This window comes from Elephas maximus, chromosome 10, assembly GCF_024166365.1.
Source record: "Elephas maximus indicus isolate mEleMax1 chromosome 10, mEleMax1 primary haplotype, whole genome shotgun sequence".
Classification (NCBI taxonomy): Eukaryota; Metazoa; Chordata; class Mammalia; order Proboscidea; family Elephantidae; genus Elephas; species Elephas maximus.
Genome location: NC_064828.1, coordinates 81,850,346 through 81,964,903, shown reverse-complemented (window position 1 = coordinate 81,964,903; position 114,558 = coordinate 81,850,346). Strand labels below are relative to the sequence as shown.

The 114,558-nt window shown below is 39.5% G+C and overlaps 2 protein-coding genes and 1 long non-coding RNA gene across 4 annotated transcripts; 2 read left to right on the top strand and 1 right to left on the bottom strand.

Moving 5' to 3' along the window:
* Nucleotides 1-7,646: 7,646 nt before the first annotated feature.
* SLC39A9 (solute carrier family 39 member 9) lies at nt 7,647-97,542 on the bottom strand. 2 transcript variants are annotated; one of them, XM_049897701.1, is made up of 8 exons: nt 96,599-97,542; nt 82,611-82,689; nt 72,392-72,500; nt 34,337-34,534; nt 19,260-19,328; nt 14,497-14,582; nt 13,835-13,969; nt 7,647-11,631 (listed from the first exon to the last, which is right to left on the bottom strand). In XM_049897701.1, exons 1-8 carry the CDS (start codon nt 96,688-96,690, stop codon nt 11,401-11,403), a joined length of 999 nt encoding a protein of 332 aa, XP_049753658.1. In that variant the 5' UTR covers nt 96,691-97,542; the 3' UTR covers nt 7,647-11,400. The 2 variants fall into 2 exon arrangements, with proteins under 2 accessions (XP_049753658.1, XP_049753659.1); XM_049897702.1 differs by lacking the exon at nt 82,611-82,689 and having other exon boundaries at nt 96,599-97,532.
* Nucleotides 46,776-63,209, top strand: LOC126083777 (uncharacterized). The gene is made up of 3 exons (XR_007518863.1): nt 46,776-47,028; nt 52,621-52,723; nt 54,705-63,209. It is a non-coding gene; the product is annotated as an uncharacterized LOC126083777 (long non-coding RNA).
* A 216-nt stretch (nt 97,543-97,758) lies between the features above and the next one.
* Nucleotides 97,759-113,345, top strand: ERH (ERH mRNA splicing and mitosis factor). The gene is made up of 4 exons (XM_049898776.1): nt 97,759-97,867; nt 101,305-101,392; nt 106,969-107,089; nt 112,827-113,345. The coding sequence occupies exons 1-4, from the start codon at nt 97,865-97,867 to the stop codon at nt 112,927-112,929; spliced, it is 315 nt and encodes a 104-aa protein (XP_049754733.1). The 5' UTR covers nt 97,759-97,864; the 3' UTR covers nt 112,930-113,345.
* Nucleotides 113,346-114,558: the final 1,213 nt, after the last annotated feature.

The window sequence follows — 114,558 nt, the reverse complement described above, 5'->3', positions numbered from 1 at the left end:
GACTACTGGGCTTAGAATTCCAACTCAGCCCTTACACAGCTGAAAGCAACTGCGGTAAGCCTTGATTTTCTCATCTGTAAAATGGAGATGCTTGTATCTCGTCCAAGGGTCCCTTGGTGGCCAAACGGTTTTCACTGGACTACTAACCAAAAGATAGGCAGTTGGAACCCACCCAGTAGCTCCGCGGAAGAAAGGCCTGGAGATCTGCTTCCATAAAGATTGTAGCCAAGAAAACCCCATGGAGCTCAGTTCCACTCTGTAACTCGTGCGGTGGCCATGGGTCGGAATGGACTGGATGGGGACAGGTTTGTTGCTTTGTTTTTGTTTTTGGTACCTCATCGGACAGGGCGGTTGCGAATTAAGAATTAGGTAAGTGCCTGCAGCGCTGGGTCAGCGAAGAGGCTTAATCGCGGTTGGCGGCCTCTCCCTGCTCCTCTCCACCCCTTCAGTTGGGTTTCACTGTGCACCGCCGCCGCCTCTACCAGATCGGATTTCTTTTCCTGTAACCTAGCTGTCTGCATCGGCATTTGGCACTCAGTACCAATCCCGAACGGTCAATATAGTTGGCGTCCGTGATTTATCTTCGCGCCTGGGTCGTGCTCCCTGGGGCCGGGTGCTTCACCCACCTCCGCCCGCTCCGGGTAGGCGCTTGGTGACTGTCTCACTTTCCTGCCCAGGTCAGTCGTCTGCCCATCCCCTGGGAAGCTCCTCACTCTCTGTTGGTAGAAATGCTAGGTTGGCACGGCTGCTGCCGGCACAGCGCCAGAGGCCAGGAATTGAGTTTGCGCAGTAAGAGACACAGCCCACCAGCCCGCGCTGCAGTCGGTCACCTTCTCCAGAGCCGCAGGCGCACCTCTGGGCGGCGACAATTCACCTGTGCCCTTGGGAAAACTACTCTTCTCAGGGTCTCTGATTCCTCACATCTAAGAGAAGGAACACGGATCGGAACAGAAGCTTGCAAATGGGTAGCCCGAGAACCAAATCATTTTACAGATATATTTTGTAACTTGTCCGTGTAAAATATTGACGTATAATTTATACAGTAAAATGCTCAGATAACTGTGCACTTGGTGCTTATTTGATGAATATATACATTGTGTAAACAATACTCAAAGCAAGATACAGAATATTCCATCACCCCAGAAAGTCCCCTTCTGCCCCCTTTTAAGGGTTAATTCCACTAACCCCACCACCACCACTCCCAGGCAACAAGTCTCTGACTTATCACTTTTTTTTTTAATTTTGACTTTTAATGCCTAAAGGGGCATTTTCCACAGACCTCACCATCCCCTATTATCCTTTGCTCAACCTGCTTCAGCTCATTTATTACCTTCCTGGTTCCTCCCTACACACATTTGTGTTTGTGGCCCTGACTGGATGCTCCCCAAGGCCTTCCCAGTTCTAACATTTTATGATTCTAGTTAAGGGATCTTCCGAGGGCCTCCTACATCCTCCACTGGCACCCTTCCCCTAACCAACTCTGGTTACCTTCACCTTATCACTCACTCTCTGGAGGTCCCATCTGGATGCCCTGTGCCTCTCTCATGGGTCATGTGCCTGAAGAACAGCTCAGGCCAAGCCTTACACAGGGCCCAGGGGCCACCTTTGTCCAGGGCCTGGGTCTGCCAGGTGAGAGGATACTGGGCTGGGGAGATGATGAGAGCCCCTGGAGAGGGCAAAGTGGACTTTTCATGTGTTCTGGCTATTTTTGGACACACATTCTACTTCTTGGAAAATTTCCCACTGTAAGTCCTGCTTTTCCAAAATAGAAGCTAGAAAACTTACTTTAGAGCTAGGACACAGGCCTATGGTGTGGAGTTCACGTCAGAGGCACTGGACAGGACTCTGAATTGCAAGTGACCAACGTGAAGAAAAAGCATTGCACAAGCATCTGTTTTTCAGGGGAAGGTGGTGGCAAAGGCTTGCTCTGGGGTCACCCGTGGCTGCAGGCTGACCTCCCGGTGCAGCAGCTTCCTCATCAGGTTGCTTCTGCAGCATGGTTTGGGGTATCATTGCTGGAAGCTTCGCCTCAGGCCTGGTTCTCTGGCCCTCCCAATATGTTTAATAAATTCTTTTTTGCTTCATCAGGTCAGCACCACTTTGGGCTACTTGCAGTGAAGAACTAGTGATGAGCTCAGCCTGGGAGGGAGAAAGGCGGGACATCTGGGAACCATTCTTAAGGAAGGTTTTCCCAAGAAGAAGGGCAGAGTGAGCCCAGATAGTTCCTGGGAAAGCGTCAACTTCAAGTCTTTCCAGAGCACAAGTCTCTTCCCTGCTTCTCTCCCTCTGGAAGACCCTAATGGAAAAAGAGAAAAGCAATCTTTGCCCCTTCCTTTGCGTACAGATGGTAGACCTTACCTAACAGAGTGGTTAGCTAGGTAGAAAGACCACCCTGAGGCAAATAGTATGAATTTGATTGACCACTAGATACTTTAGGGAGTCCCTGGGATGGTGCAAACAGTTAACGAGCTCAGTGGCTAACAGGTTGGAAGTTTGAGTCCACCCAGATGTGCCTCTGAAGGCCTGGCTGTCTACTTCCGAAAAATCAGCTATTGAAAACCGTGTGCAGCACAGTTCTACTCTGACACACATGGGGTCACCATGAGTTGGAATCAACTTGATGGCAACTGGTACTAGATACTTTAGGGGCGTCCTCTCCCCTAGACTAGCAAGCCCAGATCATGCCAAGTCATCCTTGGGAGAAGCTGTTCTCTGCCCTAGCTGGTGGGAGTGGTGATTGTGAAGACAAAACAAGGTGGGTGCCAATCCATTTCCCCAGACTGTGGGAATCAGGGCTGCCCAATCTTACCAGGAAGGGAGACAAATCAGGAGTGGAAAACACAAGGCTTCAGAGTGCCCTACTCTACTCAGACACAGAGTAATGCTCTGAATGTTATTTACAACTTAGTCCATCCCATGTAATTTTTAAAACCACCCTAAGAGGTATGTGTGGGCATGCCTGGGAGCAGGATCCCAGCAGGCTCCTGCTGAGGAGGCATAGTCTGAAGCCCCATCAGCGATCCTCCATTTAAGATCTCTCCCGACCAGACTCCCTTGCACTAGACTAAACGGGTTCTCTTCTCACCAGCTGGCTCGACCTCCTTCTAGGGTTCAGCATTCTCGCTGTCCAGCAATTGCTCACCCCAGGTTGCCAATGCAGAAGTATTTCTGGGGGTGAACTGAGGACCTTGCTGCCCTGCCAGCCTGGCAGCCGCTTCCCAGCAGTAACACAGGCTCCTGGCACCCACAGGCATCACTGTGGGAAGCACACTGTTCAGAAACACTGAAGGTATCCAGTGCTCCCTCTTGTGGGTGATATGTGGATTAAAACATATACATTAATTTGGCCTTTAAGAACTAGTATTTTATCGAGTGGGCCATAGTTATTGTTAAAATCTCACATACTCTCCCAGAATGTCTGAGGGACAGCCAACGAGCTCCTTCCTCATTTAAAACAGAATTAGCAGTTATTGGACCAGGTACCAGAGGCCAGGGCACCAGCGTTGGTTTCATCTTTACTCAATGGAAACATCTTGGGCAAGTTACTTTGAAACCCTAGTGGTATCATATCAAAAAGGGGTCTTTCCCTGAGTCCAGTACAACTAGATGGTACCCGGCCACCACTGACTGCTCTGACACAGATCACAATAGAGGATCCTGGACAGAGCTGGAGAAAAACGTAGAACAAAATTCTAACTCACAAAAAAAGGACCAGACTTATTGGCCCAACCGAGACTGGAGAAACCCTCAGAGTATGGCCACCAGACACCCTTTTAGCTCAGTAATGAAGTCACTGCCAGGTTCACCGTTTAGCCAAAGATTAGATAGGCCCATAAAACAAAATGAGACTAAAGGGGCACAGCAGCCCAGGGGCAAGGACTAGAAGGTAGGAGGGGACAGGAAAGCTGCTAATGGGGAACTCAAAGGTTGAGAAGGGAGAGTGTTGTCATGTCGTGGGGTTGTTAACCAGTGTCATAAAAAAATATGTGTACTGTTTAACGAGAAGCTAGTTTGTTCTGTAAACCTTCATCTAAAGTACAATTAAAAAAAAAAACAGGAGGGGTCTTTTCAACCCTCAGCATCACTAGGAGTATTTTTTCCAGATACGATGGCAGGCTCTTTGCTAGTTTTTCAAAGTACCATGCAGGGCGGAGACAGACCCAGAAGAGACGATAACGCTGGACTCTACCCACATCACTCCCCTCCTCTCCCCACCTCCCACCCCCAGCCCAGGGGGAAGACCCAATTTAGCCAGGGGCTGGAGGGTTGGAAGGAAACAAGTGGGATGTGGAGGCTCTGATGAGACAGGGACAGAGGCTTGAGCACACAGAGGCTGAGGCAGGAGAGAGGAGGGTAGTGGACGGAGGACATTTCCTGTCTCAGGGCATGTCCTCTGGAATAAACTGGGGAGCAAAAGGTACAGGAGTGTTGGGGTGTGCAGAACCAAAGGACAGAAGGCAGAGTGGGTGCCCTCCCCAGGCCGGGCTGGGTCCTCTGTACATAACTACAACACAGATGTCTACAAGTGGAATGAAGGGAGTCCTTGCCTCTCGGCCAGCTCCACCTTCAGGGGTGAGAGGAGCTACTGGAGTGTAAGGATCTGAAGCCTCACTCCCACCGCCATGAGTCATCCCTGTGGTGACAGGAACTCAGAGGCCAGCCAGGACTCCACCTGGAAAGGAACCTAGGTTGGAGTTGAGGCAGGAGTTACAAAGATTCTTGTTTGGCCGAATTATCTGTAGAATTTTAAATCTGGAAGAAGCTTAGAGGTCATCTAGAAAACCAATATTTCTTGCACACCCACCTCTTGCCTCCCCTCTCCTTGAACTCCTTCCTTCAGCCAGAATGGTTCCTTCCATGCAGACCCTATATTCCTGGGTGCCACCAGGCCTTTGTCCATATAGTTCCCTCTGCTCGGAACACCTTTCCCGACTTCTTCACCTAGCTCATTCTGCTCAGCCTTCGAATTCAGCTCAGGGCTTATCTCCCTCTGGATGTTCTCCTTGAAACTCCCTGTCTTAGTTATCTAGTGCTGCTGTAACAGAAATACCACAAGTCAGCTTTAACAAGCAGAAGTTTATTCTCTCACAGTCTAGTAGACTAGAAGTCCAGATTCAGGGTGTCAGCTCCAGAGGAAGGCTTTCTCTCTCTGTTGGCTCTGGAGGAAGGTCCTCATCATCAATCTTCCCCTGGACTAGGAGCTTCTCCACATAGAAACTCCAGGTCCAAAGGACACGCTTTGCTCCCAGCACTGCTTTCTTGATGGCAAGAGGTCCTTAACTCTCTGCTTGCTTCCCTTTCATCTCTTGTAACATAAAAGGTGGTACAGGCCACACCCCAGGGAAACACCCTTTACATTGGATCAGCAATGTGACCTGAGCAAGGGTGTTACCAAAAAAAAAAAAATCCCCAAACCCACTGCCGTCGAGTTGATTCTGACCCATAGCAACCCTATAGGACAGAGTAGAACTGCACCATAGAGTTTCTAAGGAGCACCTGGCAGATTTGAACTGCCGACCTCTTAGTTAGCAGCTGTAGCATTTAACCACTACGCCACCAGGGTTTCCAAGGGTGTTATAGCCACCCTAATTGTCTTTAACCACAGGCAGAGATTATGATTTATAACACACAGGAAAATCACAAATTGGAGGACAACCACACAATATTGGGAATCATGGCCTAGCCAAGTTGACACATATTTTGGGGGGACACAATTCAATCTATGACACCCCCACTCTGGGTTCCTTGCCCCCATGTGTTCTCTTAGCACCCCACACTTGTCTCCTAGTGCTGGTCCCACTATCAGTAATTGTCAGTTTTCTTGTTCGAATCTCTTACTGAACTGCAAGCTCTTTAAGGGTTGCAACTAAATCTCACACCTTTTGTACGTCAGCACCTAGGAGTGCCTGGCCCAAGTCACACTGCTGGATAGAGACTAGGATGAAGTGGAGGTGAGGCAGGCTCAGGCTACGCTGTGTGGTTCCACCCTCTGGAGCAGATAACTCTATGACCTCCTGTACCTGACAGCCCTGAAGAATCTGAACACCAAGTTCTACCCCACAAGAACCTTCTAGACAGGGAAACAATCCAGTCCCTCCACACTTCCTCAAATGCCCTGGCTACCCATCCCTTCTCCCCTGGGCTCCCTCTGCTGATGGCTCTCAGATTTGTCAGGGTCCCTCTCTAAGTGTGGCAACCAGAGTGGGGCACATGCTCGCTTACTTTCCCTCTCCAAATCAGAAAATGTCTAACATTGCAACAGAAAACAGTGGCTGGGCCAGAAATGGGATTCAGGCTTTCAGATCCTTAGTCATATGGTAGCTCCCAGACATAAGTTAGCACTGAATTAGTGACATGAACCCAGTTAATTTCCCACCTGTATACTCAGTCCCATGCCCTTTCTGGCTCCCAACTTCACTGTTAACCCCCAAGCAGCCCTCATCCCAGGGTGAGACAAAGGCAGAGCTGCGTATCAGACCAGTCGCTGGTTCTGCACAGGGGTCAGGGCACAGCTAGGCAGGGGTGGGGGATGTTGTAAATTAGGAAAACAAAAAAGGGCACCCTCAGGTCAGACCAATTCATTCAACGACAGAGATTTACTAAGCCCTATGTTCCTGTAGCTTATACTCTAGTGGGGGAAGGGACAAAGTAAAGGCATCCATATACCACATATTAAAAGGTGGTCAGAGTGAGGGAAAAAGGAAAAGAACAGGGTAAGGAGAATTGTGGTGGGGATGGGGCAGGTTAAATTTTAAAAGTCTAGCTCTGGTTTATAAGAATTCAAAACAAAACAGAAAAAGGACTGAACATCCTAGCTCTTTCGGCTAACACACACACACACACACATCTCATGGCAGCAGGACGATGAGACTGCTACATGGCGATGCTGATTTCCTCAGATTTCAAACGGTGCTCAAGGCAGAGGTGGGACATTGGCACTTCAACTGCAGGCTTCTGTGGAGATGGCAAGAATCACACATATCAGGTCCTTCTGGCCTATTTTCTTCTTCATGCGGAGGTTTCCAGGATACATGTAACACTTGGGACACAGTCATTATAACTAGCTGACGAGACACATGTGATACATATACACATAACCAGCATGAAGCAGACCAGTAATTAACACAATCTAATGATTAAACATACAAAATTACACATTTAAATGATAGGCTGCTGTGTATGGCACTTATTTGTATATAACTTAAAAATGAGCTCTAGTACTAAAGTCCACAGAAGGAAAACACATTTATCAAATTCACACGTTGCACTTCTGTTTAAATCTCTATCTCCACGTCAACTGTTCAGAGCATTTATGCACTCATAGAGCAACCCTGCCCCTTTGAAATGAATCCAGTGTTACTGGGATCCATTGCCTACTTCTCTTTTCTGAGAGTTGAAAGGTATCTTCATAAATAATATTTGCTAACAATAATAGCAAAACAAATTGTCAACAAATGTGTCTTTTGGGGCTGATGGTATACCAAATTCTTCATTTCCCTTCCCTTCTTCCCTAAAGGATGTGCATATAGTAGGTACGTATTTCCACTGCCCTTCACAGCTTTTCATTACCTCTCTTGATATTCAAATGTGGGTCAAGTCTGGTTGTCATACCGGAAGGAAAAAAAAACTGCCAAGAAGATAAGTAACGAGCCACTCACATAAGGTATGCACTAATAAAAATTTAATATCATAAAACAAATCAAAAACAGCAAATTTTTTTTTTTAACCATTCACAATTAAAGTGGAAAGAGACAAAATTATAAGGCAGCCATCCATGGAATGATTATATGTTTACAAAGGATACAGAAAAAGAGGCATTTAAAACCACCATTCAGGCTACTGAACCAGGGGAACTGCAGTTATCCCATGAGACTTCCAAGTTGCTGGAAGACACCATCGGAAAAAGAATCCAGGCCAATCTCCTAAATGGTTGTCTAGTCCTTTCCCACAAAGTCACAACTTTCTAAATGGTTTCCTGAGATAAATCTAGATGTCTCAGGAACAAAGGTTTTCATTTCATAGCATCTCTAATAGTTATAGTTGCTCTTTGAGCCATGTGGACCATTCTGTAGTAAGCAGAATTTTCTGATGCAAGCAAGGTTCCCCTGTAGAACAGCTACAGAGGCTTCTCAACCTGCACTACGGCAGATCTGGATGGCTCTAGAAATTACTTTCAGTCTCCCAGAGGACTCGGGGATCCGAAGAGCAGGAACGTTCTTTGGGGGCCTGTGCTGCTGACATACAGGCCCTATGTTTAGTACCTAGCTACCATGTGTTTTAGGGGCTTAATACACTCTGATGCTGGTGTGACCTCCTACTTCTAATCCATGAAAAAAAAAAACAAAAAAAAAACAAAACAAAACCAGGCAGTGATACCTAGAATGAAGCTGGTGAAAAAACACAATTACATTTTTCTCATTTCTACAAGAACCAATAACTCAAAACTGCCACCTCTGTGTTTTTCTAATGATTCAAATACAGTAACAAGGCTAACCTGGCTGTTCTGAATTGGGAAATAAAAAGGTGAAGGGGGCAGGGAGAACACAGAGCCTCTGTAGGTAGTACCATTTCCATCTCCCACTGCCGAACCCTTTGCTTGAAAAAAGAAACTTGGCAACAGCATGCACAGGACAAGCAAATCAAACCTGTAGCATCACTGCTTTGGTGAAATGGGAACTGATAAGCAATTAACTGGAGAATATGTGAGGGGAAACTGATCAATAGTATTTTTCAACTTAATTTGTCACGTAAGAGAGTACTTGGAATCTGAAGAAAGTCTATCCCCCCTAAGAAGGAAAGAAAGTCAAATTGCAACTAAGATTAGCTTTGAGTATGAGGAAGGAAGGACCATGCTTTTCATCAACTGTAGCCAATAATTCCATTTGTACTCATGACAGCACTGCCGATGTCGTCAAATGTGTTACAGCATTAAGGCATCCACAACTAAGGAGGCAGTTTTAAATATGAGGAAAACGGAACTGAAATGTGCCAGTAAGTGGGCATCGGTATGGCCTCTCCTGGGACACTGCGCACCAGGGTGGCAAAGCTCTTCCTCCATTGGAGGCGGCTGTGCCCCACTGCCTGGTTCCTTGCTGCCTGAAGATGCATCTGAGCCCTATAAGATTAATATGGCTATTTGTGCCTGCTGACCAGGAAAGAACTGAGTAGTTCTTAAGGCAGCAGCTTTAAAATCTGCGAACGCCCATAGCTCTTAAGAGCTGATAGGTCTTGAAAGGTTTGCTTGTTGGTGGTGAAGGCGGGGGGAAGGCAAAATTTGGAGTTAGATGGTTCAATCCTTGCCAGAGTTCAAGGCCCTCCCCTGCAGGATATTCTAGCCAAACCTGTAAGTATGATGGCAAGGCACTGCTGCAAAAAGCTTTGGTCAGCAGTACAAATTTCTGACCACTGCACAGAAAGATACGGTAGAATGTGCTGCTATCCAAACTAAACCAAGCACTAGAGTGCTATGTATTTATTAAGCTTCCGGGGAGAATCAAGGCCACCATGTAATTCTGAAGGACCAGATGAAGCCCCGTGACTCTGATAAGTCAGTTGTTATCACCTAATCGGGAAGGTCACTTAGACTTTCCATGCTGTACCTTCTGCTGGTTTTAAAATTGTGTGCAATGGATGCCAGCCACTATACAAAACCGTATCCTATTTATGCTGCTTTGGCCTATAGCCAGCAGAGGGCTCACAAGTTCTATTTCAAACAGCTGCTGGCCCAGGGACAAATCTAGGAAGGAAATAAAGAAATCATAAGCATGCTGGCTTATGCGTCATATAAAACATTTTACAAACTCCTAAATCCACTGCCCTGAAGAAGATATCCTTGGTTCCCCTTTACATAATGCTGTGTTTTGAAATGGTACAGAAAGTCACAATAAATTAATAATACAATATTATACACTTATTTGACAGAACAGGATTTACAGGGATTTTGGCAGATATGGAAAAATCACCTTAGTTTGTTAAACATTTTTGCTATCTCAATTGTTTAAATCACCAGGATATCAATGAGTGTGTCAGTTCACACATAAAAAGGTGATATTTTAAGGGCTTAACAAAACTGCATTTGACACAAAAGTAACTTCTTTGAAGGGACTAAAGATAATATTATCTTCATCATCACAGTTCAAGAAGTGGTTGTCCTGATGAGAACTCAACTCACAGAAATATTAACATTGCCACCAGCAATAAGCAGCAAATCGTGGGAAGGAGGGGCTGGAGGGAAACGTTAGGAGAAAATCATGGAAAAGATGAAGAAACAAGAGACATGATTTCGATAAGCTTTAAATCAATAGGCAACACTTCCCATTTATGATACATCCTTTCTTCATTGCTAAAGATGCTCTGTGAAACAGACCTAACGCTCCCCAAGCTGCACCAAGTATTTTACCAGAGAGACTGCTGATCTGCTAAGAGTAATACTTAAAAAAAGAAAGAGGAAAAAAAAAGTACAACATAGGTTTTCATAGCCTTACTTTTAAAAAGGTGACTACAAAGATGTCAGTAACTCTCCCAATTCACTTAAAATTTAATACCCCTTAATTTCCAAAGCGACTTCGTGAAACTGCTTCTGAAGGAAAGCCGAGGCCTGAACCTACTAGAGCCTGACTCCTCGATAAGAATGTGTTGGAGGCAGGTATTTTGCAAAAGAGAACTTGACAAGAAATGCTACAAAATACTAGTCATCTCTTTAGCAGCCAGTCCCACCCTCTGTTGCTTCATTTGATGGAATGGCAGGCTCTATTTCAGAGGCCCGTGCAAAGAGAGGTGTTGGTCTCTCCGGACCTGGCATCTGGTGGATCTCCATCTTGAGTATAAAGTCAGCCCTCCAAATGTCTTGCTATCATTGTTCTGACTCTAGCCCCAAATGAAATACAATCACCTTTAGCATCTAGGACAGTGAGTGCTGTGACCTATCAAGTGCGTGGGATAGATGCTAAAAGCACCAGTCTGACACGGTGAGAAGCATGTTAAAAATCGATGGATAGAGTGGCAGAGCCTCTAAACTAAGAATGAAGAGATTCAGCTTAATTACGGAACACTGTACTGTTATAATTACTATTTCACTGTGAGTATGAAGTTCTCCACTTTTCCTTAAAACTAAATTCCATCTTCCCTGAGAATAGGGTTAAGAGAAACATCAAAACTCAAAATGCCAAGGCCCTTTAAAGGACAACACAAGGGAATGTCTATATCCAATCGCAATGTGTTGTTTCTATTCTAAAAGCTTTTCGTCACTCCAGGTTTTAATCTCACCTCCCTCCGGACTCTAGGAATACAGGTGGAGATGGGCAAGGCGAGACACGAGACTGAGGAAGTGAGGAGCTGTCATGTGCCGGCTGTTCTCACTGGATGGCAAGCAGCCATGGACAGAGGCTGGAACCTGAACGCTTAATGCTGGTGTCCTATTGACAGGATGAGTGGGATGAGGCAACCCAGAACCAGGGCTGCCACCTCCAAACGGCTGAGGCCTCTCCCTCCAGTGGCGTCGGGTTTGTGGCTGTGCCCCAATCCGCCCACCTCAGGGAGGACATGTACTGTGGCAACATAAAGAAATGTCCCAGCAGAGAAAAGCATGGCCACTCCAGTGGCATTGACCTCTGAAAGGGCTTCTTTACTGCTCTGTGAATTGAGAGAGAGAGAGAAGGAAAATTAAGTCAAGTGAAATTCAGGGTCTGGAAGAAGTCCCAGTAAGAAACACTCAATATTCATAACTGGTGCTGTCTGGGACAATGGGGACATCTCGAGATCAGAGCAATTTTTTTTTTTTTAATTTTTATTGTGCTTTAAGTGAAAGTTTACAAATCAAGTCAGTCTCTCACACAAAAGCTTATATGCACCTTGCTACATACTCCCAGTTGCTCTCACTCTAAGGAGACAGCCTGCACCCTCCCTCCACTCTCTCTTTTTGTGTCCCTTTCACCAGCTTCTAACCCCCTCCACCCTCTCATCTCCCCACCAGGCAGGAGATGCGAACATAGTCTCAAGTGTCCACCTGATCCAAGAAGCTCACTCCTCACCAGCATCCCTCTCCATCCCATTGTCCAGTCCAATCCCTGTCTGAAGCGTTGGCTTTGGGAATGGTTCCTGTCCTGGGCCAACAGAAGGTCTGGGTGCCATGACCACCAGGGTCCTTCTAGTCTCAGTCAGACCATTAAGTCTGGTCTTTTTATGAGAATTTGGGGTCTGCATCCCACTGCTCTCCTGCTCCCTCCAGGGTTCTCTGTTGTGTTCCCTGTCAGGGCAGTCATAAGTTGTAGCCAGGCACCATCTAGTTCTTTGAGACCAGAGCAATTTTGTGTCACTTATAGGAAGCTTCCAAATAAGGGTATAAGAATATCAGTGATGCATACAATTGCTTTTCCAAATAAACTTCAAGTCCTGGTCGAACACGTTTAGCCTGTATTATTCTTAAGATGGAATCAACAATATATTAATGCAAATATTCATTCATTTACTCTACTTGTATTTAATAACATTAAATACTATTAGTGCCGCTATAGTTATAGATAGATGCCTCTATGCACCAGGCACTAGGCTAAGTGCTTGGGATACAGTGGTAATCAAGATGCAGTACCCACCCTCACAGGACTTAGGAACATCTCATACGATTAATTTTAACTTAATCAATTAAAAAAGTAAGCCTCTGAACTAAGATGATTAATTAAGCCTCAAGAGAAGAACACGCCATAAATATAACATGTAACTCCATGCTTCCAGAAGTATCAGTACCTTCCTCCCACATTTTTTTAAAACTTACACTGAGCAATAAAGCGATAAACTGGTAACATTTTAAAAGGAACTAGATATTACTTGTTGAATGAAAGAAGGTAAGGCTTTTCAGGTGAACAGAAAGGGGTTTTATGACAACTTATTTGTTAGTGATTGAGATCAGCAAACCCTTGATTAACAGGAACTTAACCATTCATTAATTACCTCATTTCTCATATATTCCTTTTTAATACATGTTTTAATATATCGAATACTGACACTCAGAAGAATCAACAACCTTCAGAGGACAGGGGAAACCAGTTCCCATGAACTAGCCCTAAGTCACATAGTTTTGTTCTAAGATTTTCCTCCTGTTGCCTGCCAGTCAACATTTAAATAAAATGGGGAAGGTTGTTGCCAAGAACTGCAGCCCTGGTAGACAGAACTATAAGGTATAGGAAGAGCCAGTTAAACAACACGGAAACATTGCAGACTTTGAGCTATTAAACGACATATGTTGCTTCAGGTCTAATGCTCACTGCAATGATAAAGGGCTAAGTATTTAACATTTGGTGAAGGACAGCTGGGAGTAGATTCTGAGTCTTAGCTGAACACTGACATCTCTGCCCATCCCCTCTTCACTCAAAGCTGTGGCATGGCTTGTCGCTCACACTTCTTGTGTCTACCTCGACACTAAATATGAATGGTTGTGATTTATTATATACCTGTGAAAGTACTACCACATATTTGTGCAAATACTTTTGGGAACCAACGGGGAAGAACTTTTTGAATTAAATGAAAAAGGAAATGCTAAATTTATGAAGAAGACTGGCTTGGAATTAAAACATTTATCTGGCAACAATGGCCTCAAACATAGCAACAATTTTGAGGATGGCACAGTACCAGGCTGTACATAGGGTAATTTATGAGGTCAGAAATGACTCAACAACACCTAACACACACCCATATCTTGTCCAGGTTTTACTTCTAATTTTATCTTTAGTTTGAGAGGGTAATTTTGGTTGAAAAATTTAACATAAAGAACCAGAAGTTCTAGTGGATCACAGAGGAATTGATTGTTTGTCTAGATAAGCTAGAAATGAGTCAGACTTACCTTACTTAGTCCTAAATATGTCGCCATAGACATAACTGGTGCTGCCAGGGCAAAGACCAGCAAATGTTTTCTGATTCGGTTCCGCTCTAGGCCGGCATGCATCAAGAAGGAAACCAGCCCAAATGCAGCTGGTGCCTGGAAAAAAAAATTATCCCTGTTTTCATTTTAGAAGTATGGATTGCTTCCACATCAAAAAGTACATGTCATTGACTAAATTTTCATATAAAAAAGGCAGGCATAGTACTGAGATTGAGCTCTGCCTTTTAGGGGTTAATGTTCTAAGCTAAGAAAATATCCTATTTGTGTGTGTGTTTCTTAGATACTATGAAGGGGAAACAGTCAACATAAATATATGCCCTTAAAGGGCTTAGGAAAAAAATATTTATGAGCAAAATTACTATGAAATGTAGAAATCTGCAGATAATTTAGAAGTTTCTATGAAGAGTTATATGATCACAAAAAATAAAGTCACTCCAAGTAAGTGTAAGATGGTACCAAAAAAAACTATGAAGAGAATTATTAAGTTCTCCAAAATCAAAAGCAATTATGAAAATAAAAATATTTCTCTTGCAATATTATACCATATTCCATAGGAATGCTAACAAAGTGAAATTTTAATTTTGAATATATTCAATATCAAATACACCAAAATTTTTACTCACCTTATGTAGCATTATTGCCACAAACACAATTAACTGGACACTAGTCTGTGAAGTAGAAGCTGCTGCTCCCAAAGCAACACCATCAGCTAAATTTGGAAAAAGCGAAACATAAAATACATAACTAACAACAACAATAACAGCGGTGCAGTGGTTGAGTGTATAGGCTTCAAGGTCAGCTAGAGCTGGATTTGACTCTGGGAAGGTTATTTAACCTCTCAGAACCTCAGTATTCTATTCTCTTAAAATGAGTTCAATAAAGTATGTATTTCTTAGGGTTGTCGCGAGCATGAAATGAGATACGTAAAGTGCTTAGCACCTGGCTTGTGCTATTCAATACAGGCTAGCTATTACTGTTTTTGTTAATGAAAAAAGTATGGGGCTCAAAAATCCACTGATTAATCAAACTGCAATAACAGAAATATCAAATAAGAATTTTTTAAAAATCACTACGTGTTAGAGATGAAGAAATAAAATAAAGACACTAAGACTTTGCACAGATGATTTATACATGATAAATATTGGTTGAACGGATCAATTTTATCTTAGAAAAGCATCTGTTAAACAAAAAGACAAATAACCCCATCAAAAATGGGCAAAGAACCTGAACAGTTTACCAAAGAGGTATTCAAGTAGCCAACAAGCACGTGAAAAGATGCTCATCATCGTTAGCCATTGTTGTTGTTAGGTGCTGTCGAGTCGGTTCTGACTCATAGTGACCCCATGAACAACAGAACGAAACACTGCCTGGTTCTGAGCCATCCTCACAATCATTGCCATTCTTGAGCTCATCGTTGCAGCCACTGTGTCAATCCACCTTGTTGAAGGTCTTCCTCTTTTCCACTGACCCTATACTCCGCCAAGCATGATGTCCTTCTCCAGGGACTGATCCCTCCTGACAGCATGTCCAAAGTATGTAAGATGCAGTCTTGCCATCTTTGCCTCTAAGGAGCATTCCAGTCATACTTCTTCTAAGACAGATTTGTTCGTTCTTTTGGCAGTCCATGGTATATTCAATATTCTTCACCAACACCACAATTCAAAGGCGTAAACTCTTCTTTGGTCTTCCTTATTCATTGTCCAGCTTTCACATGCGTATGATGTGACTGAAAACACCATGGCTTGGGTCAGGCGCACCTCAGTCTTCAGGGTGACATCTTTGCTCTTCAACACTTTGAAGAGGTCCTTTGCAGCAGATTTGCCCAATGCAATGCATCTTTTGATTTCTTGACTGCTGCTTCCATGGCTGTTGATTGTGGATCCAAGTAAAATGAAATCCTTGACAACTTCAATCTTTTCTCCCTTTATCATGATGTTGCTCATTGGTCCAGTTGTGAGGATTTTTGTTTTCTTTATACTGAGGTGTAATCCATACTGAAGGCTGTGGTCTTTGATCTTCATTAGTAAGTGCTTCAAGTCCTCTTCATTTTCAGCAAGGAAGGTTGTGTCATCTGCATAATGCAGGTTATTAATGCGTCTTCCTCCAATCCTGATGCCCTGTTCTTCTTCGTATAGTCCAGTTTCTTGGATTATTTGTTCAGCATACAGATTAAATAGGTATGGTGAAAGAATACAACCCTGACGCACACCTTACCTGACTTTAAACCAATCAGTATCCCCTTGTTCTGTCCAAACAACTGCCTCTTCATCTATGTAAAGGTTTCCCACGAGCACAATTAAGTGTTCTGGAATTCCCATTCTTCGCAGTGTTATCCATAGTTTGTTATGATCCACACAGTCGAATGCCTTTGCATAGTCAATAAAACACAGGTAAACATCCTTCTGGTATTCTCTGCTTTCAGCCAAGATCCATCTGACATCAGCAATGATATCCCTGGTTCCACGTCCTCTTCTGAAACCGGCCTGAATTTCTGGCAATTCCCTGTCGATATACTGCTGCAGCCGTTTTTGAATGATCTTCAGCAAAATTTTGCTTGCGTGTGATATTAATGATATTGTTCTGTAATTTCCACATTCAGTTGGATCACCTTTCTTGGGAATAGGTATAAATATGGATCTCTTCCAGTCAGTTGGCCAGGAAGCTGTCCTCCATATTTCTTGGCATAGAGGAGTGAGCATCTCCAGCGCTGCATCTGTTTGTTGAAACATCTCAATTGATAGTCCATCAATTCCTGGAGCCTTGTTTTTCACCAATGCCTTCAGAGCAGCTTGGACTTCTTCCTTCGGTACCATCGGTTCCTGATCATATGCCACCTCTTGAAATGGTTGAATATCGACTAATTCGTTTTGGTATAATGACTCTGTGTATTCCTTCCATCTTCTTTTGATGCTTCCTGCGTCATTTAATATTTTCCCCATGGAATCCTTCACTATTGCAACTCGAGGCTTGAATTTTTTTTTCAATTCTTTCAGCTTGAGAAACACTGAGCATGTTCTTCCCTTTTGGTTTTCCATCTCCAGCTCTTCGCACGTCACTATAATACTTTACTTTGTCTTCTCGAGATGCAAATCAAACTACAATGAGATACCACCTCACCCCTACTACAACAACAATGATCAAGAAAACAGAACAGAACAGATGTTGGTGTGGATGTGGGGAGACTGCTGGTGGGAATGTAAAATGGTACAACCATTATGGAAAACAGTAAGGCAATTCCTCAAAAAATTAGAAATAGAGCTACCATATGGCCCAGCAATTCCATTCCTAGGTATATACCTTAGAGACCTAAAAGCAGTGACACAAACAGACAAATGTACACTGATGATCACTGTGGCACTATTCACCATAGCGAAAAGATGGAAACAACCTAAATGCCCATCAACAGACGAATGGATAAACAAAATGTGGTATAGACATACAATGGAATACTACTCAGCCTTAAAGAAAAAATAAAGTCTTGATACCTGTCACAACATGGATAGACCTCGAAGACATTATCCTGAGGGATTAAAAAGTCAATCATAAAAGGACAAATACGTACAATCTCACTTATTTGAAATGCAAGAATAGGTAAATATATAGAAGCCAATGGTTACTAGTGGTTAGCTGGGGTGGGAAGAGGGAAGGAGAAGAGGAATCATTCTTTGGGAAGTAGTGAATTTTTGTCTATGATGATGGGAAAACTGACATCAACTAAAGGTAATGGTTATACAACTTAACTGCTATAACTGATATCACTAAGCTGTACACCAGGAAAAGAAAAAGCCGAATTGGCAAATATAGTGTTATATATAATTTTATAATTAAAAAAAGGCAGCAGCTGTTGATAATGCTTAGGTACAACTAAACACCTCATGGGGTTAGTTTTCTTGGTTCAAGGGGTAAGGGTCATGGTTTCGTTGATCTATGCACTTAAGAAGTCTAATGTTGTCTTTAGGGTCTCTATTCTACCTCCTAGTTCAGCGAGTAATGCCTGGGGTCTTAAAACCTTGCTAGTAGCAACCTAATATACAATAATTGGTTTCTGTTCAGCTGGAGCAACAGAGGAAGGAGGAGATCCAAGAATCAGAGCAGGTAATGGACTGCAGGTCTAATTACATCCATGAAATACTATCTCCTTCACTTTGAAACCAGAAGAAATGAATGGTGCCCAGCTACCACTATTAAACATTTTTATCAAGGACCCAATAGATGGATACTGATCAAAAGGAAAAAAATGTGGAACAGAGCTCCAAATTCTCATGGAAATTAGATTTACTGGATCCACTGAGACCAGGTGAACCCCCAAAGCTATGGCCTGGAAATAATTTTTAAACCTGGAACTGAAACTATCCCATGAAGTAATTTTTAAACTAAATTAATTTATTCTGTTAATAAAAATGTTTGCCTTGAGTATAACACTTTTTAAAAAGAATTAGCTATATATGAGCTCCAGTTGAAAACAGTAACCCTGAAATACAAATGAGAACTTTAAGGAGCAGAGAACCTAAGTTAATGGCAATTAAACAATATGGGTAGAGATTGTGAGAACGGTGACACAGTGTGAAGTAAGCAACCTTTGTCACTGAACTGCATATGCGAAAACTGTTGAATGACTGTTTGTTGATATTTTTACCAAAAAAATTAAAAAAGAGCATTTTTATACTAGAAAGGTCCAGATAATAATGTACCACCTTTCAAGTGCCCGGGAGCTTCACTGGGGTCCTCTGTCGCTGACAGAATCCTCTGCTGGGGCTAATTTGGGGTTATGATTCTAAGGCACCCGCAGTCGGCAATGCTGAGACTTCTGCATTCTAGACTACCTCTGCCTAAACTGGCACTTTGGGTGTATACTGGGCAGCAGGGCAGTTCAGTACAAAAGTGCCAAGGCTCTTTTCCAGACAGGATTCTAGGGCAGGGATCAGGGAACGTTTTCTTAAAGGAACAGGCAGGAAATATTTCAAGCTTTATGGGCCATGTGGTTTCTGGCAACTACTCAACTCTGTCGTTGTAGTGTAAAAGCAGCCACAAAAAATACATAAAGGAATGAGCATGGCAGTGCTCCAAAAAAATTTTACTCTTGGACACTGAAATTTAAAGTGCACATAATTTTCATGAGTCACAGTAGATTCTCTCCCTGCCCCCCGACCAACCATTTAAAAATATAAAAGCCATTCTTAGCTTCCAAGCCCCTGTTTTAAGGCATGACACTAAGTGTGCCAGGGCTTGAGCAAGGATACTTCATCTCGTTAAGCAACATTCCCTCTTCCCCACTACAGCCAGCACAAGAGCACTGACATGGATAAAAAAAAAAACACTGTAAAATAAATACCATGCCTCCCACTGTGCGAGAGAAAAGAAAGGGGTTCCACTGCACCAGCCCTACCTGCAGCATGGACGACCAGTCCCAGGGTCGTGGTGATTTTGGAATTGCTGGATCTTGCTGTTTCTGGATCTGAAGTGAAAATGAGAAAGACAGACATAAAGCAATGTGAGATAAAACTGTTAGAACACTGGCCTGAAGGTGAAAAATCATTTGAAAGCTCTTTAAGTTTTCCTAGCTGCTGTCTCTTTTCTTTCTGTTTCAAACACCTAGAAGTTTCTGCTGTCCTGAAGAGGAGGGTAGGATGGAACTTCTCAATTGACTCAGGCTTGTATTCTTTTTTTTTTAATACTTTAGATGAAATTTTACAGAACAAACTCGTTTCTCATTGAATAATCAGTACACATACTGTTCTGTGACATGGTTTCCAAACCCACGACATGTCAATACTCTCCCTTCTTGATCTTGGGTTCCCTATTACCAGCTTTCCTGTCCCCTCTTGCCTTCTAGTCCTTGCTCCTAGGCTGGCGTGTCCCTTCAGTCTTGTTTTGTTTTATGGGCCTGTATAATCTTGGGCTGAATGGTGAATCTCAGGAGTGACTTCATTACTGAGCTAAAAGGGTATCTGGGGACTATATTCTTGGGCTTTCTCCAGTCTCTATCAGGCCAGTAAGTCTGGTCTTTTTTTGTGAGTTAGAATTTTGCTCTACATTTTTCTCCAGCTCTCTCCAGGACCCTCTATTGTGATCCCTGTCAGAGAAGTCAGTGGTGGTAGTCAGGTACCATCTAGTTGTACTGGACTCAGTATGGTGGAGGCTGTGGTAGTTGTGGTTCATTAGTCCTTCGGACTAATATTTCCCTTGTATTTTTTTTTTTTTTGGTTTTCTTCATTCTCCTTTGCTCCCGATGGGGTGAGATCAGTGAAGTATCTTAGATGCCTGCTCACAAGCTTTTAAGACCCTATACGCTACTCACCAAAGCAGAATGTAGAACATTTTCTTTACAAGCTATGTTATGCCAGTTGAGCTACGTGTTCCCTGAGACCATGGTCCCCGCAGCCCTCAGCCAAGTAGTTCAGTTCCTCAGGGAATTTGGATGTGTCTATGGAGCTTCCATGACCTTGCCTTGGACCAGTTGTGCTGGCTTCCCCCATATCGTGTACTGTCTTACCCTTCACCAAAGTTATGACCCAGCTTTCTTTTAACAAATTCCTGGAATGTGTAACCCCCACTACTTACTTCAGCTTCCTCACACTCCTTTACCCTCTACCACTCCACGAAAAGTGCTCTATGGCCTCCAATCACTTCTTTCCAAACCAATCTAATTGTCATTGCCCACCTCCTCCTCTTTCCCAACCTCTTGCTACTTTATCTTCATTGTAACGTCAAAATATCTGTCACATTTGCCTTTCTCCATTTATCATCACCATCCTAACCTAAATTTTTATCAACTCAAACCTAAGTTATCAATTAGTCTCCCAGCCAGTTTTCCTTTACTCTCATTTCTCTCTAATCTAATTCATCTTACACATCCTGGTCAGATTCACCTTTCTGAAATACCATCCTCATGACATGTCAGTTAACTACTTAAGAAATCTGCTGTTTTCCCAATTTAGTCCAAACTACTCTACTAGTCTATTGTTAAGCCCTTTATCAACTGGTTCCACCTTATTTCTCACTATTCGGTCCAGCTAAGCCAGTTTCTTTAACACACTCTAACAAAACATTCTCATTCTCCTTTTTCCCAAATCTCCCCACCCTTAATTCTTGGCAGGTACTAAACTTCTCAGTCTGTCAATCCACACCTAGACACTGTTCAAAGTCTAATTCTAGGACCACCTCCCTTAAGAAGGAATCAAAGACTAATTACAACTTGAAACAACTCTCCCCTTGCCTAGAAACCTAGAGTTCCATATGCAGTCTCTATAACCTGTTGTCCGTTGAGTTGATCCCGACTCACAGCAACTCTACAGGACAGAGTAGAACCGCCCCGAAGGGTTTCGAAGGCTGTAAATCTTTATGCAAGCAGACTGTTCCATTTTTCTCCAGTGGAGCAGCTGGTGGGTTCAATCCACTGACCTTTCAGTTAGCAACCAAGTGCTTTAACCCCTGCATCACCAGGGATTTATATGCTACTTTAGAGCTTCTTCTATATTACCACCTTGGATATATAAACCTATTTTCACTTAAATGTGTCTTGTATCTTCAGACTGACAATAAAGTATAAAGAATTAAATTTTCTACTTTTCTTTTTTAAAATTTTATTGTAGTGAAATATATATACCAACACGTGCCATTTCAACCATTTTTATGTGTAAAATTTAGTGATATTAACTACATTCATCATGTTGTACAACTATCACCACTATCCATTTCCATTTTTTTCCATCAACTTTAACAAAAAACTCTGCACCCCTTAAGTAATATGTTCCCATTTCCCCCCTCTCACCTACTCCTGGTAACCACTAACAAACTTTGGTCTCTATGCATTTGCCTATTCTGGATATTTCATATACGTGGGAGCATACAATATTTGTCCTTTTGTGTCTGACTTGTTTCACTCAGAATAATGTTTTCAAGGTTCATTCATGTGGTAGCATGTATCAGAACTTCTCTTTATGGAATAAAATCCCATCGTATGGCTATATCACATTTTGTTTATACAGTCATCTATCGATGGACACCTGGGTCGTTTATACCTTTTGGCTACTGTAAATCTATTTCTTATTTACATATCTTACAAAACAGAGTACAGCACTGAGCACTCAAGAATTGCTTAATAAATTCTTGTGGGACAGCGAAAAAAAGTATTTATCTGTATACATGAAGAAGTTGCTGCTATTACAGGAAACACACAAGCAAGTAAATAATATCCAAAAGATATGAAGTTAACAGATGTGGACATCAAAATGCCAGGTGAAATGATAGATGGATATTAATAAAATAAATTCCAGAGACTTTAGTCTTAAGAAGGCTCGCACACAGGAGGAAGAATTTACAGTGGCAAAACTAAAGTAATATGTTATCTTTTTACATAATAAATTTTATCTTCCTATTAAAACTTTGTAAGAAAAGGAAACCAAAGACCCAAATTGCTCTAACATAGCAAATATTTCAGTATCATCCTAGGCTGGGAAGAAAAATCATATTACACTATATAACAAGCTTGTTTCGGCTTCTCTACTTATAAGCTGTTGTTGTTAGATGCCGTTGGGTTGCTTCTGACTTATGGCAACCCTATGTACAACACCGTCTGGTCCTGTGCCATCCTCAAAATCGTTGCTATGCTTTAGCCCATTGTTGCAGCCACTGTGTCCATCCCTCTGCTTTCCAAGCATGATGTCCTTCTCCAGGGACTTACAGTGCCCCAAAATAAAAATTATAGGCTTTAAAATTTAAACAGTCTTTACAAATCTAAATGAAAAGACTGCATTTTAAGAAGCATAAATTTAATAAATGAGTTAACTTTTTAATAATACCTAAAACCCTACAGAGAATAGGTAAAACCAGGTTGTCAGATACATAAAAGCCAGCAAAAAGTTACCTCAGAGATGAAATAGGAGAAAGACTGAGGGAACACATGCTGCATTTGATTCTTTTTATAGGGTTACAGGGCACTAATGGGTCTATAAATGCACTGTAATTTGAAACTGACAAGAACTGCAAGAAAAATGTCAGAGGCCACTGTGGGCAATTCTCTAAGGGAGTGGAGTCAGACAACCATCCAACAGAGGGTCCTTCTCTTTTGCATTTTAGAATAAAGAATATGAACAAAACCATTTACTCCTAAATAAATTTTCCAAGACAAGACATTGTTATTTAAAGAAAAAGTCTATGGAAAAAAAAAAAAAATCAAAACCAATAGTAAATGCAATGAGATTTAAAAACTCTCTAGACCAAGGATATTTTTTGTTTTATTTTGTTTAAGTTTAATCTCATGTTAGTTTTTTAATCTTTTATTTGGAAAAATTTGAAACCTTCAGAAAAGTTGCAAAAATAGTTAAAAACAAATCCATATGCCCCCTTTTTAGATTCATTTATTGCTTAACACATTGCACCATTCGCTTCATCATTTGTGCTCACGTTTTCTATACACACACACACACACACACACTTTTGTTCCTGAACCATTTGAGTAAGCTGCATACATCACAGCCCTTTTTCCCTAGATAATTCAGTATGTATTTCTTAAGAAAAACAATATTCTCTTACATAACCATCACACAGTTATTGATTCAGTAAATTTAACATTGCTGCTTTTTCCTCATCTATTTTGCATGTTCTAATTTTGTCAATTGCCTAAGAATGCCCTTCAGAGTCTTTTTCCTCTTCAGGACAGGACCCAAAGAGTCCTGGTGACACAATGATTAAGTGCTTGGCGGCTAACCTAAAGGTAGTTCGAACCCACCCAGTGGCTCCGTGGGAGAAAGATCTGGCGATCTGCTCCTGCAAGGATTACAGCCTAGAAAGCTCTGTCACATGGGGCTGATTTGAGTTGAAACTGACTCGACAGCACCTAACAACAACGGGACAGGATCCAGTCTAGGATCGCATGTTGCACTTACTTGTATCTCTTTAATTCCCTTTGTTGTTGTTAGGTGCCGTCGAGTAGGAACCAACTTATAGCGACTCTGTGTACAACAGAACAATATGCTGCCCGGTCCTGCGCCATCCTCACAACCGTTATGTTTGAGCCCACTGTTGCAGCCACTGTGCCAGTCCATCTCATTGAGGGTCTTCCTCTTTTTCACTGACCCTCTACTTTACCAAGCATGATGTCCTCCAGGTACTAATCCCTTCTGCTCACCTGTCCAGGGCATGTGAGACATAGTCTCGCCATCTTGCTTTCTAAGGAGCATTCTGGTTGTATCACTTCCGAGACAGATTTATTCATTCTTTTGGCGGTTCGTGGTATAGTCAACGATCTTCGCCAACACCACAACTTAAAGGCATCAGCTCTTCTCCGGTCTTCCTTGTTAGTCACTGCCCAGCATTTGCATGCATATGAGGCGACTGAAAACACCATGGCTCGCATCAGATGTACCTTAGTCTTCAAGGTGACACCTTTGCTTTTTAAAACTTTAAAGAGGTCTTTTGCTGCAGATTGGTCCAATATAATTCATCTTTTGATTTCTTGACTGCGGCTTCCATGAGTGTTGATTGTGGATCCAAGTAAAATGAAATCATTTAATATGGAATGTTTCTTCTGCCTCTGTCTTTTATGACACTGACATTTAAAAAAAATACATTTCCCCCCCTCCATCCTTTTTGTCTTTCAATAGCATGATCCTTCCTCTTGGGTTTGTCTTTTTTTTTTTAATTTTTATTGTGCTTTAAGTGAAAGTTTACAAACCAAGTCAGTCTCTCATACAAAAATTGATACACACCTTGCTATATACTCTCCTAGTTGCTCTCCCTCTAATTAGGCAGCACACTCTTTCCCTCCACTCTCTTTTCATGTCTATTCGGCCAGCTTCTGAGCCCCTCTGCTCTCTCAATTCCTCTCCACAAAGGAGCTGCCCACATAGTCTCATGTGTCTACTTGATCCAAGAAGCTCACTCTTCACCAGTATCATTTTCTATCCCATAGTCCAGTCCAATCACTGTCTAAAGACTTAGCTTTGGGAATGGCTCCTCTCTTGGGCTAACAGAAGGTCTGGGGAACATGACCTCTGGGGTCCTTCTAGTCTCGGAGAAACCACTAAGTCTGATCTTTTTACGAGAATTTGAGGTCTGCATCCCACTGCTCTCCTGCTCCCTCAGGGGTTCTGTTGTGTTCCCTGTCAGGGCAATCATTGGTTGCAGCTAGGCACCATCTAGTTCTTTGGTCTCAGGTTGATGTAGTCTCTAGTTTATGTGGCCCTTTCTGCCTATTGGGCTCATTATTACCTTGTGTCTTTGGTGTTCTTTATTCTCCATTGCTCCTGGTGGGTTGAGACCAATTAATACAAGATGGCCGCTTGCTAGAGTTTAGGACCCCAGGCACCACTCTCTAAAGTGGGATACAGAATGTTTTCTTAATGGATTTTATTATGCCAACTGACTTAGATTTCCCCTGAAACCATGATCCCCAAACCTCTGCTCCTGTCATGCCGGCCTTCGGAGCGTTCAGTTTATTCAGGAAACACCTTAGCTTTTGGTTTAGTCCAGTTGTGCTGACCTCTCCTGTATTGTATCTTGTCTTTCCCTTCACCTAAAATAGTTCTTATCTACTATCTAATTAGTGAAAACCACTCTCCCTCCCTCCCCGCTCTCATAACCATCACAGAATATTTTCTTCTCTCTTTAAACTATTTTTTGAGTTCTTATCATAGTGGTCTTGTACAATATTTGTCCTTTTGCAAATGACTGATTTCACTCAGCATAACACCTTCCAAGTTCCTCCATGTTATGAAATGTTTCACAGATTCACCGTTGTTCTTTATTGATGCGTAGTATTCCATTGTGTGAATATACCATAATTTATCCATTCATCCGTTGATCGGTACCTTGGTTACTTCCATCTTTTCGCTATTGTAAACAATGTTGCAATGAACATGGTCATGCATATATCTGTTCGTGTAAAGGCTCTTATTTCTCTAGGATATATTCCAAGGAGTGGGACTGCTGGATGGTATGGTAGTTCTATTTCTACTTTTTAAGGAAGCGCCAAATCAATTTCCAAAGTGGTTATACCATCTTACATACCCACCAGCAGTGTATAAGTGTTCTAGTCTCTCCACAACCTCTCCAACATTTATTATTTTGTGTTTTTTGGATTAATGCCAGCCTTGTTGGAGTGAAATGGAATCTCACTGTAGCTTTGATTTGCATTTCTCTAATGGCTAATGATTGTGAGCATTTCCTCATGTATCTGTTAGCTACCTGAATGTCTTCTGCCTGTTCATATCCTTTGCTCATGTTTTAATTGGGTTATTTGTCTTTTTGTAGTTGAGTTTTTGCAGTATCATGTAGATTTTAGAGATCAGAGGCTGATCGGAAATGTCATAGCTAAAAACTTTTTCCCAGTCTGTTGGTGAAGTCTTTGGATGAGCATAGGTGTTTGATTTTTAGGAGCTCTCAGTTATCTAGTTTCTCTTCTGCATTGTTAGTAACATTTTCTACACTGTTTATGCCATGTATTAGGGTTCCTAGCATTCTCCTTATTTTTTCTTCCATGATCTTTATCATTTTAGATTTTATATTTAGGTGTTTGATCCATTTTGAGTTAGTTTTTGTGTGTGGTGTGAGGTATGGGTCTTGGTTCATTTTTTTGCAGATGATATCCAGTTATGCCAGCACCATTTGTTAAACAGACTGTCTTTTCCCCCATTTAACTGACTTTAGGCCTTTGTAAAATACCAGCTGCTCATATGTGGATGGATTTATGTCTGGATTCTCAATTCTGTTCCATTGGTATATGTATCTGTTGTACCAGTACCAGGCTGTTTTGACTACTGTGGCGGTATAACAGCTTCTAAAATCAGGTAGAGTAAGGCCTTCTACTTTGTTGTTCTTTTTCAGTACTACTTTACTTATCCAGGGCCTCTTTCTCTTCCATATGAAGTTGGTGATTTGCTTCTCCAACTCATTAAAAAATGTCATCAGAATTTGGATCGGAATTGCATTGTATCTACAGATGGCTTTTGGTAGAATAGACATTTTTACAATGTTAACTCTTCCTATCCATGAGCAAGGTATAGTTCTTCCACTTATGTAGGTCTCTTGGTTTCTTGCAGTAGTGTCTTGTAGTTTTCTTTGTATAGCTCTTTTACATCTCTGGTACGATTTATTCCTAAGTATTTTATCTTCTTGGGGGCTACTGTAAATGGCATTGATTTGGTGATTTCCTCTTCAATGTTCTTTTTGTTGGTGTAGAGGAAGCCAACTGATTTTTATATGTTTATCTTGTATCCTGATACTCTGCTGAACTCTTCTATTAGTTTCAGTAGTTTTCTTGAGGATTCTTTAGGGTTTTCTGTGTATAAGATCATGTCCTCTGCAAAAACAGATACTTTTACTTTTTCCTTACCAATCTGGATGCCCTTTATTTCTTTACCTAGCCTAACTGCTCTGGCTAGCATAGGACCTCCAGCACAATGTTGAATAAGAGTGGTGATAAAGGGCATCCTAGTCTGGTTCCCATACTCAAGGGGAATGCTTTCAGACTCTCTCCATTCAGGATGATGCTGGCTGTTGGCTTTGTATAAATGCCCTTTATTATGTTGAGGAATTTTCCTTCTATTCCTATTTTGCTGAGAGTTTTTATCAAGAATGGGTGTTGAACTTCGTCAAATGCCTTTTCTGCATCAATTGATAAGATCATGTGGTTCTTGTCTTTTATTTATATAATGGATTACATTAATTGTTTTTCTAATGTTGAACCATCCCTGAATACCTGGTATGAATCCACTTGGTCATGGTGAATTATTTTTTTGATATGTTGCTGAATTCTATTGGCTAGAATTTTGTTGAGGATTTTTGCATCTAAGTTCATGAGGGATATAGGTCTGTAATTTTGTGTGTGTGTGTGTGTGTGTGTGTGTGTGTGTGTGTAGTGTCTTTACCTGGTTTTGGTATCAGGGATATGGGGGTTCATAGAATGAGTTTGGTAGTATTCCGTCCTTTTCTATGCTCTGAAATACCTTTAGTAGTAGTGGTGTTAACTCTTCTCTCAAAGTTTGGTAGAACTCTGCAGTGAAGCCGTCCAGACCAGGGCTTTTTCTGTTGGGAGTTTTTTGATTACTTTTTCAATCTCTTCTTTTGTTATGGGTTTACTTAGTTGTTCTACCTCTGTTTGTGTTAGTTTAGGTAGGTAGTGTGTGTCTAGTAATTCATGTATTTCTTCTAGGCTTTCCAATTTGTTAGAGTACAATTTTTCGTAGTAATCTGATAGGATTCTTTTAATTTCAGTTAGGTCTGTTGTAATATTGCCCATCTCATTTCTTTTTTGGGTTATTTGCTTCCTCTCCTGTTTTTCTTTTGTCAGCTTGGCCAATGGTTTATCAATTTTGTTATTTTTTTCAAAGAAACAGCTTTTGGGCTTGTTAACTCTTTCAGTTGTCTTTCTGTTCTCTATTTCATTTAATTCTGCTCTAATTTTTATTATTTTCTTTCTTCTGGTGCCTGAGGGTTTCTCTTGTTGCTCTCTTTCTATCTGTTCACGTTGTGGCCCTTTCTTCTTTCTGGATGTGTGCATTTATTGATATAAACTGACCTCTGAGCACTGCTTTCGCTGTGTCCCAAAAGTTCTGGTAGGAAGTGTTTTCATTCCCATTGAATTCTATGAATTTCTTTATTCCATCCTTGATCTCTTATATAACCCAGTTGTTTTTGAGCAGGGTATTGTTCAGTTTCCAAGTGTTTGATTTCTTTTCCCTGTATTTTCTGTTATCAATTTCTACCTTTATGGCTTTATGGTAAGAGAAGATGCTTTGTAATATTTCCATGTTTTGGATTCTGTTAACACTTGCTTTATGACCTAATATGTGGTCTATTCTAGAGAATGTTTCATGTGTGTTGGAAAAGAAAGTATACTTGGCTGATGTTGGGTGGAGCGTTCTGTATATGTCTATGAGATCAAGTTGCTTGATTGTGGCATTTAGATCTTCTGTGTTTTTATTGAGCTTCTTTCTGGATGTTCTGTCCTTTACCGAAAGTAGTGTGTTGAAGTCTCCTACTATAATTGTGGTGCTGTCAATCTCACTTTTCAATGCTGTTAGAGTTTGTTTTATGTATCTTGCAGCCCTGTCACTGGGTGCATAAATATTTAATATATGGTTATATCCTCCAGGTATATTGTCCCTTTAATCATTATATAGTATCCTTCCTTATCCTTTGTGGTAGGTTTAAATTTAAAGTCTACTTTGTCAGAAATTAATATTGCCACTCCTGCTCTTTTTTGATTGTTGTTTGCTTGATATATTTTTTTCCATCCTTTGAGTTTTAGTTTGTGTCTCTAAGTCTAAGGTTTGTCTCTTGTAGGCAGCATATAGATGGATCGTGTTTTTTTAATCCATTCTGCCACCCTTTGTCTCTTTATTGGTGCATTTAGTCCATTTACATTCAGCATAATTATGGATAGGTCTGAGTTTAGTGCTGTCATTTTGATGTCTTTTGTGTGTGTGTTGTTGACAGTTTCTTTTTCCCACTTAATGTTTTGTGCTGAGTAGTTTATATATTGTCTTTTATTAATTGTTGATTTTGTTTCTGCTGAGTCTCTATTTTTTCTTGTATTTTATTTTCATGAGTAGGATTGTTAGTCTTCTTTGTGGTTACCTTAATATACCTATTTTTCTATGTTTAAACCTAACTCTCCTTTCTTTATATTGCCTTGTCTTCCTCTCCATATGAAAGATCTATGAGTACATTTTTTAGTCCTTCTTTATTGTTTTAATGTTGTATTCTTTTACATAATGACATCACTGTTTCCCTGTTTTGAGTGTTTTTTTTTTTTCTCTCATGGATTCTTGCAGCTTATTAAATTTTTCATTATGTTCTTGAAGAACCTTTTTAATTTCTTCAGCTGCTTTAACTGTGTGTTCTTGGCTTGTTCTGCATATTGCCTGATCTCCTTCCTGATCTTGTTCCTGATGTCTTAAAGAGTTCTGTATATTAATCTTTTGTATTCTGCATCCTGTAATTCCAGGAAGTCACATTCATCCAGAAGACCCCTTGATTCTTTGTTCTGAGAGCTTGTTGAAGTGATCATGGTCTGCTTCTTTATGCGATTTGATATTGACTGTGGTCTCCAAGTCATCTATAAGTTATTGTATTAGTTTATTTTATGTTTGCTTACTATATCCTAGCTTCTTGCTTTGTTTTGTTTTGGTATGTCCAAATAGGTTGTTTGAATGAGCTAGCTTGATTATTTTCACGTTTGAAGCTCTAATGTCCTGTCACCAGATGGCTAGAGCTGTTATCAAGTATATAAGCCTAGGAGTCCATTCACTTTTCTTGTATGGATTCAGCTCAGGTGTCCAGGTAGTTGGTTATCAAGGTGTGGTACACGCTCTGTACTACAGTCTTAGAGAGGCAGGGGTGATGGTGTAGGACCAGTATCTGATTGCAGCAGGAGGTCATGCTCTGAACAAGGCATAGGGCTGACAACTGTCCCCTGAGCATCTGTGTGGAAACAGCATCCCTGTTCCCTAGAGCATAGAGGTGGGCGGGTTCTGCAGATGGACCACAGGCACTCAGTGCTTTTTGTTTTAGGGGCTGGGAGGTACCAGTTATCCTTGGACCCCTGTCGTGAGTGGCTGGGTGACCTGAGTGGAGTCACCAGTCCTTAGGCCCCTGATGTGGGTCGGTGAGGACCTTGTTTAATAGGCAACATGGTGTCAAATATCAAACACCCACCTCTCCCTCGCACAACTAAAACAGTTATAGTCTGCCAACAAGGGCCTATTCTCCTGAAATAGGCCCACACAGGTCCACGCAGGAGGGAAAGGTATTCAAAGTCCACGGGCCATTCATGCCTGGACAGGAGCCACTTCTGTCCTGAACTCCCTAGGTTAGTGGAGCTCGCAGATTATCTTTTCCCCAATTGTGAATTTATTCCCTCTCCAAGACCGGGAGAATGGCTCAGAGCGCACAGCAGGACCTATCTCAGACCCAGAGAAATCGACAGCCAATGAAGCTGGCTTGGGGGCTCGGGGCACAGTAAAATACATGCAAATACTTAGCTTTTATCGAGAGTGCCATCATTCTCTGGTTCTGGAGGTGTGAGTAGGCTATGCGGCTGGCTGCTTCTCCCTGAGTAAACTGCAGCCAAACATTACCACCAGCCCACTGCAGCCTGAGGGTTCCCGGTGATTCAGGTCTGGCAACTTCTCTCTGCTTCTGAACTGTCTCTCCCTCCCCCTGCCGCTCAGTCCATCTTCTAACTTTGCCTTTGATGTTCAGTGCTCCTAGCTTGTCATAATCATTTCACTTTTTTTTTTTCAGGTCTTTGTTGTAAGAAGGTTCACCAAAAGCATCTGACTACTCAGCTTTCTTGGTCCTGCCTCTAATGTTTTCTTATATTATGCAATCTTGTCCAGAATACCACATAGGAGATGCTTCTTGGGGTATCACATCCAGGGGCATATGATGCACATCTTCAACTCACTGATGGTGTTAATTTTAATTATATCCTGGATATTCTGATGTTATGTTGTGGACTCTCTGGGTTCTATTATATCCCTCCAAAGAGTGTTGATTTTTGTTTGTTCATCTTATGTAACTTGGTTTGGCTCAAACTGCAAACTCTGTCTTTTGGGCAGCTGCTCAAATCTCAGTTCAGTTCTTTTATCTTTGCAAAGTGGCCTAGAGTCACCCTGTACAATCACGGTTCAGCCAGAGACTTGGGCAGATTTATACACAGAATTTGGGACTCCCTTTCTCTGGCTCTCTCTTTTCTAGGATTCTTCCCTCATTTTTCAGTGGCTGCAGTTGTCCTGAACTCTGATCTCTGGCTCTTCAGGCCAGAAAGACTATAAGTTTTCTGTAAGAGTTTTAGCTGCTCCAAAGGACACTGACTGCTAAAAGTAGTAGAAATGGGACACTCACCCTGAGCTATCATTCCCTTTTTCCAAGTGTCATCTCTGCTCCAGAGCCTGTTTGCCTTCGCTAACTCTCCAGTGCCCTTAGGTAGTGGTTTTTAAAACTTTGTCCAGAGTTCATAGTTGGAACCTGCAAGAAGGCTGGTATGACAGGAGCTTATTCAGCCTCACCAAAAGCAGAAAGCATACTGATGCTAATTTTGCTTATGCCAAATACCTAATATTTGTTACAGATTACCATTTTGCATTCCCTCCAGCAATATATGAGAGCGCCTGTTTCACCACAGCTTTACCAGCAGAGTGTACTGTCAAGCGTTTTCATTTCTACCTATCTGATAGGTGAGAAATGGTATCTCAGTGCAGTATTGCTGTGACTTCCTCTAATTTTATGTGAAATTAACATCTTTCCAAATGCTTAACAGGCATTTTAAATCTCTCTCTGAAATTGTCTGTTCCTCTCAGTCTTAGTTATCTAGTGCTCCTACAATAGACAGACAAGTGGATGGCTTTAATTAACAAAGAGAAATTTATTCTCTCATAGCCTAGAATGCTAAATCCAAATTCAGGGTGCCTGCTCCAGGAAAGGCTTTCTCTCTCTCTCTGTTGGCTCTGGGGGAAGGTTCTTGTCATCAATCTTCCCCTGGTCTAGGAGCTTCTCAGCACAGGGTGGTTCCAGATCTAAAGCACATGCGCCCTTCCTGGTTCTTCATTCTTGGTGGCATGAGGTCCCTCTGTCTTCTTGCTTCTCTCTTTTATATCTCAAAAGAGATTGACTCAAGATATAGCCTAATCTTGTAGACTTCTGCCTCATTAAAACAACTGCCTCTAATCCTGCCACATTAACATCATAGAGGTAGGATTACACCACATAGGAAAATCACATCAGATAACAAAATGGTGGGCAGTCACACAATACTGGGAATCACGGCCTAGCCAAGTTGAGATACGTTTCTGGGGGATACAATTCAATCCCTAACACTCTCTTTTGTTATTTTTCTACAGATTTTTTTATAAACCAGAATTCTTAACTTGGGGTCCACAGAGGAGAACATGAGGAAAAAAATGCATTTTTACTTTTATAATCTCTAACTGAAATTTAGCATTTCTTTCCGCTATGAATGTAGACAACAAACCATGAGTAGTATTGTTGCTGTTTGTGCTGTAAAGTTGATTCTGACTCACATCAACCCTATATGACAGGGTAGAACTGCCCCATAGGGCTTCCTAGGCTGTAATCTTTATGGGAGCAGATCATCAGGTCTTTTCTCCAGAGGAGGTGCTGGTGGGTTTGAATCACCAATATTTCAGGCTTAACCATTGCACCATCAGGGCTCCTTATACAAGCAATATCAGCATAACCTATAATTTGTTACCAAGAGAAATCAGATAATTTCATGCTATTTTACGGCTGTTGTAGAGATTTTGAAATATCATTTCACTCATCACTACTTTAAACTAAAGAGCTATTGGAACTGCTGCTACACTGCATGACTGTAGTCATCCTGTCTGCAGACACTCATGCAATGGAACTGGGCAACCATCAGGCAATTCTGCACCTAACAGTCATTCAACCATCTGACAGTGGGAGTCATGTGATCTCACACTGGGGACCAAGATATCTATGCCGCTTTCCAGTATTTTCTATCTACAATATTCTCTGCTAACGTACTTGAAAAGAGATATCTATAAACACCTGGAAAGGTTTATAACTCTTTCAAATTTATTTCTATCATGATAGTATCAAAGTTGAACCATGAATCAGAATCTTTTTTCCCCTAATATAAATAATATTATAGATGTTGACCCAGCAAAGATAAATGCATTGATCTTTTAAGATAAAAAAGTTACTATAACTGAAGTTAAATTTTAAAAGCCTTGGAGAATTCTAGTTGTCCTTAACAGAAGCTTATCTTTCCTTGGAAAGCAACCTGTGAATGTGTAAAAGTCTATTTGTAAGAAAATATCTCTGTGAATCAGGATTTTCTATACTAGCAGCCAACAAAACAAAAACTCAAAATCAACTGGATGTCCAGCTTGCCACTGTCTTGTTAAAAACTACCCTACAGTTTAATGTTCTTACCCAAGCTAAGCAACAGTAACTGTCATACTGATATCTTAAAATATAAAATTTAACTTTAACTTACTTATGATTTAAAAGTATTCTTCTTATTTAACACATTGATTAAAAAAGACATAATTACTATATCACGTATTTGTTTTAATGTTTTTGTAACTATATATCGATATAATTGTTTTTTTCTATAATTCTATGTATTATGTTTTATGCATTTAAAAACATTATTCTAACAAAAGTTCCACAGGCTTTGGACTGCCTAAGGGCTCAATGGCCCAAAAAGAGGTTAAGAACTTCTGCCCTGGACTCTCAACCAAATTTGACAGCTTTGAAGATACTCAGGGTAATGACCCAATTAACAATCCCTTGTGTCACATACTACATCTTACTAGCACCTCTAACTGAATACAATGTTCTCTGGAACCTGAAGAAGACAAGAATTTTAGCATAAAATAAGGCTATTGACACAGACTAGATTATTTGCTCATTTGTGACTTTCTAAACTGCAAATTGACTGCACTGCCCAGAAAGCTTGATGCCACTCACCATCAGTAGAATGCACGTGAGAGCTGCCAATCTGGTCCACCAGCAACATGAAAACGAAGCCTAGCACGAGGGAAACACCGATGTAGGCATGCAGCTGTGTGTGGTCGTGGCTGTGCTCATGTTCGTGGGCGACCGGTATTTCTGCTGCTTTATCTGATGCAATCACATTCTGTGTTTCACTCACTTGGTGGTGATTTCCTAGAGCAGAACAAATCGTAAAGAGAAAACATGTTTTTCCCCTTAAAACATTTTACATAGGAACTTCTAGTCTTTTGGATTTGAAGCTCTAGCTGACTGCAAAGATATTCGTTTCCTATACTGTAATCCAGCCAATCATTAACTTCTTCAACTTAAAGTTCACGATGAAAAAATTCCTAAGTGTCTTCTGCTTTCAACATGCACACCTTCTAACTGCCTATTATTCTGCAGATCCAGGAAGTGGTAGCAAATCGCCAGTACTAAAGCAGTTACATTCCCAAAAGAGGCATCCCCAAATTCTTCCTAGCTGAGAAATTCATGCCAATCTTATCAGGAACTACAATAAGTTTTATTCTGGTGAAAATAGGCAAATGAAGGACAATAACAATGAAAATAATTAAAATCAAATTCATCTAGTTTTACATCTAAGTTGATGAGAAAATTGCAACTAAAGAACAAATTGAGTGTAAAATTTTTAGCTTTAAAAATATCAATGAGTCCAGACTATTTAAAGAACTCCTACAACTCAACAACAAAAAGACAACCCAATCAGAAAATGGACAAAGGAATTGAATAGACATTTCACCAAAGATACACAAATAGCCAATAAGCACGTGAAAAGATGTTCAATGTCATTAGCTATTAGGGAAAAGCAAATTAAACTACTATAAGATACTACTTCATCCTACTAGGATACGGAAAACAGAAAAATGGAAAACAACAAGTGTTGCAAGGATGTGGAGAAATTGGAACCCTTATCCATTGCTGGCAGGATTATAAAGATGGTGTAGCCGCTGTGGAAAAGTTTGGCAGTTTCTCAAAAAGTTAAACACAGAGCTACCATATGACCCAGCAATTCCACTCCTCTGTGGAATTCCACCCAAAGGAACTGAAAGCAGAGACTCAAACAGAAACTTGTATAACAATGTTCTCTGTAGTATTACTCAAAGTAGCCAAAAGGTGCAAACATTCAAGTGTCCATCAACAGATAAACAGATAAAGAAAATGTGGTATATTCACACAACGGAATATTATTTAGACAGAAAGAGAAATTAAGTTCTGATACATACTATGATGTGGATAAACCTTGAAAACATGCTGACTGAAATAAGCCACACAAAGGAACAAATATTAGAGATCACGTAGGTATCAGGGTCAAGTGGTAGGGGAAAATGGGAAAGTACCGCTTAAGGGGTACTGAGTTTTTGATAAGGGTGATGAAAAAAATTTGGAAACGGATAGTGGTGAATGGTTGCACAACGTGGTGAATGTAATTAATGTCACTGAATTGTACGTGGAAAAACAGTTGAAATGTCAAAAGTTTTGTTGTATATATTTCACCACAATGAAGTAAAATAAAAAAAATAAAGGGGCAATCATTAACTAGAAATTTAAAGCTGCGAGCAGTTTAAGAGGCACATTTACCAGTCTAAGTTCACTCCTAGAAATAGTAATTGTTGGAAACTCTGAGTTATAGTAAATGATACCTGGCCAAGTGATGTTACTAGTTTATATTTACACATTTGACACTCAAAACATCCATGCTTCAAGGCTAGAGTCCTTATCTTTATTGTGTTTCATGAATAGAGGCTAACACACCAGACATCTGTTCATTTATAATTAGATGGAGCAATTTTACCCTCTGATAAAAGAAACTGCACAAGCCTGTCTGTAATATTTTGAACCCTGCCCTAATACTTTAAATGATATTTCTCAGGAGCACAAAACAAACGAAAATAATAAAAACCTATATATTTTTCTAATTCCTGGAAGTTTTTTTAAGCTAAAGATTTTTTCTTAGTGATTTTATTAATTTATTCATTTGCTTTTTTTAAATCTGCATTTCTTTTTTAAATTATTTTATTTTTTATTATAGTGAAATTCACATAAATCTCTCTTTTCAAAAAATGAACGTTATTTAGGTATAATTTACATATACAATAAACTGCATTCATTTTTATAGTTCAATGAGTTTTCATAAATGTAAAAATCTCAGTAACTATCACTAAGGAAACCCTGGTGGCAGAGTGGTTCAGTGCTACGGCTGCTAACCAAAAGGTCAGCAGTTTGACTCCACCAGCTGCTCCTTGGAAACTCTATGGGGCAGTTCTACTCTGTCCTATAGGGTCACTATGAGTTGGAATCGACTCGCCGGCAATCAGTTTACCAATAAGGTCAAGACACAGAACATTTAACCCTACAAAAATGGAAAGTCATTCTGTGCTCATGGATTGGAAGACTTAATACAGTGAAAATGTCAATATTACCTAAAGCAATTTACAGATACAATGCAATCCTGATACAAATCCCAACAACATTCTTTACTGAAATGGAAAGACTAATGTCCAACTTCATATGGAAAGGAAAGAAACTCCGAATAGCCAAAGCAATATTGAAGAAAAAGAACAAGGCAGGAAGCTTCACACTCCCTGATATCAAAACATACTATACAACCACTGTAATTAAAACAGCCTAGTATGGGTTCAATGATAGATATGTAGACCAGCGGAACAGAACTGAGAACCCCGAACTAAACCCAAACATCTAGGGACAACTGATTTTTGACAACGGGTCAAAGTCCATTCAGTGGGGCAAAGACAGTATCATTAATTAATAGTGCTGACAAAACTGGATATCCACCTGTAGAAAATTGAAACAGGAACCATACCTCACACCATACACAAAAACTTACGCAAAATGGATCAGAGATGTCTTAGTCATCTAGTGCTGCTATAACAGAAATACCAAAAGTGGACGGCTTTAACAAAGAAAAGTTTATTCTCTCACAGTCAAGTAGGCTACATGTCCAAATTCAGGGCTTCAGCTCCAGGGGAAGGCTTTCTCTGTCATTTGTGGAGGAATGTCCTTGTCATCAGTCTTCTCTTGGTTTGGGAGCATCTCAGTGCAGGAACCTCAGGTCCAAAGGACGCGATCTGATCCTGGCGCTGCTTTCTTGTTGATATGAGGTCCCCTAACTCTCTGCTTTCTTCCTTTTTCTTTTGTCTCTTGAGAAATAAAAGGTGGTGCAGGCCACACCCCAGAGAAACTCTCTTTACATTGGATCAGGGAGGTGACCTGAGTAAGGGTGGTATTACAATCCCACCCTAATCCCCTGAACACAAAATTACAATCACAAAATGGAGGACAACCACACAATACTGGGCATCATGGCCTAACCAAGTTGCTACACACATTTTGAGGGGGGACATAATTCAATCCACGACAAAAGACCTAAATGTGAAACCTAAAACCATAAAATTCTTGGGAGAAAACTATGGGACCTACTCTTTTGTAAAAACAGGATGACAAAGATTAAATGCATGGATAGAGGAAGACAAAATAAATGAGATCTCATAAAAATTAAAAACTTATGCTCATCAAAAGATATTATCAAAAGAGTATAAAAAGAAAACCTACAGACAGGGAATAAATCTTCAAAAATGACACATCAGATAGTGGTCTAATTTCCAAAATTTATAGAAAATTTGAACAATTCAACAACAAAAAGGCAAACACCTCAATTGTAAAACAGGCAAAGGACATAAACAACCTTCAGCAAAGAAGACACTCATGTAACCAACAAACACATGAAAAGATGCTCAAGATCATTAGCCATTAAAAAAAAAAAATCCAAGCTGAATGCTGTTGAGTCAATTCTGACTTATAGTGATGCTATAGGACAGAGTAGAACTGCCCCATAGGGTTTCCAAAGAGTGCCTGGTGGATTCGAACTGCTGACCTTTTGGTTAGCAGCTGTAGCACTTAACCACTATGCCACCAGTGTTTCCCATTTGCCATTACAGAGATGCAAGTCAAAACTACAATGAGATAACCATCCACCCCGACTAAAATGGCACTGATTAAAAAAAAACAGGTAACAACAAATGTTGTCAAGGGTGTGAGGAGACTGGAACCCTTATCCATTGCTAGTGGGACTGTAATATGGTACAACCACTATGGAAAATGGTATGGTGCTTTCTCAAAAAACTTTAACTACCTTATGATCCAGCAGGGCTGTACCATAAAGACCTAAAAATACTGCCACAAACAGATACATGCACTCCTATGTTATTGCAGCTTTATTCACAATAGCAAAAAAATGGAAACAACCAAAGTACCCATCAACAGATGAATGGATAAGCAAATTGTGGTACATACATACAATAGAATACTACAAAAATGTAAAGAACAATGATGAGTCTGCGAAACATATACTAACATGGATGGACTTGGAGGGCATAGTGCTAAGTGAGATACATCAAGCATATACGGACAAATACTGTATGATCCTCTTTATAAGAAGACAAAAATAGACAAATATAAAGACACTAATGTTCATTAGAGGGGAGACAGAAGGGGAAAATATACTTTAGACTATAGAGACTAGTCATTTTTGGTAATGGGAAAAGTAGCACCAAATGTGTTTGTAGTGACCACAGCACAAAGTAAAAACAACTAAGTACATATGGACAGGTATAGACACAATTAAAGAAAATACAAACAAATTTTGATAAATGTAACTAATGTCAATGAAATATTTGTGTGGAAATTGTCAAATGGGAACCTAATTTACTGTATAACTGTCACCAAAAACTCAATTTAAAAAAAAAGTATACAAAATTAAATAAAAGATACAGAATATTTAAATTATCTCAAAAAAGTTCTCTTTTGTTTCTTTGAAGTCAATATATCATCCCTGGCCTCAGGCAAGTACTGATCTGCTTTTTGTCCCTACAGTTTTCTCTGTTTTAGGATTTCATATAAAAAAAATTGTGCAATATGTATTCTTTTGTTTAAGGCATCTTTTGCTCAGCATGATGTTTTTGAGATTTATGCTTTGGATGTATCAGTAGTTTATTCCTCTTTTTTGATGAGCAGTGTTCCATTACATGGATGTACCAAAATCTGTTTATCCATTCACCTGATGGATTGTTTCCAACTGTGGTCTATTACAAATACAGCTGCCATAGACATTCAGGTTCAAGTCCTTATGTGGATATGTTTCCTTTTCCTTTGGGTAAATACCTAAGAGTGGAATTGATAGTTTTTTTAATAAAATTAAACATACATAAACTTAACAAACTGTTTTCCTAAGTGGCTGTACCATTTTATATATTCAACAGTACTGCATGGGAGTTCTAGCTGCTCCAATCATTGTCAATATTTGATATTGCGGGGTTTTTAATTTCAAACATTTCTACGTACATGATCACGTCATTTGGCAAAGAGATAGTTTTACTTCTTCTTTCCAATCTTTACGTTTTTTATTCTTTTTTTGGCATTACTGCACTGGCTAGGGTCCCAAGTATAATATTAAACAGAAATGGTAAGAACAGACAACCTTGTCTTAGTGCCAGTGTTAGGCATGCTATCTTATAGGTTTCTCAAATATGTCCTTTATCAGGCTAAGGAAGTTGTCTTCTTCCCTAGTTCGCTGAGGATATTTTTAAAAAGGGGAAAAATTGTGAAATGCTTTTCTGAACCTATTATACATAGACAATCAAATGGTTTTTCTACTTTATTCAATTATTATAGTAAATTGCATTGATTTTTGGGATATTAATCCAACCTTGCTCTGAATTCCTGGAATAAATTACATTTAGTCAGAATGTATTAATTACCCTTTTTATATCTTAACCCATAACCTGTTGTTGTCGAGTCGATTCCAACTCATAGTGACCCTATAGGACAGAGTAGAACTGTCCCATAGGGTTTCCAAGGAGCAGCTGGTGGATTAGAACTGCTGATCTTTTGGTTAGCAGCTGAGCTCTTAATCACTGAACTACCAGGGCTCCTTTTATATATATTACTGGGTTCAATTCCCTTATATTTGTTAAAGGACTGTTGCATCTATATTTACAAGGGATATCTGCCTGTATCTTTGTTTGAGTTACAACGGTTTCCTAAAATAGCTTTGGAATTATTTCCTCCTCCTCCTCCTCTATTTTCTGAAAATTTATGTATGACCGACAGTATTTATTCCTTAAACATTTGATAGAATTTACCAGTGAAGTCACTGGATCCAAATTTTTCTTTGGGAAAAAGACTTTTAATTACAAATTTGGTTTCTTTAATAAAGGGCTATTCATTTTACCTACTTCTTTTTGAGTGAGCTTCGATATTTGTGTCTTTCAAGGAAGTTTGCCCATTTCATCTAAGTTTTTTTTTTTTTATTTCTTCACTTTAATTTGGATAGTTTATATTCCTGTGTCTTCAAGTTCACTGATCTTTTCTTCTGCCATATCTAATCTGATGTAAAGACATTAATGAATTTTTCATTTCGGGTATCGTATTTCTCAGTTCTATTTATATCTTTCATTTATTTCTTCATTATATTTATATTTTCCTCTAAATTATAAAGCACATTTATAATAATTATTTTAAAGCCCTTGCTGTGTAATTCCACAATTTCTGTCATTTCTGGGTTTGTTTCTATTGACTGGTTTTTCTCTTGGTTATGGGTCACACTCCTGGTTCTTCATGCATCTAGTAACTTTTGAATGGCCTAGAAATTTTTTAATGTATGTGGACATTATGTTAAATTAATGCATATTTAGATTTTGCCATCATCCTTTCAGTGTTGCAGTTTTGGCAAGCAGTTACTTGTGGATCAGTTCAATCCCTTTCTAGGATTGTTAAAACTTCATTAGAATGCGTTTAGACAGCGTTCCCACTAGAACTAGTTTAGCTTACTGCTAAAGAGTGGCCTTTCTGAGATCTCTATTGAATGCTACACACACTGAATGAGATCTCTGCGCTCTGGACTATAGGAATCAAATTATCTTCTACCCTGGTGAGCTCTGGGAATTGCTCAATATCCATCTCCCTGGCAATTGTTCATTTACCCAACTTTGTGGAGCTTTACCTTATGTATATGCAAAATAGTATTCAGGGAAGATTCAAGGGGGCCCCAAGGCAGATTTCTGGAACTCTTTTTCTAAAAAGCTTCCTTTTCTCCAGTACTCTGCCTCTCACGTTTCATCTGCCTTGGCCTCCCCAAACTTCTCTGTCTCCTCAACCCAGAGACTGACAGGTTCTGTTTAGATTCCCCCTTCCTGAATGATGGTTCAGATATTGCCTCCAGGTGAAATCTGGGATGATCAGATCCACTTCATTTGTTTCCCTGCTCTCAGCAATCATGTTGTTCAATGTCTGAAAACAGTTGTTTCATACATTTTGTCCAGCTTTATTAAAATTGTTTATGGTAGAAGGGCAAGTCCTGTACCAATTACTCTTTCATAGGCAGAAGCAGAGTACTATGCTGCAGATTTTTGAGAGACAATCCCCTAAAGTGTGCAAGCAAAAACAGAATTTATTCCAAGCTGAGTGGCTGATTAACAAACTTTTTAAAAAAGTTGTGATGTACAAAACAAAAAATTGTAAAATTTATAAACTCAGGGTAAATCGGTACTGAATATATGCAGGTATTGAATAAAGGTAGTAATTATAACCTGAAAGTATCACAAGTGTAAACAACTAAAACATTAGATTTCTAATTAAATGGCTGACAATTTCTGAACTAAGTCAATTTTTAATGGCATATCAATAAGGACAGATATTGCTAGAAAGACTTGGATTCCTTTTAGGAGGACAAAATTATTGCACACTAATATAGAAACCATGACCAAGAGAGGAAACTGTTACAAAGCTAGTCTATGGCTGTCTGTACAGTGTTAAGTGCTGGGTCTCTAAAGGTACGAAAGATCCTAATTCTCTTTCAACCATTTCACTACTCTCTCACCTTAACAGAATCCCTCTTTCCTTCTCCCATATAAATGCTTTGCGTGTGGTTCGCGCCCCTCCCCCAAAACACACACCACCTACAGGGATGATCGAATGATCCAGATCAGAAGAGCTCATCTTCCTGGTCACAGTGATTGACCCAAGGATGGAAATGAGACTCAGACCAGATGGATGAGAACTCTCCCTGGACTCTTCCACCGGAATGAGTGAAAATAATTGTACATTTTAGCTTGGTTGGAAACTCTGGTGGTGTAGTAATTAAGAGCTACGGCTGCTAACCAAAAGGTCAGCAGTTTGAATCCCAGGTGCTCCTTGGAAACCCTATGGGGCAGTCCTACTGTGTTCTATAGGGTCGCTATGAGTCAGAGTCAACCCCATGGCAATAGGTTTGGTTTTTGGTTTGGTTTTCAGCTTGATTTGGAGATGAGAAGCTCATCCAACCAATAAATTTCCATTTTACTAATTTAAACAGGATCTATAAATATCAGCTACTAAAATGTTAATGTTAAGCAGTTTTTGAAATTGCTGCAGTGAGAATTTAAAACAAAGCTTTTTACATTTTTAAGACTATGACTCATAGTAAGAAACTTTGCATCATGATATATACATTTACATGACATGTAAACAAATAAAAAAACCAAACCCATTGCCTTCGAGTCAATTCCAACTTATAGGGAACCTATAGGACAGAGTAAAACTGCCCCATAGAGTTCCCAAGGAGCAGCTGGGGGATCCAAACTGCCGACCTTTTGGTTAGCAGCCAAACACTTAGCCACTACACCACCAGGGCTCCCACATGACATATACATATACAGTTACAAACATATAAAACCAAAACCAATTGCTGTCAAGTCAATTCCGACTCATGGCAACTCCATGTGTGTCAGAGTAGAACTATGCTCACAGGGTTTTTTTAATGGCTGATTTTTCAGAAGTAGATCTCCAGGCCTTTCTTTCAAGGCACCTCTGGGTGGATGCAAACTGCCAACCTTTCTTTCAGTTAGCATGTGAACCTGTTAACCATCTGCATCACCTAGGGACTCCTAGTAAATACATACATACATGAAAAACTGTACACAGACCAAGAGGCAGTCATTAGAACAGAACAAGGCGATACGGTGTGGTTTAAAATCAGGAAAGGTGTGCATCAGGGCTATATCCTTTCACCATTATGCAGTCTGCATGCTGAGCAAATAATCTGAGAAGCTGGACTATATGAAGAAGAACGAGGCATCAGGATTGGAGGAAAACTCATTAACAACCTGCAATATGCAGATAACACAATCTTGCTTGCTGAAAGTGAAGAGGACTTGAAGCGCTTAATGATGAAGCTCAAAGACTACAGCCTTCAGTATGGATTACACCTCAACATAAAGAAAACAAAAATCCTCACAACTGGACCAATAAGCAACATCAGGATAAACTGTAAAAATGGCACAGGGTTGGCGTCTGACCTCCTCTAACTTCACAAGGGGGAAGGAGAATCAAGATCAACAGCCCAAGGCTGATTCCTATGGGGTGGAAGAGTCAGACACACCTCCTCTCTGCGCAATCTTTACCAATTCTGACACCAACTGTCCCTCCCAAAGTATTCTCTATTCCTCTGTTGAGTTTGATAATTCATTGCAATGGCAACAAAGAACTCACTGGAAAATACTCACAATTATGGGTTTATTAGGGAAGAAACAGGTTACAATTCAGGTTCAGGAACACTCAGGATACGGCTCTTCCATCAAGACAGCCTCTTCTCAGCCATGCCTACAGGTACACATCTGACTCTCAGCCTCTACCCTGCTCCAGCAAGCGTTACCAAGATCTTTTAGTTCTGCCAATAAGTGCCCAGAGGCAACCCACTCCACCAGTAAACATAAACCCAAAGGCACAGCTCTGGCTCTGTTGGTTGGCAAACCTAGCTCCACCAAATGTCCAGAGGCACGCTACTCTGCTCTGCTAGCAAGCCTCCTGCCCAAAGGCACTCAGGCAGCCTTTCTCACTCTGTAGGCCAGGCTGTCTCCTGCCAGTCTCCTGGTTCTGCTGCCACCATTTCTCTACTGCTGTTTCTCACCATCTTCAGTGTTATAGCTCTCTCTCTCAGTCTCCTTGTTTCAGGAGCTTCTCAGAGCCAGGATCCTGGGTCCAAAAGATGCACTCCACTCCTTGCTCTTCTTTCTTGGTGGTGGTGAGATCCTCCCCTCCCACCTCTGGGATGGCCCATTTTAAGCCTAGTGGGATGGCAAAACTGACCAATCCTCTCATTAGGGTTCCATACACCTTATTTGCATGACCCCACCCCCATAAAGGTGCCATGCACCTTATTTACATTATTAGCAAGCAATCTGATCCCCTTGGTGGGCCACAAGCACCTCACTTGCCTAGTCCCACCCAGTCATTCAGTGGGAATTATAAAGATTATGGCTAAAAGGGCCATATTAAGTAATTCAATGCACCACAGGCCACCCCCTGGCTGTTCTAGCCGTTGGCCCTTTCATACTTGAAGGATTAACTTCTCCTTCTCAATCATTTTACCAGTCCAAAATAGTCATTAACAATTAGTCCTGCAATAGGGTAAAGAGTCCTAAGGGTGAGGTTACTCAGGTACTAGCCATTCAGGTCTGCTGCAGATATCCATCTGACCTGGTCAGGTTCTCCAAAAGTCATCTGGGTTTCACCATTTCTGGCCTCTGATAAAATTGCTCTCAGCCTCACAAGGGATCAGCATGGCAAAACCTTTAAGGGACATCAGGTTCAGCCACTGTACTCCAGTCCAGCAGTGCCTCCCCTTTAGTCCATTCTTTCACAGTTCCAGCTTCTACAATGAGTTTTTACAATCACAATTAACCCTGTTAACAATCATTACTCACAGCTGAGTCATATAATCCTATCAGCATGTTCCCCTACCCTCTCTTCCCCAGACCCACCAGGAAAGGGGGAAACTATTCAGGGGGATCCTCCCTTGTCTCCTCATTTTGAGTGTAAACACACCCATGAAAGTGTGTAAGCCAGCCACTTCATGCCTTTATCTCCCTCCATTTTGATAGCCAATTTCTAAATTGCCCATCCCTATCACACCTGTACTCTGAAGAAACAAACATGTTCCTTGATCTGAGCAATCTTCTGCTCCGGTTGGAACTTTGAGCATCTGTATCCACAAGCAAAGTCCAGTCCAGAGCAAGCCAACAAATTGCAGCAATCTACACCAGCTCACAGTATCACTTTCTTTTCTTTCAGTCAGGTTCTGGTCACCTCATCCCTAGCCCCTAGGTCAATGAGTACCAGCCACAGGCTTGGGAGTTCACACACCCCTCCCTGCACTTCAGATCAGGCAGCACCGTCTTTCTCTCTTATTCCTAGCCCCATGGGCTAGGTCAATAGATGGCTCAGGAGTCCACACAACTCCCTGCACTTCAAACAAGCCAGCCCTTTCTCTCTCATCCCTAGCCCCCATGGGCTAGGTCAACAGGCACCAATGGAGTATGTCCAAACAGCCTGTCCTTTCATTGCTGCACCTCCCCCACTGTCACTCTTGAGTGGACCCAGGTGGTCACCACAGGCAAGTATTACCAGGCTGTCTACTCACTGGCTTTAACTTCCAGTCCCGGAAGAGGGTTCTTCTGAGGGGCACTGACTTTTCTTGCCTTAATGCTTCCAAAGGCAAACTGCCTGCTTACTCGAAATTCAAAAAGCAGAACAGTCATCTTTTTTTTCCCCTTGCAAGTCCATCCTTCAAATGCAAAATTCCTGGGTAGGGCTCAGATTTTCTAAGGCCGCCATACTCTGTACACAGTGCTACTGCATTCAAACCAACAGCCTGTGTTTGGTCTGAGGAAATTCTAGCTCCCCTTAGTTGGAATCAACTTGATGGCAATGAATTTGGACTTGGTTTGAACTTTTAGCATATTCAATCAAGTACTGGCTGAAAGAATCACATACTTTCTGTTATCTTTTGACTTCAGAGTTAAAATTGGAACCTTTATTCACTGTACTTGAGTATAAAGAATGTGACCGACCTGCAACAACAAGGGCTCACAAGGACACATAAACTGGGCCTCAAGGTATAAAAACAATAGCTAGGACAATCTTGGAAACATCTTTTAGGAAAACTCTCACATACACAAACACTTAGAGCACAAAAAACCCACATATTTTACACTCTTATCTTCCGACTCATAGAGACCCTATAGGACAGAGTAGAACTGCCCCATAGAGTTTCCAAGGAGTGCCTGGTGAATTTGAACTGCCAACCTCTCGGTTAGCAGCTGTAGCAGTTAACCACCACACCACCAGGGTTTCCCTTTCTCTATTAGCATTTAGTAAATAGTAAGATTTGTTGGATCAATGAAGACCCTCCTGACTGTCATTACTGAAACTTGTACCAATGATTATTAAGAAAGACAAAAATGTAGAATCATGGTGATTCAGCAGTTTTAAGCGAACCTGTGAAAAGGTGAAGCTTTTAATGACTTTACCCACTTGTAATGTCTATATGCACGGATGATTCTGTAACATTCCTCAGACTTGGACAAACATAGCTCTGGCAGCATGCTTGCCCATTTCCTACTTTTGCCTCTTGGAACATACACTGAATAAAATCTTTCTTCTTGCTTTACTATAATTTTGTGGTGATATTACCATAGGGCAATTAATTGGTACAGTCACAACAGTATTATCTGAAGCAACAAATCCAGTCGACCTCAAGGGGATCTACAATGCAGACCAGAAGCCTACAAAGAGAGGTCCTATCTTCTAATGGGGTAAGTGCTCTTGGAAAATGAGCCACTGCTTATATTTTTTGGTCTCTCTCACGACTTAAGTTTTGTTCAGTGTATCATTTGAAAACTATTGATTATGGAGAATCTGGCTTAGGTTTTTGCTTGATCATTTGGTTAAGAGTGACGTCTAGTGATTATTTTGGTGAATTGCAGTTTGTTGACCAGATTTGGGCATCTGAAACATTAAAGAGGTAGTTCTATCTTCAAAGAGCTCTGGGTCACTATATGCCTCAGGTCAATCAGCAAAAGCCATTAGGCACAGGTCAATCAGCAAAAGCCATTAGGGTGGTCGCTGGCTCTCATCACGAGTGTTAAAGATTTCCACGACAGGATAAGGTGGTTGCAGGAAAGGCTAGAGGATTAGACTGCCTGCCACCTGCATGCAAATTCTCGTGCAACGAAGGCCAAGCAAAACACTGTCCAAACTCCATAGCATTCCTTGTTAGGTTTCTTTGTGTGACTCAGAGAAAATCTGGAAAATAGTGCTCTGTTTTGAAAGCTCTCTCTTGCCTCTCTCCAAATTTAAAATCAGAAATAACCAAGAGAAAAGTAAAACTGATGGCCCACCATCCAGCGCACTCACTTTCTATATGGGAAAGAATTCTGGCTTGATTCAGCTCAGTATTTAGCAAAACGGCATGAGTTAACAAAAGGAAAGGATTCATTACAATGGCCTAAATGGAGGACTTTTGAATTGGCCAGCTAAGTCTTTTTAAGATGTAAGTTGCAAGCAAAGGGATCTAAGATAAATCAAAATCAGTAGGTAGTATATTTTAATTGGTATTTTGAGTCCTTGAGACGACAGCAATGAATATTTTTGCTTTGGTTCAGGAAAACATTGCTAAGCAATCAAAACAGATCTTGGCATTGCAGAAAGATCAGGTAGTGTTATTTGATTATAGAACCCGTATGAGTATTAAAAAGGATGGAAAAAACTCAGAGGAAGAAAATAGGAAAAAGGAAAAATCTGCTTCTTTATATCCTGATTTGACTTCTAGTTCTCTTTTAACTGAATTACCTTTTCATTTCAGTGATTCACTGGAAACTGAGTCTCTGCCTCTATTAATGCCTTTGGTAAATTAGATCGCCAAAATTAGCAGGTGGACCAGTGGAAGTAATAGTAAACCTTCAGTCTAAATCTGAATTAAAGTCAATTGTAAAAGATTTTTCTGATCCTCATGAAAATCCGCTCAACTGATATTCCGTCAATTCCTGGAACTTTGTTTTTCACCAATGCCTTCGGTGCAGCTTGGTCTTCTTCCTTCAGTGCCATCAGAATTGACGGAATATCAGTTGAGATGTTTCAACAAACGGATGCAGCACTGAAAGTGCTCACTCATCTATGCCAAGAAATATGGAAGACAGCTTCCTGGCCAACTGACTGGAAGAGGTCCATATTTATGCCTATTCCCAAGAAGGGGTGATCCAACCAAATGCAGAAATTATTGAACAATATTACTAATATCACATGCAAGCAAACTTTTGCGAAGATCATTCAAAAGTGGCTGCAGCAGTATATCGACAGGGAACTGCCAGAAATTCAGGCCGGATTCAGAAGAGGACGTGGAACCAGGGATATCATTGCTGATGTCAGATGGATCCTGGCTGAAAGCAGAGAATACCAGAAGGATGTGTGCCTGTGTTTTACTGACTATGCAAAGGCATTCAACTGTGTGGATCATAACAAATTATGAATAACATTGCGAAGAATGAGAATTCCAGAACACTTAATTGTGCTCATGAGGAACCTTTACATAGATCAAGAGGTAGTTGTCCAGACAGAACAAGGGGATACTGAGTGGTTCAAAGTCAGGAAAGGAGTGCATCGGGGTTGTATCCTTTCACCATACTTATTCAATCTGTATGTTGAGCAAATAACCCGAGAAGCTGTACTATATGAAGAAGAATGGGGCATCAAGATTGGAGGAAGACTCGTTAACAACCTGTGATATGCAGATGAAACAACCTTGCTTGCTGAAAGTGAAGAGGACTTGAAGCACTTCCTGATGAAGATCAAAGACCACAGCCTTCAGTATGGATTACACCTCAACATAAAGAAAACAAAAATCCTCACAACTGGACCAATAAACAACATCATGATACACGGAGAAAAGATTGAAGTTGCCAAGGATTTCATTTTACATGGATCCACAATCAACACCCAAGGAAGCAGCAGTCGAGAAATCAAAAGACGCATTGCACTGGGCAAATCTGCTGGAAAGGACCTCTTTAGTGTTGAAAAGCAAAGATATCTCCTTGAAGACTAAGGTGCACTGACCCAAGCCATGGTATTTTCAATCGCATCATATGTGTGTGAAACCTGGACAATGAATAAGGGAGACCAAAGAAGAATTGATGGCTTTGAACTGTGGTGTTGGAGAAGAATATTGAATATACCATGGACTGCCAAAAGAACGAACAAATCTGCCTTGGAAGAAGTACAACCAGAATGCTCCGTAGAAGCAAGGATGGCGAGACTGCGTCTTATACACTTTGGACATGTTGTCAGGAGGGATCAGTCCCTGGAGAAGGACATCATGCTTGGTAAAGTACAGGGTCAGCAGAAAAGAGGAAGCCCCTCAATGAGATGGATTGACACAGTGGCTGCAACAATGGGCTCAAGCATAACAACCATTGTAAGGATGGCGCAGGACCAGGCAGTGTTTTGTTCTGTTGTACATAGAGTCGCTATGAGTCTGAATCGACTCGACAGTACCTAACAACAACATGAAAATCCACAGAAATTTTTACATGAGTTTACGATCTTAACTAGTACGTATGAGCTATGTCCTTCAGATTTATATAATTTTTTGCATATGCTACAAGAGAAGCAGCTAGAGGAATGGCTGAAGCCAAGCAGAAGGACCCAAAGGCAAGTTTAGTTAAACAAGCTGGAGTTAAAGGAAAAGAATTAAGAGATGAAGCTCAGGACTTAGTTAATTAATAAATGCATTTCCAAGAATATTTTCCAAAAAGTTTGACTGGATGAGAATTCAAGCTTGTAGACAAGAAAAGGGAGAAAATGTATATACTTTCACGGATTTTTTCTTCAAACTGTTTGGAGACCATTCAGGCTTAAGGGCAGTTACGAAAGAACACTGGCCTATATTTAATTGTATGTTTTGGGGGGGATTGTTGCCTGAACTAGTAGCTTTAGTGAAAACACATAATTTGAATTGAGAAAATGTGAATCCTTCAGAATTGGCTATAGTGGCTTACAAATTAGCTCAAACTCAGGAAGAAAAGACGAGAGAAAGCAAGTTGACCACTAAACCAAACCAAACCCACTGCTGTCGAGTCGAGATTCCGACTCATAGCGACCCTATAGGACAGAGTAGAACTGCCCCATAGAGCTTCCAAGGAGCGCCTGGAGGATTTGAACTGCCAACCTCTTGGTTAGCAGCCGTAGCACTTAACCACTACGCCACCAGGGTTTCCAAGTTGACTGCTAGAGAGCAAAAAAAAAAAGAAACCAAATTAATGGCTTTGCAGTTGCAGCAGCTACAAAGTAGGTACAGTAATGATAGGGTTCTGACCAAAGGACAGCCTCGGCCAAAGACGAGCTGGTTTGCACTACCATAAAAGGCCTGGCCATTTGAAGAGGGATTGTTTAAAACTTATAGAATAAATAAAGTGTTACTCCTTCAGTACCTCCACTACCACCACAGTAATGGTGCTCCGATGATTTATGGGTTTTTCACCACAGTTTCTCTTAACAGTCTGGGAGAAACAATGCTCCAAGTAAATGGGGAGCCTTGTACCTTTCTATTGACAAGGGGCTACAATGTTGGCAATAAACATCACATGTTTATAAAAACCCCTGCCTTGGAGTAACGAAACTCTAAAATTGTGGGGGTTTGAAATGAAGAACTAATTTTGTCTCATTCAGAGCCAGTACCAGTATCTTTAGGACCTATTGATGATTTACATCTGTTTCTCCTCAGTGATGATATCCCAGCTAGTCTATTAGGGTGGCATTTTATCATCCATATGGTAATGACATATACAGTTTACTGATAGAGAAGAAATTCAATTAAACTTTCTTCCATTAGATGACTCAACTACCAAGAGAAAAACAGAAGACACTATATACTTTATTCAAGGGCTAAGGGAAGGAGAACTATAGAACAAGCTCAGGGAGGAGAAAAGGAATTAGAGCAAGTACCCGCTGAATTTAGGGCAAAAACAACCACAAATGCAGGAAAAGTCTTGTCAGCCAAACTTATTTAGGTGCAAATAGATACTTCTAAACCTTTTCCTCAAATAGCTCAATATTGATTAAAGCCTGAAGCTATAGCAGGATTAGAACCTATTATCCAAGGTTTCCACCAGCAGGATCTAATTACCATGCTAGTCTTTGTAATACTATTTTTCCAGTAAAAAAAAAAAAAAGGTGGAGATTTGTACAAGATTTAAGAATTAGATTACAATATCTAGATCCCCTATAGTTCCCAATCCTCATTTACTCTTAGCCCAGGTACGAAGCCATGCTGTATGCTTTACAGTTACAGATCTTTGTAGTGCTTTCTTTAGTATCCCTATTTACTGGGATAGTCAATACTTACTTGCTTTCACCTGGAAAAACTGACAATACACATGGAGAGTTCTCCCACAAGGGCTGACCAAAAGTCCAACTTATTTTTCACAAGTACTGAATTCAGATTTGGTTCCATTTAAACTGAAACCCAGATCAGTGTTACTGCAGTATATAGATGACCTCATGATTTGCTCCAGTTTTAAAAAGAATAATGTTACAGTATTTTATTATTACAGTATTTAGCCACTAGAGGGCATAAGGATTCCAAAGAAAAATTACAATTTTTAGGACATCTTATTTCAGTCAAACTTATTTCTATAGACCCCCCTCCTCAAAAAAAAGAAGCTATATTAACTTTTCCTTTGCCTACCACAAAAAAACAATTCAGGGTTTTTTTTTTTAGGTCTTTGTGGATATCGTCGAAATTGGATTCCAAATTTTTCATTGGTAGCCCAGCCCTTATATTACTATCTGAGAAAAGAAGTGATTTTTCCTTTTTCCCTTTCTGGAGAAGGTGCAGAAGTAGAACATGTGCTTCAGCAGGGCCTTTTGACCACTCCTTCTTTGAGTTTTCCAAATTATGCTTTGAAATTTTCTCTGCATGTAAATGAACAAAAAGGAATGCTGTGGTGTTTTAACTCAGAAATATGGCGCTCATCAGAGGCCTGTAGGATACTATAGTCTTCAGTTAGAGCCAGTTGCTGGTGCTTATCCTCCATGGTTAAGGGCAGCAGCAGCGACCACTCAATTAATAGAAAACAGTACATATACAGTTTTGGGTAATGACTTAGATTTGCTTCACATGCAGTAGCTGCTATTCTCAGCTCTACTTTAACTCAGCATCTATCTGCCAGTAGGTTAACTTCTTATGAAACCTTATTATTGACAGCCTCAAATATTCAAATATGTGCCATTAAAGCTTTATATCCAGCTACTTTTTTCCTTGAGGAAGAAGGGGCATTGTTTTAATCTGGCAGATCAACTTTTGACCCCAAGGGAAAATCTCCAGGAAATTCCTCTGACCTACCCTTCTTTAGTTTTATTTGTAGGCGGTCTTATTTAAAACCAATCAAATTTCAAGCAAATATCAGGAAGGATATGTGGTGACTACTCCCTCAGAAGTGTGGACCTTTGCCTCAGGTAACCTCAGCACAACAAGCCGAGTTACTGGCTCTTACCCAAGCTTGTAGATTATCAAAAAATCAATATGTGACCATATTCACAGATCCAAGGTATTGCTTCGGGTTAGTTCATGATTTGGGGATGCTGTGGAAACAGCAGGGATTTTTAAAGTCAGGAGGGTCTCCCACTAAAAATGTGAAATATGTAGCCAAACTTTTAGACATTTTACTGTTACCTTCAGAAACAGCTGTAGTTTAAGGTACAAGCACATCAGTCAAAACAACAACCTCGGACTGAGGAGGTAACTGGGCATGAGATAGCTAATGCTGCAGTTAAAAGAGCAGCTGGTAGACAGACCCAAAAACCCAGCCCAGCTTCACCTGAAAAATCCTGTAAGGATAATTAAAACAATCTGCTGAGACTACAACCCTTGCTAAGCTTATACAAAGTCAAAAATTAGAAGTACAAAAGCTTACAAAATTCCTATTTTTAATTCAGAATCCAAATTCAGGGATATTCAAAAGATACCAAAAATTAGCCCCTGAAACTGAAATAACAGAATGGAGAGTAGATGAATGCCATCTTAATAAAGAAACTGAATTGTGGATAGGTCCTGGAAACGTGATTGTTATTCCTAAGGGAATACATATACCTTTGTTAGCAGCCTGCCTAGTAGAATTTAAAGAACAATTGGATGAAGATTTAATGGAATTCTTAGATAAACATTTTTTGGGAAACTTTGCAGATGCAGCTTATTATTTGTATGACAGATATAATACAACGTACAAACTTCTATCATTGTATGAAGGAACAAGATTAGACAATTACCTTCCTGGGTACACCCACGGAAACAGAGAAAAACTGTAGTGTGTTGTGGATGCAAATCAGGTTTATCTACACTATTAACAGAAGATCCAGAGGAAACAACAGATGCTAGGTGGCACAGTTTACCTTTACACCGAAAAGCTGTATCTCCTTCAGAACAACAAATATGGGAAAAGGGGGGGATGTACTCTAAATTCTGCCATAGATCTTTGGATCGAACCTGATCAAACTCTGTCCTGCCAAAAGAATTACATGTTCCTGTAGTTTGTTTCCACCAAAAAGATCATTTAGGAAGAGATATGACTCTACAAACAATAAAAAAAAAAATTACTGGGGTCATTTCTGGAAAGCTGTGAATGAAGTAGTGAAAGATTGCACTATTTGCCAAGAATTTAACCCAGGAAGAACCTATTCGACTCCCCAGGGTTGATAACCTCTTCCTACAGGACCCATGACTGAATGGCAAATGGATTTTATACAACTTCCCCCAGTTCAAAACTATGTTTTAGTTATGATATGCAAATATTCTCATTGGGTAGAGGCACTTCCCTGACGGATTGCTGTTGCAACCTTTGTTGCTAAAAAATTGTTAGAAAATATGTGGGGTACTCCTCACACCCTGTGTACTGACAGAGGTTCTCACTTTACTGGCCAAATTTTGGCAGCAATTTTGTAATATTTTTCCTAACTTGCATTGATTACATTGTCCATATCATCTACAATCTTCAGGATTAGTTGAAAGAACAAACAGAATAATAAAAATTCAGCTAGCTACGCTTACTGCTTCTTGAAAACTAATGTGGCCTCAAGTGCTTCCAACTGTATTGATGAATCTGCAGTCTATGCCTTTTGGTCCTCACAAGTTAAACCTATTTGAAATAATTGCTGGATATAGCATGCATTTTCCTTATAATGCTGTAATTCCTGATTCAAATTTGATCTCTAATAGTTTGTTAAAGTATTGTCAATGCTTAAGACAGAATGCTAAAGCCAATGCTAAAGTGATTAAACATGCTTATGCTCAAATTTGTTCTCCTAATTATGTAGGTTTTCATGCCCCAGAACCTGGTGACTATGTATATTGAAACGGCACCAAATAAAGGACTCTTTAGAGCTGAAACGGGAAGGCCCCTATTTAGTTTTACTAACAAATGAATTTGTTGCAAAATTATAGGGTATAAAATTCTGGGTACATCTTTTCCAATTAAAGAAGACCAAGGTTCCTGATTGGATGATTGAACTTGCAGGAAGACTGAAGTTGAAATTCAGACGCTCTCCCAAAAAGACCACCAACTGACCTTCTCCCTTGGATGAGTAACTCAAAAGTATAATTTAGATATTTTGTTATTTGTTCTTTATCACTTTGCTAATCTATATTAACTTTGATTTAAAATGATGTTGCTAATTTAGTTACTCTTTTATTTGTTAGAGGAATAGCTACTTGGAACGAAAATGTTTTTGTTCGATTATCACAATCTGTAGCGAGTGCTGGTAATTTGACACAGTGTTGGATTTATCATCAAAATCTTCATTCTGTTAAAACAAGAATGTTAAAACAAAAAACTCTGATCCTTTGGCATCCCTCGTGTTAAATTATCACTTAATTCCACCTCCCACTCTAAACTCTAGCAAGGTTTTGCCCTGTGCAATTAAAGTTATGGACTCCTCTGTCTGTAACCCAAACACCATTAATACCATCCTTTACTATCACTCAGATCTAGTTAAATGATTGTGTGACATCTAGTTACTTCAAAAAAAATCGTGTAATAAGGATGGATATTTATGGAATTATATCGACATTCTCCAAGAGATTTAGTTGATTGGTATGAAGTGCTATAACAAGCTAGTTGAAATTATAACCCATAATCAGTTACCTTGTCCTCATGATTACAATAATGAATGCTGGAAAAATCTTATCTAAATAGAATTATAACTAGGAAGACTATCTATCTGTGATGATTCTCCAATAGAAACTTGGTTGTTTCTTCTAGACAAACTTTGTGTGCTCCTTATGAATGTATGTTTTTGTATGGTGGATCCAACTATACTAGTTTAGATGATCGTTTCCAACTGACAATGAATTTATGTGGGCAATACCTTGTTTAGATTCCTGGTCAATGCATGGGCAATGCATTTTGGGAACTTTAGGATTACCTTTAGATATTCGTACTAATTATGCCAGTAAATATTGGAAAACTAAAGTTAAATTGTTACATTGTAAAACGAGAGTCAGAAGAAAACCCATTGGTCCAATACTCAGGGTGGGGTCAGTCATTTCTAAGTGCTTTAATTCCTACTTATGGTACAGCTGAATTGGAGAAACCTTTGTGAGAAATTTATTAATCACTATTGCTAATGGAATGGAAACACAATGGCAATCTCTGACCTCATTAGCCAAGGTGGCATAAGACAACAAAATAGCGTTAGATTTTATTAGCCCAAGAAAGAGGAGTCTGTGCTGTAGTAAATACCTCTTGTTGCATTTGGGTAAATAACACAGAAGTAGAACAAGATATACATAGAATGTTATAATAACACCATATTTATCTGGTTGGCTACCATCAAGAATAAGGACATGGGCTAGATCTCTATTGCAAGGAATAGTAATATTTTTAGTCTACATCCTGATAGTATTAGGCATAAAAAAGACATCTTCTATTGTCTTACACACTTAAAGGCAAAAGAAAGGCTCAGGCTAAAATGCTGACACACATGGATTCTGCTCATTTTTGCAATGCGATAGAACTTAAGATCTTGGTGAAGAACCAGATGGTATCCAGTAGAAAACCTGCACCGTGAGTTTAAAGAACCTGCCGTGGCCACTATCTAGTATCCTGACTAATTCCAGGTTTTGATCATCGATGTGTTATCTCCAATCTCTGATCAAAAGAACAGCGCGACTTTGGAGTTAAAATTGGAGCTATTACAGGTATACCTCAGAGATACCATGGGTTCAGTTCCAGACCACTGCAATAAAGCGAATATTGCAATAAAACAAGTCACACAAATTTTTTGGTTTCCTAGTGCATATATAAATATTATGTTTACACTATACTGTAGTCTATTAAGTGTGCAATAGCATTATGTCTAAAAAAATGTATGTATATATCTCAATTAAAAAATACTTTATTGCTAAAAATGCTAACCATCATCTGCGCCTTCAGAGAGGCATTATCTTTTTGCTGGTGGAGGGTCTTACCTCGATGTTTATAGCTACTGACTAATCAAGGCAGTGGTTACTGAAGGCTGGGGTAGCTATAGCAACATCTTAAAATAAGACAATGATGAAGTCTGCCACACTGATTGACTCTTCCTTTCAAGAAAGATTTCTCTGTAGCATGCAATGCTGTTTGATAGCATTTTACCCACAGTAGAACTTCAAAATTGGAGTCAATCCTCTCAAACACTGCCACTGCTTTATCAACTAAGTCTATGTAATATTCTAAATCCTTTGCTGTCATTTCCACAATGTTCACAGCATCTTCACCAGTAGTAGATTCCATCTCAAGAAACCACTTTCTTTGCTCATCCATAAGAACCAACTCCTCATCTGTTAAAATTTTATCATGAGATTGCAGCAATTCAGTCACATCTTCAGGCTCCACTTCTAATTCTAGTTCTCTTGGTATTTCCGTCACATCTGCAGTTACTTCCTCCACTGAAGTCTTGAACCCCTCAAAGTCATTCATGAGGGTTGCAATCAACTTCTTCCGAACTTCCGTTAAGGTTGGTATTTTGACCTCCTCCCATGAATCACAAACGTTTTTAATGGCATCTAGAATGGTGAATCCCTTCCAGAAGGTTTTCCATTTACTTTGTCCAGATCTATCAGAGGAATCACTATCTATGGCAGCTACAGCCTTACAAAGTGTATTTCTTAAATAATAAGATTTGAAAATTGAAATTATTCCTTGATCCATGGGCTGCAGAATGGATGTTGTATTAGCAGGCATGAAAACAGCATTAATTTCCTTGTACATCTCCATCAGAGCTCTTGGATGACCAGGAGCATTGTCAATGAGCAGTAATATTTTGAAAGGAATCTTTTTTTCTGAGTAGTAGGTCTTAACAGTTTGCTTAAAATATTCAGTAAACCATGCTGTAAACAGATGTGCTGTCATCCAGGCATTGTTGTCACATTTACAGAGTACAAGCAAAGTAGATCTAGCATATTCTTAAGGGCCCTAGGGTTTTCAGAATGGTAAATGAGCATTGGCTTCAGCTTACAAGTCACCAGCTCTACTAGCCTCTAACAAGAGTCAGGCTGTCTTCCCAAGCTTTGAAGTCAGGCATTGGCTTCTCTCTGGCTATGAAAGTCCTAAATGGCATCTTCTACCAATACAAGGCTGTTTTGTCTATATTGAAAATCTGTTGTTTAGTACAGCCGTCTTCATCAATTATCTTGGCTAGATCTCCTGGATAACTTGCTGCTTCATCTTGCACTTTTATGTTATGGAGACAGCTTCTTTCCCTAAGCCTCATGAACCAACCCCTCTGCTAGATTCAACTTTCCTTCTGCAGTTTTCTCACCCCTCTCAGCCCTCACAGAATTAAACAGAGTTGGGGCCTTGCTCTGGATTAGGCTTTGGCTTAAGGGAATATTGTGGCTTGTTTGACCTTCTATCCAGACCATTAAAACCTTCTTCAAATTAGCAACAGGGCTTTTTTTTTTTTTTTTTTAAATCATTCGTGTGTTCACTGGAGTAGCACTTTAATTTCCTTCAAGAACTTAACCTTTGCATTCACAACATAGCTATTTGGTGCAAGAGGCCTACCTTTCAGTCTATCCTGGCTTTGGACATGCCTTCCTAACTAAGCTTAATCATCTCTAGTTTTTAATTTAAAGTGAAAGATGTGCAACTTTTCCTTTCACTAGAACACTTAGAGGCCATTGCAGAGTTATTAATTAGCCTAATTTCAATATTGTCATGTCTCAGGGAATAGGGAGGCACAAGGAGAGGGGAAAAGGCAAGGGGACAGCCGGTTGGTGGGTCAGGACACACATTTATTAAGTTCGCTGTGTTATATGGGTGTGGTTTGAGGCACACCAAAACAATAGAAACATCAAAGTTCACTGATCACAGATCACCATAACAAACAATAATGAAAAAGTTTGAAATATTCCAAGAACTACCAAAATGTGACACAGAGACATGAAGTGAGCATATGTTATTAAATAAATGGTGCCGAGAGGCTTGCTTAACCCAGGGTTGCCACAAACTTTCAATTTGTAAAAAACGCAGTATCTGCAAAGTGCAAAAAAGCGAAGGACAATAAAATGAGGCATGCCTGTATTCCCTGTCCATGAGTATAAAGCATGTGACCCAGCTGGCACAACAAGGACTCACAAGGACACGTCAACTGGGCCCAGAGGTATAAAAACAATAGCTAAGACAATATCGGAAAACATCTTTTAGGAAAACTTTCACATAAACAAACACTTAAAGTACAAAAGGCCCACATATTTTCCTGTCTTATCTTTTTCTATTAAGAATTGTTTAAGAGCCCAGCTGCTAACAAAAAGGTTGGCAGTTCAAATCCACCAGCCACTCCTTGGAAACCCTATGGGGCAGTTCTACTCTGTCCTACAGGGTCGCTATGAGTTGGAATCCATTCGAGGGCAACAGGTATTACCACTGAGTAAATAGTAAGGTTTGGTGGACCACTGAAGACTCTCCTGACTGTCATTACTGAAACATGTACCAATGCCTATGAAGAAAAGCAATTCAAAATGTAGAGTCATGGTGATTCAGCAGTTCTTAGCCAATCTGTGAAAAGGTGAAGCTTTTGATGATTTTATCCATTTGTAAAGTCTACTCATGACTTTGTAACATTCCTCAGACTAAGACAGACATAGTTCTGGCAGCATGCTTGTCCGTTTCCCACTTGTGCCTCTTAGAACATATCCCAAATAAAATCTTCTTGCTTTACTATAACTTTGTGGTGATTTTACCCTAGGACACTATAATACCCAATATTCATTTCTACCATACATTTAGGTCTGCTTTACACTAGGCAGGAGAAACATTCAATATCCACAGTACATTCAAATAAACACATAACCCTTTTTAAAAACATTTGTTTCATCTTCTCCACCCCTTGAATATCTTCCCATTCATATGCATATGGCCTCAGGCCTCTGGCTCAGTGAAACCAGTAGACCCTGGGCTCCTCGTTTAACCAACCTGGCTTTTGCCCAGACCACTCCTGATGGGACTCTTCTCCCCTCAACTGCAGCATATCTCTTACTTTCCTTTCAGCCATTACAGGTAACAACAACCAAAGTATCTACCTAAGAATCAAAAGTTTCACTTCCCAGACCCCTTCATTCTTCCTCTTACGAAGTCCCATTCTTCCATGAGTCTGGAGCCATCACAACGAATCTCGCTTCTGATGTCAACTGTAAAAATGGCACGGGGGACTTCCTCGTAACTTCACAAGGGGGAAAGGAGATCCAAGATCAACAGCTCAGGGCTGAATCCTGTGGGATGGAAGTCAGACATGCGTCCTCTCTCCACCATCTTTACCAATTCTGAAACCAACAGTTCCTCCCACAGCACTCTCTACTTCTCTGCTGAGTTCCACAATTCATTGCAACGGCCACACAGAACTCACCGGTCAATACTCACAACTATGGGGTTTATTAGGGAAGTAACAGGTTACAATTCAGTTTCAGGAATGCTCAGGATACAGTTCTTCCATCAGGACAGCCTCTTCCCAGCTGTGCCCACAGGCATGCTTCTCTCTGGCCTTTGGCGTCTGCCCTGCTTGGGCAAGTGTTACAAAGCACTTCTAGCTCTGCCAATAAGCGTGCTGAGGAACCCATAGTAAGCAGCGGCCCAAAGGTGCTCAGCTCTTGCTCCATCAAACCTAGCTCCGCAAACCTAGCTCCACCAAGTGCCCAGAGGTGTCCTACTCCACCAGCAAGCCTCCTGCCCAAAGGCACTCAGCTTTCTTGCTCTGTGGGCTGGACACGTCTCCTGGTTCTGCTGCCGTCATTTCTCTGTCACTGCTCTTCGCCACCTTTGGTGTTACAGCTTTCTGTCCCTCGGTCACCTGGTTCCAGGAGCTTCTCAATGCAGCGATCCGAGGTCAAAAGACACACTCCACTACTGGATCTTCTTTCTTGGTGGTGGTGAGATCCTCCCCTCCCACATCTGGGATGGTCCATTTTAAACCTAGGAGGATAGCAAAACTGGCCAATCCTCTCGTTAGGGTTCCACACACCTTATTTGAATGGTCCCACCCCCACAAGCGTGCCATATACCTTATTTACATTATTAGCAAGCTATCCAATCCCCTTGGCAGGCCACAAGCACCTCATTTGCACAATTCACCTAGTCATTTGGTGGGAGTTACAAACAGAGAAAATACTCAAGTTGTCAAGGATTTCATTTTACTTGGATCCATAATCAATAACCATCGAAGCAGCAGTCAAGAAATCAAATGACACATTGCATCAGGCAAATCTGCTGCAAAAGACCTCTTTCAAGTGTTAAAAAGCAAAGCTATCACTTTGAGGATTAAGGTGTACCTGACCCAGCCACAGTATTTTCAATTGCCTCGTATGCATGCAAAAGCTGGACACTGAGTAAGAAAACCGAACAACTGATGCCTTAGAATTACGGTGTTGGTGAAGAATACTGAATATACCATGGACTGCCAGAAAAAACGAACAAATCTGTCTCGGAAGAAGTACAGCCAGGATGCTCCTTAGAAGTGAGGATGGTGAGACTTTGTTTCACATACTTTGGACATGTTATCAGGAGGTCTCTGGGGAAGGACATCGTACTTGGTAAAGTACAGGGTCAGGGAAAAAGAGGAAGGCCCTCAATGAGATGGACTGACACAGTGGCTACAACAATGGGCTCAAGCATAATAATGACTGTGAGGATGGCACAGGGTCAGTGTTTCATTCTGTTGTACATGGGGTCGCCATCAGTCAGAATCGACTCAAGGGTACCTAATAACAACAATATGAAAAACTAAATCAATACTTAGCCTTACAATGGTTAAAATGCACTCTGATGCTTTCTACTCTCTTTTTTTCTCTCTTCCTCCATCTCTTTTTAAATGCTGGTCATAGTCCAACTCACTAAATTGACTTCAAGACCCACTGAGTTGCTACCCTCAGTTTGAAAGCACTACTCTAGGTGAAGAGAGACTGTCAGAGAAAGATAATTTTGGAATAATGGGCATTTTCTGGGCAATTTCTTGTTTTTAGCCTTGGCTACACTGGCCAAAAAAAGAGAGCTGAATGCTAGACAGGCACTGGAGGAAAAGGTGGGCAGGTTGTATGGGTCCACCCAGTCCTTCACACAAGCAAAATTATTGTTAGCAATATGACTTTTAACCCAAAGAACTGACTGAAAGATCAGAGATAAAAATAACCAATTAAGTTTAAGAGCAAAGTAATCTATGAATCTTGAATCAGTGATACTGGACAATTGAAGTACAGCCTCATGGTTATATGAGTATGTTTAAAATCACTGAGCTGTATACTTTCCTGTATGTATGATACGTACTTTTCTGTATGTGATATTTCAGTAAAAATATAAACTCAAAATGCAGTACTCTGATGATCAATGCTGAGATGGTAGAACTCATCGTTTCTCAAGGAGGTCTTCTTTGTGGTCTGGAAGAATAGTTCAGCAGGGTCTCAAGAATTTGAAATGAATGAAATAAAAAATTTGATTTGTTCCAAAGTCAAATCTATTTTGGGTAAATGCTTCCATTTTAATATGAAAAAACCATGATTCAATTCTCCATATTTACAGATAGTTAAGAAGCTACCATGTGAAGTAAGATGGATTGACACAGTGGCTGTAACAATGGGCTTAAGCATAACGATTGTGAGGATGGTACAGGACCAGGCAGTGCTCCATTCTGTTGTACACAGGGTCGCTACAAGTTGGAACCAACTGGATGGCACCTAAGAAGAACAACAATGTGAAGTAAATCGCAGAATTTTAGTAGCTACAATTTTCAGAACACTATTTAGAAAGATCCTGCTGGAGAGGATTTGAATGATTACGTTTTAAAAAGGCACCCACTTAACACTTAACTGGGCTTCCATCTCAGCCTGTCTACACTCTGCACGAGTTAATGAATCCATGGGCTTCAAGCTTCTACTGGATAACATCTTCTTGTCCTTCAAGACTCAGCTTGGAAGTCACCTCCTTCTTGAGATTTTTGTGTCCTCTCCTCATGTATGTATACACAGCATATTGTATGTGTCTCTATCATAGGTCTTATCTCACCATATTGTTATGCAGGGACCGGCAAACTACAGCTCAAGCTGGCCACATAATTTTGTAAATAAAATTTTACTGGAACACAGCCGTTCATTAGTTCATGAACTGTCTTTAGCTGCTTTTGTGCTACAATAGAGCTGAGTCGTCATAACAGAAGCCATACAGCCCATAAAAAAAAAAATTTTTTTTTATAGGGCTTTAAAATATTTATAATTTGGCCCTTTACAGAAAAAGCCTTCCAACACCTGCTGCAATTCTTAATTTATCTATTTTCCTTTGATTGTAAATCCTCTGAACTACTATTAATAAAAGGCAAGAAATCTAGAAGACACTCAATGAATAGATGTTAAAAGCCAAAAAATGGCCTTCACTTCTATACTTTTTAATGTGGCATTTCATTTCAAAAGTTATGGCATTTAATTATCTCTTAGGCAAAAAGATGAAATAAACATGGAATTAAATATAATCTTTTAGTTTTAGGTTTTAAGAAAATTATACACACACCTCTTTATAAATCCAGCCTTAACAGATAACAGATACATGTGCTAAATTCGGTGGAAGGTTAAGCTAGGGGTTCAGAAAAGAGCATTGGTTAACACCTTATTAAAGTGTGTGAGTCTTACTATTATTTGTGAACAGTTAAAAAATAGTTTTTCAAGACAATTACTCTTTGGGTGCCCAAAGCTCTGAAACTAAACATCAAGCCTAAGTACGACAACTTCCAAAGGATTTTTCACTTCATGAGGTATAACAGAATCTTAAAATTTAGATAACGCTAAGATCCTTCTATATTTTATCCCAACAATGCTTTCTTTATCCAAGTGATTTTGGAACAGAGTTTAATGATCATAAGAAAATCTGTCTTACTACTTCATAGTACCGACTGCTTTGGATCTAAAATGATTTGGAATGAATTGATCACCTATCTTATTAAGTAGATTGCCAGTGGATAAAGTTATTTATTTCCTAAAACCCAAACTACTTTCAAGGAGAGTTCTGCTGCCACTGATGATATCCATTAAAATGTGGCGCATGCTTTGGTAATTTAAAGAAAGACTTCCAACATTTTTTGAGCAGTCACTGGTGTAAGTATGTAACTTCCTCAGGTTACCATTTTGAAGGGGGTAACACTTACTCTGATGTGGGATTCTGACAAGTAAGTAAAATATCAACAGCAATGCTAAATATTGCTTGAAATAAATGGGCTTAGAAATACTCATAAAAGATCTGGATGCTTATCATTAAACGGAATTTAACTTTATACAAAACATGAAATACTTACTGGAGTATATACAATGACATTATTGGTTTTATTTGCTAGAATTAGTGACCTCCCCCTCCAAAAAAACTTTTTAAGTGAGTGATAATCACATGACAAATAGCAAGATTAGTGCACAGATTAGTAATAGGATTCAGACATTCAGTGTTCACACACCTATCCTTCTTTCTGCTCTAGGGCATGAAATTCAACCTAGCAAAAACTGAGATCTCAAAAATCAGCTATTTAATCAAAATACATTAAGTTGTATATACATGTTACTCATTCATAAAAGATCTTTTAGGTTGTTTATCTGTTTTATTTTGGGTACTGGTTGGTAATACATTAGCTGAGACCTGTTGCATGTTACACTCCCTGCTGCAAAAGTACACAAACCAACCACACATCAGACATGTTTCTTATGCTACTAACAGCACTGATAGCGTTCAGCAAATTGTAATGGGCTGATTTTCTCCTTGGATCCTCATACCAGAATCCTTCCAGTACATTCCATTACTGGGATATGTAACTTTCCTAAGTCACAGACACATCCACTAAATTAAGTATAATAAAATCAATTTACTCTTTGAAGAGATTAGTTGGCTCATCTCCTTTAGATTAACATGCACCACTACTATACAGGACAAAGTATTGGCTGAAGTAAATCTTCAGGTAATCTGGCTTTCTTTCTTTTTTTAAGGAGATCCATTTTTTATTTTTATTGCTTTTTAATTTCTTAACTTCTATTCACATATATAGCTCTCTACTATATGCTTTTTTCTGATAAAGACAAATAGCTCTTTACACTTTATGTGTTTTCTGTAGTAAGAGCAGAGTAGCTCTTATTTAATCATGTGTTCTGTTTCTCATGCAAAAGAGAAAACCTGATCACAGTCAAATGTATGAAGCTGACACATTTTAAAGGGAGGTTAATGAATCTTTCATCAAAATATTACCATATTTCTGAAAGAAAAATCTCTTATTGTAAATTAGGAAACAGATTTCTTTAGCAGATAAATATTGCATTGATGATCTGAAATTTCTTATAAACTATCTAGCAGAGTGTCATTAAGAGTGGAGGCTTTAGAGTAAGACTGCTCGTGTTCAAATCCTGGTCTGGACACTTACTGGTCAAGTTACTCAGCCTCTCTGTGGTTCAATTTTCTCATCTACAAAATAGTATCCGCCTCAGGGGGTTTCTGTGAGGATTAAACTAAATAATATATGTGAGGAGCTTTGCACAATACCTGGTATATGGGAAGTGCTCACTAAATGTTCAGCAATACAGCTACAAATTAAATGGAATTAATTTGAGTGATTTATTTTTAAACACCTTATGTTAAATACTTGGCCTGAAAATCTCATCAGAGATACAATACTGAACAATAAAACAATGTTGGGGAAAGGGGAGACGAAGAGGTGGGAAGGATGCAGAGACTAAACATTTTAACAGACAAAATAAGAGGTAGGTCTTATTAAAAAAAACTAAAAAAGTAGTTTTTTTTTTTTTTTTTTAGGTCTCATTAGTCCACAATTATCCAAGTTTCAGAATCCTGAAAATCAAGTATAATAAAAATCTTAAAGAGCTCTATTTTATTAAAGAATGATGGGACATGAGTTAATTAAACATAATAGTGTATTTAACCCCACTTTGTTTAAATGTAAAGCAAATCTGATATGTAGCATTCTTGGAAAAATGGTGAAAAATTAATGGGATAATCTATATTTGAACCATTCCTGATGACAGCTGTTTTAACAATTATCCAGACAATTATACATGTGCCCATTTTATTTAGGCCCTTGGCCTAGTAGTCTGCCTTCCTAAACATACCTATTCTAGCATTCCAAAGCATTATGGTATGTTATGGATTGAACTGTGCACCCTTAAAATGTGTCAACTTGGCTAGGCCACAATTCCCAGTATTGTGTGATTGTCCTTCATTTTGTGATATGATGTAATTATTTTATGTGTTTAAATCCTAACCTCTATGATGGTTAATGTGAACCCTGGTTGCTCAGTGGTTAAGAGCTCAGCTGCTAACCAAAAGGTCAGCAGTCTGAATCCACCAGCCACTCCCTGGAAACCCTATGGGACAGTTCTACTCTGTCCTATAGGGTTGCTATGAGTTGGAATTGACTCAATGGCAATGGGTTTGGTTTTGGTTTATGATGTTAATGAGGCAAGATTAGAGGCAGTTACGTTAATATGGCAGGATACAACCTACAGGATTAGGTTGTATCTTGAGTCAATCTCTTTTGAGTTATAAAAGAAAGAAGCAAGCAGAGAGTAGAGGAACCTCATTACCACCAAGCAAGGAGAGCCAGCAGAAGAGCACGTCCTTGGACCTGGGGTCCCTGCACTGAGAAGCTCCTAGACCAGGGGAAGATTGATGACAAGGACTCTCCCCAGAGCCGACAGAGACAGAAAGCCTTCCCGTGGAGGTGGTGCCCTGAATTTGGACTCCTAGCCTCCTAAACTATGAGAGAATAAATTTCTGTTTGTTAAAGCAATCCACTTGTTGTACTTCTATTATAGCAGCACTAGATAACTAAGACAGTATGCAACCATGCAATATTCAATAAACTTTGAAGTTCTTAAAATCTCTGCTTCTATAGAAAGATAGCTTTCTCACATGAAAGCTGATAATCACCTAATTTCAGAGCTGTAATTGTAGAAGAGTATATGAGAGGTTCCTTTTTACATTAATTAGCATTTAATAATGCTTATTAAAGTGTCACATCACTTAGTGAATATGGTATACTGAGCTCTGCTAATTATTATAATTATAATGTCCACGAAAGAAGTAAATATCATAGGCTGTAGTAACACATAAGCAAACTCCTTCCTGAAACTAGAGAAAAGTTGGTTTAATATACAACAAAGAAAGATAGGATGAGGGGGGAGGAGAGAGCGGGAGGAGAGGAAGAAAAGACAAAGCAGTAGAAACTGAAGTAGTGTCACTAAATTTATCAGTATTATGAGATATGGAAAATCTGGAGACAGCTTAAGCTTAAAGCTACTGTGGTTGAGCTGCCACAAAAAATAGTGGGATATTAATATTTTACTTTTTAAAAAGAATAATGGGGACTTCTGGTGCTGGCCAGGCTGGAGTAAACCCTCTACAGCCACAATTGCCCACTGATTACGACTAAAAACTCCGGACAAAACACACAAAAAACCAATTACCTGAGGACTCTGAAAACTAAACAACAGCCAAAGGAGCGAGGACAGCAAAAACTTTAAGAAACCTTGTCCTTCTGGCCAGAGCAGTGGGAAAAGGGGCTGCCGAGAGGTGTCAGTGTAAAGAGAAGCCCTCTTTTTCCCTGTTTTTCGTTCCCAGTCCTGCCTTAAAAGCAGCCCCAGTTGCAGAGCTCCATGGCAGCAACACAGGCAGCTAAAATCCCAAGGAAAAAACCCACCTCTCTGCAAAAGGGGACACCGGTGGTCTGAAGATGATGGGGTGGGGGTGGGGGGGTTAGTCTATCCTCTTTTTTCTTGCTACTTTGCCGCAGCCCAAGCCATATGGAACTGTGCAATGACAGCACAGGTAGCTAAAACTCCATCTTCCTGGCCAGAAGACCAGGAAAACGGACCCTTGGGAGCCGGAGAGTGTGCGAGGAATACTGGAGAGGAAAGAGCAGTGGAAGGAGCTTCTTTAATTTTGTGTATAAGTCAACAAGTTCCAGGTTCACCACTGAACACAGCATGCACAAGATATGCCCAAAATGGCATTACAAAGGCTTTGAAAACTGAAACAAAAAAGGAATCATCACCCAAAAAAGCTGAGGCAAAACTTGCAATCTGCTCTTTTGCGCCAGGTGAACAGAGATCAAATGTTGAGCCTTGGATGGTCGCTTGCAAGCTTTTAAGACCCCAGGCACTATGCAAAGAATTAGGAGGTAGAACAGAAGCGCTGAACCGTCATTAGGCCAACTAACTGGGATGTCCCATGAAACCATGACCCTAACCTCTAAACCAACGAGCCAAATCCCATGAGGTGTTTGGTTGTACATAAGCAGCCTCATTAGCTCCTCTTTTGTTTTTTTGGTCATTGTTGTAAATATATCTGTCACACAACTTTTGCCAATTCTACAGGTATACAACTTATTGACAACAATTACAATAATTGACTGTGCAAACTTACCCTTAATCAGTGTAGTTTTTCCATCACTGTTAACCCCCCTTTCCCTCCCTCCCACCTCTGGTAACCATTAATAAATTTTGGTCTCTTATTTAAAAAAAAGAAAGAAAGAAAAAAACTTGCAGTATGAACCTAACCAGGTTAACTGTCTGCTCAAACAAAAGAAATAAATATTCTCCAGAGGATTTTAACAGGACCCACAGTCTCACATTACATCCTTAAAATGTCCAGGACACAATCCAAAATTACCTGACAAAGAAACAGAAAAATCTGACTAATTATCAAGGGAAAAGATAAGCATCCCAACCCCAAGAAAATGCAGATACTAGAATACTCAAAGACTTTAAAGCAGGTAAGGGTAAGCACACTTAACGAATGGAAAGACAAGCATCTTCAGCAGAGGTGCATAATATGATTTTTTTATGTAGAACCAAGGAATCTACAAAGAAAGCTCCTAAGAATCAATAAGTGAGTTTAGCCAAGTTGCGGGATACAAGGCCAGTGTAAAACATCAATTATATTTCTATATACTGGCAAGAAACAATTGGAAATTTAAACTTTTTCAAAAGTACCATTTAAACTACACAAAAAGCAGGAAATATTTAGGTATAAATTTAACAAAATATCTTCAGAAAAACTACAAAACACTGATGACAGAAATTTTAAAAAACTAAATAAATGGAGAAATATATCGTGTTCATGGATTAGAAAACTCAATATTCTTAAAAAATGCCAATTCTTCCCAAAATATCTACAGATTCAACTTCATCCAAATGAAAATCCTACCATGATATTTTGGAGATAATGACAAGCAGATTCCAAAAATTTTATGGAAAATCAAAGGAACTAGTTTAGTCAAAACGATTTCATACAATTAGAATAAAGTTATAGGACCCGCACCACATAAGTTCAAAATTAACTATAAAGCTACAGTCATCAGGACAACTGGCAAAGGATAAACACATAGATCAATGGAGACACACAGATCCAGAAAGAAACAACACAAATATTGTCAACTGACTTCTGACAAAGATGCAAAGGCAATTCAACAAACGGTACTGAAACAAATGGGCATCCACCCATGTGCAATAAATAAACCTTTATAATTACCATATTAAAAAATAACTCAAAATGGATCACAGGCTGAAAACTGTAACATTTCACAAAGAAAACAGAAGAGAAAATCTTTGTGAACTTGGATTCAACAATTGATTTTTAGATCTGACACCAAAAACATGAACCATGAAAGAAAAAAATTGAAAATCGGGCTTCATCAAAATTAAAACCTGTTCTGCAAAAGACACTAAGATAAGCCACACACTGGGAGAAAATATTTGCAGATCGCTTATCTAATAAAAGACTTCTATCTAGAATATATAAAGAACTCTGAAAACCCGATAATAAGAAAACCCAATTTAAAAAATGGGCAAAAGATTTGAACAGATGCCGCACCAAAAACTAAACCTAACCCATCACCGTTGAGTTGATTCCAACTCATAGCAACCCTATGGGGCAAAGTAGAACCACCCCATAATGTCTCCAAGGCTGTAAATCTTTAGGTAAGCAGACTGCTGCATCTTTCTCCCTTGGAGCGGCTGGTGGGTTAGAAAGATGCTTCACCAAAGAAGATAAGTTGATGGCAATTAAGCATATGAAGAGATATTCAAAATCTTCCATAATTAGTCATTAGGGAAATGCAAATTAAAGTCACTTTGAAACACCACTACCCACCTACTGCTGCGGTTGTTAGTTGCTGTCGAGTTGATTCTGACTCATGGTGACCCCATGTATGTAGAGCAGAACTGTTGCACAGGGTTTTCAAGGCTGTGAACATTTGGAAGCAGATCGCCAGGCCTTACTTCCAAGGCACCTCTGAGTAGGTTTGAACTGCCAACCTTTTGGTTAGTAGTTGAGCACTTAACCATCGTGCCACCCAGGAACTCTACCCACCTATGAGAATAGCGAAAATAAAAGAATAAAACAAAACAGACAACTCAAAGTAATGGCAAGGAAGAGAAGCAACCAGGACTGTCATACATTATTGGTGGGAATGCAAAACGGTACAGCACCTTTGGAAGACAGGTCGGCAGTTTGTCAGACAGTTAAACATACACTTACCTTATGACCCACCAAACCCGCTTGTAAACTTACACAAGAGAAATAAAACCTCATGTTTATACAAAAACCTGTTCAAGAGGTTAAAGAGGATGGGATACTTATTTTAGAGAAAAAGCAAGTTTATGAAGCACACTGTAATCTGTTTTCAAAAGAATGCACAGAATTATTTTAGGTACAAAATCAGGAAAGACTGAAAATAAAGGAACAACACCCAACAAGTAATAGCTAAACTTAAAACTATATCTGAAATACAGCATGTGAGTTATATCTCAATGAAACTATCATTAAAGAAACAACAATTGTATCTGAATAACCTCTTTCCTCTGCCCCAATCTTTCCCTAACTTGTCTAATAAGAATCATTTGGCAACTGGTTAAAAATACAGACTCTCGGTTCACTTCCCTGGAAATTCCGGTTCAGTAGAGTAGGTTGGGGACCAGGAAACTATACTTTTAAAATGCACTTCTCAGGGGCTTTCTATTATCAGCCAAGTATAGGGGGTGAAAAAAAAAAAAAAAAACCGCCTCCCATAATTCTTAAGTACAAAGCCAAACAGAAGAAAATTTTAATTGTCTATTTAGCCATGTTCTAAATGCTTTCTAATACACCAAGAAAGTCACCCCCCACCAGATAGTGTTAACAGTCACATTCCAGAAAATACAAGATGCTCTACTGGTATATGAAAGAAAATACTGATCTTCTGTATACATTTACTTTTATCTCATACTTCAAAATCTCCTATTTTTGTCGCATGTTTTACAAAGTACACAGTAAATCAATGCAATAGTGTATGTATATCTTTTTTTTTTTTTCCCTGATGGGATGTGTGTTCTAAAAACAGTGAAAACACCGCTCTAGGGCTCTGGATTTATTATTTTTCCCCTCAGCCCTTATCCTGTTTTGCAATAAGACCCTTGTGATCCTGAAATATAACGTCTGCCACCATTCTTTGCCCACCAGAACACCATTACGCCCGTATATCCATATCCAACGTAAGAGCATCATCATTCTGGATAAAGAACACAGTTCTTTTCCTGTGCCAAGATCTGAAAAAGTACTTAATGGATCTAGTAAGAAAGTTAGAAGGTTCTTACCTCTTCATACTATTCTTAAAGTCCAGTAGACTCTTGGCTTTTGAGGATTCAACTCACCAATTCAGCAGTTGTGGTTTCAATCCTTCACAGGTAACTGTGAAGTTCCATATGTGTAGTAATGTGATTTTGCTGAGTCACGAACTTGAATCAAGTATGCTTTCAAGCTGGTGTGAAGGTCCACACCAGGAAAGACTATAATTAAGCTTACTACCCACCATTTCCTCTCATTAAGCTATGCTGTTCTCTGCCTGTTATTAGGGCCAAGAAAGGCCTCTTTAATTTTTTAGTTAGCCTTTACCTCAGCAGTCTCCACCATTTATCTACAAAGTTTATCATAAAGGGTCCTTGAACCCAAACATGTATATCACTATATTTTTTCAGTCACACCAAAAATACATGACGCAGTGGCTGCAACAATGGGCTAAGGCATAACAATTGTGAGGATGGCACAGGACTGGGCAATGTTTCCTTCTGTCGCACACATGGTTGCTATGAGTTCGAACTGACTCGACAGCACCTAACAACAAGAACAACAAATACGTGTGGGGTTTTGGAAGTTTTGTGAGTGGGCATTTAAAAAGGACTGTCAGGGAGTCTCCGGGTAATGAAAACAGTTAAGTACTCAGCTACTGACCGAAAGGTTGGCGGTTTGAATCCACCCAGAAGCACCTTGGAAGAAAGGCCTAGTGATCTACTTCCAAAAGATCACAGCCATTGGGTCAGGGGAAAAAAAAAGAGCTGTCAAACATTAAAAGACTGAAACTTATGCTATATTACAAGTAAATAAATGGTATTCATGGAGTATTTGCAAACTGCTAAGGATGTGTTCACTGTCAAAGGTGTCAACAGATACCTCTTAAGGGCTCTTCCCAGGGCAGAATTCTATGGCAAGCATGAACTATGTTCAGAAAAAATACCGCTAAGCTTCTCCTTCCAACCTTTCAAGTCAATAACATATGTCACATAAGGCCCTTCTCTCCCTTTCTCTCTCTCACCCTCAAGAATGTCTTCATAAAGTGCATGTACTCCTTCAGGCACGATGACTGCCAGTGCAGTTCCACAGAGAAGACCGGCACCCAAAACAGTCACCAGCTTTAGTCGATCCTGGAAAGAAAACATAAGACATGGGTGAACGGATTAACTAACTAACGAGAAAAAGTTTCTGAAATATCTGCAATCAAAACTGTGAACTACTTATTTGTATATCTGCAATCAAAACTGTGAACTACTTATTTGTGAGACCAAAGCCTACAATGGCCCGTAAACATGAAAAATGTTCAGCTTCATGAATAATTAATGCCAATTAAAACAAGCAGATAGATTTTTTAATTTACCTGATTGTTAATGATGTAGGAAAATGTCCACTACCTAGGACAAGGAGAAATAAGCATGTGTCTTAACACCAGAAGGAATGTGAAATCTTACAACCTACCTAGAATATAATTTGGCAATTTAGATCAAAAGCCTTAAAAATGTGAATTCTGTGATCCAGCAGTTTACTTCCAAAGTTCACCCTAAGGAAGGAAGATACACGCAAAGAAGACCACTGCATTTTATTTACGGTGCAAACTTGAAAATAACCAAAATATCCAAGAAAGGAGATTGACTAAATAATCACAATACCACAGCACTCAGCCATGACATGGGTCTGCAACAGCAACATTAACAACTAAAAAAAATGTGTGGTTACACAGGTACATACGTACGCATGCATATGTGTATAGGAAGGCACATGTAAGTATGCGAGTGTCCACGCACAGGTCTATTTGCAGGCATATATATATATATACATGTTTGTGTGTGCTGCATATATATTCTTCCAACTTTCCAAGTCAGTAACACGTCATGTAAAGCCCTTCTCTCTCTCTCACCCTCAAGAATATCTTCATAAAGTGCACATATACACTTCATAATAAAGCAGATGGGGGGCACAGTTACAGATAATTCCTAGACATAGCCAAATACCTTGCGACTTTGGTTTTCTGTTTTGAAGACTGAGGACCACAGTCTCGTGGGACAACTCAGTCAACTGGTATAAGACAGTTCATAAAGTTAATGCTCTACATCCGAGTTTGGTGAGTAGCACCTGGGATCTTAAAAGCTTGTATTGAGCATCCTTCTAAGATACAACTATTGGTCTCTACTTCCATGGAGCAAAAGAGAATGAAGAAAATCAAAGGCTCAGAGAAGAAACTAGTCCACAGGACTAATGGCCCACATGAACCATGGCCTCTTCTAACCTGAGACCAGAACTAGAACTAGACCAATAGAGATTAGAGGAACCCCCGAAGCTATTTCCGGAGGTCACCTTTCAGGCAAATAATAGATTACTTATAAAATAAACAGTATCACTTGTAAGTAATAAACGCCCTTAAACAATCACATACAGTTATATGAGACCAAATAGTCAACATTTATCCAAAATTGAAGATGAGAAGGCAAGGGGGGAAGGAAACTACACCAATGGGAACAGCAAACAAAATGGAAATAATGAGAATGCCGTCACATTGTGAAAACTGTAACCAATGGCACAGAACAATTTGTATAGAAATTGTTAAATGGAACCTAATTTGCTGTGTGAACATTCACCTAATTCCACACAATAAAATATTATTTAAAAAAAAAAAAGAGAAAGAAGGAAGCCAAAGAGTCAAAGAAGAAACTAATAGCCCACACAAACCAAGGCCTCTTCTAACCTGAGACCAGAAGAGCTAGAACTACATGGTGCCTGGCGACCAGCACCATTCTGACCAGGGACGCAAGAGATGGTCCCAGATATAATGGGAGAAGTGTAGAACTAACCTCCAATTCCTAAAAAAGGCCAGATTACTGGACTGGTAGAGACTAGAGAAACCCCTAAGACTAGTCCCTGAGATAATCTTTAAATTCGGAACTAAAGCCACTTCCAGAGGTCACCTTTCAGTCAAATAATAGATTGGCTCATAAAATAAACAGTATCACTCATAAGTACCATACTCCTTTAAATAATCATCTATATGAGACCAAATGGGAAACATTTACCCTAAAGCAAAGATGAGGAGGTAAGAGGGCGGTCGGGGAGGATGGAAGCTAGATTAAAGGAAACAGAAATAATGAGAACGCTGATACATTATGAAAAATGTAACCAATATCACTGAACGATATGTATAGAAATTGTTAAGTGAGAATCTAATTTGCTGTGTAAACTTTCACCAAAAACACAGTATTATTTAAAAAAATGACACGGGTTTATTCACTGATACAGAAAGTCACAAGGTCCTGCTATAAAGACAAAGTCGGTTGCAAACAGTATGTATCATAAGCTCATACTTATAAAGGAAAAAATATTTAGTCATATAAGCAGAACAAGTGTACATTAAAACATTAACGATGGTTATCTCTAGATAATTTAATTTTTATTTTATAACATATCTACAATGAACATGTATTACTCAAATAAAAAAATGTTTTTTAAATGTCAACATTAAAATGGCCTATGGTTTTAGTCCGACTTAATTCCAATTGTTTTCTTTTTATCCAGATTTCTTTGTGAAACTGCTTCTGGTCATACAAGATTTAAAAGATTAGGTATCGAAGTTTCTTGAAGCAGTAGTATACCCTAATATGGCTTCCTAGGATCTTAGCAGTATGCAAAACGAGCTTAAAAACTACAAACCAAAGCCAAACCAGGTGCCGTTGAGTCAAGTCTGACTCACAGTGACCCCACGTGTGTCAGAGTAGAACTGTGCTCCATTGGGTTTTCATAGCTGTGACCTTCCAAAAACAGCCTTTCTTCTGGAGTGCCTCTGGGTGGGTTTGAATAGCCAACCTTTCAATTAACAGCCAAGCACTTAACCATTTGCCACCCAGGGGCCTTTAAAAAAAACAAGAAGGTAATTATATATGCTGCTTATGAAAAATTTTTTTTATTGTGGTAAAAATATACATAACAAAACAAATGCAATATCAACAATTTCTACATGTACAATTCAGTAACACCGATTACACTCTTCAAGTTGTACAACCATTCTTGCTATCCTTTTCTAAACCATTTCACCACTATTAACATAAATTCAATGCCCATTAAGGAAAAATTCCCCTTCCCCCACCTCCCTGATAATCACCAATAATCTCTAATGTCTACGTATTTGATTAAATTTCAGTGTTTTAATAGTATAGCATATATTTCGCTTATCTGTTTTAGTTTTTTTACATGGTCAACAACAACAATAGTAGCTGTATTACCTCTAATATACTACCGAACTTCTAAGTGCAAGGCTGGGGGCCTAACACTGTTTATAAACACTTTCTCTAAAGGAGACTGGATTCTCACCTGAAAGTCCCTCCTTGTTTGGGAGGACAGAAGGAGTCCACATCTCATTGTGCCTCCACTGGAAAAGGGGGAACAGCAGCTGCAATGTCAGTACAAAATAATACTTGGCTATATGGGGTCCCAGCTCCCTGGCACTAGGGCCAGGTCAGCCCTTCCTGCATTAGAGATGGCCATTCACTACACAGAAATCAGAGAGTATTCTGAAAGAATTTAGTAGTTGGGAGGTAGAACTGACTCCATGACCAAATTAGTTAACCACCTAGAACCTGAACTTGTCTTCTGTAAAACAAGAATATTTTTACATGCCTTGTGAAGATATATAGGACGTAATAGGAGAAAGTGATTTAAGCAGTCTTGGGGAAATGATACCAAACAACTGGCACTACTATATTAATATTTAACACTGAGCTATTCTAAGACTTTTTGTCTTTTCCAAGTCACTAAACTCACGAAGCACTACTAATTACAGTACTCATTGGAGACAATCTGTCAGAGTGTGAAGAACACAAGATGGAAAATTAATTCTATTCTGTGTAAAGAAGGTGACATGGCCTGATCTCAGAACCTACTATACAGCCACGGCAGTCACAACAGACACATGGACCAATGGAACAGAATTGAGAACCCAGATGTAAATCCATCCACCTATTGTCAGCTGATCTTTGACAAAGTTCATTTTAAATGGGGAAAAGACAGTCTTTTTAACAAATGGTGCTGACAAAACTGGATGTCCATCTGTAAAAAAATGAAACAAGACCCATACCTTATACCATACACAAAAACTAACTCAAAATGGATCCAAGACCCAAATAGAAAATCAAAAATGATAAAGTCCATGGAAGAAAAAATAGGGACAACACTAGGAACCCTAATCACAGCATAAAGAGAATACAAACCATAACTATCAATGCACAAACACCAGAAGATAAACTAGATAACTGGCAGCTCCTAAAAATTAAACACTTACACTCAACAAAAGGGTAAAAAGAGAATCTACAGACTGGGAAAAAATTTTTGGCTACCACACATTCAACAAGAGTCTAATCTCTAAAATCTATAGAATATTTCAACACCTCAACAACAAAAAGACAAATAATCCAATTAAAAAATGAGCAAAGGATATGAACAGACACTTCACCAAAGAAGACATTCAGGCAGCTAACAGATACATGAGGAAATGTTCGCGGTCAATAGCCATTAGAGAAACAAATCAAAACTACCATGAGACACCATTTCACTCCAACGTTACTGGCACTAATAAAAAAAAACAGAAAATAACAAATGTTGGAGAGGTGGTAGGAAGATGAGAACTCTTATGCACTGCTGGTGGGAATGTAAAATGGTACAACCATTATGGAAAACAATACGGTGCTTCTTTAAAAAGCTAGAAATAGAAATACCATATGATCCAGCAATTTCACTCCAAGGAATATAACCTAGAGAAAAAAGAGCTGTCACACAAATAGACATATGCACACCCATGTTCACTGCAGCATTACTCACAATGGAAAAAGGATGGAATCAACCTAAGTGCCCATTAACAGATAAACGGACAAATTATAGTAAATACAATGGAATACAACGCAAGGATAAAGAACAATGGTGAAATTGGAGAATCCTCAAAATTTCACAACATGGATGAATCTGGAAGGCATTATGCTGAGTGAAGTAAGTCAGTTACAAAAGGACAAATGTTATATGAGACCACTTTATAAAATCCAAGAGAAGTTTTACCCACAGAAAAAAACACTTTTTGATAGTTATGAGGGAAGAGAGGAGTGAGCAGGAATCACTATAGGGTCACAGTGAGTCAGAATCGACTGGATGGCAACAGGTTTTTTTTTTGTTTAGATGGTAGATAAGACCTAACTTTGGTGACAGGAAAGGCAATATAAGGGAGGCCAGCACAACTTGCCCAAGGCAAAGTCATCAAAGCTTCCTAAAACACATCCAAATACCTTGAGGGACCGAGTTACTGGGGTTGAAGGCTGGGGACCATGATCTCGGAGGGCATCTAGGTCAACTGGCATAACATAGTCCATGAAGAAAATGTTCTACATCCTACTTTGGTGAGTATCATCTGGGGTATTAAAAGCTTGCAAGCAGCCATCTAAGATACATATATTCATCCCATCCCATCCGGAGCAAAGGAGAATGAAGAAAATCAAAGACACAAGGAAAATATTAGTCCAAAGGACTAATGGACCACATGAACCAGCCTCAGCCCAGAAGAACTACATGATGATGCCTGGCTACAAACACCAACTGCTCTGACAAGGATCACAACAGAGGGTCCCAGACAGAGCAGGAGAAAAATGTAGAACAAAATTCAACTTTACAAAAAAAAGACCAGATTTACTGGTCTGACAGAGAATGAAGGAACCCCAAAGATTATAGCCTCCAGACACCCTGCTAACTCAGAACTGAAGCCACTCCCGAAGTCCACCTTTCAGCCAAAGATTAGACAGGCCTATAAAACGAAACCCTGGTGGTGCAGTGGTTAAGAGTTCGGCTGCTAACCAAAAGTTCGGCAGTTTAAATCTACCAGGCACCCCTTAGGATCCTATGGAGCAGTCCTACTCTGTCCTACAGAGCCACCATGAGTCAGAATCTACTCGACAGCAATGGGTTTGGTTTGGGTTTTTTTAATAAAACAAATAATAACATATGTGAAGAACATGCTCCTAGTTCAGTCAAGTATATGAGACCAAATGGGCAACATCTTCCCAAAAGTGAAGATGAGAAGGCAGTAAGGGACAAGGAAACTGGACAAATGATAACGGGGAACCTGGGGTATAAAGGGAAAGGGTGGCAGTGCTGACACATTGGGAGGGTTGTAACCAATGTAAAAAAAAAAAAATTGTGTATAAATCTTTGAATGAGAAACAAATTTGCGCTGTAAACTTTAACCTAAAACACAGTAAAATTTAAAAAAATAATAATGGAAGAGATGAAAAGGGGGACACAGCAATAGACAAAGCAGAAATTTAAAACAATCAGAAAATACTATGGACAACTTTGTAGAAATAAACTGAAAACAGAAGAAATGGTCAATAGAAAAATATAAAAAAAAAAGATTCAAGAAAAATTAGAAAATATGAAGAGTCCTAAAGCCAATCTAGAAATTGAATCAATAGTTTAAAAAAATCTTCCACATACGATTTCTTCAACAAACTGTAAGAGGAGAGAAAGAAAACCCACAGAATAAAAAACATTTAATCAACATAGCAACCAAATCGCAACTGCAAGGTGTGGTTCTTATTTGAATCTTTATTCAAACAATAAACTGTACTAAATTTATGAATAATAGGGAAAATTTGAACACTGGATATTTGACGATACAAGGATTCATTGCTGTTTTTGGTGTGATGATCCTATTTTGGTTATGTTTCTAAGAAGTCCTATTTTTAAAAAATACTGAAATATTTATAAACGAAACAATACAACATCTGGGGGGAAAAAAGGTGACATGGTAATTAGTCTTTCCATCATTCTCTTTGGAAACCCTGGTGGTATAGTGGTCAAGAGCTACGGCTGCTACCAAAAGGTCAGCAGTTCAAATCCCATGGGTGCTCCTTGGAAAACCCTATGGGGCAGTTCTACTGTGTCCTTTAGGGTCACTATGAGTCTGGATGGACTCAACAGCAGTGGGTTTTTATCATTCTAACTAATAAAATATATATATATATATATGAATACAAAGTTTTACTCCTAAGGAAGGACAATAATAACAATGAGGGTAACACTGAACTGGGCTGAGCATACTATTTCATTTCAGGGACTTGGTTTCATAACTCCACAATCCAAGCTACTGAATAAATTGCTAGGGAAGAAAACTGCCCTGTCAGCATCTTGATCTTGCTCTACTCAAGAAAGTGGAAATGAAAGATGCCCCTGTTTTGCAGATTAAGGGAAGATATACTCGAGCACATCACACATAAAAATCAATTCTTGATAGATTATAGATCTAAAAAGAAGACGTAAAACTCAAAGACCTCTAGAAAAAAATGTAGGTGAATCTTTGCAATCTTGTGGACAGCAAAGATTTCTTAGCAAGGACACACACACAGAAACCATGAAAGAAAAAAATTCAACTTCAAAATGTAAAAACCTTTGCTGATCCAGTACAAAAATGAAGAGATAAGGTACATTCTGGAAGAAAATATTCACCATACTTCTGCAGTGGGAGACCAGGTATCTGTAGTATGACCTGGTAACACTGTCCAGATCATCCCTTCAGGTGGGAGGTACAAAGCCTGACCCCCTTGTCTCAGTTCAGGATATAAACATGTTTATTGTTTGTCCCTGCAACCCCTTCCCCATAAAAATGTTCTATGAAGGCATAGTTTTTTTTTTTATTGTGCTTTCAGTGAAAGTGTACAGTTCAAATTATTTTCTCATACAAAAATTTATACACACATTGTTGTTATGTGACCCTAGTTGCCCTACCTATAATGTGACAGCACAATCCTCCTTTCCACCCTGGATCTCCCATGTCCATTCAACCAGCTCCCGTACCTTTTTGGAAGGCAGAGATTTGTGTGTGTGTGTAATTTACTGCTGAATCCTCAATTTACAGAACAGTATCTGACACATCACTGATTCTCCCTGAGTATTTACTGAAAGGGTGAAATGAACGCCCAGCACCATGCAAACACTAAGACTTGTACCTGCCACTTCACTGGCTCTAATATTAGCAAATGCGTGAATGCGGTAGAGCCTCTTTACATGTGCACTGGGGACTAAGCCTAACATTCCCCTTATAGGTATAACCATATTAAGAATTTTCAGTGATTAGTTGATTCAGAATTTATGATTTGGCTCAACCAAAAACCAAAACCCGTTGCCATCGAGTTGATTCCAACTCAAAGTGAGCCTATGGGAAAGAGGAGAACTGTCCTATAGGGTTTCCAAGGTTGTAATCTTTATGGACGCAGACTGTCAAATCTTTCTCCCAAGGTGTAGCTGGTGGGTTCAAACTGCTGACCTTTCTGTTAGCAGCCAAGCACTTCACCACTGCATCACCAGGCCTCCTTTGATTTGGCTCAAGGGGTATACAAAGCTATTCAATGAATGACCACAACAGGATTCCATCATAGTAAATGTCAGGCAATGCTGTCATTTATCTCATGAATGCAAGTATCTAAAACAACATCTATTTTTTCTCAAGAAGCTCAAAACTTTGTTTAGTCATTATTTCAATCTTCAGCAAAGTGTTAAAAAGATAGTCCTGCAAAACTTTTATCAGCTTGATAAAGGTCTACTAGCCTTTTCATGGTAACTAATATCACAGAGGCAATACTTTTGATGAAAAGAAGAATCAATAGTAAAATAAATGCACAAACATCACTACCATGGAGCATACTTTGTTTTTATTAAAAAAAAAAAATTTCTTAACTACCTGAATCATTTTAGATTCAACTAATTTATCTCAAGTTTTACAGAAGTGTCTCCATGATATTGATATGGCTGTATTCTTTCATACAATATCACAACTTGAGATTTAATCTCAAAATTGTGCCTACAGCAAAGTTAACAAAATGTTAACAGGTCTCTGTTTTGCTTATGGTAAATCACTAAAAGGTGCGTTTAAATGAACTACAAATTGCAAGTGTAGTTCAAGATGAAAACTGAGTTCCCAAAGCAATGTTTTCTGTCAGAGAAATGAAATATTTACTCAAGAGAAGCATGAACTGTGCAATGCCATTGGTTTTACATTTCACAATTTACATTTTACAATTTCACAGCTGTAGCCTGGCTGAGCCAAAGGACTGACCAGGGGTATTAATTTAATTAAAACAATAGCTTGTACTCAATGTCATTAACTATCAGCGTAAAGCTTTGAAGTCACTTTAATTTTCTTGACAGACACTAAGGTAGTTAATCGTTTTTGTTTTTGTTTTCCCCTCCTTGCTCTTAGAAACAGTCAACACATTGTTTGGTTCAACTAAATATAAGCCAACAATTTTAAAAGCATTTAATATTGAAAACAGTTTATTTCAATCCTTTTTGTACCATGCTCGTTTTAGTATTCAAAGCATCAACTAGTTTCCTAACAAATCAAAGTTGCCTATCTTGTTATAAGACTGATCACTTTGAAACTCTAAGCACTGAGGAGATGAAACATCGAAGGGTATGAAGTGACTCTTCTTCAGGCAACAAAGGCTTTCTCCACATTCTTACAAACGACCCTGCTGCGAGGAGATTATTTCCCAAAGTCAGTTTAACCACTACAGTGTCTGCTGCTAATTATTATCAAGAGGCAACGAAGAAAACTCAGATCTGAGCTTTGTTCAAGTCCTTACAACTCAGACAAGATACCAAAAAGCAGTGTGAACCTGGACAAGCTCTTTATTTAACCTTGCTGTTCTTCAGTGTCCTCACCTGGAAGAAGGGGTTGCTGCTACTACTATTACCAAATTAAAAACCTGCCGCCATTGAGTCAATTCCAATTCACGGCGACCTCATCAGTGTCAGGGTAGAACTGTGCTGCATAGCATTTTCAGTGGTCAATTTTTTGGAAGTAGATCACCAGGCCTTTCTTCCAAGACACCTCGAAATGGACTCCAGCCTCCAACCTTTCAATTAGCAGCCAACCACGTTAACCATTTGCACTACTCAGGGACTCCATTATTATCATATAGGAATATATTAGCACACTTAGCACAGTCCCTGGCACACAGTAAACGTTATTACTTACCTTCAACATCATCAGCAACATGCAGAAAAAGCTTCTAAGGCCTCCACCACAAGAATAACAAAACAAAACCCAGACACTTGGATAAAATTTCATGTGAACAATGTCACTGTGTTTGCCATTTTGCCAGTGGCATATAAACTTTCCTAATTCATCTGACATAAGGTTACTTAACATTTTCTAGGAGGTATTAACAAGTACTTACTTTATTAATGACACTTCCTCCAATCTTGGAAAATAAGACTAATTTACTTTTTCTTTTTGCACAAAAGGACTTTCTAAACCTAAAAGAAATGGTAATCCCATAAGATGGTTCAATATGATTACAAAAAACAAAAACCCATACATTCAAATACATCAAAAATAAAAGAGACTCCCAAAAAGAGATACAGGAACCTTAAATGCCTATTGCTAAGGAGTTCCCCAGTGGTTAAGAGTTGTGGCTGCTAACCAGAAGGTTAGCAGTTCAAATTCACCAGCCAGCAGCTCCTTGGAAACCCTATGGGGCAGTTCTACTGTCTTACGGGGTTGCTATGAGTCGGAATCGACTCAACAGCAATGGATTTTAAGGAGTCCTGGGGTAGCGCATTGGAATCAACTTGATAGCAATGAGTGGACTGGAAGTGGAAGAAGTCAGTCTGAAAGGCTACATTATGATTCCAACTATATGTCATTCTGGAAAAAGCAAAACTACAGAGATAGAAAAAAAAAAGAGAGAGAGAGTAAAAAGATCAGTGGAAAAAAAAAAGATCAGTGGTTACCAGGTGACCAGGTGGAGATGGGGGATGGGGGGAGAGGGGGTGTGAATACGTAAAGTACAGGACATTTAAGGGCAGTGAAGCTATTCTGTATGATGCTGTAACAGTAGGTGCATGGCATTATGCATTTGTCAAAACCCATAAAACAGTGTAACACAAAGAGTGAACTCTACTGTAAACTATGGTTAATAATTATCCATATTGGTTTACCAATGATAACAAATGTACCACAAAAATGCAAGCTGTTAATAACATGAGAAACTGTGTGTGGGGGTGGGGGGGGGGCTAAACAGGAACTCTACTTTTTGCACAATTTTTCTGTAAATCTAAAACTGCTCAAAAAAAATTTTTTTTAAAGTAAAAGGCAAACAACCTGTGAAATATTCTGTGTAAACAGTGGCAATATACATCATTAATATAAAGAAGTTCAAATGAACTGAGCAAATTTAAAATAATAAAAAGTTTTACCTCTTAGCAAAGACATTTTTAAATTAATAATTATAACATTCAGTGTCTGAGAAAACCACACACACACACACAAATATAACAATAATGTAGATTGAGAACCTTCTTCAGATCATTTGTACTCTTTAATCCTGTCATTCTACCACAGAGAAAATAATCTGAAAGACAGCCACTGCTTTAGATACAAAAATACTCATTTTATTATTATTATCATGGCATCACCCATCTGTCAGTTTGTCATACTTTGGTAGCTTATGTGCTGCTATTATGCTGGAAGCTATGACACTGGTATTTGAAATGCCGGCAGAGTCACCCATGGTGGAGAGCTTTCAGCAGAGCTTCCAGACTAAGACTAGGAAGAAAGGTCTGGCAATCTACAGGCAGTCCCCAGATTACGAACAAGCCCTGTTCCTAAATCTGTCTTTAAGTTGAATTTGTATGTAAGTGGGTACAGTTAGGTGTGGTTCGTATCTAACTTCAGTCAAATGTTTGTCTTAGTATATAGTGTAAATTTCTATGCATAAAAAACATTAAAAGAAACACTTCCAGGTACACTAAAATATCTTTAACACAGTAATACAGTGATAATAATGTTTTGAGAAGCATCACAAAATAGCACCCGTTTGTTATTATGAGCCATTGCATGTAGCTAAAATTTTTAATTTAACGGGCTTTATGGGGCTTGGTTCGTAATTACAATTGTACATGAGTTGGATATTTGCAACCTGGGGACTGTCTGTATTTTCTAAAATTAGCCAATGAAAACCCAATGAATCCTAAGAATATTATATCCAACACAGCGCTGGAAGACGAGCTCCCTGGTGACCACAACAATGACCCAAGCATACCAACAATTGTGAAGATGGTGAAGAAGTGGACAACATTTTGTTCTGTTGTACACAGGGTCTCCATGAGCCGGAGATGACTAGATGACAACTAACATCATGGCAAAAAGTTGAAAATAAATTAAATCATAATAAAAATTACAGTATACAAAATAACTGAATGTAATGAAGTTTTTGTGATAAAGGAAAATGCTTATGATATACTATCAGGTAAAAAAAAAGAAAATGTAAAATTGAATATTGAAATATTCACCATATAATCAACTGTGCTAAAAATGCAAACAAGTGGAAAAAAACAAAAATGTTACCAGTGATTCTCAGTCGTCAGTGAGATTATAGACAATTATATTTTCCTTTTATACATGATAATATTTTCTAAATTTTCTATAATCTCTATTACTTAGCCAGATCTAAAAAAAAAAAAAGAAAGAAAAAATTATTCATTTAATTAAAGGCTATATAATACATTGGCTTTTTATAGAAGCTAAGTTTTCTCATCTGTAAAGCAGGAAAAGAATTCTTCCCTTTAACTGGGGAATCTGGGGGAGAGTGCTGACACATTGCAGGGATGGCAACCAATGTCACAAACAATTTGTGTATAAATTTTTGAATGAGAAACTAATTTGAGCTGTAAACTTTCACCTAAAGCACAATTAAAAAAAAAAAATTCTTCCCTTTAATGGTTACTGTTAAAATCAACACAGAACCTAATACATAAATTGACATCGTAGTTATTATTATTCCGTGGTCAGGTTATAGAGCACAATGCCCTTAATATGAACATAGAGATGTTTCCCCCTTTTTAAATGGCTCTAAACAAGGTGGTGTAGTAATATGAAACATTTTTCAGTCTCCTCCCTTGCTGTCATGCAGTGATTTATTTCCACTTGCTCCCCCCAAAATCAAACTAAACCCATTGCCATCAAGTTGCTTCCAACTCACATTAACCCTATAGGACAGAGTAGAACTGCCCCATAGGGTTTTCAAGGAGCAGCTGGTGGATTCAAACTCCCCACCTTTTGATTAGCAGCCAAGCTCTTAACCACTGTGCCAACAGGGCTCCTCTAGTTTGCAGAGGGCTTAGAAATCAGATATTTCAGCCCAGAGGTTCTAATCTGGCAACTACAAGCATGGGCTATTTTGTCCCCACAGTGATGTTATAATATGTAAATTAGTAGCCAAAATGTAAAATTTGGGAGAATCCAGATTTCTAGCTTCTGAAAAGTACAATTTGGCAACATCAGGGTGAGTGTTGTCAAATGGCACGTCCTCTTTGGTTGACCATAGTTCTCACTTTTGCCTGATGACTCCCAGACACTGAGGCTGAGGGTCAGTGGCCATTTATCATGACACTTGGACTGTTCTATCTTTCCCCAGGCCTGATTCACCTGTCTAGCCTCAATAAGTTATTTGATTTTATGACCCATTACCTAGCTCTTTCAGTCAGGGACCAATCAGAAAAGAGAAACCATAAAGTAATTTGAAGAGTCATCTGAACTGTAATAGGGGACTGGTGTGATGAAGAATTGACCAGTAAGAGAGAACGCTAAGGAATAGAAGAACAGCAGATATAAGGAGGAGCCACTACCCTAGGACAGAGATAGAATGCTCAAAGAAGAGTCCTCCCCAGGGCTAAGATCCAAAGCCTATTGGAGGGCACAGCCAGGGATCAATGAATGACAGAGAAGTTTCTGTGGTGCCACTTCTGGCAGAGCTTGCTGGAAATCCGCCCTCTGGAACTCACTGGAAATCTGTGCTCTAGGGTATTGGGGAAAGCCGCTCAAGGGAAAGTCTCTCACTGGAAAGACTCTCCTATAAAACTGCCCAAAGAGGTGCCAAAGCAAACTACCGACTGCTGGGTGCAGCCTGCTGCCATGAACTGCAGAGGCTGGGTGCTGGAGATGGCTGTGTTGGTACAGAAGCCAGGGGGCTCAAATGCTACCTGCATCACAGGAGCTGGGCACTGGGGAAGCTACCCGTGCTATAGGAATCGGTGCCGGAGAAGCTCTCTAGGAACCTGTAAGCAAGCACACCAAAACGGGGAAGGAAAATCCCTCCCTCTTACAATTTTTCTCGAGTACCTTCTACTGGCAAAGCTTAACATAGGGCTGGCTGGCAAAGGAAAAATATATAAAGGGCCCGGATCCATTTTTGGAGAACAGTCAATGAAGAGTGAGTTTCTGAACTGACAGGCAATAAATTGATAAATGCCACACTAAAACTGTTGCCATCAAATCGATTCCTACTCATGGAGACCCTGTAGGACAGAGCAGAACTGCCCCATGGGGTTTCTAAGGCTGTAATCTTTATAGCACACTAGCCTATTAGAATTACAGAAAGATACACAGAAGCCAACTGAAAGCTAAGGACAGTAGAGAGCAAGTAAAAGGCATGCTCTTCAGGATATCTGGCTAATCAGAGACTTTTCTGCACCTTTAGCTTAATGAGGTTTCTGGATGGCCAAAATCTACACAAGAGAGGTTGCTACCAATATTCTTCTCCCTCATCACTATTACAATTACAGCTATCATCAAGTCAAGGTCCCTAGGTGGTGCAAAGAGTTTGCACTTGGCTGTTAACCGAAAGGCTGGCGATTCAAATGCATTCAGTAGTACAGTGGAAGGCCTGGTGATTTGCTTCCATTAAGATCACAGCTAAGAAAACCCTATGAACCAGTTATACTGAGTCAGAATCAACTCGACAGCAACCAACTGTGGAGTTGATTCCGTCTCACAATAGACCCCATGTGTATCAGAGTAGAACTGTGCTCCACTGGGTTTCCAAAGGCTGATTTTCGGAAGTATATTACCAGGACTTTCTTTTGAAGTGCCTCTGGGTGTACTTGAACCATCAACCTTTCAGTTAGCAGCCAAGAAGGTTAACCGTTTGTACCAGCCAGGGATTCTACAATTATAATAACTACCACTTAGTAAGCTCTTACAATGCCAGGCATGTCCCATTATAATCACTTTACATATACTAACTCATTTAATCCTCATGACAATTCTGTGAAGTCAGTACTTCTACCTGCCCCACTTTACAGATGAAGAAACAGAGGTATAGAAACAGAAAGTTCAAGTAACCATCCCAGGCTCATAGAGTCAGTAAGCGGCAGAGCCTTGATCTGAACCCAGGGAGTCTGACTCCCAAATCCAAACTCTTAAGCCCTAAATTAAACTGCTATTCTACAAAACCCACTTCATTCTTAGTTTTCTTTTGGTCATAGCATCTGTCTTCTTTCCCAAATTTGCCTGTTAAATGATAAGAATGAATGAGAGGAACATACAGCAAGGTGCAGAAGCTAAGGTACAATTTTTTGTTTAGTAGAAAATTGACTCCAATAGTGTTGAAAATAAAGTGTGTAATTATCTAGTAATTAGGACCAAGACCATACTATCACTTAAAAATTCACATTATTGAAGCAAAAGAATTTCTAGCCGAATTAATACATTAATTCCATTTTACTTCAATGAAGTTGGAAATTGAACTAGTACGCAAGGACAGATTTCTAGAATTCCATCATAGCCTCAATGGCAACACTGGTGGTGTAGTAGTTAAGCGCTACAGCTGCTAACCAAAAAGGTCAGCAGCTTGAACCCACCAGGCGCTCTATGGAGTAGTTCTACTCTGTCCTATAGGGTCACTATGAGTCAAAATCGACTCGATAGCAATGCTTTTTTTTTTTTTTTATCACAGCTTTTAAGAAACACCTGTACTTACTCAATACTACTGTTACCTAGAATTTCCAACCGAACTGTGGAGGATCTTAGACCTCCTTATCACTCAGAGGAAAGAGAAGCTTAGACTGTCACATACAGAAGCACTCTGAATCCATTTCAGGACTTCTTCCCTCAAAAAGGATATAGATTCTTCAACAGCACAATTTAGGACTGACTAAACTGGGGAGATATCAAGTGTGAAATTAATCTCAGTATAGTTTAAAATGAGAACGACTTCAGATTCCAATTCAACAAGTGTTAATTTAAAGGTCATCTTAGACACACCCAGTTCTCTCCTGAAGGCTTCAGTGGTACTTGGAGGCGTTTGCCTCTGGCGTTTGCAGCTCTGCTCCGCTAGGCTTAGGGCACGAAATGCACTGTGGAAGGTAAAACGTGAGAGATGTTAAACATGCTCCTAATATGGAGAAGGGGTAAAGCATTAAGACGCTCCTAATCTGGGCAGCTGTCGGTGGCAATTTAGATCCTTCATACCTTTATTCCTGCTTTACTCAGTGTCCATTATAAAAGGCGATACATCTAATGGTTAGGTGCTTTGGCACTGGGGCTCTAACAGACTTAGTTTCAAATTACAACACTACCAAAGTTTATGATCTCTCCAAGCCTGAGTTTGCTCATTCATAAAGTAAGGTTTAACTGTATCCATTATGGATTGAACTATGACCCCAAGAAAGATATGCTGAAGTCCTAACCCTTCTTATCTGTGAACATGAGATTGTGTTTGGAAATAGAGTGTCTGAAGACGTTATCGGTTAACATGAAGGCATACTGCCGCAGGGTGGGTCATGATCCAATCTGTAAGAGGAGAGAGAAAGGGACAGACGGGGAGGAAGGGTATGTGGCTATGGCCACATGACTGTGTTGATGAGGCAGTTACGCTGCACCTGCAAGCCAAGAAGTGCAGGGAGCTACCAGAAGCTGAGAGAGAAAAGAAAGGTTTTCTCCTAGAGTATTCAGAGAGAACATGGTCATGCTGTCATCCTGAATTTGCGCTACCAGCCTCCAGAACTGTGAGACAGTACCTTTCTGTGTTTATAAGCAATCCACTTTGTGGTACTTTGTTGGAGCAGCCTTAGTAAACATATGAAGTATCGATCTGGTAGTCTTGTCCTGAGGAGTCAATAAGGTAATGCACATCAGTGCCTGGTATGGAGTTCAAACAAACACTAACTATCGCTAATATCATTATGCAGGTAAGTTTCTGATGTTTATCCATATATTATCCTGGAGAGGAAAAAAGAATTTTTTCAGAAAAGTAATAATAAATCAGATTGCATCCAGACTTTATTTGCTCCAAATTTAGTTCTATCGATCAAACAATAATCTGTAGTTCAAATCTGAGGAAAGGCTACTTACTGACTGCTTTCTAATCTGGATAAATTGCAGTGAACGTGAATTTTAAAACGTTAGAATTCAGAAACGAAATTCCAAACAGGCATAAAACCTATTGCATAACCCTAAGAGAATAGGCAGTTAATATGCCAGACAATGTTAAGAGTCCTACTTCAGAAAAAATCACTTGCTGGAGGAAAAAGCATTCTGAACAAATTTGTTCTTCAGACACAATAAACCTTTGATTTGGTGGTAACTCAAACCCCCAGAGATACTTATTATGAATGAGTCAGTTGTTATATGGAAGTGCAAAACAAAGTTTAAAATGAGAAAGAACATAACGAAGAAAAGGAAGTTAAATACTAAGAAAAATACTATGAAGCAGGGAGGCTGACAGAAAAGCCTGGCTTTCACAAGTGGAACATTCATGGTGAAAGAGGAATGCCAACCCCAAACAAGACCTTTCAGATTCCAAACAAAATGCTGAGAAGTTTTGGTGATGGGGGAGGCAGGGAGACTTACCTGTTATTAGAAGTCTATTCCAAAATAAAAGCTTTAAAAATTATAACTCAGAACAGAATTATAGAAATGAACATCTTCTATATACACATATAAACCCACTGTTTGAGTCGGTTCTAACTCACAGAAACCCTATAGGACAGAGTAGAACTGTCCCAGAGGGTTTCTAAGGCTGTAAATCTTTACGAAAGCAGATTGCCGCATCTTTCTCCTGCACAGTGGCTGGTGGGTTTGAACCACTGACCTTTCGGTTAGCAGACAAATGCTTTAACCACTGTGCCACCAGGGCTTTTACACACGTATAGATGTATCTGTATGTATATACGTATATACAGATACGTGTTTGTACGCATATTCATATATATATAATAAACCACATAGGGAGCACAGTTACGGATACTTCTTAGGCATAACCTAGGTTTGAAGGCTTAGGACCACAGTCTTGTGGGACAACTCAGTCAACTGGGATAATAGAGTTCATAAAATTTATGTTCTACAACCTAATTTGGTGAGTAGTATCTGGGGTCTTTCTTAAAAGCTTGCAAGTGGACATTTAAGATACAACTATTGGTCTCTACTCATCCAGAGCAAAAGAGAAAGACGGAAACCAAAGATTCAGAGACAAAACTAGTCTACATAACTAAGAGTCTACATGAACCACAGCCTCATTTACTTTGAGACCAGAACTAGATGGTGCCCAGCTATGACTTATGACCATTCTGAGCAGGGCCACAATAGACGAATCCTCATAGAATGGGAGAAAAAATGTGGAACAGGGTGTAACTTCTTAAAAAATCCAGACTTACTGGACTGGTTGAGACTGGAGGACTCCCCAAGACTATCCTCTGAGATACTCTTTAAACTTTTAATCAAACTAGCTCCTGAGGTTACCTTTTAGCTAAATAACAGAATGGCTCATAAAATAAAGAATGTAGCCTGTGAGTACTGTGCTTCTTAAAAAAATCATCTATATGAGACCAAATGGTCAACAATTACCCTAATGCAAAGATGAGAAGGTAAGAGGGCAGAGAAACTAGACTACTCTAAGTGGAACAACCAGAATGGAACTAATGTCGATACATTGTGAAAAATGTAACCAGTCACTGAATAATTTGTGTAGAAACAAATGGGAGTCAATCTGTTGTATAAACTCTGACTGAAAACACAGCGATTTTTTTTTTTAATGAACATCTTAAAGTTTTTGTAATCAGCACTGAGAATAATCCTCAAAATTTTCAAATGTTCTTATTATGTTCCAGACACCGTGCTAAACTCCTTGCTTATATTATCTCATTTCATCCTCACAAAAATCCTGAAAGGTCATTTAACATAAGAGGCTTGGATGCTAAATAGCTTGCTCAAGCAGTGACACTGATTTTGAACTACACCATCTCAGACAGTTCCTTTTGAAATTACTGCACTGGTAACCATCCTAAATTCTTTATTGAGGTAAGAGTAGTACTAGTTTCATCTGTATGCTTATGAATTTAAACTGTTTTAACAATGAAAATTCTGGCATTATAATCCTCTAGAGCAGTGCTACACAAACTGGTCTGCAACAACAAAAATAGAGGAACTGAAAGTCTTCAAAAATTTTTATGGCAATATGATAGAGTACGTCTGTTAAATCTAATGACATTTCAGCTTGCACTCCGTATGTCCTTTATTCTCCACTTCATTTTCTTAGTATTTCTTTTTTATGGTATTTTACAAATGGGTTAATCTGCAATGGAACAGAAATGAAACAAAAACGGGTCCTTCATCAGTTTGAGAAACACTGCTGTAGAGCTCTGTTGTGAAAACGGCTTGTTCTCTGTTTCCAGCTGTGACAAAGGAAGACATGCTCAGGTAAACAATAATCCTCAGATACGAAAACCTTATCCTTGAGTCAATTCTGACTCATAGAGACCCTACAGGACAGGACAGAACTGCCTCATAGGGTTTCCAAGGAGCAGCTGGTGGATTCAAACTGCCAACCTTTTGGTTAGCAGCTGAACTCTTAATCACTGTGTCAATAGGGCTCTACTCACTAACATCTGAATCTAAAAAAAAAACATAAGATAGTGCTAAACTAGTGTGTTCAACTTTACTTTTTATTTTTATTGTGCTTTGGTGAAAGCTTACAGCTCAACTTAGTTTTTCCTACACTTACACAAGTGTGTTATGTAAAACACGCTTTGGTCTCCTTTACAAGTTTAGTTTTTCTCCTCAAATGCTGAAGAAGAGAGTACTGATTATCACAGTTATTTATAATTACATTGAGAATAAGATTTTTTTTCTTATATAATTTGTTTAGGCACAAAGGTAGTCACCAGGAGCATCAAGAGACAAGGATAAAGGCCACAGAACTGTCAAGAAAGGTGGTTTGGGGTGAGGAATGTTGGAGAAAGTAATTGAGAAATCAGTGTCTCATAAGCTTCTTGATGGTCAGACATGGTAGGTGGACACCACTGTTAATACAATTTCAGTCTGCTTGATTTTAACTCATTTTTGAATACTAATCCTGCCATAATTAATGATTTTATTTCTGCTCTGAGACATTCTGAAGAAAAAATAAATGACAAAGCAATAGCAAGATTAGAAACATAAATAAAAAGCATACCTTTTCGGACAAATATTGTATGAGACGACTATTATAAGAACTCAAGAAATAGTTTAAACACAGAAGAAAATATTCTTTGATGGTTACAAGGGTGGGGAGGGAAGGAGGGGGTATTCACTAATTAGATAGTAGACAAAAACTATTTTGGGTGAAGGGAAAGACAACACACAATACAGGACACTCACCACAACTGGACTAAACCAAAAGCAAAGCAGTTTCCTGAATACAACCAAATGCTTCGAAGGCCAGCGTAGCAGGGGCGGGGGTCTGGGTACCATGGTTTCAGGGGACGTCTAAGTCAATTGGCATAACAAAATGTATTAATATTCTGCATTCTACTTTGGTGAGTGGTGTTTGGGGTCTTAAACTGTACCAAGTAGCCATCTAAGATGCATCAGTTGGTCTCAACCCACGTGGAGCAAAGAAGCATGAAGAACACCAAAGACACAAGGTAAATATGAGCCCAAGAGACAGAAAGGGCCACATAAATCAGAGACCACGTTAGCCTGAGACCAGAACTAGATGGTGCCTGGCTACAACCGATGACTACCCTGACAGGGAACACAACAGAGAATCCCCGATGGAGCAGGAGAGCAGTGGGATGCACACCTCAAATTCTTGTAAAAAGACCAGACTTAATGGACTAAGACTAGAAGGACCCCAGAGGCCATGGTCCCTGGACCTTCTGTTAGCCCAAGACTGGAACCATTCCCAAAGCCAACTCTTCAGACAGGGATTGGACTGGACTATAAGACAGAAACTGATGCTGTTGAGGAGTGAGCTTCTTGGCTCAAGTAGACAAATGAAACTATGTGGGCAGCTCCCGTCTGGAAGCAAGATGACAAGATAGGGGGGAAAAGGAGCTGGTTGAATGGACACTGGGAATACAGGGTGGAGAAGAGGAGTGTGCTGTCTCACTAGCGGGAAAGCAACTAGGAGTACATAGCAAGGTGTATAAGTTTTTGTATGAGAGACTGACTTGTAAACTTTCACTTAAGGCACAATAAAAAAAAAAAGTTTACAGTGAAAAAAAGGCATACTTTTTCATGTAAGCAAAAGTGAACTATAAAACACATTAGGTTTACTTTCACCTAAAGCACAATTTAAAAAAATACATTACGTTTACTTGGTCTTATTTATAAAAACATTGGTCCAAGAAAAACTGTTGTCATTAGCAATTGTTAGTTGTTTTCAAGTTGGCTCCGACTCATGGCAACCCCATGTATAAGAGAACAAACATTGCCCAGTCCTGTGCCATCTTCACGATTGTTGGTATACTCGAGTCCATTGCTGTGGCCACTGTGTATTTTGAGTGCCTTCCAATCTAAGATGCTCATCTTCCTGCACTATACTGAGCAATATTTTCTAGTGGTCAGTAGGATTTTTATCAGCTAATTTTCAGAAGTAGATTGCCAGCCCTTTCTTCCTAGTCTGTCTTTGTCTGGAAGCTCTGCTGAAACCTGTCCACTATGGGTGACCCTACTGGTATCTGAAATACTGGCAGCATAGTTTCTAGCATCACGGCAATATGCAAGCCACCAGAGTATGACATAAACTGGCAGATGGGTGGTGGAAGAAAAGCTACACTTCCTTAAAAAGGCTAGGTAGGAGTTCGGGGAATTATTTCCTAAGGATAGAAATTCTGCTTCCGAATCCTCCTGAATTAAGTTTATTTTTACAAATTTATCATCTCACTAGTCACAATACATTGGTCTATTATAGTAGTACAATTTGCCTAGAAAAAGGTGCTTAGTTCTGGGAGACAGAAAACACCTGCTGAATTCTAAAATGTCTCTAAGTTACTAATGTTCATTTTTATTCTAACAGCTCAAAATGCATTGCTCCTGTCATGCTAATAAACAGATATTATGAATGCTGATGAACAACATTTTAAGACCCACAACTGAAAAAGACCATTTCACTATCAATTAAAAAGAAAAGAAAAAACCAAACCTGTTGCCATCGAGTCGATTCCGACTCATAGCGACCCTATAGAACAGAGCAGAACTGTCCCATAGAGTTTCCAAGGAGTGCCTGGTAGATTCAAACTGCTGACCTGTTGGTTAGCAGCCATAGCACTTAACCACTACGCCACCAGGGTTTCCACCATCAATTTAGAAAGCCATAAATGACATGGCACACTAGTTATCTTTATCAACTGCCCGGCTAGTAATAGCACTCATGTAGACATTTCCTCCCAGTGAAGAATAGCATATACTTGCATATTTTAATGTTCAAGAAAATACTGAAATTTGAAGAGTTCTAGGCATTTCGTAGAAATAAAAAGTTTTAACATTTGCTTATTTACATTATAATTCTTGATAAATGTTACCTACACGTTTTTAAATACACAAACCACCCCAAATCTCACAAATGTCAGCCCTAATAGTATCAACTCAATGCTAAAGAAGTTTATAACAAAATATGGCTTAAGTCAGAAACAAGCTAGCAGGCTCATAGGGCAGGCAAATAACTAAAATAAGAGAAGTAGGCTTCACAGACCAAGGAGGATCTTGACCATCAGCTGCTACTCAGCTCTAGCCAACTGCTGCCTTGAGGGAATACAGGCAAAAAATAATAATAATAAAATTAAACACTCTGCTAACCTAATAAAGCAAGTCTGTAAGCTGGATTTGGTACATGGCTACCTGTTTGCTACCTTTGCTACAATGTGCAGGGTGGTTAAGAATTAATCTGAGTCAGAGAAAACTACATTTAGAGAACAGCTCTAACACGCTGCATGAGTTTAGGTCTAAGTTATAAAACCTATCTAAACCAGTTTCCTCATATATGCCTCACTAAGTTTTTAAAATGAAGTTAGCTTTGCATGTACTCAAAAAAGTTAATTAACATTAGGTGCTAAGAGGTAAGACACAAAAAGAAACAGGGTAGGAGAAAGTGCAGTTCAAGCCTCCTTTCCATCTGGCTGTGGGCTTTACTGTCCCTCAAACTCATAATGCCTAGTCCCACTTTCTTTCCCACCCACAGGCTATTTTCTTCACCAGCGATGCCTCCTCTTCCCTCAGGTTTCTTCAAGGCCTAACTCACACCTGGTCCTTACCTTTCCTTTCTACTTCAGGCCAAACCACTCTCCCCTTTCCTTTGCACTTTCAGGAGGGTAGGGAAGCGAGGGCCTATTTTATTGCTAAACCCCAGGAAATTATCATAAAATCCTGGTACCTGTGACTCTAGTAGTTTTTTCCCCTAAATCTTTGAGCACTGTGCACTTTGTGAATTCTCCATGACAACTGAAACAACCTATCTGCATTTTCACTGAACACTACCCTTCTCTTCCCCTCTGATTATTTGCTTAAAGAATGACAAATAACCAAATTACCCAAAATGTCAAAACATATTAACAAAAAAACCATTTCTAAGGAAAGAGATTTGAAAACTTAACTTTGGAATAACCATTCCAACATTCTGCTTCTTTAAAAAGAAATTTGAGTTAACGACAATATAGGTTTTTTTTTTTTAATCTTACACTTGTTCTAGTACCGGTGTCCAAAAAACTAGCTTTACCAAAAAAAATTATGCTTGACTTTATCAAAAAGAAAAATTACACCGATTTCAACTCATATTTCTTGATAGCAATCTGGAACCTTAATTCCTTGGAAACTCTGGGAATCAATTAAGTTATGGTGCCTCTCTCAGGAAAATGCAGAGCCCTCAAATTTTTGTCTACAATTTCATGAGGACCCCCAGGTTCAGAATACCCCAGATTTCTGGTGGATCCACCCATCCCACGTTAAAAACTCTAGTGCTGAATGAGATTTGTTTCCACTATTAAACGTTAGGTATCTTTTTTAAAAGACAGTCTTCCTTCATGAAATCCCTCAGCTCTGAGATTAACTTGGGAAGCTGCTTCCCTTCATAACTGTCATTACTTCCCAGCAGCCAACCTGAGAGCTGACAGAATATTGGTTATTTCTTACCTCTGAGAAATTAACAGCCAAAGGAATGATTCCAGCCACGTAACATCCCACCAACATAGCGAGGGACAGCATACTAATGGAGATGAAATCATCCATTCTGCCCTCCTTTATTCACCCACCACCACCAGACAGACTATGAATTTTCAGTGGCTTCAAAAGTTGCTTAGGTTCTCAAGCACGCGCGGTGATTCCAAGAGAATAGGCGGGCTCTCCAGTTCTTTCGGCCTCCCCACCAGCAGATCTGTTCTCGAGGTACCTCTGGAAACCCCTTTTTGCTGATAATAGCACCAGAGAGAACTTTCAGCAACCTTAGGTCCCAGCCTCTGGGTTCCCAGGTGCCAGACACTGGATTCCCGTGAGTTAACAGAAATGGGAAAAGTCAACGGGGAAAATATGAGAATGAACGACTTCTTCAATCGTCGGAATGAGAGTGGCACAAGGAGTCCACTCCCCCCACAGACAATGTCCCAGATGGCAGCAGGAAGAGGAGGAAAACCCAAGAGAACCTGTTCGTCTCCCGGCCCCCCGTACCCCTGAGGCAGCCCAACGGTGATCCCCCCAGGGCTGGGACCAGCCCACCAATCCCGGCAAACTCCCCTCCAAGTCTTGTATGGGGAAAGGAGTCCTGCAGGTCTCTAACACGACGGATCCGAAAGGTTCAGCAGCGAAGCTGATACAAAGCTGTCTCTGCCCTATACCCGCTGCTGCCCATGACACTCCACTCCTCCGAGTCTTGACCCGAAGACACCGATACTACAGCTGCCATGGCCGCCAAGTGGCAACTCTTCATTACATCCACTTCCGGATTGCCCCACCGGTTCCCCCCCCCGAAAGGCATTTCCGGGTTACAACCGACCTATGGCCCGGTATACTTATACGGCCGCCATTTTTTAGTAAAAATATTAGTAAGGCCACTGAAAAGGACTTGTTCCCGTCTATACTGGTGATCACTCTGGCCGAATGTCTAACAACCAGAGTACGGAAGACGGCGTCTTAAAAAAAAAAAAAAAAAGGACCCTTTCTCAAGCTACGAAACATTCCGCGATGTATCTAAGTCGCCCTTATCCAACATGGCTGAAACAGAGTCGGTATCTGCTCTAGCTACCGGAAATATGTACGCCTCTATGGTCCAAAAGGCTCTTTCCGGTTGCGATTTTGACGAGTTCCGGCGGCTCCTCTCGCGGGGATTGGCTGTTGGCGGCGTTGTGGCTCAGCTCGTGTGCGGTGGTGGTATCTACAGCGGCTGCAGCGAAAGAGTTTGGCACGATGGTGAGAAAGGCCTCCCCGGCTACCCGAGCCCCCACCCTTCCTGGCCCCTCCAGCCCCGTACATCTTCCATCCACCCCAGTCCAGAGCGAGCGTGTTGCTCCCCGCCTCTCCAGCGCGTGGGTCGACCCTTTTGCTTCCCGCCACGGAGTCGCCGGGCCTTGCTCTAGGCCCCGAACCCTGGGCCAGCTCTAGGGTTGCGCGCCGGACCACTGGCTCGGAAGAGGCGCGCCGTGCGTCTAAGGATGCCCTTACTCCCGCCAGCTGCTTGGTAGAGGGAGGCGTAGGGATGGTGCCCTTTCCCTCCAAACGCTCTACCCTGGTGTAGGAACAATGGCCGAGGGATGTCTATCAAACCTATCCGAAGCTGACATTCCACTTCCTGCACTCGCGTGGGGCCTGGAGGGGTCGTGTTTGCTTTGTGGCGAGTTTTCTCAACTATTCCCCTTTTGCTTTTCCGTGTTTTGTCGTTCTCCCCTTAGGTTTTTACCCTTTTCTAATACATCTAGGTGTCCCACTTGTTTCCCTCAACCCTACCCAGTTGAGAAACCAAACCCATTGCCTTGAAGTCGATTTTGACTCATAGCGATCCTATAGGACAGAGTAGAACTGCCCCATAGGGTTTCCAAGGCTGTGTAAGTCTTTACCGAAGCACACTGCCACATCTCCCGCTTGAGCTGCTGGTTTAGTTTGAACTTTAAGGGTTAGTAGTCGAGCGCTGAACTACTTGCACCGCCTGTTGTTACCCTTGTTTATATTCTGATGGGACTGGAGTCTGAAAAGGTAGGCTTACCCGAGGTTCCAGGTACTTAGAATCTGGCTGGGGTGGTAGTGGAATGGGTGTTTTTTTTTGTTTTTTTTTTTTAGATCATCAGAAGAGGGATGCCTACAGGGCGTCTGGTTGCTGGTTTTGTAACTACCAGTGCAGTTATTGCTAACGATGAACTATGCCTAGTTGCACTTTTTGAATTGAGATTTTTCAGTGCTGACTCAATCTAGTCTCCCAAAAAGGACAAGGAATCAGAAGACTGTTTCCAGTTTCTGTTTTGCCATAACTAGCTTTGTGACTTTGGGCTTGTCATTTTACTCGTGTAAGTTTCCTTCTTCTTTGGTTGTATGTCCCCTCTTTGGTATTGTGTTAAAATTCAGCGATCAAAGTCTGAGACAGTTACAGCAATTAACATCAACAACTCATTCTTGAATAAATGTTAGTAATATTTCGTCATCAGCTTTGAGTAGAATTAAAAGTTAGAATTTATAATTAAAGTGGATAATTATTGGTTTGAACACCGTAAGTACTAGAAGGTGCAAGCTTCGATTTATTTTTGTTTTTTGTAGTTTGGGAAAATACTGGATGCCAGTGAACAGATCATAGGTATTATAATATTGCAACAGTCAACAGCAGAATGACTGTTCTCCTGTTTGTGAGACTTCTAAAAAGTAAACAAAGTCAGATTATTTATCAGAGTGAATCACAACTGCTTGGTAATCTCTCAGGATAAAGGATTTTATTAAGAAATTATGCATAATTTTTTTCACATTTTGGTTTGTCACAACTGGTTTTTCCTATTATAAATAGAAAAAAATATATATTTATTGTACTGGCCATTCCCCCAGGAAAGACTGTAAGGAATGCATGGACCAAATCTGCCCAGAAGTAAGCGGGGGGCGGCGGAGGGGGGGGGAACTGACAAGACATATGTTTATATTTACTAAAATAAAACAAAAGGGTTCTGAAAAGAACAATAAGAAGAAAGTGACCAAAACCACTTTGGGAGATATTATGATCTTTAAAAATTGCTAACAGGAAAGCACTGCCACTTAAAAATGATAATTTAGTTATGTCGCATATTTAGTAGTTTTAATCCATGTCTTTGGGTAATAAATACTGAAATAATAAGCTTTGCCTAGAGCCTTATTTTAAGACTAGATATAAAAAGAAGCATATTATGTAGCCATTTCCGTATGTTACCCTTTCAAATAGTCATTTAATTTGCATTAGCATAAGAATTAATATAATAGCAACTGATATAGCTACTGTACGGAACCCTGGTGGTTTGGTGGTTGAGAACTTGGCTGCTAACCAAAAGGTCGACAGTTCAAATCCACCAGCTGCTCCTTGGAAACCCTGTAGGGCAGTTCTGTTCTGTCCTATAGGGTCACTATGAGTCGGAATCAACTCCATGGCAACAGGTTTTTATAGCTACAGGGCAAACCTTATTGCAGGAATGCTAATGTGATTTCTATAAAATTATTTTTTTCTTAACAAATGACTCACTGAAACTGCTTTATGGGGGGTTGATGGCTGATGATAATGTCTACATAACAGGTAATCTAGTATAATGCTTTATCTGGCTTTAAGTCTAATCACTTTAACAAAGGCTTTGTATACAGGTCTGCATAGGTGAGGTCAATTACTCTTAATCTCTTGTCACCAAGTTCTCATTTGATCTCAAATCCTCTCAAACTTTTTATCAGCATAATTCAGTTTTAGATTGGGAGAGGGAGTATAATAACCCTTTGCTACACATATTATGTTTAAAGTACTGTTTTCCAGTTGCTTATTCAGAAAGTCTGGATATCAGCTATTTTACCTCCAATTTGTTTGCCATTAAAAATTCTGATCATTTCAAAACAGTTTGAAAGTCCTATCATTATAAATGAGTTTTTGTTTTGTCCAAAAATACTAGCTAGTACAGCAAAAGAAGAGAATGATTTGGAATTGGGTTTACAGTGGAGTTGCGTCATACTTGCATTTAATTTGTCAGTCTTATACACTTGGCAAAGATTGGGTAGGGGAATATTTCAATAGACCAGTGATTCTCAGCCAGGTGCAGTTTTGCCCCCCAAGGGACATCCGGCAATGTCTAGAGACATTTTTGGTTGTCACAAGTTGTCTGGGGAATGCTACTGGCGTCTAGTGAATGCTACTGGCGTCTAGTGAGTAGAGGCCGGGGATGCTGCTGAAGATCACACAGTGCGCAGGACAACCGCCCACAACAAGGAACTGTTCAGCCAAAAATGTCAGTAATACTAAGGTTGAGAAATTTCAAAATAGACCCACTAACAAAAAATGCCACCACCCCTGCCCCTCAGTGAGCATAAGATGGAAGAGTGAGTTGGGAAGAAAATATAGGAAAAAAAAAAAAAAGCAGTACAAAGTAGCTTATGCTGAATACTTACAGGCAGTAACTGCAATAGGATTTTGAGAAAAAAGCAGTCATTAAGGACTGGGGGTACTAAGGAAGACCTTAGGAGTTGCAGATCCAGCTTCTGATGCCATGTATGGGCAAAGGCATAAATACCATAGGAAGAGCACCCAATGTAATTATGTTTAGATAACCAACAATCATTAGTGTCATGAATGAAGATTTTATATTACTAATCCCACAAATAAGAGTTAGAAACTTACGTTGGAATCCCTTTTTTTCCCCATACAGTCTCACACCATTTTGCTGGTACAGCCTACCAAGAGGCCAGAAGGCAGAACTTACGCTGACTATGAATCTGTGAATGAATGTATGGAAGGTGAGTTTAATACGAATCGAGGAGTAGAAATCTGAGTTCTTTTCCTGACATTCACTATTAGAATATGTCTCATTTAGGAACTGGGTTTTATTCTTCCTCCAGATTTTATGAATTGTTCATTTGAGCAGGGGAAGTAGATATTTAGAACTGTAGTATGTATCCTGTAAATGTTTTAGAGGCATCCTGGTTAAACTCAAACACTGTCGAGTTATTACAGCAGGCTCTATGGAATGTCTTCTCAATCTAATAATCTGCTTATTAAACAAGTGTTATAACCTGTTGAGGTTTGGTTACAGCCCATCAGAATGTTGTTAGAAAATAAAAATTAGCTCGGAGAATAAAGGCACATGTAACCAAATCAGTATAATTTTTTATGCATGTGGTAAACTGATACTACCCTGAACGAACCTATTAGCCCATAATTTTTTTGTTCTGTTTTTTGTTTTCCTCAGTAAACCATTAGACGAGAACACATAGATTGGCTCTTCACAAATTGGGTTCATCTTTATGTTTCATCATATTAAGTACATCAGTTGTGCATCCCGTACACCCTTCTAACAAACTGTCCATTCTTTACTTCACCGTGTAAAAATTTTATGACACTTTGTTCCTACTGCAGGGCATGTTCCTGAACCTTGACTACTCAAAACTAACTGGGTTAGACTTTTAAAGTCTGTTTAAAGCTAACGATGAGTAGACCTGTGGGAAAAAAACTATTCGTAATAATCAGAGATGGCCTCTAGATAGCTGGTAATTTTCCTTTCTGGATGTCAATGAATTGCCTTTAATTTTTAACCTTTCAGTGACCAGTGGGATATATGGTTGCCCACCCATGTTTTCCAGCCCTTAGGTTTCTTGGGACACTCAGTTTCCCAGTAAAAGTATTTGCTGCCCTCCAGTGGTAATTTGCATAATGGCAGAAAAGGAAAGAAACATTCACAGGTGCAAAGTAGCTGGGGTAGAGTGCTTAAATATGAGGCAGTGCATCTAGGAAGTGTAGAACTTTGGTCTTGGCCCGAGACACCTTTTTAGCTCAGCACTGAAGTCACTCCTGAGATTCACCCTTCAGCCAAAGATTAGACAGGCCCATAAAACAAATAATGATACGTGTAGCTCAACCACGTATACCAGACTAAATAGGCCCACCAGCCCAGGGGCAAGGCAGGAGGGGACAGGAAAGCTGGACAAATAGAAAAGGGGAACCCAAAGTCAAGAAAGGGAGTGTTGACACATCGCTGGGTTAGCAGCCAGTGTCACAAAACAATATGTTTTAATTGTTTAATGAGAAACTAATTTGCTGTGTAAACTATCTAAAGCACAGTAATAATGATAATGATAAAAGCACAGTGTATTCAAAGTGCAAAAAATAAAAAATCTTCTGTCTCTTTTGGCTTTTAAACAGCTAGGTAAGCCTTTTCAGCATATTTATGGTTTCCTGTGTGATAATTAGGGAGCCCTTGTGGGTTTGTTTTGTGTGTGTGTGTGTGTGTGTCATATTTGGAAAATCAGGTGTTCAGTGTAACCAGGTGGAAGGTGCCCACAATAAATTGTGCCACCCATGTCCAGTGGGACAGACCTAAGACACACACCCACAAATCATGGCACCAGAGTACCCCCACAGTTTTGTGATCACGTATGTGCCCACATCATATTTCTCAAAATTCACATTACCAACTGAAAATTTTAACACACTCAATTGGTAAGCATGCATTCCAATACTGAAAACACATGCCATCAAAAAAAAAAATATCTGGACTCCAAAAGGTGAAGATCAAGGCTCTTGTTCTCTTTTCAGATCCATTCCTTTGCTGACGTCTTTACTTGCCGTTAAAGCAGACTTTGTGCACACACTGCACTAGCAGTTACTTTGTCTATATGATCGTGTTCTATCTTTGATTTCACAATACTCTTTACTAACCTTTGCTGATTTTAGTGACACCTAACTTTTATCTGCATCATAAAACGTTCTCAAGCATCGACAACACTCACCTTTGCACTGAGATACTCTCTAAAAGAAAGAATACCAAGTGTATCTGTCAGTACATTTTTCCTTATTTTTTAACACCTTTATTGAGATACAAGAAACCCTGGTGGCATAGTGGTTAAGAGGTACTGCTGCTAACCGAAAGGTTGGCAGTTCAAATCCACCAGGCTCTCCTTGGAAACCGTATGGGGCAGTTCTGCTCTGTCTTACAGGGCTGCTATGAGTCAGAATTGACTCAGTGGCAACAGGTTTTGCGGTTTTATCGAGACATAATTCACGTACCATAAAGTTCTCCATTTTAACTTTTAAAAAGTCAGGGTTGTACGAGCATCACCACCATAATTTCAGAACATTTTTATCCTCCCAAAAAGAAGCACCATACCCATTGACAGTCACTTCCAATTTCCCCTTCCAGCCTCATGGCAACCACTAATCTGCTTTCTGTCTCTATGGGTTTGCCTGTTCTGTACATTTTTCATAAATAGAATCATATAATATGTGGCCTTTTGTGTCTGCCTTCTATGGTTTAGCCTGTTGCTGGGGTTCATCTATGTTGTATCATGTATCAGAACTTTATTCCTTGTTATAGCTGAGTAATACTGCATTGTGTGAACAGACCACATTTTATAGCTGAATAATACTGCATTGTGTGAACAGACCACATTTTGCTTATTCATTCACCAGTTGATGGACGCAGATTCCACTTTTTGACTGTTACGAATAATGCTGCTGTGAACATTTCATATATAAGTTTTTCTGAGGACCTATGTCTTCTATTCTCTTAGGTATATATGCACAAATAGCTAGGAGTGGGAGCCCTGGTGGCACAGTGGTTAAGAGCTCAGCTGCTGTCCAGAAGGTCAGCATTGGAATCCACCAGCTGCTCTTTGAAAATCCTATGGAACAGTTCTACTCTGTCCTATAGGGTCACTGTAAGTCAGAATCTACTCGACCTCAGTGGATTTTTTAGCTAGGAGTGGAAATGCTGGGTCAAATGGTAATTCTGTGTTTGACCTTTTTGAGTAACTACCAAACTGTTTTCCACAGCAGCTGTGCCATTTTACATTTCCACCAGCAATTTATGAGGTTTCTTCGCCAACATTTGTTACTCTGAATGTTTTTAATTTAGCCATTCTAGTAGGTGTGAAGTAGTATCTAAGTGTGGTTTCGATTTTCTTTTCCCCTAAGATTAAAGATGATGAACATCTTTTCATGTGCTTATTGGCCATTTGCATATCTTTGGAGAAATGTCTATTCAAATTCTTTTACCTATTTTTAAATTATGTTATTTGTCTTTTAATTTTTCAGTTGTAAGAGTTCTTTATATGTATTCTGGGTACAAGTCTCTTACGATTTGCAAATACTTTCTTCCATTCTGTGGGTTGTCTTTTCACTTTCGTGGTAATGTCCTTTGAAGTACAAAAGTTCTTAAATTTTGATGAAGTCCAACTTGTCTGTTTTTTCTTTTATTGCATGTGCTTTTGGTACCATATCTGAGAAACCAATGCCTAATCCAAGGTCACAAAGATTTATGCCTGTATTTTCTTCTAAGAGTTTTATAGTTGGAGCTCTTACATTTAGGGGTCTTTGATCCACTTTGAGCTAACTTTTGTGTATGGTGTGAGGTAGGAATCCAGCTATTTCACATGTAGCTGTCCAGTTGTCCTGGTACCATTTGTTGAAAAGACTGCTCGTTATTTCATTGAGGAAACCCTGGTGGTGTAGTGGTTAAGTGCTATGGCTGCTAACCAGCAGGTCAACAGTTCAAATCCGCGAGGCGCTCCTTGGAAACTCTATGGGGGCAGTTGTGCTCCATCCTATAGGGTCTATCCTATAGGGTCTCTATGAGTCAGAATCGACTCGATGGCAGTGGGTATTAGTGGGTGGGCACTTCATTGAATTGTCTTGGCATCTTATTGAAAACCAGTTGACTATATATGTAAGAATTTATTTCTGGACTCTCAGTTCTATTCATTTGAACTGTTCCATTCCCTATCCTCTGCCAGTATCACATGATCTTGATTACTGTAGCAGTAAAATTTTAAATCATAAAGTGTGAGTCCTCCACCTTTATTCTTCAAGATTGTTTTGGCTGTTCTCGGTCCCATATATTTTCATATCAATTTTCAGATCAGCTTGTCAGTTTCTGCAAAAGCAGCTGGAATTTTGAAAGGGATTACAGTCTTCCATCCCATAAACACAGGCTCTTTTCCATTTATTTTGCTCTTTTAACTTCTTTCAGTAATGTCTTGTAGTTTGTGATATAAAATCTTATACTTCTTTTGTTAAATGTATTCTTAAGAGTTTTATTCTTTTTGAATGCTGTTGTAAATGGCATTGATTTCATTCCAGGTTGTTCATTGTTATTATGTAGAAATACAATAAATTTTTATAATTGGTTGCATATCTCGCAGCCTTTCTTTTTTTTTTTTCCAATTCTAGTAGCTTTTTTATGGATTCCTTAAGATCTTCTATATACAAGATCATGTCATCCACAAATAGAGATGGTTGTATTTCTTCCTTGCCAATCTGAATGTATTTTATTTCTCTTCCTTGTCTAATTGCTCTGGCTAGAACCTCCAGTACAGTGTTGCAGGAGCAAATATTCCTGTCTTATTCCTGATCTTAGCAGGAAAGAGCATGAGTGATATTCTCAGGTTACAGTATAATATACCAGTAGCAATCAAGAACCCTAAGACAGATGCTTGACAGCTCTGTGGCTGAGTATTGTCTTTTATTAGGATGTTGGAGAAGTTAATTTAGAGGTACATAAAGGGCCTACATGTACAGTATAGGATTTGTTTTCCCATATAACTAACATTTATGTCACTTGTTCATTCATTTTGGTAGTCTTAAGAGTAGAAGTTGATATTAGGAATGAGAGAAGAGTGTTTCGTTGAAAAAAAAAATAATGTGTTCTTTAATTAGGTTAATGTATGTTTGCTATCAGTGATTTTATTCTTTTCCCTTTTTATAACTTAAATTTGAGTACTGTGATTATGCTGATTTTTTATATACATTATCTCACATAATCCTCACAAAAACTGAAAAGGTACTGTTGTAATCTCTATTTGATAGGTAAGGCTCAGAGGATTGAGTCATGTGCCCAAGGCTTCACAGTAAAGGGCAGATTGGAATTCAGGATGTTTGAATCCAGAGCCTGGGGTCTTAAATACCCTGTTAAGCTTGCTGTCTTCCCTCCTTGTTAATTTTTGTTGTGATTTTTTGCGTTTCATCAGAATTTGAAAGTATTCCTTTGTCATCCATCATTCCCAAGTGTGGTATTTTTCTTTACTTATTCTGAGGCTTTAGTAATATTTATTTGTTGAAAAACCTGATGGTAGGCCCACTTATTAGAACCATCAGATTACGATTCCTTAAAGTCTCTTTAGGCACAAAATTGTTAACAATCCGGTGAATTTGTAAAAATTTAAGAATTTTCTAGTTGTAATAATTAAAACAAAAGCCGTCAACCTAACATCCTTTTCCCAACCCAAATTTATTAAAATAAATCTTATGATACAACTGTATAACACCGCTCATATGTAGAAGTTTATACAATTTTAAGATCTTGGATTCTTCCCTCTTTTAGGCGTTTGTAAAATGTACGAAGAACATCTGAAGAGAATGAATCCCAACAGTCCCTCTATCACATATGATATCAGTCAGTTGTTTGATTTTATTGACGATCTGGCAGACCTCAGCTGTCTTGTGTAAGTATTAGCCACCATTTCTCGTAACTTGTATTTTTCTATCATTTATCTGTTTGTTTGACGTGATTTATAGTATTAAGAGCTCACTGTGTGTCTGGCACTGATCTTTGTATTTTGATTATTATATAGTAATTTATATTTCATCTGTATATAAGTTATAGATCAAGTTGGTAATATATTCGTAAAACTAAAGGCACAGGAAAATCTTAAGAACTTGGCTATTTGATACAGTTAGTATGCAGAGAGAATGCTAATTAAGAAGTTCAGATTTCTTAATTTTTTGTCTTATGGTCTTTGTCCAAAAGCAGTCAGCTTTGCATGGAAACTAACATTGTTCCCTTTTCGCAGCATTATTTTAAAAACTTAAATATGCGTAGAAGTGAAGTGGGATTTTGTTTTAACCTTACATTGTATTAAATATGTAAATTTCAGTATGTTACAATGTAACTTTTTAAACCCTTGTGTTTTCTATTCTCAGAGATTTGTCAAATTAAAATTTTTTTTCTAACATTATGTGATAGTAATTTGTATTGATAATTTACTTATCACCACTACCACCAAAGAGCATAAAGTGATACAGACTTGATTATAATCTCAACATTTTTGGATGAGAGTGGAAGTAGACCTAATTTTACAGAGGAAAATGGAAATGCCCTATAATGGGGTGATCTTCAGTCAGCTGGTGTTCGTGTACTGTATTTTACACAGAGAACACTCAACCTCCTATATTTGTTTGGCAACTAAGCCTCCCCCCACCCCCGCCCATGAAAAGAGTACGTTATTTGTGTAAAAAATGTCTTACTTATTACATGCCAGGGACTGTGCTAGAAGTAGGGCTTCTTGACCAATTCAGTCTGGTTCAGAAGACCCCCTGCTGAGCATTTGCCTTTTACTTGGGGATCTTGTTAAAATATAGTTTCTGATTCAGTATTTCTGGGGTGGAAGTGCAACTTCTCAGCAGGGGGTTGAACCAGACCAAACTTGTTCGAAGCCCTGCCTAGAAGCTGAAGGAGCACTAGTGAAAAACACAGGTCCTACTGCAGGCACTTACTGGATCACTGCGGACCCGAGCCTGGCATCTGGCTGTACCTGTGTTGTCCCCCCAAAGGTTCCTGTGAAAACAGGTGCTTCCTTGGGATTTTTGAGGAGCTTGTTTTCTCCACCTCTTCACTGTGTTTCAGTTACAGCCATTTTACTTTGCTGGCTCAAAACATTCAGGTGATCAGTTTACAGTCATTAATGAAATGTGTTAAAGCTTTGATTATATTTTTTTCAATATAAATAAGCTCAGAAAACTATAAGAGGCCAAAACTACAACTGTTATTCTGTGTTGGTTTCTATGTCTGTAGTTGCTTTGCTTATAGTTTGATATCTTTTTTAAAGACCAGGTATATTTATTCTGCAAATATTTACTGAGGGCTAACTGTGTACCAAGTAATTATGACTGAATGACCTGAAATTTAAGTGGGAGTGAAGGGGCAGAGAGGAGACAGATGGAGGTGTAGCATAAATTAATTGTAGCTCCCAAAGAGGTCATACCTGACATATAGTTGATGTTTATAAGTGCATGTCATCTCTGTAATATGATGTGAGGCATAGCTCTTAAATTATTAATAGTTTTTCTTTCCCCTTGGTATTAAATATTGTTGCCATCGAGTTGATTTCAACTCAACTCGATTTCAACCCTTTTAAGGCTGTGACCTTGATCAGAAGCAGATCACCAGGCCTGTCTTCCGAGGCACCTCTGGGTGGGTTCAAACAGTTGGCCTTTTGGCTAGTAGTTGAGTGCTTAACCTTTTGCACCACTCATGGGCTCTTGGATTAATCATTAGAGAGCTATATTCTGAATTGATGGAGTAGTCTAAAGAAAAGTGAAAGAATCTGATATGACTTCTTTCATGCTAAATTTTGCAACATCTTATATTCTCAGAATCTTGAAGTTATTTATCTGATGAAAACTGTAGGGTTTTTATTTGGGAAATTATCACACGTGAACTTAGAAACTGACTAAATGTTTCACTTGGCATATACTAAGGTTTTAATAGAGGTAATGTGTGGCAAAAGAAGCCCGGATGGTGCAGTGGCTAAGCACTGGCTGCTAACTGAAAGGTCAGCAGTTCAAACCTACCACTTGCTCTGCAGGAGAAAGATGTGGCAGTCTGCTTCCATAAAGATTAAAGCTTTGGAAACCCTGTGGGGTAGTTCTGCTCTGTGAGTAGGCTCAACAGCAACGGGTTTGGATTTTTGGTTTTGATACATGATAATTATCATTCTTTAAATGAATTGTGGATTTTTTTTTTAATTAATGGCTCTGTGATTTTATAAAATCACTTACTAGACATGAAGTATCTAATCCTTATGCTTTGGGATGTGGTACTTGTTCCCAGTAGATGGAAGTTACTTAAAGCCAAGGAGCATGTGTTAGTCATCTCAGGAGGCAGTGATTAAGACCTAGCTGTTGTTGGAATTAGACATAGTTTGAATCCTGGACCTACCATTCATTAGCTCCCTTGGGCAAATTTGCTTAATATTGCTAAGCCTCGGTTTCCTCATTTGTAAAATTTGATAAGCTCTACCTCACAGGACTACTTGTGAGGATCAAGTGCTTGCTTAGCACAGCAGTATCGGATACATAGCAGGAACTCAGTTTTAAATTAGATCAACAGGTCAGATACAGGGTTTTATTTTTAATTATAGTCAGTATTTTAGTTCTTTATAAAACGCCAAAAGTGGAATGGCTCATGAATTTTAAATTCCACAAGTGAGATAAATTGAACTATTAGCCAGTAAAGAGGTTTTGGGTTTTGGTTTTTTGTTTGTTTTGACAGTGTAAAAATTACACAGTAAAACAGTGGTTAAGCGGTTATAAGGGACATACTACAAGTCATGACAGAACATAACTTTATGCCATTAAATGTAAACCAAAACCAAACCCGTTGCCATCAAGTCAATTCCAACTCATAGCAACCCTATAGGACAGGGTAGAACTACTCCATAGGGTTTCCAAGGAGTGGCTGGTAGATTCAAACTGCCGACCTTTTGGTTAGCAGTCGAGCTTTTAACCACTGTGCCACCAGGGCTCCAATATTGCATTATTAAAGGAAATTGGGGGAAGACTTCTTTAATTATTTTCTAGGGAATTCTTTCCAGCTACAGTATTTCACGTAGTATAGGAAAAAGATTAATATTAATCTATAGATTCTAATAGTCTCTCTGGAAAGTTGTAAAACCATAGTTATTTAAGTTTCTGTCTCAAGTGTTGAAAATTTTTTGGCCTCTGAAGACTTTCAGAATCTGATTTAGAATTTAGAACCATTTTGCCCACAAGACTTCGGTCCATCCCTTTTGTTGTTTGAATATTCAGGAGGAAATAAAGTCATCCACAGAGGTCCTCCGCTACCACGGTGCTTCCTGAAACGGCACATCCTGCTCCTCTCCCTATCTGGGAATTGTGACCAAGGATGGGGAGCATTTTGGATTTTTTAATTGTTGAATACTTGTTGCTGCTGTTAGTAAATTTATGTGGCAGTGATCTAGGACTGTTTTTTTTTGTTTGTTTTTTTTAACCAGTATAGGAGGAAATGGAATAAGATTCCAGGGCAAATTTGTCAGCAATAAAATTTAAGCATAGAGGACTTGTGTTTTATATCTTTAAAACCAGAGTATGAATTTCTTCACATTTTTCTGATCCGTAAGTTGTTTTTTTAATAAGCTTTTTATAAGATTAAAATAACAGCTTTCAAATATGCACGCTGTCTTTCCTTGGTTGCTTAGAGACAAAAGGGACATTTTCCTCCTCAGTTATTGTAATGAAGAGGTATTCCTAATCAGGAAGGCAACCTGGTATCAGTGAAGACACTGCTGATGTCACTGCTCAGGCCCACAGCTTCTGTTCTTGTATAAACCTAGGTTCACTGACCGTAACAATATGCTAAAAGATTCATCTGTGCCAACAGCTAGATATTTTATTAATGTACTTAACATTTAATTGTCTCCTTTTCATGTGCCAGTTAACAGCCATCAACACACAGCTTTCCATATAAGGAGGGAATTATTATTATTTCATGAGTTGGAAAACAGCGTACAAGCTGATGGATTCCTAAGTGTTCACAAGCCAAAATAATGGTGTTCGGAAGAACAGTCTAAATAAGGCCATCCCACCCAGATATAGTTCTGAAAAATTCTGTTCCTTTTTTAATTCTCTTCCAGTGTTAGTATAAACATTGTAGTCTATTCTGAAGTAGACTAAATTAGCACTTACTTAATTAGGAAGCATGAACAGGGGATATTAAAAGAAAATTGTTTCAAGTTTTAGAATATTTTTCATCGTAACAAAAGGACATTAGAAAAACAATTTTTTTTTCCTGGTTAAACATTTTCTAAAATGGAAAGCTTGTGTGGTTTTAATAAACTAGATTCTTGTCTTACCGTTGGCAGGGAAGAATATGGTATTAATGGTATTAAACCATTCCTACTTTGGGGTTTATTTCTTTTGCTAAAAATTGGAGCTTGTGTGTGTAGTTCAGTGGCTAACGGTGAGGACTCTGGAGTCAGGAATGTTTAAGCTCTACTACTTGCTCAAGGTCACAGGCCTCTTTGAGCCTCAGTTTCCTCATTTATAACACGAGGATAATAATCATACTTGTTCACTGGGTTGTACAAAGGATTAAGCGAGCTAATCCAGATAAGCACTTAATACCTTGCCCTTGGTAACTTCTGAATAGATGTTAATTATTATTATCATCTGTGTTTACGTAATATCTTTTGCTGAGAAGTTAAAAATGAAACTTCCAGCTAAAGCAAGACGATAATTGACACATCAGGTATTTTGTTTGTCTGGGCTATCCCTAAGTTATCTTTCTAAGCAAACCACATCCCCAGCCTCTAGGATGCTATGCGGTGTTTCCACCAGATGGTGCACGTGGCTTTCAAACGTTGGGATTGTTCTTTGTGAAATCTCTGATCACTTATTATCTACTTTTTTATATAGTGGCTTTAGTTTGGACTCCAAAAATAAATTTATTGCTTAAGTAGGTAGATTTCAAGTTTTAGGCCTGGTGGAATGTTTCTCCCTATTTTTTGATTCCCCCAAATATAGCTTGAGTAATTGGCTATTAAGTGATACCATCAGCTCTAAAAACCCATTGGCATTTTACTACTAATGCCATTCCTGACCCTTCTCCCCTGATGAGGGCCGTTTTTTAATTTCTTTATCTTCAAGAATTGTTTTCTGATAATTCTCATAGACCTAGCATTGTTTTAAAAAGCAAATCCTGAAATATAAGAATATTTCAAGGTGGAAAAACCAACAAGAAATCTTTGTGGAAGTAACATGTTTCTAAAGGTTTTTTAGTTAATTCAAAATAAATGTACAGATTTGAAGTTCACGCTAGTGTCTGTTGTCTGTTTTTAATCGCCTAAAAACCATAAAAACAGTAACTACGTAAGAGAAAGGACGTGTGGTTCCTGGTCGTACCCTGTCAAGGAGTAGATAAGTAACACATTGAGCATTTCACTTAACGTTTCTAGGCCTTGGCTGCTTTTTCCACTGTAGGATTGTACTTGATGAGCCAAAGTTCATATCACTTAAGATTGAACAGCCGTGTAACCAGCACTTAACTTTCCATGCATGGCTATATGCACGTTTGTGCCATCATTGATTAGTTATAATTTGGGGCTTTAAAAACATGGCAGTAATTGACCACTTAACCTTGCTTATACCGTTTTTGTTCCGCAGTTACCGAGCTGATACCCAGACGTACCAGCCTTACAACAAAGACTGGATTAAGGAGAAGATCTACGTGCTCCTTCGTCGGCAGGCCCAACAGGCTGGGAAATAGTTGAGTTGGAAGCATTAGGGGGAAGGGGGTGGGCTTGGAACACAGGTGTGTACAGTGTGCCGTAGTGGGGGTTTTGTATTATAGTAGTCCTGTTTCCATTTTGTTACACTCTAGCCAGGATTCAATGTATTAGATGAAATGTGAGGATTTTGTTCAATCTGAAACCCCCGTTTCCCTTTTTTCTTTCTTTCTTTCTTTTTTTTTTTTTTTACTTAACCATTTTTATGATGACTTAGAAGAAGGTTCTTTGTCAGTTAATGTTGGTTCCAATTCATCAAGATGTTCCTGTCTGCTTTATAACGTTCACTGTATTAACCCTTCTGCAAGGTGAACGGGGTGGGGGGTGGTAACAAAGTTTAGTTATGTCCTCAAGATAAAGCCTTAGTTAAAAATAAATGCTTTTTAGTTATAATTCCCCGTGTTTTGTTTTAGTTGTTCGTTTGTTTTTGTGTCTGAACATTGAATTTTCTTGCAAACCATTGTCAGTTTCAAAACCAATAGGAAATTGAAAGTTTATGTATGTGCTGAAGACATTTTGCTGCGGTTTATGTGGAGCTAACAAGCTTTTACCTCACTTTTTTCAGCTGTGTAAGTAAATCTCAACTGTAGCTCCCAGGTTTGTATCTACTGCTGACAAAAACATTATGAAAGACTTTCTGGTGACATAATTTGTCTGCGGGAGGAGCCAGGTTGATTCCTTAGTATTGAACAAGTACTTTTTCTGGAGAGCCCTGTGCTTTCTCAGAGCCTTCAGTAGTTGAGTACTTATTATCCACTCTTGTATGGAAGCTGTAAGGGCAGGAGAAAGACCACAGAAAAGTACCAGATGCGTTTGCATTTACTGTAGAGCAGTCACACTGTGACTTAAACAGACACTAATCTGTACTTCCATTTATCTTGTGCATGGTCATTCCCTGATTCTGCTATTGTCAGTAGCCAATAATATTACACACCGTAAGATCGGCAGTTTTCTGGAAGGCTTTGTGACTGGCCTAACGACCTCCCTTTTCCTGCCCCCATGAGCAGACTAGGATCTCAGCTAGTTTTCTCAGGTAGTTCTCTGCAGAACCAAATTGTGCTTGTACATGCTCAGCTTTTCTATGGAATAATTACCCTATTAATCTGTTAATGAAATGTCATTGTACCAAAGGATTATTAAAATTAGGGTGTCTGACAAAATTAAGTATAACCGTAGTTAATGTTTCACTGTGAATCGGGCAGATTTTAAGCTAAAATGTTCTCGCAGGAAAAAAAAAATAGGTCCAAAAGTAAGTCAGGTTGCTCTATTTTTCGTTTGGCCTGCCCTGCTAAGTTTTATTTCTCTCACATATGACTTGGCTTCGTTGTTTGAAAAATATTCTAGAGCAGATCTGGAGGGAATGGGATCCCTAGATTCTCGGATATAGTACAACTTCTGCTTTCAGGCTTATAGAGGAAAATAGGATTTTCTGTATAGAATGTGAAAGAATAGCTCTGTATCCTAGATGTTGGGTGATGAGAGCAAAAAGGAAGGGAGCAGTATTTTCAGTCATGGTTTAAGGACGAACAGGAGTAGAATAAACATGGACAAACACACTTTTAACTGTCCGATACCATAAGGAAGAGGAGTAGAAGCAGCCTTTTCATTGT

Excerpts from the sequence above, each read along its gene's own strand:
- SLC39A9 (XM_049897701.1), bottom strand. The coding sequence starts at position 96,690 with ATGATTTCATCTCCATTAGTATGCTGTCCCTCGCTATGTTGGTGGGAT. Across the intron at positions 34,535-72,391 it reads TTATGAAGACATTCTTGAGG|GAAATCACCACCAAGTGAGT; the intron begins GTGAGAGAGAGA and ends GTTCTGCTCTAG. Across the intron at positions 11,632-13,834 it reads CATATTTAGGACTAAGTAAG|AGCAGTAAAGAAGCCCTTTC; the intron begins GTAAGTCTGACT and ends CTCAATTCACAG.
- ERH (XM_049898776.1), top strand. Across the intron at positions 101,393-106,968 it reads TGTGAATGAATGTATGGAAG|GCGTTTGTAAAATGTACGAA; the intron begins GTGAGTTTAATA and ends TCCCTCTTTTAG. Across the intron at positions 107,090-112,826 it reads GCAGACCTCAGCTGTCTTGT|TTACCGAGCTGATACCCAGA; the intron begins GTAAGTATTAGC and ends TTTGTTCCGCAG.